The following is a 144,179-nucleotide window of genomic DNA, read 5'->3' on the forward strand; positions in this document are numbered from 1 at the left end:
TCATGATATCATCTATGTTTAAATTACTAAGGATAACCAACTCGTGGCTGGTGTCATCAAGGTGGGCATCAAAAATCTGTTTTCATTAGGGTTTACTTTCCATCTTACATTAACTGCCTTATTTGCCAAGTCTTATGCAAGTTGTGACTAGCAAACGTTCATTTCTTCTGTGTTCTCAACAAAAGGAAGATCATTGCTTATTTAGTGTCCCTATGCCAGCGTTCTTTAGTAATGGACAAATTGTCCATTGGAAAATAGAGTAATGTGTCCTACATAATAATACAAAGTAAATTAAGGATTCTCATCAGTGGCCGTGAGATGTACAGGTGGCTGGAGAAGTTTGCCATCATTTGGCCTGAAATTCGTTGAGCAGTAGGGTATTGCTTTGTGCCACGAAAAGCTCTTTTTGTGAAAATAGAGTGATATTTGGAGGAAGGTAGCTGGCACTCCTAGATTCAAAGCTGTACAGTTTGAGCCAGATAATCTTTCTTGGATTTTAAAGCTTTGTTGGTTAAAATCACTCTTTGCTCATGTAAGCACAGCTTAAGCAAACATCTAACTTGGACTTTAGTGAAATTGGTTGTGGCTGCCTAATCCAATAAGTGCTCCAAGTTTAAACCTAGGAGAACTTCACATAATTTGATCTTGAGTGAGTTGCTAGATTTGTCTTCTTCCATGCACTATTTACCAGATGGCATTGTGTGCTAATGTGTCTCTAAATTGCACAGAGGAGAGAGGAATGTGCAGCTATTTCTTCATTAGGGACATATCCTAGATTTATTCCAGAATATCCTCCTGTTGTGACAGCCAATTGCTGTTATCTTCATTTCTTCACAATAGCACAGGGTGTCTATGATTTAGGTTCGAACCACCGTTTCTAAGGTTTTTGGATCTACATTGTTATGATTCCTTGTACATTATATCATGCCCTTGGACATTCCTCTTGCCTTAGTTAGGTTGTTCTCCCAACGATTTTTCTGAGGAAGCTGACCGGACATTATCACGTTGAGATATTTGGATGTGTTTGTTTGTTCTATTGGTTTACTATTTAAAGCCACTGCTTTGCACAGTGCCACTTTCAGGATTTTGCCTCCAAATCTCGTGAGTCTCCATTTTGGATTAACACGTTTGCACTTTGAAGTTGAGCCTAGAATGGTTGACATTTGATGGAACTTGAAGAGGTCATAGAAGTATCCTTTTTGTGTTGATGGCTTCCTTCATGATACAGACAACCCTATGTCTTATTTGGTTTTCAGTGGTTAACCGAGATAGCTGTTCCCTGAAGTCGTAACAGTTCGGCATCTTTATTCAATTTGAAAATAATATTTACAGCTCAGTTTTGAATTTGTTGAAGTTTTGCAATGTCTTTGTTTGTGAGATTTAGGTATACTGCAATCCAACAGTATAGGTCTGATAGAAAGACTGCGTGGACCAGTACGTTTCTGGGTTTGATGAATAGGAAGGGGCTGATTTTAGATATGGTATATAATTGGTGGTACATTGATTTGATGCGTCTAATTGAGTGTTGAAATACAGTTGTGCATTGAATGAGGTTGCACACCATGTCCACTGGGGAAAGGGGCTGGTCGTGTTGAAATTTCTGTCCTATAGCTGTTTAGACAAAGGCCATTGGGGTTCGTCCAGTGTTTGCTTGACAGAAGGCATTTGGTGAGTGTTTCAGTGTTGTTTTTTTTTTTTTTCTTTAATCCTCATCTGCCCGACACACGTCCCTTAGATGCGAAGAAGACAATCCGACCAGCTCACTGCCCTTGTGAGCCATGCCCTGGAAATTGAGCCGCTACACACCTTGGCAGAACTTATTATGAGTTGGTGGGTACAACCATGCATCTTATTGACGATCTCAAGGCAACTTCGTGCCAGTAAATCCAGTATACAAGTATCGAAATCGGGGCAGACCACTATACTGAACCATTGAGTAGATGGGCTTAATCATCGGATCGTTGGGGGAAAAAAAAAAAAAAAAAACCAAGAAGACAGAGAAATCTTCACTTCCACTCTGTCAAAAATTTCCAAAATGTGAGGTTCTGGACTCTACATGTTCTTTTCAAATCAACCTTGGAAGTTTCATACAGTGAGGTTAGCCATGCGGAGTGAGTGGGAGAGGTAGTATCCACCCAATGCATGCATATCTGCCTTCTTGCCAACAGGATGGCATAAAATATAAAGGACCGCGCTACCCCAGTGATGTTCTGGTCCAAGCCAAAAATAACAAGTGGTAAAGTTAAGGAAATGTTGGTCTTAATAATTGAATCCAAAGTTGCTTTGATCTCCATCCAATAAGTCGATATGTGGGGGCAGTCCCAAAACATATGTATATCGGAGGCTGCTAACAGTTGGCATTTGTTACAGCATTTCCCCTCTTGATATTTGGATAAACGTAAAGGGGAGAGATACGCCCGGTGTAAAGTAAACAGGTGGTTTCGTCTAAGCCAGGCGGGTTAAACCAATTTATACAAAAGGGAAAAGGATTCTGTCCACCAGTCCTCGTCTAGTGCCACAATTTCTCTACCCCATAGTTCCGTTGGGAGATTAAAGTCCCCATCTATCTCTTCCAGTATGGACCAATACCAGAGAGCCACCTCCTTACCTCCTATCTGTTTTTTGACTAATTGTTGTTCTAGAGGACTAATTCTCCCAGTATTAGGGTCTTTCCTGATTAATTCTCTGGCCCAGCTGCTAATTTGTGTATATTTAAATCTTGATAGTGTCGGCCCTACTTTGTCCCTAAGGTCTTCCCACCCTATCAAGATGCCTCCATATAACAGTTCACCCCATCTAAAAAGCCCAGCTGTAATTAGGGGGGTTGCCAGAGAATCTTGCAGGCACAATGGAAGCCCAGGTGAGTCCCAAATCTGAGCGTGGTTAGAGTAGTACGCCAACCCCACTCTACGTTTAATTTGTACCCATGACTTCAGTTGTGTTAATAGAGTCTTCAGCCTCACCTTCTTGAAAAACTTTCGATCTCCAAATTTAAATAAAAACCCATCTAATGGGAGGTTTGCCCCTACCAGCATTGCCTTAAATAATTTCCCATTTGAAGTGAGATCTGGTGACTTCAAGAGCATTCTTGAGTGGGAAAGCTGGAATGCCCAAGAGTAGTACTACAAGTCTGGGAGGGCCAATCCACCTTTTTCCCTCCTCCTCCTCAATTTAATCCAAGCCAACCTCGTGGCTTTATAGCCCCAAATGAAGGAATTTATTTCTTGTTGGCACTTAAGAAGTTGCTTAGAATCAAATGCAAGGGGAATTGTGTTAAAAATAAAGGTCAGTTTCGGAAGGATAGACATCTTTACAATGTTAACTTTCCCAAAAATTGATAATCTAAGACCCACCCATGATCTCAAAAGGGCCCTACACTCTCTGGCGACCAGGTCTAGGTTAGCTTTAGCTAAGACTTCAATATCTTGTGTTATTTTTACTCCAAGGTAACGGATTGAACGGATTGAGGGCGTCACACCAACACCCGGATTGGCAATATTCCACGTCATAAGCTCAGTCTTATCGGCATTGATGTCGTAGCCCGAAATACTTCCGAATTCCTTGGCCTTTTCGACCACTATGGGAAAAGCGATTGCTGGATCACTGGTGTAAATAACAATATCATCAGCATATAGCCCTATTTTCCTTTCCCATCCGCCAAATTTAAATGATGAAATTCTTGAGTCGTCCCTAAAGGATTGTGCAAGTGGCTCAATGTATATGCTAAAAAGTAGAGGGGACAGGGGACACCCCTGTCTTGTTCCCCTAGTAATCTGAAAGGGCTGGGTACATACCCCGTTGACCATAATGCTTGCACTGGGATTTGCATATAGGAGTCCAATTGATCTCCGAAAATTTGGACCGAATGCAAATTTCTTCATGGTCTCGGCTAAATATGCCCAGTTTACTTGATCAAAAGCTTTAGTGGCGTCGAGGGTCATAATGGCCAAAGGAAGAGAAAACGTAGAAGCTATGTCCACTGCCCCAATTAAGTCATACGTAAGGTCCGAGAGTTGTCTACCCTTTATGAAACCCTTCTGGTCTGTGTGTATTATTGAGCCAACCTCACGTCCTAACCGATTCGCCAACACAGCTGCAAAGAGCTTGTAATCGCTATTTAGAAGCGAGATTGGCCTATAGGAGCCACACTTAGCTGGATTTTTCCCGGGTTTCAGGATCAGAACAATAATCGCCTCGCCCCATGATTTAGGAGGGGTCATACCGTTTACTAAGATGTCGTTAAAAAGTCTTGTCAGCACAGAAACTATTTCGGGTACTAGTACGCGAAATAGTTCGCCAGGGAGACCATCTGGGCCTGCTGCCTTACCCCTCTTCACCTTTTTAATGCTTTCCCTCACTTCATCCTCTGAAATAGGCCTTTCAAGACGGTCTCTTTGTTCAGAGCTAAGAGTGGGAAGAGTAATCTTCTCCAACCATCTAGATGTTGATATCGGGTCCTCGGAGATCTCCTCCTTATATATTTGCTGGAAAAACTCCAAGAATGCTTCTCCAATATCTCTGATGGAAGATCTTTCAAGTGTCTCCCCCTCTAAAATGATGTGCTTTATATGTTTTTTGGCCTGATCAGATTTAATTTTCCATGCGAGAACCTTACCCGCGGACTCACCGTACTCAAAGTTGGAAAGCTTACTTGCTTCCCATCTCAATGCAACCCTCCCTTGAAGAATATTATCTAGCTTCTCTTTTAGGTCTTTACGCTGCTCCTGCTCCGTAATAGTTCCATTTCCGGAACTAATACGTTGGTCCAAGGATGAAATATCCTTTTCGATATTGGCAATCTTTGCCCTATATATTCTCCCTCGATAAGAGGCCCTGTTAGTTATATAACCTCTCAAATAGGCTTCATATGCCTCCCATACTATATTTAACTGGGTAGAGTTTATATTGGTGTCCATGAAAAATTTTGTTTCTTGGATGAGGAGGTCGGTTTCTTCATCCTCTAAGAGAATCGTGCGGTCAAATGACCATAGAGTCTGAGAGGGTTGCTGGGCCGCTTGCAAAGAGAAAAATATAGCGGAGTGATCTGATATGTATGAGGGCAGGTATGTTAAGTCCTTTAGGGAGTCTCTTAATGAGTAACTAAAAAGAGCGTAGTCAATTCTCGACTTATGATTATATTTATGATTATGGTATGATACACCAAGTGCTTCGCCTGCTCTCTCCCTCCATGGATCCGCCAATCCGAGCGTTGACATAACAACCCCCAATACCTGCCTGGATTTCTTATAGGTTAATGCCCTTGAGTTGGGAGATTTATCCAATTTTGGGTTAAGTACCAAATTAAAGTCTCCCATCCAGATTATTGGACCTTGAGTTGTTAGGAGGTGGCTCTGAATTTTGTTCAGATATGAGGGGTCATCCTGATTAGGACCGTAATAGCCAACCAAATTATATGGTCTGCCCTCTAGACTAACTTTGGCGTATAGCCACCTACCACTAAAGTATTCCTCATGGGCAAGAATCTGAGCTCTTATTTGCTTTTTGAAAATAATTAATATACCGCGAATATTCACATTATGGTTGGTACAAATAAAACAGTCTACCCATCTGATTTTACTCAACAATTCCCTCACTTCGTGTTGATGAAGATGAGTTTCCTGAATGACGATGACCTGCGCTGGAGAGTCTCTCAAATATTGCAATATTCTGTATCTCCTACTCTTAACACGCAGGCCATTGACATTCCAGGACAAAAATTTTATTCCCATCAGCTGATGTCCATACCCCTACCCCAACTCATTAGGTAAGTATAAAAGTTAGTTCTCCCACTGCGAAGTGAACAGAACAGAAATGTGTTTTGTGTGATTTGTGTGGTTTGTGAGTATGGGACGGTGAATGATCGATGAGGATATTTTACAGTTTTACCCCTTCCCACCCCCCTCCCCTCCCTGGAAAACCCCCCCTTAGTTATTCTGGCCGTTGATGCCAGATTTGTCTCTCTAAGGAGCTCCTCCTTGCCCAGCTCTGTTACATATATAAAATATATATTCCGGCATACTTAGGTAAGAACTTTAGGGAGAAGCCGTCATAATTATAGAGAGTAGAAAAGCTAGAGGTGGGTGATTGTCACAGAAGTTTCCAGTCCGGGTTAGTGTTCTAAGAATTTTTCCATTATTTATTTGTTTGTATATATATATATATATATATATATATATATATATATATATATATATATATATATATATTTTTTTTTTTTTTTTTTTTAAATTTATTTATATATATATTTTTTTCCCAACCCTATTTTCCTTTTTTTTTCCGTTTCTTTCCTTTTTTTTTTTTTAAAATATATAATCAAACACCCTCTGTGAAAGTCCCACTTCCCCCAATCTCCCTTCTTTGTATATTCATTCTATTTTCCTCCCCCTTCTTTTTTTTTTTTTTTTTTTCCCCGCCTGTCTTTTATCTCTGTATCTCTGTGTCTCCCTACTATTTAGTCCGAAAGCTTTCCTTAGATGTTTCCCTGTTGATGGTTGCTAATAGATGTCAGAAGTTCATCTGCCTCCAGTGGGGAATGGATGTTATGCATTTTATTGTTGTACATAAACCTCAGGAATGCAGGAAACCTCATCTGGACAGTAGCTCCCAGAGCCCTAAACTTCTCCATTTTTTGGCCTAACTCCCATTGTCTATCAAGAGTGCTTTTCGACAGGTCAGACCTTACAACATAAGAGAAGTCCGGAGCTTTTAGAGCTGTGGATTTAAGTGCTAAATTCAAAATCTTCTCCTTAACAGAATAGATTAAGAAGTTGACTAGGATCTTCCTTGGTTTAAGTCTCCCCTGTTTTAAACGGAACGGATCTCTGTGAGCTCGTTGAATGTCTTTTTCCAGGTCTTCAACAGATTCCTCCAGGTTCAGGGACTCTTTAAGCAAGGAAGCAACACATTTTTTCATTTCACCTCCCTCTTTTTCTTCTTTTCCTTCTGGAACTTTCAAAATTCTGATATTGTTCGTCCGTGAGTAATTCTCCAAAGATTCCACTCTCTCTTTTGTTGCATTTCCATCGCGCCTTAAGTAGTTTATCTTCTCATTTGCAGAGTCTAGTTTGGCTTTTAAATCACCTACTGTGCTTTCGAGGGTATCTGTCCTCTCCGAGAGAAGATCTACTCTCTTATCCAGGGCATCGAACGCCGCTTTTATCTCTTGCTGATTGCGCTTAGATTCAGCGAACCCACTTTTAATCTCATTTAGTAAGACTTCCAATGAAATCCTCTCCTGCGTCTCTGGAGTCTCACCCACCTTAGCCTGAGGGACTGAGAGCCCGATCTCCTCCGAGATATTGTGAACAAGAACCCCTGAGTCTGTGCCCAAAACTTCTGAAGGAGCAACCCCTTGGGTATTTTCTATACCACTCATATTTCTAGTCTCCTCTTGAGGTCTGCAGGTGATTTCTAGGACCTGAGGCAACACCTTGAAGTATGATCTAAGTGAGGGAGTAAGCCTCACCGCACTACTTTTAGTTTCTTTGGGTTTTGGTTTAGCGCCTAGTTTTAAACCTTTTAAAGCAGACAACCGAGGAGTTGTAGCCGCAGTGACTGTATTGACAGAGTTGGTGGTATAGTCACCAGAAAAAACAAAGATAGAAGAGCCCTGGGTAGTCTCACTAGGATCACAGTCTAAATCTAAATCTTTTGCTCCCCCCTTTGCGATACCAGAATCAGGACCCACTACAGTGATGGTATCAATAAGGGTGTTATCTTCAACAATATCTGTAGCTAAAGTCCGTATCTCATCACCCCCAGACGCTGAATTCTTAGCTCCTTTAACACCTTTAACACCCCCAGACCCCTGCCCAGACACCTTACTTGAGGGTAGTGCTTGTAGTGCTTGAGCAGGTATTTTTCCTGCTCCTTCCTCTTCTGATGCTGCCTTAGTCCTGGATTTAGCTTTAAGACGACGAGACCTCTGATTACTCTTTTTATCCACGTTGGAAGCACCACCTGATTGTGATCCTTTAGTTGTGGCAGGGCACTTTTGGGAGGAATGAAGGCTGCTGATATCCCCGAAAACACCGCGGGCCGCCGCTCTGCGGCTCCTTCGCAGCTCCACGGCTGCCTCTGCCCACCGGGAAAGAGAAGCGGAAGACGGAACCCTGAAGCCGCACATCCGCACATCCGCACCTCACAACCACCAGGAAGCGATCTCACTCGAAACAGAGATCGAGAAGTCTGCGCGGATCTCCGTGGACCTCTGTAGCAGATCTACAGCTCTCCAGAGACAACTGACAGACAGCCTGACAAACAGATCAGCGGCACAGCTAATGCGAACGGGCAGAGCCGCCTCTACCTCTCCCGCAGCGCCCTGCTCAGAGCGTCTCCTGTCACGGGAGAACGCCGGAAAACGAAAGGAGGTAACAGCTGAGATATCACCCACAATCTGAATCCAAACGAGGGTCACTGCATCTCCCAATTTTGTTAGAGGAACGCCGACAATGTAACACCGTGTTGCTGGGCTTGCAGGAGCTCGGTATGAGAGACGCGACCCGCCCTAGCCGGCGGCCGCCATGTTTCCCCTGCAGGAGCTCCGTATGAGAGTGAGTGTTTCAGTGTTGATGCTTAGGTCTAAAATAGGTTATTTGTCAATCACATATAAGTAGTAAAAAAGCCAAAAAAAATGGATGGGAACCAAATTAAGATCAGGTTGAAAGGGAACAAATATAGGATCGGGTGCTCAGCATCAGAGAAATATTGAGCCCCTTCCAGGCTGTACCTAATTAGAGAAAGAAAGGCCAGTTATGAGGCTGTAGGCATGAATGTATATCGTGCTGAATACCGATTATACATTACAGTATGTCATGGAACTCTATGTATAATCTCACTCAAGCAACTGATTGCTTTTGCAGCACTCTAATGAGCGTGCCACCTTGCATGACTCAAGGAGTCCAGAAATATACCCAATTTGGATAAGTGACTATACTTATCAACCCAGTGCATTGCACTTTAATTATATATGTATTATCTTCCATGGGGTTTGTGTCATTTGCACTTTTTAACATACGGGGCACTCTAAAGTTTGAGCCTGAACGAGCAAAGCATGCATTTGGTGCCTGATTTCCTAAATATTACAATAATGAAATTGATGTTGTTATTGTTGTTTATATGAATATCACAGAGAGGAGTAGGGAAAAGAGGAAGTGTACAGAAATGTGTATACATAGAAGACAAACAATTAGATATGTTGGGATCACCGAAGAAAAAGTACAGATAGTGAAGTAAAAACTAGCTCAGATGTTTACCCACCGGTAGTTTTATTCTGGGGCCACCATACCTCCGGCATCTGTGGAGAGTATTCCTAGTCATGCAGAAATACCTGAATCACAAATAAATCGTGTTCAAGTTTCAATGATAAATTCTCTAGAACTGGCGAGGTGTGGGGTGACCCCCTGTAGTCAGACTTACATCAAGGTGGGTACACCACCCAGAAGATCTCCGGCTCCTCGCCACGAAGAGGAGCCGGAAGTATATAAACAAATCCATGTTTTGAAACTCCAGTCACTGTGTAGATTAGGTTATAATGGTCTTGAGGAAGAGCCACTAGATCATTTACATGACTAATTTAGGCTTCAAACATGTTGACCTACAGCTATCATAGATAATTATTTCTAGTAGATAGCACTACAGATTCTAATATAGGCAGTAGGACTCAATCATTAAAGTTGTTCTGAAGAGGACCCCCTGTCCTATTTTTATCCTTTGTACCCATTCACTGAAAACACCAATCTACACTTAGACCCACAAACCCACACTTTAAAAAATGGCGTTTGAAAAGATCTTCAGTAAAGAGTTCCCATTGAGGGTGCCCTACGGGCAGTGTAGAGCCGTGCCCAACATGGAGCAAACGCCCAATGATGAAGTATGAAACCAATCCAGGTGTGTGAGGGCATTTCTTCCTGCAGAGTGATGCTTCTGGCATACCTTGTAGTACTCATTTTACCTGTGTAGACAGCTCCCTTGATTAGGAACTGGATACCCTTCAATGTCCGGCACCAGGAAATAGACCATGAAGATGGGTTTGTCAGTGCATGGAGTGGAGGCATCTAGGTTTAGTTTATGAGTAGGGGTAAACAATGAAGGCCCAAAGTTACAAAACTGTTACAGAACACAGCACAGTACCCAATGTTGCTTCACATTGTTGTGTGACAGGGAGAGAGCAGGAAAATGCCGCATCAACAAAAATATGGCACTCTCCTCTCTTCCTAGCGCCGGCACACAATAATGCAGTTGGGTGCCATGCACACACCTTTGTACTATGGTGCAAAGGTGTGTGCATCATGCTCATCTGCATTATTGTGCACTGACACTAGAGAGAGAGAAGGAGAGTGTCACATCAAAGTAGATATGCACAGGTGTGTGTGTGCGTCTAGCATAGTTTTTGTAATGAAAGGGTAGCGTTTCAGGACAAAATACTATGCTTAGAAAATTCCCACTTCAAATGTGTGTGTAAAGTACAACACACATGCAAAGTGGAACATGTTAGGAGAAATAAAACGTTTTTCCATTTAAAACCTGCTTTCAAGTTGCAATAATGTTTGGAGCAAAACCCGGTCTACTATTGTTGGTAGACAAGGTTTAACATCAACAATCATATTTGGTTGCACAGTAATGCCCGTGTACCACCCATGGAACTCCCCCTGGAAGCAGAGTAGCAAAAGAGCTGGTTTGTGTTACATTTTACATTACAACGGCCCCAACAGCGCTGGGATGCCTGGCTTCGGGGAACATCCTTTACAACGCAACTTTTACAACGAAGTACCTTTACGATGCAACCATTACAACGCAACTTTTACAACGTCTTGCGCTGGGGGGCGCTCTAGGATAGGGAATAGTTTCCAACACTTTCCCTACTATCCACGGGGACTGGAGTTGGAATAGTAAATTAAACTATCACTATCCAGCGCCCCCCAACACAAGTCGTTGTAACGACTTGCGTTGTAAAACTTGCTTCGTAAAGGCATGCGTTGTAATAGCATGCGTTGTAACGTCATACATCCCCTGGCTTCACCTTGGGGGTGCCCAGGAGTGGACATTTCAGAGGGGAAAAGCCAGGAAGGGTTCCACAGCGGTATGCGTACAGCGCCAGGAAACCCCGGTTGGGGTATAAGTGCGCTTTACAAGTACAAATTAATTTCATTTCATTTCATTTTCTTACAAACCAACTCAAAAACCATTTTGCATTGGTTTGTAAATCAGGATAAGGAATTTGTATTTCGTCTCTGTCACTTAAGTAATGCAAACCTGAAGCAGAACTTTCAGAAATTTGGCCTGATGTTCTTTAGAGTGCTGGGGAAGAGTAGGGAAGCCCTGGTGATGCAGGTGATATCTCCAGCTAGGCTGCAATTTTCATTTTTTATGAGTTTGTGCCTTACATATTGCACTGATCCAGATAGATTCATTTATGATATTCTCTTAACGTTGCATTTGACTGAGATGTTAGAAAAGTTGACAGCACAGTGGATTTGGTTATGGGGAGCAGATTGTTCTCCAGGTAACTCGAGAGAACATTTCGAGATTATTTACAAATATTTAGGATTTTCTGAATATAGTATGAGGCCAGTTTATTACACATTGATTGAGAGTTCAAGTTAGAGACAGCTTACCATTTTATATAAGGCCTGGCAGCCTTTTGACGCAAAACAACTCAGTAAATTGGCCCATATGATTCTGTTAAACTAAATATCAAGGCAGCATTTACGATGCTTAAAGTTAATAGAAAATATTTTGCGAGAGTAATGCCTCTAAGTCAGTTTACAAAAATACTTTGCAAAACATCTGAAGTTGTGAGAAAATGTTCACACCTATATATTACTTTCACTGAATTGGAAAGTAAAGTTGCACATCTGGTTTGAGAATACTTGTGTTACCACTATGATACAGTTATGAGAAAACGAACATCAAGTTTAGTTTAGAAACACAATCCAGGTACATCACACATCTGGTTTCAGTAGAAAAAGGTGCCTTTAAATGTGAGGTACCAATCTGTTTGCAGGACAATTCACCTGGTAAAACGGTTGTGCCGAAAAAGAAGATTACTAACTGATATTCGGAGAAAAAACAGGAAAACTCCAGAAACTTCGTCAATATCAACCTGGACCTCTGCAAAACATTCGGGATAAAATATATGCTACCCAACGCTAATATAGCACCTTTTATTTTTTCGATGTTCCGGATACAATAGAACTGTTTCTTTGAGAAGTGCTCCTTTAACCTAGGTTTACAGCAGAGTGGGACTGGGACCAGTAGCGGCAGGTGGTGGGAGTGCTGTGGGGCGGTGAGGCGGGGGCGGGGAGGAAAAGGTTGGGGCGTAGTAAACTATGGCAAACGGCCGAACAGATGTAAGTAAACAAATAAATAAATAAAACAAATTGCATTGCTCGCGCTGCATTGCTGAATGCGATGCAGTGCGTGCAACAAAATTAGTTTTATTTATGTATTTGTTTACTTACCTCCTTTGGGCCATATTCATAGTTAACTACCCCCACCATGCTCCACCCCCGCCCCGCCCCACCGCCCTGTAGCACTCCCACCACCGACCGCTACTGACTGGGACACAAAAAAGGCCCGGGTATCATTATAAAAGTGGCCCACGGTGATATATGAGAAATTAACAGTAAAAACCGTCCTATTGCTGGTAAAGAAATGGCCCACACACTGATCTGTCAGACCAGCCCATGGGCACTGCCTGACAGGGGCTGATTGGCACTGTGGGCACTCAGGCATGGGCTGGTGTCTCAGTGCACTCTGTGGGCAGTTTTTCCCCCCTTTACCAGTCTGACAGAGAGTACTGACAGGGAGAGGAAAGCAGCTTCGCTGTGCGGCCGGCCATTCAGTGATGTTCAGCTGTGGCCTCTCCTTGATCCCCTGCCCTGCCAAGCAATCAAGCTGATGGTGGGCTGGGGAGAGGTGATTGTGTGCCAGAATCAGCCTCCCAGGGGGCCAGGTGTCGCTCAGGCCTATGAGCCATTTTCGCCTCGGCTCTCCTGGGGCCCACGCAGCCCAGAAACAGTGCTTGCATTATTCCTCACCCACAGCCCTTCCCATTCAGGGCATAGTGGGTGAGGAAAAGTGGGTCTCACTATGGTGGCCAGGTGATCTGGGGAACTTGCACCATCTTCACCTCAGCCTCCCCCCATCCCCATGGATGGCCCAGAAGCTCTGTTTTTGCTTTAGCCCCTCTCCTGCCACGCCATTGCCTTGAGGCAATGAAGGGCTGGGGAGGGCTGAGTAATTTACAAATAGCTGGGGCCTCGCTGTTTTTCAGGTGTCCCTGTGCTGGAGGGCTGGGGAATCATTTTTTAAGAGAATGGGACCTTGCTGTTTTCAGGTGCTCCTGCGCTGGAGGGCTGGGGAATAATTTTTTAAGAGAAATGGGCCTCGCTGTTTTTCAGGTGCTCCTGCACTGGAGGGCTGACGAATAATTGTGTAATAGAAAGGGGCCAGGCTGTTTTTCAGGTGCTCAGCTTGTAGGGCATTGACATGTTTTTGGCCATATGTCCTTCACAAGAACAATATCTTTCCACTTATATTCCTTGTGTGTTTCATGAAAGGCACACCCTGCGAATGTGGGCCACGCCCTGCGAATTTGGGCCACGCCCCGCAAATGTGGGCCACTTTTTCGTCAGTGCCCGGGCCAAATTGTGATCCCAATACGACCCTGCTGCCTGATTGCCCTATAGGCCATCCGATCCTAGTCAGCAGTATATGAAATGCTAAAAACTAATTTGCAGTAATATTAGTTTTGTATAAAAATAAAATATATGCATTAGTTTTAAAGCGGCCACATATTGACCACTTTAATACAGCAATCACTTGATTTGGTGTGGATACATTATTATGCTTTTTTGAAGGATTGCATGTGTTCATTCATTTTTAATTTCCCTGAGTCATCTTTGACGATCTTCATAAGCTTATTAACGAGCTATTCCGGAAGTTCATAAAATATACAAATTGTTCATATGCTAATTACCATCAAATTACCAACCAACTTCAAGCAAATAAAAGTAGATGGTGCAAAATCTATTTCAAATTGAATCTTCAGGTGAAGAAAATTACAGTAAAGCTGACCTACTACTGTATGAGAAAATTTAGAAATATTACAGTTGCAGTAAACCCTCAAAAATCATTCAATAATACAATATTTCACATCACACCATTTTACAAAATAAGAGCCTCTTAAATTGTAACTATCAACGCAGCACTTTTATAAAGAAGAGAACAAATTCACTGTAGAACGAGAGAGGGGCAGTAGCAGTCGGTTGTGTGACTAGCTGCCGGGCGGTGACGTGGGGAGGGGCAGGGTGGGGCTAGTAATCTATGGATTACGGAAGATTACAGGTAAGGAAACATATAAATAAATAAAACTAATTTAATTGCGCGCACTGCATTCCCAAATGCAATGCAGTGCACGCAACAAAATTTGTTTTATTTATTTATATGTTTAATTACCTGTAATCCTCCGTAATCCATGGATTACTACCCCCCACCCTGCCCCTCCTCCTTCACACATCACCGCCCGGCAGCTACTCCCACCACTGACCGCTACTGGAGAGGGGTTTAATTTCTTTCTAGCGTGAAACAGCTTTGAGACTGTTTTACCCCAGGAAAGACGGCCCTGGCCTACAGACAGAATCTGGACTGAAACAGTCTCAAGACTGTTTATCTTTCAATTGTAACTCGGGCCTATGGTTACCTGTTGCCAAATATTTTAAGTGAACTTCAACGCTTTTTCAACAACAGTCTCGCAAATGCTTTTCTGAAACTACTGTGACATAAAGGGTAGAGGAAAGGGTTAATGAAAGAATTGCTCCACAGCAACCAAAAGGCAATTTCATACCAGTAGGCCTCTATGCAACTACCATGGCAGGCAGCTCTTATCACCATCAGAATTGAGTAGGGACCGGCACAAACCAAAAATATGCAGACAATGATGGAAAGAGATTTTGCAATTTGTATATCCTTTGACACTCTTGCACTTGATGTCTTGGATGATAACCCTTGTGCATTGTTGGATTTAGTTTGTTGTTTCAATATGCGTGCTGGTCTCTTTGTCTCATTTTTCTTGGTAGCAAATGCAAAAACTGATATCTTTTTGTTGTTGGGTTGGGCTGAGTGTCTTGTATTATGCGAAGCTATTGATTCCACAATGCCTTGAGGGTCCTGCTGAAGTTCCACAAAGAATAAGGAGCTTGGTTGTTCTGTTGAGGTCTTTGGGGGAATTGTGTTATTGTTGTGAGGTTGAGAGCGCTGTCTTTTTTTACTGCTTTCTTTAACCGTCCAACAAATGATGATGTTAAAATAGCTTACAAAGCCAGCTGGTATTAGAAGAGAGGCCAGTGAAAACCCAAGCAGAAAATCCCAGATGTTATTGAACTCATAGAAGCAGGCATCTAGAGGAACAGTGCTTTTGCCAATAATGTACTCCCAGAAAATGATTGGTGGGCAGTTCAGAGTGACAGAGCAAATCCAAGCTCCTAGTATCTTTTTCAGAGCTTTGTGTGGCATGTTCTGTTGCATTCGGTAATCCACCTAGGAAAGGTAGGGCATTGTTTTAAACAGAGATAAAAAAGGAACAGATTTACATTTTCATTACAGCATGCAATATATTCGCGTGAATTTCAATGCCCCAGCGACAAAACACAAACCAAAAACTCTCAAAACAGCACAAAATGTTCTCTTTGAAAACACATTATGGAATTTATTTTATAATTCATGTCCAAGGAGGGCAAGAACTGGTTTGTCACATGGACACCTAGAAATTCATTTACTCTTCCAAGCTACACAAATTCCCATTTCTGTGATCTTCAGATAAGTAGGACTGCTGTTCTATTGAGGTTAATCTAGGGAGAAACTTTATGAAGGCCAAATTTAAGGGTGCAAAAGTGCTATGAAACAATTCAGACTGCTTTGGAGGAAGGAGAGCGTGAAAAGGACAATATGTAGTTTTACCCCAGGCCTCCAATTTTTTTTCCACAAAACCCAATATATTGCACTTATCCACTTACATCTAACACTGAACCCAGCTGACAGAAGAATATATATGGTAATTCTGCACGCCATGGGTTGGATAAATTAAGTATACTCTTAAATACATTGAGAGATTTATCTGACATTTCATTCTAGATAACACATATTTAAGCAGTTGTGAAAGATGCCAGTGCTGCTCTTGCAACATTCACTTTTACTCCTTTAGGGGCACTGTGCATGATTTACTCAAGTTTAAAGAAGAGCTTCTTCCAAAACTGACGCCAGTCTTAAGGTATTATTCCCAGGTCACTTTTTGTGCTGTGACCTCTTTTAGTAGTGGGGCCTTGACATACCTCCATAAAATAATTGTTGTCCAGAGAGTTTCATTTTTGATTTGTGTTTTTGTGTCATTAGAGAAGTAATGTAGCTTGGGAAGACATTGCTAGTCCGGGCTGAATTTTCCAAACCATGAGACCTATATACTTCATTTTGATGTCAAAACATAGGTTTTGGGGGTCAACTAGTCTTATCGAGACAGACAATAACTCATCAAAGCAACCCTTCTGCCATCCTCTAAAATGGTAGCTCTATAATATGATCTACAAAACACACAAGATGATGGACGGAATGTTGCACATTGGCAAAACTTTCACCCCCAGTCCCAGATCTGGGTTTAATCCATTGTCATTTTGCACACCATTCCACTTCAATTTAGACATGGCCATATGCAAATCAGTCTATCAGTCTTGACCCTGTGCCTCATGGGAACAGTCCAGCCCGAACTGCCAAGCCATGTCTTCCCTGGACCGGAATCAAGCATCCTATGACCGGTTTCTGGCTATCAGCTGTTATCAGCCAGGATAGCTTGACTCCAGTGGCGTAGCGAGCACGGGACCCAAGTCTGGGCATACCCTTCCCACATAGGTCAAAAACAAAACACACAAGATGATGGATCGAATGTTGCACATTGGCAAAACATTCACCCCCATTCACAGATCTGGGTTTAATCCATCGTTATTTTGCTCACCACGCCACCCCAGTTCAGACATGGTCATATGCAATTCAGTCTTGACCCTGTACCTCATGGGAACAGTCCAGCCCGAACTGCCAAGCGATGTCTTCCCTGGACCGGGATCAAGCTGATGACGGCTGATTAGGCAGAAACCGGTGCCAGGATGCTCGTTTTCGGTCCAGGGAAAACATGGCTTGGAAGTTCGGGCTGGACTGTTCCCATGAGGCACAGGGTCAGACTGATTTACATATGGCAGTGTCTGAACTGGGGTGGGAAGTGAGCTAAAGAATGATGATGGATTAAACCCAGATCAGTTGACTGGGGGTGAGTGCTTGCAATGTTCAACACTCCGTCCATCATCCCCTTTGGTTTTTGCCTTGTTCGCCCTATGTTGGCAGGGTATGCCCAGACGTGGGTCCCTTGCTCACTTTGCCACTGGTTTCAAGCAAGCCTGGCTGATGACAGCTGAATAGCCAGAAACCGGTCCCAGGATGCTTGTTTCCGGTCCAGGGAAGACATGGCTTGGAAGTTCGGGCTGGACTGTTCCTATGAGGCACAGGGTCAGACTGATTTACATATGGCCGTGTCTGAACTGGGGTGGGGGAGTGAGCTAAAGAATGATGATGGATTAAACCCAGATCAGTTGACTGGGAGTGAGTGCTTGCAATGTTCAACACTCCGTCCATCATCCCCTTTGGTTTTTGCCCTATAATATGATCTATTTATTTATTTTGGTAATTTATTTTAATATTGTTTTTGTTTCAGGTTTTCTGTTGATTCAAATTCGTAAACATGAGCGAAGCTGGTGGTAGCAAAGGATATTTACCTCCTGTTAACTGCAAAATCTGAGTAGTCCTTCAACAAAGAAAAATGTGTTATATGCCAAACTAATCAGAAAGAAAACTTTACATCAACTGCGGCTGGACAGAAGAGAGTTTGAGATGCTGCAGAAATACGGCAAGACGAAGTTCACAAAAGATTGAAACTGAAGGGTGAAGAAGATCAAACATTTTATCATTGTAACAACAAGTGCTACAAGTCATAAACAATGGGAAAAAAGCTTGGAAATAATTAGTCAAAAAATAGCAGAAACCAGTGAATCACAACAAGAATCCAAGTCTTCTGAGAAAGCGACCACAACCAAACCCAATTTAATCCACCAACCACTTAGAAGGTCGATGGCTACCCCTCGTCCACCTCCAACAACTGATCAGAAAGAAGAGGATCTTCAATTTGTTATCTGTGGTACAACCAGAACAAGGGCCAAAGGTATTGATGAAAGAACAAAGTACACAGTATGTGAGTCTCAAAGGGCAAACATGTTTTTGTCTGCAGATAGTTTCTTCCAAGATTAAGTTTTCAGCTGAGTATCTCATCAAAACAGCAAGGGGAATGTATTTGCAGCAGATTTGTATGCCCACCCAAACAGTATGTATGTATACATTTGAAAATATAAATGTACAATGAGCTCCCAGCAGTAGATAACTGCCAGCCTTCAGTTAAGTTTGCACTCTTTGATAAAGAAAATTAAATTTTAAAGCCACTCTTGAGAGCTGGCTATGGGTTCACGCGCAGGGAGAACACAGAAATAATGGTCAACATTGATGAAACTGTATTGATCCATAATAATGAAATTACATTTTTTTGGGTGAGAATGTAAAATGACTGTATTCATTTTTGTCAGTCTAACATAAAGAATGAGCCTCTGTTAGACCTAGCATAGCTTGGTGTGATTACCCCTGACCTTTTGCCTCTGCTTCCTTTGCTTTTAGATGCTTTGGGTACTTTGCCACTGCTGATCAGTGTCAAAGTACAAGGGTTCCCTATGTAAAGTGTAATGGTAATTGGTTGGCCATGATTGGCATGTTTGCCTTACTAGTAAAGTCCCTAGTAATGTGCACTTTGTGTGCCAGGGCTAGTAATGCAAGGGCGCGCAGAGAAGGGAAATCAGGCCTGCAGTGTAGGGCCTGCGCATAGAGTGCTAAGTTAGCATGTTGTCCTGACTAGTGCAACCACTTGTCAGGCCTTACTTTACCTTTTGCATACACATGGGGCACCCCTGTGGTAGGTCCTGGGTAATCCCTGGGCAGGGTGCAGTGTAGGTAAAAGGCAGGACACATACTAAGGTGGGTGTTATGTCATGACAGCGAAAAACACTCCATTTCGTTATTCACTGCCTGAAAGGCCATCCTGCCCATAGGACAGCATGGAGAGGTTGGGTGTTGTGTTTGTTAGCCTAGTTTCCTATACATTTATAATGGAAAGGTGAAGTTTAGTATGTATGAACTCACAGTGTCATAACACAACTTTCTATGAAAGTGGTTTGTCACTGTGTGTTCAGAAACCACTCTGTTAGAAAGTGGCTGAGTTTTGTGCTTTAAGCATTTCTGTGTGTCTCTGTTGAATGTGGATTGACTGTCTGGATCTGAAAGGTGAGAGGAGCTGGGAGAGGTCTTGACCCAGGGAGGGGCTGATATGGCACCAGGCTGTCCTGCATTTGGAGAGTAGGGGGAGGAGAAGCCCGGGAGTTGAAAAGGCCTGGGCTGGTGCTATAAACCAATTGACCCATCTCCTGCTGAGTGATTAAGGATCCAGGCCCCCAGTATAAAAGGGAGAAAGGTAACACTGGGAGGGAGACACCCAGAACTCATTTAGGGAGGGGTCAGAGACCCCTGAGCACAAACAAACTTCAAAGATATAAAGGGGTATAACTATGAGAGCTGATACCCCTGAACGCTGGAATGAAACAGAAATGGATTGAGACTGAAAGTGCTTGGACCCATTCTGTGGTCAAGAGGAACCTCTGCTAAAGAAGGAGCAACTGAAGAGACTGCTGTGGAAAGCCCAATCCTTGCTTCGTGATCTGGGCTGGTCTGCAGTTTGCTGTTCTAACCAAGGGAGAGGCTGTTGGGACTGTGCTTGGAGGCTCTGGGTCCCTCAGCTATACGAAGACTGTGCTTTGTGCTGTGTCTTGAATCCCAAGGGCCCGTGGTGAGCTGGCTCCCTGTTTGGAAACACAGGATTATTAAAGTTTATGGAGAATTCCCAAGCAATGCGGTATGACCGTGCTTTTGCAGCTTGAGATCTTTAGAAGTTGTGCCTTGTGATCGTGGGCGTGCAAGAGTCAGTTGAGTCTCGGATGTGCATGGTGCGTGTCCTGGTGCAAGCCAAGGTGTTGGTGAGGAGCGCCTGGTAGTTGTGTGCACAGGGAGACGAGGTAAGACTCGGTCACGCAGAGTGCGTGTCATGGTGCAGCCAGGGCATTGGTGAGGAGCGCCTGGTCGTTGTGTGCACCCAAGGAAGAAGTGAGTCTCAGATGCGTAGAGTGCATGTTGCGGTGCAGCCAGGGCATTGGTGATGAGCACCTGGTCATCGTGTGCACCGGGAGAAGATGTGAGACTCGGTCGCGCAGGGTGCGTGTCGTGGTGCAACCAAGTCATTGGTGAAGAGCGCACCTGGTCGTGGTGTGCATCGAGCACAGAAGTGAGTCTCAGATGCGCAGAGTGCATGTCGTGGTGCAGCCAGAGTGTTCGTGAAGAGTGTCTGGTCATCGTATGCACCGGGAGAAGAGGTGAGACTCGGACGTGCAGAGTGCGTGTTGTGGTGCAGCCAGGGCGTTGGTGAAGAGCGCCTGGTCATCGTGTGCACCGGGAGAAGTGGTGAGACTCGGAAGCACAAAGTGCGTGTCGAGGTGCAAGCAGAGGCGTTGGTGAAGAGCACCTGGTCATCTTGAGCACAAGAGAAGAGGTGAGTCTCGGACGTGCAGAGTGTGTGATGAGGTGCAACCAGAGGCGCTGGTGAGGAATGCCTGGGTAGTGTGTGCATCGAATTCGAAGTAAGTCTCCACAGTGCTGAGGGCGGGTCTTGGTATTCACTGAGACCGCCGGGAGGAGGGCCAGGTCATTGGGCCCTTGGAGTGAAATAGCAGCGGCCTGGACAAGCACCCCCATAGGAGCTGAGCCGCCGGCCCGAGCTCGTCATACCCATTGACAGAGTTCTGGATCAGGGCCCAAGTTGCTGAAGGAGGAGAGGAGAGTGGGGTCACATCCCCCCAGGTAACGTGGATCACCACCTGGGGTGGGATGCAGGTCCGGAGGGACAATCTCTCGACCTCTCGCTTCTGTCAGCTGTACGAGCCTGTTACATTGACTTAGATCTAGGCCTGTGCAGGCCCAAGGAGGGGCAGTATTGGCGCCGGATTTAGAAACGGTACTTTGCGTCATCATTGATCCATATTGGAGGCATTGTTAATGGAGCACCTACACTTTCGTATTACACTGTGCATTATTGCTGCTAAGGAACTATCGAACTGACGTATGATGCCTGACCTTATTGGTGCCAGACGAACTACATGCTTGGTGTGCTACGCACCGTGTTATTTTTCCCTTGCAGAGTACATGATTGTAACGTGGCGCATTGCATTGTTTCTTCATCGCACAGTATCTGATTATAACGTGGCGCAGTGCATTATTTCTAATTGGCACACTACAAGATTGTAGCGTGACACATTGCTTTGTTTCTACCTGGTACAGGGCATACTGGTAGTGGTACGCATTGCATTATTCCTTCTATTGCAAAGTACATGACTGTGGCGCTACGTATGACATTGTTTCTCTGTTTCACAGTACAAGAGAATATTGTTACACATTGCAGTATTTCTTTTCTTTTGCAACATGTGTGATTCAAGAAATACAGCTTGCCTAACCTTTTGGAACCAGTTAGACATAAGCTTGGTTAGAATCGGTGGTTGTGATTAGATGCTACCAACCCACCGGAAGGAATACTACCCATTCCTATGTTGGTTTTGTACTGTGTTTTCATATTGTATAACTCCTTATATAAAGATTATACTCATTTTATAAAAACTTGTGTGGAGTCTATTTGTGGTGACATCATTGGGTTGCGGTGAGTGTGGTTGCACATAATGTACACTCGGTCTCAGTGATGACCCCTGTGGGGCTCCGCAGGTGATTTTCATTGGATCGGAGAGGAACAGCGGTAGTCTGATCCTTTGGCTTCTTCCGGTGAGTAGTGACCGGATCCAGTACAGGGCTGTTCCTTGTATGCCGGCGTTGTGTAGTCTGCGACTAGTGTGCAGTGGGAGACAGTGTCGAAAGCTGCCGATAGGTCAAATAGGATGAGGGCTGTGGAGTGGCATTAGTCCAGGAAGGCGTAGATGTCATCTGTGGTGGCAAGTAGGGTGGTCTTGGTGCTGTGGTTGCTTCGGAATCTGGATTGGGAGAGGTCAAGGACGGTGTTCTCTTCGATGAATCAAGTCAGTTCCCTGTTGACTGTTTTCTCTGCAACTTTGGCTGTGAAGGGGAGGAGCGAGATGGGCCGGTAGTACTTGAGGTCAGTGGGGTCGGCTGTGGGCTTCTTCAGGAGGGGCCCAACTTCTGGGCGCTTCCGGTCACCTTCGAAGGTGCCTCTTTTGAAGGTGGGGTTGATGATGCCTTGTATTTCAGGTGCGATGGCTGCCATGGCCCTGTGGTAGATGTGAGGAGGGCAGGGGACAGTGGGGGCCCCCGAGTGGATGCCTTTTATGGTCGAGGCAGTGTCTTCAGTCGTGATTGGTGTCCAATTGGTGATGGTGGGCTGGCTAGTGTCTCTGGAGGTCGGGGCGGCTGTGGCGTCCGGTGGATTGTCGATGTTGTCGTAGAGGTTTTTAATATTGAGGTGGAAGTAGGTTCCAAATTTGTTGCAGAGGTCTTGGGATGGGGTGATGTCTGTGGCTTCACTGCGTGGGTTGGTGAACTCCTGGATAACACTGAAGAGTTTCTTGGAGTTGGTGGAGTTGGTGAGGATTTTGTTCTGGAGGAAGTTCTTCTTGGTTTTTCTGATTTGGTGTGGTAGTCCATCCTGGCATTCTTCTTGTAGGTGGAGTAGTTTTCTGTTGTCTTGGTGTTTCTCCAGTTTTTCTCCAGGCGTCTGCAGGTGCGCCTTGCTTCTTGGAGAGCGGTGGTGAATCCAACGGCTTTCCTGGGGCGCTGTTTGTTGGGGTTGTATAGCGGGGCATGCTCGTCTGTGCAGTTGGAGATCCACGTGTGGAGTGCTCTGGCTGCGATGTTTGCATTGGATGGCCAGGTGTGGTTGTATCCGGTGAGGGTGGAGTGGAGTTGCTCATTGGTAACCTTGCTCCAGTTCCTTCGTGGTTGGCATGGGTCTGGTTTGGGTGCCTTGGGAATGTCGATGACGAAGTGTATGCAGTGGTGGTCGGTCCATGGTAGTTGCGTCGTGTGGCTGAAGTAGACGCTGTTCCCTGCCACGAAGATGGGGTTGAGAATGTGTCCTGCTCTGTGGGTCAGTGTGGTGATGAGTTGTTTAAGTCCGATGTTGGCGAGGTTGTCGTAAAGGATGGTGGAGTTGGGGTTGGTGGTTTTGTCGAGGTAGAAGTTCAGGTCTCCAATGAGTATGTAGTTTGCTGAGGCGATTGCGTGGGGTGCAATGAAGTTGGTGATGGTGGTGGCGAAGGGTGTCCGGGGGCCGGGGGGACTGTAGACAAGGGTACCTCGGAGTGTGGCTTTGGGGCTGGTCTGGATCTGGAAGTGCATGTTTTCAGCAGAGGGGATGGTTTCACTGGAGGTGGTGAGGCAGAGGGCGCTCCTGTGGGCGATGGCAAGGCCCCCTCCTGGGTGGTTGGGGCAGTTCTTCCTCTGGATCTTGTATCCGTCCGGGATGGCAGTGTTGATGTCGGGGTGGAGGAGATGTTGGTGTAGGTCTCTATGTCGTGTGAGAGAGAGTGGAGTAAGTTCCAGATTTATATGGTGTGCTTGTGTACGGAGCGCACGTTCAGAAGGATGCATCTTAGGGTGTCGCCGGAGCTGGCATCAGTGGTTTTGGGGGTCGGAGCAGTGTTGAAGGTCTGGCGGCAGTGGAGGCAAGAGAACTGGCCATGGGTTGTGTTCGGCGAGGCCTGTAGGCAGTCTCTGAACCTTCCGGGGTTGAGTGCGAGGAGCGAGGTGGTGTGGTAGCACCCCCTACAGCCCAGTAAAGAGCAAAGTGACTAGTAAAGAGCAAAGCAGCTACGGGTGGGTGCCGCGGATGGTGGAGCATGCGCAGGGGGCAGCAAAAGCCATAAGTGCTGCTGGAGGCGGGAGCTTGAAAAAACATGGCTTCCCCTTAAGCAAATGCCACGACCGGAGGCTTAGAGAACCGGCCTGCGTGCTCCTACAATATAGTGAGCGCAAAAAGGGAAGCGATATCACGCTGGACTGCTGGTGAACAAAACCCGATATGCTCTTTTATTTAATTTTTTATTTTGAAGGTTTTATATAGCGCGAACATGACCTTTGCGGGATTAGAGCGCTTTACAAGTGAGGTAGCTAAACAAAAGACACAATGTACATAAGAAACAGTATTTCTAAAGAAAGTCTTAAGTTCCAGCTGGTTGTTCTAGGAGTCCGATTCAATGTTCAAGTGAATTTCAACATGAGAAGAGATTTGACTTCTTTTTTGAAGTAGGCAGTCGAGGGGTTAAGTCTGGTTTTGGGGGTAGTGCATTCCAAATCCTTGGAGCAATACCAGAGAAAGCACGGTTATATGTTTTCTTCTTGGCAAATCTATGAGGCTTTAGGAGAAGGCTGCTGGCTCTCCTGGATGATCTGTTTCCACACAAAAGCTCCAGTTTCTGGGCCAGATTCCTCGGGGTGTTGTGATATATGGCTTTATGCATCCAGCAGGCGATTTTTAATTGAATTCTTGCCTCGAAGGGTAGCCAATTGAGCGCTTTGAAGTCAGGGTAGATGTGGCTGTTTCTTTTAAAGCCTGTGATGAGCCTTGCTGCTGAGTTGAGTGATGCTCTTAGGGGGGCAGTTGTAGATTTTGGGAGTCCACAGAGAGTTGCACTACCATATTCTAGTCTGGGAATTACTAGTTCTTGGACTGCCAGCTTGAAGTAATTTCCTGGGAGGAAGGGTTTTAATTTTCTCAGAGTACTCATCTGAAAGTTTGCTCCTTTTTCTGCAGTACTGATGTATGTTTGCATGTTTAGGTTACTGTCCAGAGTTACTCCCAGTGAATTTGCTGAATCGATTATAAGAGGTTGGCAGTTGAACGCTGTAAGTTGTTTAAGCCATTTGTGTATGGTGGCTGGTTGGTTAGGTGGGGTGATTAGTAAGAATTTAGTTTTGAGGGTGTTTAAAGAACAGAGACACCAGAAGTGGTCTCTCGTGGCCTGAAGCGCTCGCGCTGGAGCCTGGGTCGGTGTAAGCCCACAGCAGGGTGGAGATTGTGGCTGGGTCTGAGGATCTAGGGCCCCATGAAGAAGCACCCCCATTCACCAAATAAAAAATAATGCCGCAGTAGCTGTGCACTATGAACAGTGGAATCAGCACTGTGGGGTGGCGAGGGCCACATATCATGATGAAGGCGGGAGCCCAACACAACATGGCAACCCCTTATGCAATCACCGCAGCTGGAGGCTTGGAGGATCAGCCTACGTGCCCCTTCAAAGCAGAGAAAATAAGGAGGGCAGTGATAACATGCCAGCGGCCCCTCAGGACAGCCTGAAGTATCCACACTAGAGCCTGGACACCGATAAATCCAAGGTCTGTGGGCCCCATGGGGGGCACCACCTACTGTCCAGAAGCGGCTGGGGCGATAATACCAGTTCGCTGAGAACAATAGAGCTCGGGCGGAGGGAAGAAGAGGGCCATGAGGGACCCTAGGAAAAATGTCAGACCCACAAGACAGCTAGAGCTATCAGAAGACCAGAAGGCCGGCACAGGCACCACTTGTGAGTTGAGAAAGGAGAGGCAATCCATCAGGCAGCAGGGGAGTGAAGCCCATCACACATTGACCTAAGGGGACGTCAAAGGCAATTTTTGACTGAGGTGTACAGCAAAGCCAAGCACTTAGCAGCGGAGATTTCCCGGAAGCCCTAAACAAGGTAAACTCTCATATTCCTAAACTAGCCAGCTTTAAACTGTCAAACCTCCTGTACGCCAACAACGTAGTTCTCCTAAGCAACACAAAGATCCGTCTACAACGACTCATGGACGCTACCGCCGAATATTCAAGAAAGAATTACCTTCTGATAAACAACAAGAAAACGAAAATCTTGGCTGTCCGTCCAGAAGGCCTCGGTAGCTGGCATGGGTCCTAAATTCTGAAAGCATCCTAGAATCCAAGTGCCACAAGTACCTAGGGGTTCTCTTTGATAACAATGGCAGGTACAAAACCCACTGAGAAGAGCAAAGAAAGAAGGGAGTAGCGCTATCATTTGCACTCAGTAATATTCATAAAAAGCTATTTGTACCAACATTCGCTCCAACATTGCAGGCAGCACATGCAAAGGTAATTCCTACATTAACATACGGAAACAAGGTGCTAAAAGGGCTTGACAGTGGCCAATTAGATAAAATCATTGTGAAAATCTTCAGAACAGTGTTCCAGTTACCAACATATACGTCATCTGCCCAAATCAGGCAGGAACTAGGCATCTGCAACAAATCATTGGCCAGAGTGATGAGCTTCTTAATGTACTGCCACAAACTGAGGTAGTCAAAAGAAGGCAGCTTAGCGCAACACCTATGGTCAAACTTGCATACGAAACGATGGGGAGCAGGGCACGACTATTGGGCAAGAGGTCTAAAAACCTTAGGCCTGAATATAGCTTGGGATGTACAAGTCAGCCAAAACAAATTTAAAAGGCTAGGAAAAATCAGCGCAAAAAAACTCTCTTCATTAAAAAATGAGGCAAGTCTCGCAAGAAGAATCCACGGCTGGATGTCTCTTAGGTCGGTCGACCAGCTGATGCCTCAGGGGTATCTAACTTTACTGTTCACCGCTCGCACCTAACTCTGCTTCTTAAAATTAAGAATGGGAGTGATTAATTTGTCTTGCCACCATCCCAAATGGAAAAGAGTACAAGCCCAGCAACACTTTGCGGAAACCATAGGGAAGACATAACAAACATCATTTGCCTGTGTCCAAGTTTGCTGAAGGAAAGAAGGTCCCTTATACGGAGAGGCTGGAACACCAACGAGGTCAGATCGTGCAGGGCTGCAGTACCAGCCTGCTTTGACCCACGGAACACCAACCTAAATTGTGCTCTTGTGAGGTTTATGGATCGTGCTGCAAAACAATTAGGGGAGGGGACTTGCTAACAGCAACCTCCTCCTGAAAAACAACAGGCAGATCCACCCTGCAGGCCCCCAGGCAAAGGACAAACAATTTTCAGAGGCACCAACAATCTGAATGGATGGGCTCAGCGCATAAGTTGGCACACTACCGTGACTCGATTTTGAAATTCTGGACATCACCACCAATGCCGCAAACGGTCATTACAAACAGGTCGGCTAAAGGGCAACCACAATACTCTGGGAATAGGGGGTACGGGGATCCGTTATCAGTACTGGGGTTTTATCTTCTTTTAACGTGCAATACTGTAGTAATTTGACACTGCACGGTAAATCAGAAGAGATGATTTTATTAGGTATCAATCATCCGGTGTCCCCAGCTGGGGAGCATAATAATGCCAACGTTCCAAGGCTGCCTCCAGGCTGACAGCTGGGGTTAAACCAAAGTGCTGGGAAGGGGAGGGGGAAACGGCAACCAGGAGGAGGGGTGGATTAAGGTTACAACACATCTTTTTCCCTAAGGGAACAAAAGGGGAGGAAGAAGGGAGGGCGAGAAAGGTGAGGCAAAAAGGTAAAACAGGTGTCCCCGGACAGGGCCTATACAGCAAATACAATACCTAAGGCAGGGCCCCGGGAATAACATTAATGGCGGGACAGCATCACCTCATGCTATACTGACGGTGCCAGGCTGGGATGTTTTTTTTCCTTTGACTCACCCTGCGGTGCCCTAGCTCCCTTGCTCTGTCGCTGGAACCAGCCCTAACTTCCCTTGACTTGTTTCCCTCTGTTGTGGCAGGAACCACCCTATCCTGACTCCACACTCTCCCATCCTGCATGACTACTACGTTGCTCTTGACCTCTCTTATCCTCCCTGGAGGGTAGAACCTGTCTTCACTTTTCCCCATTCTGTCAGGCTTCCTGATGTACACCATCTGTCCACAACTGAGTTTCTTTTCTCTAGCTCCCCACTTCTTGTCATACCACTCTTTATATTTGTCTTGCTTGTCTTCAATTCTCTTCTTCACCTCTCCAGAGTCTATTTCTAGACGACTTCTTCTTTCCATCCATTGTGGGGACAGCTTAGATCCAGCTTTCCTCCCCCTCATGAGTTCGAAAGGTGAATGCCCTGTAGTTGAATTAGGGGTGGTATGGTAAGCCCACAACGTTTCCACAATTGCGTCTTCCATATTTTTTCCTGATCTTCCTGCCAACTTGATGCTCTCCTTAAGTAAGCGATTTGCCCTTTCCACTTTGCCATTGGCCTTGGGACAGTACAACGGCGTGCGGACGTGGGAAATAGAACAATCTTTTAAGAATTCAGTCATTTCTTCTGAAACCAGCTGGACTCCGTTATCTGTAATTATAGTAGCGGGAAACCCCTCTCTCGTGAACACCTCTTTCAAGAAACCTATCAAAGCCTTGGTGTTGATGTTAATCACAAATTTATGAGAGATCCAGTTGGTAAAGTAGTCTATCAGCACCAATAGATACATTTCCTGTGAACCTCTACCATGAATCGGTCCTGTGATATCAAATCCCAGTTTACTCCACGGAGCCTCAGGTACTTCAACTGGTATCAATGGAGCGCGCTTGGTGATTTTTGACTTGTCGCTGATGCTGCAAGCATAACAGTCACAAACTTTTTCCTCCATTTCACGGTCCATTTCTGGGAACCAATAGTCTGCTCTCAATCTATTCTTGCACAAACTTCTTCCCAGGTGGCCTTCGTGAGCTAAGTTGATGACTTGCTGCCTCACACCCTCCGGAGGCACTAGTTTCCCTGACTTCATGACAAAGTTCGCATCAATAGAGAGATCCTCTCTTACATTCCAAAACGGTTGGATTTCTCTTTCCAGCTCCTTGCACTTCTTTGGCCATCCCTTGACAATGTACTCCTTAACCTTCTTCAAAGTCTCATCTTTTATTAAGTGCTCTTCCCACTCTCCCTTCATCACAGCAGTTACATTTATCTCCAATATGTCATCTTGCACTTTTTCCTCAGCTGTTTCATCGGAGACCGGAGCTCTAGAGAGGAAGTCCGCCACTCTGTTGAGTTGTCCAGGAATGTAAACTGCTCGAAAATTATACCCCTGTAGGCCCAATACCCACTTGGCTATGCGTGGGGTCATGTCCTCCATGTTCTTCTTGCTGAAAAGTGGGACCAATGGCTTGTGGTCCGTGTGTACCTCAAATGGTACCCCCCACACATAGAACTTGAAGTGTTTGATGGCCCAGAATACTGCCAGAGCCTCCTTCTCCACTGTAGAATAATTCGCTTCTGGGGAAGTAAGTGTCCTTGACGCGAAAGCAATCACCTTGAGTTGTCTTTCCACTTTCTGTGATAATGTTGCTCCTATTCCCTTGTTGCTTGCATCGGTGGTTATCACGATCTCTTTTCCTTGATCAAATTTGCCAATGAAAGGGGCCTGAATTATAGCATTCTTTATGTCTCTAAACGCCTCTTCCTGCCTTTCACGCCACTCAAACTTGCTGTCTTTCTTCAACAATTCTCTCATGGCATGTGTTCTGATAGCAAAGTCTTTAATGAACTTAGCCATGTATTCAGCTAAGCCAAGAAATGACAACAGTTCCTCTTTGTTAGAAGGCGTAGGTGCATCTCTGACTGCATTGACCAAATCATCTTTTGGTTTAATCCCTTCTTCGGAGATGGTATGCCCCAAGTAGTCCACGGAGCTCACTCCTAACTTGCATTTGCTCAGCCTGGTAGTAAATCCTACATCTCTTAGCTTTCTTAAAACTCCTTTCAAGTTTTCACTGTGTTCCTCCTCACTTGAGCCATAGGTGAGAATGTCATCTTGGAAGCACATGGTCTTACTGCATTCCCTCAGGATGTGCTGCATAACCCTTTGAAAGGCAGCTGCCGCCGACGCCAAACCAAAAGGCATCCTTAAAAACTTGAAATTGCCGAACGGAGTAGTGAAGGCTGTCAAGGACTGTGAATCTGGATGCAGCTCTATCTGATAATAGGCTGAGGACAAATCCAGCACACTAAAATACCTCGCCCCCTGTATGGTGGTTAACATCTCTCCAATTCTTGGTAGGGGGTATCGGTCTACCAGAATGTTTGCATTCAAGTCTCTCAGGTCCACACACAACCTAATGTTCTTTCCTCCGTCCTTGGTCGTGATCACGACCGGGGCCAACCATGAAGAAGTCTCTATTTCTTCGATCACTCCTTGGCTAACCAGTTTGTCCAACTCGGCTTTCAAAGGTTCTTTCATGCGTAGGGGTATGGAACGCGTTTTGTGTATTACAGGCCTCGCACCCTCCTTCAGTGTAATCTTGTGCATATAGTTCTTTAGCACACCCAGCTTTTCACTAAATACTTCCTCAAACTCCTGGAAAACCCCCTTCGCAACCCTGGAGGGTTCTACTAAGAGTACCTGTTCCTTGTTATTGGGATCCAATTTGATACCAAGATCCTTCTGGTGTTTCCACCCCAACAGATTCGAACCCCTCCTGGCAACATATACTGTCCCTACTGTGTGCCTATCCTTAAAAGTTATCCTCATTTTTGTCATTCCCTCTAACGGTATGCGCTCCTTGTAATATCCTACTGGGTTTATGTCTGCTCTCTCCAAAACTATCCCCTGTCCCACAAACTTCTCCTCAAACTCCTTCTTGTCTATGAGAGTGTAACGGGAACATGAATCAGCAAAAACTTCAAATTTTTTCCCATCCAAGGTAATTTCACATTTAGGGTGCTCATTACATTCACTTTCCTCCTCATCCCCCACCTGGAAAATAAATGTCTTCTCCTTTACATCATCAATTTCAACATTATCCACCATATGTATTTTCTGGTTTACATTTTTACACACCTTGGAAAAATGCCCTCTTTTGTTGCATTTCCTACACAGAGTATCCCTGGCAGGGCACTTCCAACTATTAGCCAGGTGATTAGGGCTACCACATTTGTAACATAACCAACCCTGGGGGTTACTGCGCTGACCAGCCTTAGTTTTCTCCCCTACCTTGCAAATGGTCTCCCCCTCTTGTGCCCCTTTACTCTCATTCCTCTCCCTCAATGCTCCATCATGTATTTTCATCTCTTTCATACACATGGCTGTATGCTCTAACCCTTTAGCTATACTTAAAGCCTCCTCCAGGTCAGGATTTCTCGTAAGGAGCTCTTCTTGAATCCTTGAGTCATTCGTGCACCTCACAATCTGGTCCCTTATCATAGAGTCCGTTAACGCACCAAAATCACATGTAGCAGCTAAACCCTTAAGAACCGCTACGTAATTTGTGACTTTCTCATCTTTCTTCTGTACCCTTTTATAGAACTTATGCCTTTCCAGCACCACATTGAGTTTCATTTTAAAATGTTCTTCCAATTTTATCAAGGTATAATCATAAACATTCACACCTTCTACCTCTTCTTGCTCATCATCTACTAGTCTCCCCGTTATGTCTTCAAACACCTTTCTTCCATGTATGCCCAAATTATGTAACAATATGTGTTGTTTCCTTACATTGTTATAATTAGCTCCCCCTATCGCTATGAGATATGACTTGAATATTCCAACCCATCTCTTCCAAGGTATTTCTGGTTCCCCTAGCTCATTTAGGAAAGGTGGGGGCTGGCTCATACCTGCACCTGCCATGGCCATACAGTAGGGGGCTAGGATTACTTGCTTTCACTCCAATTAAACCAACTGAAAATTGAAAAGACATACACAAATGTCACACTGAGTATAATCAATGGGAACACTTTTGCTTATGCATAACACTTGAAGAAAATAATAACGAGTGTAAAGCTCCCCAGGAATCCCAGTAAAACAACACTTCACCTTGATAGTATCCCTGGTTCCTAGCTTAATAAATTCCCCCAGTCCCCTTTCAGTTTCCTCTATTTTACACTGTTAGTGGAAATGGGCGGGAACTTCCTGTGGTGGGCGCCGTCGCTCTCTCTCAGCCTCACGGTGCAGGAAGAATGCTGACGCTGTTCTATGCCCCAGCAGCGCTGATTCCCCTCACAGAACTGACGTGGCCGGAGCAGAAATGAGGGGAAAAATGTTCAACACCCTCTGGTATATCAAACCGTGACTGGGGAAGGATACACCTCATGAATCACCGCCCTTCACCAAATCGCCGCCCTTCTCCACACCGCGGCTCTTTTCCTGAACGGAGACTCGGGACACAGGCGATGACACACCTTCTCCAACGCCAGGCAACGAAAATTACTCGCAAAAATATCATGCGCGGCTTAACACAAAGAAAAGTCGATGCCCACTCACTAATTACCAGCACCGACAGCCACCGCAAAAGTCAAGCACCTTTCCGCGGATTAACCTCACACGTCACCCGACTCCGTTCCCAAGAGAAGCCGATCTATTGCTTCAGGAGTCGGGAATTTCAGCTCCGCCGCCTTAGCTTAAGTCAGTCACCTTTCCGCTGACACCTCACACGTCCCACGACTCCGTTTTCAAATGAAGACGAACCTTGCTTCAGGAATCGGGACTACCAGCCTGCTCCGCCTCCATCGCTGATCTAAGTCGGTTCACTGCAGCCTTCCTGAAAGTGCCTGGATGTCCATAAAAACAATACAGCTTTACCATCCGCGCTGCATCCAAAGGAAGGAAGAGAAACCGAAAAGCACTCGGCGAAGACACCTGGCAGAGGTTCACCGGAACGGGTAAGAGATAAGTCTTAATTGTCCTTTTGCTTCCCCAGCACGAATTCACACCAGGGGGAGGCACCACGCTGACCCTGGCTCAGCTCCTTGACCCTCGTCGCCACAAAATGTAGTAATTTGACACTGCACGGTAAATCAGAAGAGATGATTTTATTAGGTATCAATCATCCGGTGTCCCCAGCTGGGTAGCATAATAATGCCAACGTTCCAAGGCTGCCTCCAGGCTGACAGCTGGGGTTAAACCAAAGTGCTGGGAAGGTGAGGGGGAAACGGCAACCAGGAGGAGGGGTGGATTAAGGTTACAACAAATACTTTTATCTTGTGTAACTTGCAAAGGTTTTTTTTAAATCATGCAATAACGTTTTCTTTGTAAAGTTTTCTTTCTTTCTAGAAGCGGAGAGGAGCCTAGCTGCTCACGACTGGATTGTAGAGTGTTGATGGCACACAAGAAGACATTCTAGTCATCCCAAACACAGGCATATCCTACAAGGACAACAGCAAAGGCGAGGCTGTAGTCCCCAATCATAACCAATGCACATATTAGGAAACACCACCCGTAACCAGCTCAAGAGGGAAGGAGCACGGAAAGCCACCCCCACCTTCACTCCCTGACACCAGACCCAGCTGCGTTTAAAGCAACACCTACAAAGACGCCCCCAGTTATGGGGAAAGGCCCCAAAGAATCAAAGGAATTAGAAGCATTGGAAGTATCTTAACTGGGAGAACAAAAGTCCCCCCCCCCTCGCCAGCCATCGGACCTTAAAACTGTCACTACTAGTGGTAGCCCAGACACTTGAATAAGACCAGCCTTGGTCCTTCCAAGAAAGAAGCAACAGGCCAGCAATTGCAAGAAAATATAAACACAGCAGAACCCTAGACAGATGTAAGCATGGGGTGACAGCGCCAAACCAACGGACTGCAAACAACAGCTCCGGCACACCAACAGCCCCTGGTGAACTTGGACCAAACCAAAGTATTAGATACAACAACACCACAGGCAATGTTAGACAAACTAGACAAGGTGCTGGCCACAATTGAGCATTCCTGCATCACAATGGAGGACAGATTTGGAACTTTATCCTCAGACCTTGGTCTATTACGCGACAACCATCTGATATTAGTTGACAGAGTGACAGAGGGAGAAAAAACCCTAGCCATACTTCGCCGTTAGCTAAAACACAACAGGACAATATAGGAAGCCTCCAAGCCCGAGTAACCATACTGGAGGAAAAGGCGGATGATTTAGAGGGGCGATCCCGCCACAGCAACATTCGGCTGATCAACTCACCGGAGGGAGTAAAAGGGTCCCACCCCAAAAAATATATTGAGACTTGTTTTATATCATTCACCCTGGACGCTGAACTCGCACATTTTTTCTCAGTAGAAAGAACTCACAGAGCCTCGACTCGATGACCCCCCGTGGGGATGCCCCCGTGACTGCTGCTCCTGAAACTGCTCCATTTCCAAGACACGGATGCTGTGCTGAGGGCGGCCAGGCAACACAGCCCGGTCCAAGTTGAAAACAAGCGTGTGATGATCTTTCCTGACTACTCTAAAGCATTACAACAACAAATGGCCACTTTCCTAGAAGCAAAGAGAATGCTCTGCCAAAAAGGGATAAAATACTCACTGCGGTTCCCAGCCCACCTCAGGATCATTAGCAACGGAGGCACAAAATTCTGCACAGACCCAAAGGCAGTGTTTGATTGGGCAGAAAACAATGCTTGAGGTGGCTTACAAAGGGAGACAATCCATAGCCCGAGGAGGTTGAGAGGCCGGGGGACCCGGCGAAGGCCAAGTCTTAGGAAGCAAGTGAAAGGATGACACAGCCCAGCCGCGGGTCCCCCCTACCTCAAAGAAAAAATAGAAGAATGCAGGAGAGCTATTCAGGCGGAAGCTAAACTAGACATGGTTGCGGCGGCATCGGACAGAGGATGGCCCACATATCGTCCGAGGACAATTCTAGAGACACAAGTATTTCCCGCAAGCCCTCGATAACCCCTCCCCTGGTGACTCCCCAGATGGCAGACACGTTGATCTGAAAGGGCCATTCACCTGAGGTTAACCTTCTTTCCCCCTTATCTTGCTCGCACTTGTAGTGCACCCAGTAGTGACAATCAAAACCAAAACATTAAACACTGCTATGAACAATTAGTTTTCAGTGCATTAGACCCATGACCAACACACAAAGCAACATTGGCCACGTGGGGCAATGAGCCCAGAAACCCAAAATAGTACCCCTCAACAATACATTAGATTGCTGTTTAATGCGTGTAGTTTGGAAGTATCACCAGTTGTGATAGGTCTGTGATGTTGGAACCCAGTTTCTCAAAATTAGTTGTTACACCCCCCAGTTACTCTGGACCCTCACAAACACAGTTACATTTGGGGCTGGCGCCTCAACCTGAGAGAGCAGTATGCAAAAGAGCTAGGGACAAGTTCAGGATGCAATATTCCCTGCCCATTCCCCCTGTTCCCCAGAATCAAAAGAGATGATGCCAAACATAATGGATATTAACTTCCTGACCCTAAATGTCAGTGGAATGCACACAGCGAGAAAGCGATATGCAGTATATTCCTATGCAAAGTGGCAAAAAGCACAGATCATACTATTACAAGAAATGCACCTCACTCAAAAAGAGCTAGACTGGAAACAGATACAGGGGCACGGTATATTTTGCGCCACTACCTATTCTGCGTTTGCTCGTAGGGCAATGATATGGCTCAGGCCAGGGGTTCAATTTAAAGAAACTTGGGGGGGGGTGGAGATAGAGGGGAGGTACGGTCCCCTGGAAGGACTATTAGATAAGTGACCATTATTAATAGGCAGGATTTACACCCCAAACCTGGACCAAGGACAATTCTGGGACTTACTGTTGACAATCCTGCCACAACTTACACACACACCATAGATACTAGGGGGCGACTATAACTGTGTACTAGACCTGTCCTTGTATCGATCGCACCCTCCAGGCACAAGCGCACGCAGAACAATTCCAATCATGGGCGTAGCATTGGGCCCTAACAGACGCCTGGTGGAGCCAAAACCCAACCACTAAACTATACTCCTACCACTCAATACCCCATAACCTGTGGGTGCGACTTGACTAGTTCCTCTGCTCATCTGTGATGTTGACCATGACCCAGCGTGCAGACTATTTAAGGAGAGTAGTCTCAGACTATGATGCACATCTGTTAACTCTTAGATCGCGGTCACCCCACCTGCCAGTCTCGACCTGGAAGCTACAACGAGAATAGCATTGTGGAATACCTTGTAGACAACACAAACACAGCGTTCAACAGGACGCTAGAATGGGACGCCTTTTAAGTTGTGATGCGGTGAGCCTGTATTAGACAAATATCAAGAGTCTGCAGAGCTTAAACTAGCAGTACTGACTAAAGCAGAAAATGCAAATGCAGCAACCCCCACACAAGACGGTATATGAGGAAGGCTAGGCAGACCTAAGGTGATACAACTTTAAGCTATAGGCAGCTAAAAGACATAGGGAGGGAAGTAGATCAGGAACGCTCCTAGCCTTGCTAGCCTATCGGAACCAAGACATTTGCCCAATTACCGAAATTAAAGTTTCGATCGGTGGAGTCGCGACTTCCCAAACTGCCATCCTACGGCTCTTTCATGACCATTACGCAACACTTTTTCGATCCCTATGCAGAACAGTTGGGAACCACTCATCCGATTCCTTGAACCTCTCACAATGCCTCAGATACTGAGTGACGACGGAGACCTCCTAGAGGCAGAGATTACACAGTCTGAAGTGAAACAGTCGATCCGAGCACTGGCCCGGGGATGGACGGCTTGCCCTTAGAATATTATAGCACTTTCATTACTCAATTGGCACCGCAACTGACCACTATGTATGCCGCAGCTCTGGAGAGAGGGGAACTGCCAGGCTCATTATGGGAATCTCTCATAGTCTCGATCCCAAAGCCTGACCAGGATCCGATGCACTTGGTGTCTTACGGGCCAATCACCCTTCTCTCTGCCGATTGCAAAGTTTTAGGCAAGATCCTAGCGGACCGGCTAGGCCCTGTGCTCCCACCACTCATACATCAGACCAGAATTGATTTGTGCCGTGCAAAAATACGTCCCAAAATACCTGCAGGCTGTTTCAGGTTCAGGATCAGGCAAGAGAGCATTACCCTAGGGTGGCCTGCCTGATCATGGACCTTGAGAAAGCGTTTGATACTCTAATATGGCCGTACCTTTACAAAACATCTTCAGGGCATACATAAAACCATTATATAAGAAACACACCTCCAGAGTACGGCTGGGCAATTACATCTCCTTGCCCTTCCAGTAGAGAGGGGGACCAGGCAGGAGTGCCCCTCTCCCCCCTCCTGTTTGCAATGGCAATGGAGCCCCTTGTGGTTTGATTGCGGGGAGAGGGGGACGCATGGGGCATTCCAATTGCTGGAACCACCCATATAGTGTCAGTCATTTTTAGGGACTAGGGGTTGTTATATGAAAATATTCTTTGCTTCCTTTCAGAGTGTCTGTTTTAGCACGGGGACACACCGGTAGTGTAACCATGCGCTCTATAAATGGATAAATAAATAAATAAATGTACGCAGATTACCTATTGCTATATGTAAGGGACATAGAATCCGATCCCAGCCCCTTGAGAACATCCTTTTGGACTTTGCAGCCGCTGCAGGACTCAAAGTCAACTGGGCAAAGTCCACTATATACCCCCTAAATCCTCATCTCCCCCCACGAGAGATAGGATTTAGGAATTCGCATATAACCTGGAGCATTAGTGCTCCACAATACCTTGGTATCAGACTCTACCACTCTCCTGCTGTCCTTTTTGAAGGCAATCATCGCTGAGCCTTGGCGGGAGCCAGGGGGCAAGTACATTTTTGGAAGACCCTATCCTTGGCACCCAGTGGCAGAATCGCCTTAGCCGAAATTATCCTAGTACTGCAATTTTTCTAATACTTTGCCAACACCCCTGTTGTTCCCCCAAGATCCTTTTTCCGTGAATTAGATGCTTTGCTGAGTCCCCTCATATCGAGCGGTAGACGCTGCAGAGTCTCTCTCCAAAAATTGCAACTCCCGATGAATCAAGAAGGGTTGGGACCACCATCTTTCGAGGCCTACTTTTTCACAGTGCAAGCGCAGTAGATATCCCACTGGACGGCTGGATGCCATTTAGTAGAGACCTCTTCAGGGAGGGGCCAATGTTGGTACAAGCCGCCTGTCGCCTACTACTTCCGGGAACTCAGCCCAGATCGTCGCATTCGGTTCAGGTAAAGGTGGTGCGAACATGCATGCTGTGAATACATTGCATTTACGGTAACACTCCATTTTATGCCCCTTCATACCCACTGGCTGGTCTGCCCAAGAGGAAGGGTTTTTATTCTGCTCTTGCAATGCAAATCTGGACGGATCACAACATTCTAGAAGTGGGGTCCTTGTTTGAGGAGGGACAGCTACTACAGTTTAACCGACTCCTGGATGAGATAGGTCTCCCACCAGGACAATTTTTATTACACAGGCAATTAATGCTTAGCAGCTGCCACATATGGGATCTCACTGAAGGGGAACCAGCGACACACCCAGGACTTCATGCAATCCTTCAAATGGGTTTGGGGCGACACTTAATCACATGGCTTTATAAAGCAGTCCGGGACCTAACTGTCACTACAATAATCCCGTTATGATTGAAATGGGAAGAGAAGATAGGGCGCCCATTCCATGATAAGGAATGGGGACGTGTACTGGAGTACCCAAAGAAGGAATCCAGAATGCCTGTTTCAAAAATATACAATTCTCCATACTACACCATGCCTTCCTCATTCAAGCGTGCTTCAGCGCTTCTGCCCAGATACAAAGTTGGTATGCCTGAGATGCCAATCCCCAGACATAACATTTGTACACATGTTCCTGTCATGTCCCACGCTACAGCCCTACTGGAAAACTATACACGGGATGTTGCAGGAAATAACAGGACTCAAGGACGTTGACACCTGAGAAGCCAGTGGGATAGGGCTTTTTCGAAAACACAAAAACCTTAAGGTCCAAATGTGCTTCACCTCCCTGGCCCTTCTTTGGTCAAAAAAGAGGGATCGCCATACCCTGGAGAACTCCAAGCGGACTCCCCCTGGCAGCCTGGGTAGGAGCAGTTAGGAAATGTGGCTTGGCAGGGGAAGACACAATTAAAAGGGGGAGGTAAAAGGGATATGCAAAATAAACATTCCAATGGAATGGGCCATGTTCCTGCACTAATTCCACCTCCACGTAACTAACACAAAGCAACCAGCGTTGCTACTGGATACACCTGACGGCCCGAATCATACTACACAGCCCGAGCCTCATTCTGATGTGAACGACAGCACTCCTGAACCACGCCAAGAGTCATGATCATGCAATTTCCCTATAAATAGAAAATCATATGCAGCGCATGACACTCTGACAGAATTACATTCCCAAGGAATTTAGCGTTCCTGACAATACCCTTATTCTCCCTGCTTATAAAAGCATACAGTGAAATATATACCTCTATCTCCAAAGGACAGGAAAGGCAACCTCAGCCCACCCGGACAAACCCATCCCAAGTTTCAGTCCCCAGTTAGGCATGCACACCGGTAGATATCTTTTTAACGAACCGGCTCCCTATTCCTCAACACTACATCCTATTAGGCAAGCATTAAGACCCAATATGACATTACACATTGCTGCAAGACATGCATTGATCAAATGTATATTCCCAACTTGTATTTTCATGTTCTTGCCTGAACCAACGAAATGTAATCTATGGGTGTCATGTCTCGATCAGTTACCATGCTTAGATGCCTACATATATGTAAATTAATAAAAATGCCAATAAAATCTTTTAAAAAAGGATTACAAACCATTACTATTTGTTTCATTTCTATATATGTCCATTCTTACTCTATTATAGCCACCATTTTGGAAAATGGTTGAAGGACTGCTTGGAGGGGTTACTTTCTATCTCTATATGACTACTTAATCTCCAAAACCTATGTTATGATACCAAAATGAAGTATATGAAGTATATAGGTCTCATAGTTACTGAAATATTACATCATCACTGCAACACACCCGCTATTTTTAAAAATGTCATCCCAAAGGATTCAGCCTGCATTAGCAATCTCTACTGAGGCAAATTTTGTTCTCTGTACAAGAACACAAATCAAAAATTAAAATCTCTTGACAACAGTTTTTTAACAGAGGTATATCAAGGGACCAGGACTAAAAGAGATCACTGTGCAAAAAGTGACCGGCGTATAATGCCTTAAGACTGGTGTCAGCTATGGAATAAACATTTCTATAACCCTAAGTACATCAGCTATGGAATAAACATTTCTATAAACCTAAGTACATCATACCCAGTGCCCCTAAAGGGTTAAAAGGTAATTATTAAAGAGCAGCACTGGTAAGTTTTGCAACTGCTTAAATATGTGTACTCTAGAATGAAATGTCAGATAAATTACTCAATGTGTTCAAGAGTATATTTCATTTACCCAATCCACGGTGTGCAGAAATACCACAAATGTACTTCTGTCAGCTGTGTTCAGTGCTCTGAGGAGGACGTCTCTGTCTCTATAAGACTACTTGATCCCCAAAACCTATGTTTTGACACCAAAATGAAGTATATAGGTCTCATGGTTCCTGAAATATTACATCATCAATGCAACACATCTGCCAATTTTAAAAATGGTTGGCCCGATTCACAGAATGAACTTAACACTCAATCCTAAACTTACTACTATTTTGGTATTCACAGAATGCACTTACTACTTTTGGTATTCACAGAAGTTAGGATTTTGTCTTAAGTCTGTCTTAAGTCTGTCTTAAGTCTGTCTTAAGTTTGTCTTAAGACAAACTTAAGACAAAATCCTAACTTCTGTGACTACCAAAAGTAGTAAGTTCATTCTGTGAATGCCAAAAGTAGTAAGCGCATTCAGTGAATACCAAAATAGTAGTACGTTTAGGATTGAGTCTTAAGTTCATTCTGTGAATCGGGCCCGTAGTCCGGAAAATTCGGCCTGGATCAGCAAAGTCTACCAAGCTAAATTACTCCTCCAATGACCCAAAAACACCAATCAAAAAATGAAAATCTCTAGTTAATAATTTTTTTACGGAGTTGTATCAGGGGACTGGAAATATTTACACTACCTAACCAATTGAAGTTGGACATGTAACTGTGAATTGTTGCTGTCAGGTGTATTAGGGTTACCCTCTTGTTTAGATGCTACTTACTTGCTTCCATGACGGAGTTCCTCCAGACATCCTAGGTAAGCCACATTTCAAAGATGTATTTAAAATTTCTTAGTTTACTCTGCATTTCTCACTAGCTGAGATATGAACGTGCTACGGGGGTGCAGCTATAAAATGTTTCATAAATATGTCTTTCTATGAGACACAGGCATACTATTTGATTGAAGTTGGAGGTAAACACACCTATGTCAGCAGTACTTCAATTTATCACCAGTAAAATCTGCCCTTAGAAGCTGTGTAAAATGTTATCCGTGGATGTAATAAAAAAATTTAAAAAATGATATGGTGAAGCACCAAACACTGTGCACAGTGTATTGGTGCCAAATTCAGCTTTTAACATAGGAATATTCATAGAGCCTGATTACAAGTTGAGCCGTCATTTATTGTCCCTGAAAAAATAAGGATACCCCCGGGTATGTTGTTTACCAGGTGCGATAAATAACACCTATTATGAGTTTTTGGGATCAACATGCAGATGTTGTTGTTTAAAGCACCAAAATTGCATTGCTGCTGTAAATACCGTATGTTTCCCCTGTTAGACTTCGGCAGGTTTGACAAGCCAAAACGTAAGGAATGTTGTGTTATTTAATACATCCAATCATTATCAGATGCCTTGAATATACCCCGACTCATAATTCCCAAATAGTGCGTTGACAGGGGTTTATACATAGGACAGAATTAACCACCCAACTTGTACTCAGGCTCTTCGTTTTATTTGGTCCACTTTGGCTCCTGCCTAGTGGAGAGGGTCTGGTACTGGAAATAACAATCCAAACTGCCCCCAAATGATTCAGACTTTGCTTTGTATAGGAAAATGATGATCTAACCCTTGGATCTATGTCGGTCTAGTCTACTCTTTATCTCGCATGCCAAAGTGTCAAGGTCATTACACCCACATCAGCTGCCACATACCCCTTGTCCCCCACAGTGTGCCTGCTTTCTGTCTTTCTTGAAATATAAAATGACTGTTTGGACTCTTCCAGAGCACTCATAGACACATTTCTGAAGGTGAAACAATCCCATAGCTGAGCCCTTTCCTTTAATCAGAAGAGTATGAGTTTATTTATTTTTGCAGAATTTGAACGTGGTACATACCGGATCTTCCCAATGGCAACAGCCCTTCAAGGATTCTGCTATAAACATGTTTCTGAGGCTGGGAGAAGGAATTGGCAAGTGCATTAAGAGAAACATGGTAGGCAGAGAACAGTTCACTCATTCTCAATCTTTGTAATTAATGCATGGGTGTGTGAACAAATTGCTTACTGTTTTTAAACCCTCAAATTGGCCTATGTGCAATGAGCCATTGTCTAAACAGGCTCTTTCTGACTAATAAATTTATTTAATTCAAGAAATAAACCTATGTAAAATTACAGAATCATTAGCGTCATGAAGCCTGGATATATTTTAACTTTTCCCTTATTTTTTTCGTATTTACTGATGTCCTAAGGTGTTTTACTGATTCGGGTCTTGTATAGTATTCGGTCAAGGGCACAGTTTTATTCTTAATTTTTACATCCTCATTGCAGCTGTGTTGAGAGTTTAGAGACCTGTAGATAAGCCTAGATTTTATTTCAAATTGATTTCATTTTTTGTGTAATTACTTTTCCCTGCAAAATAAATGTTGATGGTTTGTGAGGAGAGCACATAGCCAGATTTATATTTTTTCTCAGACTGCTTCTGTACTGAGAAAGTGGGATCTGACATGTCAATCCTCCTCCCAAACAGCCGCGGCCCGTGGAAGGAGTTGCGGTGGGGCAGGCAGGCGGGGCGGGGGAGGGGCAGGGTGGGGGGTGATAAACACTGGAATCTGGATGATTTCAGGTAAGTAAACATTGAAATTAATAAAAACGAATTTTGTAGCGCGCCCTGCATCGCAAAATGCGATGCAGGGACGGAACGAAATTTGTTTTATTAATTTAATTATTTACTTACCTGCAATCATCCAGATTCCAGTGTTTAGCATCCCCCACCCTGCCCGTCCCCCGCCTGCCTGCCCCACCGCAATTCCCTCCACGGGCCGCGGCTGCACCTAAACGTTTTTGCTTTGTTGGTGTAATAATGTATAAAAAGTCCATGGTAGCTGTAGAGTATATTAAGATTTAGTTACAGTCAAAATGGTAAGTTTCAGGTAAGTAAATAAGAAAGTGCAAAATAGGAAGTTTCGCTGATTAGCCCCACCAGGAGCAGCCTCCCTGCTTCTCAACCTGCACACTCCAACTGACACTGAACACATCTCCAGACATCATGCATTCTGTGACATCACCAAGCAGTCAGCATTCCACTCATCACCAAGCGCTCCAGCACTCACCCTGACTGAGCAGTAGGGAAGGTGAGCTAAGGACAAGGTAAAGCAACACTTGAATCACAACAGTTGGACCTCCTGGTTTTTGGATCCCGCTGTGGGTGAGACCTTTAAATGTACTCGAGAAGTAACAGCCAGTGTTCCCCTATTAAAATAGTTTCCGATGCTCTGCAGCTGGGTTAAAGTGAAAAGGCACTGCATTGGATGAACTCATGTGCACGCACACAAGGGCACAGACTGGGTGAGGAAGTCTTTAGCCTGATTTAGCTTGGTATGCAATCCCTAATTAGACCTGTCACGGACAGACTGAGAACGCAAAGCAGCCCTGGCAATTCTATTGGATTAGTCCCGGTGAAGACGGGGTTCAAGGGGTGGGCAAGGGTGCTAGTGTGAAGCACTGCTGCTTAGCTAAGCTGACACCCAGCACTGCTGTTTTTCTTACAGGGGGCCAATATTGCAGCACTGCTGCACAACCAGCCCCCAGTAACAAAAACGACCCCACAGCTCCAAAATCTTCTCCCGCCCTTCCAGCCCACCGGGGAAATGCCCGATGCCCATTTTGACCAATCTGGCCGTGGTCACAGACAGGATTGAGGACAAAGTGTTTAAATCCAGAGTATGCCTTATAATTGAATTGCGTACCCAAAAAGAACATTTCCATTTCTTAGTAACTAAAGTGGCAGTCTGTATTGCTTATCTGTAGCTACAATTGTAATGTTTACTTCCTAGATTGGGTAGGGACAGCCAAATTCTAGAACTCTCCACTTTTGCTTTAATCACCTCAGCATGAGCAAAGACTTTGAGAAACAAGGGAACCATTGAAGAGGAACTGGATGACCAATTAACCCCAGACAGGAGTGGAAGTACATTGGGATTACACTCCTAAATCTCTGTTACAAGGTTTCTCCATGGAATGGGGCACTTGCTTCCAGACTCCCTCTGGGGAAAGGTAGAGAGTTGACTCACTGGAGAGAGGGTTCCTGGGACTACCTGGGACTGGCCTTGTGGTGGATATCCTTGAGGAGGTACCCGTAAAGTCTCCTGGACAAAGAGGTATCCTGCGAGAGGCCACAGCACCGTTGGACCCAGAGAGTTCCTGGCAAATACTGTAGTCTGTCTTGACTGCCACAAACTACTATTTCAGAAGGAGCACCAGGCCAGGAGACCACCAGAAACTAGGTGACAACTCTTTCAAAATCTGACAAGAAAATAACCAAAATGTAAGAGGCCATGAGACATTAATTAAACATTCCTAAAGGTTGGAGAATAGCACCAGGAGCCAAAACAATGCAAACCTTATACAGAAAACACCAGAGTTTACCACTACCCATCTCTAAGGGATAAGGAAGTCAAGGGGCCTGCTAGAGTGCTCCTGTGAATTATTACCTTCCTCAACTGCCTCATTGAATTCCCCCAAACCTAGATTCCTGTCCCATGCACCAAGCAGCATGGCAAGAGAGAAGCTGGTGGGAGAGGAGTGAAGAATGTAGCTCCCTTGCAAAACCCAGCGGTGTGTCCATCAGCCTGAGAGATGGCCTGACTGAGTTTGCTATGGATCTCCTCTGTGGACCATTGTGTTTTCTGCACTGGTACCGAAATGAAGAGAAGAACCCGAGCTATAAACTTTAAAGACCAGGAAGCCACTTCACATTTGAACAAGAAAAATAGTTTCACAAGTGAGTGCATGTTTAATGGAGAAAAGAAATCCATCAAAGAATATGTTGCTGGCAGAAGAAGCTTACAATAAGGCTAAAGGCTTTTAGAGGTGTAGGGTAATATCTGCCCCTTAAAACTCCTGGGCCATGTTTATTTTAAATAATGGTAAAAATTATGCTTGGGCAAAATCCTATGTATGCTGCCGTAGTTAGTGAAATTTCGGGATTTCTGTTTTAGGATTGTTCCGAGAAATACCTGAAATAATGCCATTACACACCTTTCATGGTAAAATGTTACTGTTAACGCACCATCACAGTATAAATATACAACTAAGGCACATGAGTAGCAGAATGCTTTCAGTTGTTTTTCAAAGTGCTGTTGCGTTTTCAAAAATTGACATGAGGACACATTCCCCTTACATATCATTAATGACATCTCATTTGAAATGAAGGCTACGTCGCCTATGTATTTAGCAACCCCAGAATTTAATAGTACTGGTGGTGGGATCTTAAGAAAAACAATAGATGCCTGTACTTATTTATTTAACACATTAAACACTGGGGCAACATTTACTGAGACTGTGGAGCAGTAAAAGCTTACATTACAAAAACATGCACACTTTAGTGCAAGTATGAAAAATAATAGTAGTAACTTGTCTCTCAACTAAAACAGGTGCGACACGGACAGCAACAATATAATCTTCCTTCACACTCATGGAACAGGTACAATAAAATCCATTTTAGTGCATGATTTTGTCACATAACTAGTATAGCAAGACCATTACGCATTACAAACAACTGTCACACTTGTTTGTATAACAGTACTTTGAGAACAGCAATTGTGTAACTACAGAATAGTGTCAAAAATATTGTCTTCAACAATATTGAGTTCAACAATATTGAGTTCATGTACTTTGTATGTAATCTGTCATCATTTTGACTCAAACATATTGTGGAAAACAATATTGTCAACATATATATAGACATACCATTGTATGTAATTGATTTACCGTACAAAAATACAAAACATAATTTAAAAAAAAGTAATTGTATCATTAATGTAAGTTACAAATATCTATCTATCTATCTATCTATCTATATCTATCTATCTATCTGTCTATCTGTCTATCTATCTATCTGTCGTTTAGTCTAACAATAACTTCAAAATGCTAATTAAAAAAACATATATTTATGTAACAAAAAAATTAAGAAACTTAATTCAAAGTCGCCAAAAAATAGAACCAATTCATATTAATCAAGTCATCTTGCTGCGCTGCCCATACGCCAATGTGAAAGGGCAGGAATGCACCTGTCCTTTCTCCCTGCACTGATACTGTTTCAGCAGCCTAGCACCATCGTAGGGATCCTTGCACCAGGATTGTTTTTGTCCAGGAAGGGGGACCATACTGTACAGAAACAATGCTAAGAGGGCTTTTCCTCTTTCTTTGTGTGCTGCAGAATGTAGCACATATAGAATTAGGAAAATAAGAGGAGTAATAAAGATATTTCTCCTTGTTACACCTCCCCTCAGGAGGCGTAAGAATTTGGCACTTCCCCAGGTTCCATGATTTTGTAAGTCTGGGCAGCGTCAAAATTCATGGATGTTGCATGAGAAAACCTACCGCAATGACCACGGAATGCCTCTCATATGCAGAATAAGGTGATGTAGCAATTTGCGCTTTGCTGCTTTCCTCAAGATTGATGAGGCCACACAAAGCCATGCAGGGTGGCTTTGGTTGGCTTCATAATCTGAGTCAGAGCCCCGCTTCATGCATGTGACACTTTACGTGGAGCAAAAGCAAAGTAAGTCATAAATAACCCCCAGAGTTTGTTTTTGGTGTGATTTTACAGAGTAGGTTGATGACTGGTGTAGTTGAAGGAGCAATTCATAACTTGATTTTATTAAAACTCCTTGGCGTTTCTGGGAAACAGGGAAACCAGATTGTCAAACGTGGGTTGCAAATTTGATCTGTTATGTTTCAGGTCAATGATTGAAGATGAGTCCTTTATACATACATTTTTTTTTATAAATTCTCTTACAAATTTTTAGGAGCCCTGTTGGGCAGAGTTTATGCAGTTTCTGTTCAAAGTTTTCTTAGATGTGCAGAGTTCCCAAAAATATTGGAGGTAATGAGATTTACTTGCATTGTTAGTGACATTCTTTTAAGGTTTTTAGTCATCTTCTTTCAGCTTTCTACATTCTTTTCTCAGATGGTTGAGGTGAGAGGAGAGCAAACCTGACAACAATATTTAGTTGAAATATAGAATTGTTAATAAAGAGGTTGGCCGCCAAATCATGTGTCAGTGCCATAGTTAAGGCTGAAATCATGTGCTGTACTTTTGCCCAGAACTGTTCGATAAACAAGTTAGACGCTAGTCTGTTTATTTTTTAATGGGAAATGCCAACTTTATTTCCGAAAAACAAGAATAATTATACATCCCTAGACACTTTGAATATTTTCTACTACGTATTTAATTTTTTCAATGTTTTTGTATATATTTTAGATATTGACTTTCGTGTGTAAAGCTTATGGAAATGTTTACCAGTAAATTAAAAGCATTGAAAGAAACCGCGGTCAAAGTATCATTTTATTATACGAGGTGGGAAGAGTAATAGTGTAGCAGAAGTCATAGGAGTGAGTGAGAGCAGTGTAACTAGGTCGACTGGTGTGTACAGTCAAATATTAAAATGGTGAAAGGAACAAGGAATAAGGATGTGGCTTGTGCAGATATATGGTAATGAAAAGTATAGGCTAGCATAGTAAGCAGGAAAGATAATCCAGAAGATATCCCTCAAAAAAGAAAGAGAAATTAATAAAGGTACACCAATGATGTTATGTCCAATGCATTGGACATGTCCAACAGCAGGATCTAGGAAGGGAGGTCAGAAGAAAGCGCCTCCTGAGGGGGCAAGAACATCTGCCTTCACAAGGGCAGTAGTAGGTGTCAACCAAACAGCAAATGTCCCTACTATCCATGTCCTACTGAAAGCAATACATTCAACTGGTGGGACAGTCAAAGAGTTACTAGATTACTGTGACACCATACAGCTCCAAGCACAGGTAAGTGGTTTCTGCCCTAAGACAGTCCATCCATGCAGTAACATCACATGATAGGAGGATTGTGACCACAAGAGAGCCGACAGATTCCTGAGTTGTTAGAAACCGCGGTAGGCCTCAGGAGGTGTACTTTTTAGTAGAAGGTTATGGAATCTAGAAGACAGGTTCTCAGTGATCATTATCCTACATGGTAGTAGATCAGGATGGTGACAGCCCAAAAAGCACTATGGTGCAAGGGTGTGTGCATGGGCGCATGGCAGCCTAAATTGGGCCAGCTCAGATAGAGAGGAAAACCGTGCCAAATCTTAGTAGACATTTTTACTATTTTGCTCTCTCCCTTCAATTCACCACAGCACAGCAAATTCTGTTTCTGCGCTATGTTACATTGTGTTAAATGTTAGTAAATCTGTCCTTCAAGTTCTACATTTATTCAGTTAACAGGTAAAATCAGGCAACGCAGTAAGAATGATGCATATATTGGATAACCAGTTGCCTCAATATTATACATCATTCAACGCAGCCTGTATGGTCCAGTAGGTTCCAAGTCATATTTGTACTGAGGCCTCTCTGCAACAAGAAGTTTGCATTCTGACATATTTCTTAATTCAATAGAGACGTGTGACACTGATTGATACTATGAGATGATTTTAAAAAGATCTTTCATTTCTGCTTTTACACATGCTTTATAAGAAAGGCTGTGATATAATCCAAAACATAACAGAAGAAAAAAAAACACAACAGTACTATAGTTGCAGGTCTAGAATACCACATTAGCACATTCTTCTTACATGATGAGCTTCATGACCAGCCAAGACTAAAGGGCAGGGTCACAGTAAGTAGTTCTGGAATGATAGTTGCTTGCTGTTAGTACCATATTTAAATGTATCACTCTATTTAGTATTCACTTTTGCTGACAATATTTAATTAGATATTTTTTGTGCATTTCTGAGCTTCAAATGACGATTTAGCAATTATATGGATTATGCCCCCAATATCTTCCCCTCTAAACTCCTGGGCCAAGATTATTTTGAATATTAAATGGTAAAAATTATGCTTGGGAAAATCTTATTTATGCTGCCGTAGTTAGTGAAATTTTGGGATTTCTGTTTTATGTTTGTTCTGGGAAATACCTGAAATAATGCCATTACTCTGCGTTGTGTAATTACGCACCATTTGTGGTAAAATGTTACTATGAACGCACCATCACAGTATAAATATACAACAAACGCACATGCGCAGTCTCGCTGGGGAACCTTAATGGGATAGAGTGAGTGTCTCTAGTGAGGTTAAGCTCCGCCCTTCTTCTCCATTGGCTGGCCTCCTTAACGGTGGCCAGCCATTGGAGAAGAGGTCCCAGTGACATTTTTCTTTGGATCTAAGCCCCGTCCTTTTCGGATTGGGGGGGGTGTTTTTGACTTTCTTTCTCCCCTCTTCTCCATTGGCTGGAATGTAAACAACAGTCAAAAAACACGCCCCCCCAGTCTGAAAAGGACGGGGCTTGCTGCCTCTCGAGGACACAAACTTCGTGTTGACAATGCTTCCACTCGCGTTCACCTTTCCCTTCGAGCAGTAGGCCCCCGCATCCTGCTCTCCGCACACTTGTGCAGTTGTGGAGAACGCTGATGTCTGAGCACCTTTCACTTCTGGAAAATATTACCACCAACACAACTTTCTGCTCGCAGCAAATGTTGATGTCTTGGCGGCTCTTCACTTGCAACAAAGGTTACTTTCTGCACACCTCTCTGCTTGCTTCAAATTGTGCTGTCTGCACGCTTTCCACTTGTGTGGACCACTCTTGTAGAGCCTCGCTCTCCACTACTTTTCAAGTGTTTCTGCCCCGCCCGCGCCCCCTCCAGTCACAACAAACAGCGGCAGCCTGCAGCCATGTAACCCAAGCCCAGCCATTGTTCGCCGTGGCCAAGGGCTGGCTATATTTAGCTCACGGTGGGTGCGGGAAAGTGTGCCCCCCCAGCATTATTCCGCACGTGCCCTGCATTGCTGGGACAGAGGCCATGGTAGTCCTGCACCTTGGCTCCCAAAGCCTCCACCCCGAGTACGGACACTAAATACCTGACATGCACCTTTCGCGGGCTCTACCTAAAACCTCTTGTTAGCTTTTGTAGAAAGTATTGTACTTGTTTATATAAAAAGCAAAATAGAGGCAAATTAATGACCGACCTAAGATATGAAATGTTAACGAGAAAAAAAAAGCAATTCATGCTTCTTTCCCTAAACACAATTGATATGCCAACTCAAGGCATCTCCGAGCCGTGCCGCTCCAACATTAACATGCTTCGTCGTAATTAGACAAGGCCGGGATTTTCGGAAAAACAATGATTGTGAATGCTGCCATTAAATAGGTAATATTTTGCCTCATTGCCGCTGACGACAAATCAAACTCAAAATGTTTTTCTTATGTTTGAGAACACGGGAAAATCCTAATTGTTACTCGTAGCTTACTCCCATGGTTCTCGGCTGTTGTAATTTCGGTTTGTCTTCGTTTATTAATGTGCTCGATGTTTTGCTGTCCGTGTCTCCCCATTCCCTTGAAGTAACCAATACTCTTGCTTTCTGGAAGGTGTCTGTGAGGGGAGGTGTTGCGAGGGAAGGTTGGGAATATATGCTCAATGCCACCCTCCAACTCAAACTCCACCCTCCAACCCTCCAACTCAAACTCCACCCTCAACCCTCCAACTCAAACTCCACCCTCCACCCTCCAACTAAAACTCCACCCTCCAACTCAAACTCCACCCTCCACCCTCAAACTCCATCCTCCACGCTCCAACTCAAACTCCACCCTCCAACTCAAACTGCACCCTCCGACTCCACCCTCCAACTAAAACTCCACGCTCCAACTCAAACTCCACCCTCCAACTCAAACTGCACCCTCCGACTCCACCCTCCAACTCCAACTCCACCCTCCAACTCCACCCTCCAACTCCACCCTCCAACTCCACCCTCCAACTCCACCCTCCAACTCCAACTCCAACTCCACCCTCCAACTCCACCCTCCAACTCCACCCTCCAACTCCACCCTCCAACTCCAACCTCCAACTCCACCCTCCAACTTCTCTGTCACAACAGAGGATGGTTGACTAACCTTGAAAAGCTGGGTACAGCAGGAGCGATGACAAAGCTAGCTAACCCCTTCCCTGATTGCGACACTACCTGCGAGTAGTAAGTAATCACTCCACAGATATTACCCCAGCAGGGGAAGGGGTCCCTGCTAACGCCGCTACTCACACCCTCTCCCGAGCTCACGGGGAGCTCCACCGCTGCTTTACTGCCGCAAATACACCCCGAGGGGTAGTCCGGGATGGACTCCATTTCCCAGAGTCCCCGGGGGCGCCCGCTCATGATGTCACCTTTTCGTGCCAGGAGGCACTACTAAACCGCCGCCGGACTCCCGCAGCGCGGGTCCCTGCTAACGAACCAACTCACACCATCCCCCGAGCTCACGGGGAGCTCCACTGCTGCTTTCCTGCCGCAAATACACCACGAGGGGTAGCCCGGGACAGACTCCATTTCCGAGAGTCCCCGGGGGCGCCCGCTCATGACATCACCTTTTCGCGCCAGGTGGCGCTACTAAACCGCTGCCGGACTCCCGCAACGCGAGTCCCTGCTAACGCCGCAACTCACACCATCTCCCGAGCTCACGGGGAGCTCCACCGCTGCTTTCCTGCCGCAAATACACCATGAGGGGTAGCCCGGGACAGACTTCATTTCCCAGAGTCCCCGGGGGCGCCCGCTCACGACATCACCTTTTTGTGCCAGGAGGCGCTACTAAACCGCCGCCGGAATCCCACAGCGCGGTACGCGCAGGGGCGTGCCCGGGCGCTGCCCCGGCCAAGCCCGGGCCAAGTGCAGGTCCGTCCCGCGCCCGTCAGCAACAGGAAGATGCAGGGCAGGGCCATATCCCTTGTCTCTTCAACAGGACATAACCAACAGAAAAGGTTGCGTTTGGACGATATTTACGGATTATCCATCAAACAGCAAGTAACTATTCCCCCTGTGGGCACGTGGAATATATTTATGGTGTTTTGTCTACTGTGAATTGCTTTGTAGCTACTATCTTAGGGATAGAGGGTTGCTATGTTTGGGGAGTCTAGTCGGGCTCATCAAACCTAAGACATTATTGCCTATACTTCTTGGTCTATTTTGGAAACTTGGGTGCCACATAGAGTAGAACTACACCATACAGTACTTAAGGCTAAAGTGTGTCTCCCCCAAAGTCTCCTTTTTAGCTAAAAATCATGGTGAAACCTTCTTGAATTTCAAAGAAAAATACAGCCAGGGGTTTGCTACCGGCCGCAACACCACCACCAGTGACTTCAATTGATAAAATGCTGCAAAGGGCCCTGGGTGTTGTTACCTCAGAAATACAACGGACTGAAAGGCGGCTTTCTATTACCCCGGAGCTTTGCTGTTCATTCCCAGACCCCCCCTACTGAAATCAATCCATCTGCTGCTCCGCCATCCCCTGTAGTTGATATAATACCATCTCCAGTATATGTGGATTCTGCACTACATGTAACAATATCACCTAACAAGGGTATGGTTACACAAAAAAAGGGGAAGCATAAGCTAACAGTAGGGATGGTGACTACAAACAAGACGCCAAGGATAAGATGTGACCAGGGAGAGGAAGCTCCTATCACTCAGGATGCTGGGGCAGAACCAACTATACCTGGGGGCACCGCATCCAAATATCCAGTCTGGGCCCAGTCTCTGATTGCTGACCTCTTGGCCCAACTTGGTGATTTGATCAGGCAAGAAGTTGCCCCGCTAATTGACCAAATGAGATTGCTGTCAGATATGGTATTAGCGAGGCAGTCACAACCTACTACTCCGGGTAAAAAAACAATGGCTCAAGGAGGGAGGGCCCCTCCAATAGACCCAATAGTCCAAGCACTTGCCAGGGGAAGTCTATGAATAAACAAACAAGCAGTAACAGACCAAGTTTCACCATTAGCCAGCCTGTCACCCAGGGCTCCAACATTAACTTCCAGCCGCCATCTACACAATCCAAAAATTCACATAGCCCAAATAGTCCATGGACTTTAGCCCTAGCCACAACAGGTATCATTGACCCATCTGTCTCTTCACCTACTAACCCTATAATTCCAGGAGAGAAACGGGATGTAAGGTACCTAGAGACAAGGGGTGAGGGTGTTGATGTGTTGCCAACAATTGATCACCCTTCCCAATCACTGCCCTATGTAGTGGTTCTAACAGGGGTTCCATCCCTAAAGGCCCCCCAGAGCAACGCAAAGGCACTTACCCTATGAGAGGGCAGGGGATATTTTGATGGTAAGGAGGGTAGACTGGGTGGGACCCAATAGGAAAAATACCAGGGGTGATTGTGTGATTATTAATTTTAAACGCCCCCAGATAGGAAGCTCCCTACTACACCAAAGAAATCTCCCCAAAGAATCTGACAAAGGAATAAGAATGCTCGCCCTAGACTATTTTTATTTCAATTATGCTGGCCAGGAGCGACTGATGCCGCTCTTAGGTTACAGTTTTCAGAGGACGGAGGGACAACAGCTGATTCTAAATCATTCCACCACTAGGCCGCTGTTTTATAATTTGCATATTAGCCATCGCTATGGCCCTTTAGAAGAAGTGGATTGACTAACATCCACACCAGACAGGAGATTCCGTGAGAACAGTATGGACAGACAGGATGGGAATGTGGTGGATGACCTCCAGGGATCATCTATGCCTATTGTGAATCCAGAAATGGATATATTTGATGGGACCACCCTTGGGGTGGAAACAGGGGTACCCACACCACCTAAGCTGCCGTTGGCTACCCTAACAATTATTCCCATTAATCCATCCAAGGACGCCCTCCAGGGGTCATCCATGCTCATTGCGAAACAGGAATTGGATATATTTGATGGGATTACCCTTGGGGTGGAAAAAGGGGCATCTTCACCATCTATACTGCTGTTGGCCACCCCAACATTTATTCCTACTAATTCACCCACGGACGCCCTAGATTCTTTTAATCCCCAAATGTCATCAGTAATTGATTCCAGTCACTCCGATGTTACATCAAGGCATTGTGGAAATCTCAAGATTCTATCATGGAATCTGGAAGGCATTAAGGCTAAACTATCTTCCCCCGAATGGGGTGTGTTTGTCGACCAGTTTGATGTCTGCCTGTTGCAGGAGACATGGGCGAGAGAAGATTTTGCACAGGTGTGCTTTCTTACTTACAATATACTTGCTAGTACTGGGGGGAGAGGAAGGCCGTCTGGTGGATTGAATGTGTGGGTAGTTTCCCATTTGGGTTGTTACCCCACTTCCCTGAATACCTACTCCCCTGATATCTAAACAGTACTCCTCACCTTTCTATCTAAACTGAAACCAGCAATCAATAACATCTATTCCCGCCCTGTATCATTTGCCCAGGAATCTAAAACCTTGGAGGAACTAAACCTCCTCAACCCGAGGGTGCCATCTAGTTCAGTTTTGATAGTTGGTGGAGATTTAAACTGCCACTTTGAACCCCTCATAGGTACAGCTGAGGCCATCACTAATGAGGAGGACTTGCAGTGGGCTATACCTGACCCCCAAACATATCCACCAAAAGCCTGGTCACCTTTGGTCCTACAAATTAACGCCATTGCACTAACCCACTCGCTGAGGGCCTGCAACGGCCGCACTCCTTCAGATAGACCGAGTAGGCCAACATTTAATAGAATCGGCCAGGCCTCCCAAATAGACTACATTCTGGTTGAGTGTAGGTCCTGGCACCGGGTGAAGGACTTTGAGGTTATCACACAGATGGATAGTGACCACAACGCCCTGTCTCTATCCTTTGGGGTTCCAGATTCTGGTATAGCTCCCCCCACTGGGAACCCAATAGATGATAGATTAACTCTGACCAACGACAGGAGGAGGATGAAATGGGGGCAATGAAACAGTCCCCAGAGAAACTATTAGAGCTCTACCAAACGGTTATCCCAATACTGCAGGAATTAACTACGCTTGGGGCTGATGGAACTAACCCTCTCCATCTACATTCGGTTGCATCACTTCACAATCAGCTTATTGATAACTTAGCTGATATTTTAAATCCGATTAGCTGAACAAAGAGAACCAATGATCGACCGTACTCTTGGTATAATGATAAATGTCGTAAAGCCAAGACAGCGCTGCTGGAGGCTATCAAAGGGGACGAAAAGTCACTGGTAAAGAGTAGACGGGCTGACTATAAAGTAGTTGTTTTAAGTGCAAAATTAGCCTGGGAAGAAAATAAATGCTAAATATCACATCTGCCCTATTGACTCGGGATATGAAAACATTCTGGTCAATAACTAGGACGAGGTCTTAGGAGGGTACCTCTGTTTGTGAACCTAATCTCCCTTCTGAAGTGTGGACCGAGCACTTCTCAGCTCTGTACGCAAATGATCCTGAAAAGGATTTCCAAATAGACCCCAGGGGTACGTTCTTCTTGGGTAATGCATGTGCAGAAGCTCATTTGACACCACTGAGCACACAGGCAAATGCTAGTTACGAAGGGATCAAGCTTCGAGAGGTCACTTCAGCAATAGAAATATTACCAGCCGGAAAGGCACCAGGGTTGGACAAACTCCCTGGAGACATGTTCCGGGACGAACCCTCATTTTGGGGCCCCTATCTTTTAGTCCAGTTCAATGCCATCCTGAACGGTATGCTCATCTCTAATACCAGGGCCGGGGCAGAAATTGTTCCATTCTTTAAAAAGGGTTCCCCATTATACCCAGCAAACTACAGACCGATCAGTTTGATCGACGTCACACAAAAACTGTTTGCTCGGGTATTATTGGACCGAATCCAGGGTTGGTTGGAAGAAAATTACATCATCAGCCCCTATCAAGCAGGATTCAGGAACAATACCTCCACACTCGACCAAGTTTTTAGATTTCAACCAATCACATGGAAGACAGTATCAATGGAGGGTGGCAGCCTCTACTTGGTATGTGTGGAACAGAAAACTGCCTTTGATCTTGTTCCTAGAACCAAACTGTGGGGGGTTTTAAGAGATATGGGGATCCATCCATATTTACTCGACATCCTGATCAAGTTGCATGATAACAACTATGCCAAAGTTAGATATGGAAGGGGAGGAGGTTTAACTAGCAGGTTCCCAGTTGGCAGAGGTGTAAGACAGGGCTGTGTGCTCGCACCGACCCTGTTTTGCCTCTTTGTCAACGCATTAATTCCACTTCTGGCTGAGTTACCAAATAATGATGCCCCAAAGTTAGCAAACACCAGGTGGCAGCATTGATGTTTGCTGACGATATCCTCCTTTTGTCAAAAACATCGATGGCCATCCAGAGGTTGCTGGATAGCTTTGCCTCATTTTGTAGCACAAGGGGCTTGACGATTAATACTACAAAAACCAAATTCATGATCGTCAACCCTCCTAAGTCAACACATTCTAACCCACAACTGAATAGTTCATGTCTGGAAAGGGTGTCTGTTTTCGAATACCTTGGCGTAACCCTTTCAGAAGATATGCAGTGGGTGCCCCAAATAGCCAAGGCCAAGCTTAAGCTATCACAGATTGCCGGGAGTATAGCCAAATTAGCTAGGGAATCACCCTTTAAACCCATTGGTCCCTCGCGAGAAATGTACAAGGCTCAAGCGCGTGGAGCCACTCTATATGGGGCAGAACTATGGGGGCACTGTTCGTCTTCTACCCTAGCTGTAGTTGAGAACAGATTTTTAAAACAAATAACGGGTCTACCAATGGGTACCCTGCTAATTCCCCTATGACTAGATCTGGGTATTTCGCCAATGGAAGATGAGATTGCCCTAAAACCACTAACCTTCTGGTAAAGACTGGTAATGACTGGGCTACTGCCGAATTAGCAGCATATCAGGTAGAGACCAAAGAGCTTTTATCCTATCCGGGTTTGTTGAAAAGGGTCTCCTGGTTTGCTGACGTGAAACACAAGTGCGTAAAGCTTGGACAACCTTCTTTGTGGAGCACTCCAGGCACTACTAGCACTTTAGTCCACCGAGCTTTACTACCTAAGACCTATCGTACCCTAAAGCTCGAAGTCATGCAGACAAATCCTAAACTGGGTTCCCTCTCGACACAGTTTCTTACAGTAAAGGACAACTATGAGCTAGAAATCTTTTTGGACGATATCCTGCCTCAGGTTGCAAAAAAATTGTATCTACAGTTTAGATATAGCACCTTGCCAGTACGTGTGGCCACCAACAAATGGGCTGGGCAGAAAGAGGAGGGTTTCCCTGTATGCATTACACAAGATGAAACAGAAATGCATATATTATTCTTTTGCCCCGGTTACCAACAAGCGAGGAGGTACTGGCTTGTACAGCTCTGCCGCAATTTGGGCTTTGACCACTGTAGGGAGACTTTTCGGGTCTTAAAATATGACACAACTAAACCCATTGTGTTTGCTGTCTCACGATTTCTAAACACAATTTGGCAAAGGAGATGGGCTTTTATCCAAAAGGGAAAAAAAACATAAAATGTGTATCGGTTGAACATTTGTATATCGGATTTCTAGAGTGCCGCTCAAGATATTGGTTTTTAGTCCTACATTACTTTGTATATAGATTTATCTTTGATGAACTGGATTTTATTGTAAATAGTGTACATTTTCTTTTAAATTATTTATATAAACATGGCTGCTTTTTCTCTAGATACTTGCCGATTGTAACACATCAACTGATATATTCCATTGCCGCTGTTTTAATCCTTTGCCTCCTTTTCTCCCCTTCAAACTGTTAAGCAAATTCTCTGTACAGGATTTAAAATTAGTATCTGCTTTACCTGTGGAGTGTCTTTTAATCATGCAGGTATTGATTCATAATGTATGCTGTTTTATCACTTTGTTCACTTATTATGGTCCTAGTGACCGAAATAAAAGTTTTTGAAACGGAAACGGAAGGGGAAAAAAGGGATAAACTAAACAAAAAAGCTGTGGCATCCGGAACACTCTACAGCATGGGTTGAAGGAGTTGTAGGCATCACTCCTATGACTGCATCCTGTTCCCTGTATGAGTGACACGATACAACAGGCATGAGTTTTCCCCCCTCACCCACTAAATGCAATATATACATATATATATATATAGGGGAGCTGCACCATCGACCAGCTGGGAAAAGAAGTTTGCAACCAGCTGAGCGAGGCTGCCGTTTTGAATTATTCATGACTGGAACAGCACATCACTCTACATGCAGATTGAGCCTGCGTTCTGTGACTCAGCCTACTATAGGTAATAATGGACGTAAAATACAACAAACTGTGCATTTGAACTTACTTGAAGTAACATTATACTCGCATTCGGACTACATGTCCCATCAGACATTTAAGAATGAGCATACGCCCACTGGGGGAAGAGATGTTAATAAACCGGAAATGAAAGCAATGCGAGCCTCAAATGAAGTTTGTTTCAGCCCGAGAAGAAGAGGTTGTGGAACCTTGAAACATGTTGGCAAGTAAAAAGAAATGGAAAGCAGAAAGGCAGGCTGCATTTTTGAAGGCCGGCTGGCTGAGTGATGTCGTGTGCGCTGCCATGCTCAGGGCACCTTGATGAAAATACCATTACACGGCGGTCCGGCCGTGGGGAGGTGCACCATCGACCAGCTGGGAAAAGAAGTTTGCAACCAGCTGAGCGAGGCTGCCGTTTTGAACTATTCATGACTGGAACAGCACATCACTCGACATGCAGATTGAGCCTGCGTTCTGTGACTCAGCCTACTATAGGTAATAATGGACGTAAAATACAACAAACTGTGCATTTGAACTTACTTGAAGTAACATTATACTCGCATTCGGACTACATGTCCCATCAGACATTTAAGAATGAGCATACGCCCACTGGGGGTAGAGATGTTAATAAACCGGAAATGAAAGCAATGCGAGCCTCAAATGAAGTTTGTTTCAGCCCGAGAAGAAGAGGTCGTGGAACCTTGAAACATGTTGGCAAGTAAAAAGAAATGGAAAGCAGAAAGGCAGGCTGCATTTTTGAAGGCCGGCTGGCTGAGTGATGTCGTGTGCGCTGCCATGCTCAGGGCACCTTGATGAAAATACCATTACACGGCGGTCCGGCCGTGGGGAGCTGCACCATCGACCAGCTGGGAAAAGAAGTTTGCAACCAGCTGAGCGAGGCTGCCGTTTTGAACTATTCATGACTGGAACAGCACATCACTCGACATGCAGATTGAGCCTGCGTTCTGTGACTCAGCCTACTATAGGTAATAATGGACGTAAAATACAACAAACTGTGCATTTGAACTTACTTGAAGTAACATTATACTCGCATTCGGACTACATGTCCCATCAGACATTTAAGAATGAGCATACGCCCACTGGGGGCAGAGATGTTAATAAACCGGAAATGAAAGCAATGCGAGCCTCAAATGAAGTTTGTTTCAGCCCGAGAAGAAGAGGTCGTGGAACCTTGAAACATGTTGGCAAGTAAAAAGAAATGGAAAGCAGAAAGGCAGGCTGCATTTTTGAAGGCCTGCTGGCTGAGTGATGTCGTGTGCGCTGCCATGCTCAGGGCACTTTGATGAAAATACCATTACACGGCGGTCCGGCCGTGGGGAGCTGCACCATCGACCAGCTGGGAAAAGAAGTTTGCAACCAGCTGAGCGAGGCTGCCGTTTTGAACTATTCATGACTGGAACAGCACATCACTCGACATGCAGATTGAGCCTGCGTTCTGTGACTCAGCCTACTATAGGTAATAATGGACGTAAAATACAACAAACTGTGCATTTGAACTTACTTGAAGTAACATTATACTCGCATTCGGACTACATGTCCCATCAGATATTTAAGAATGAGCATACGCCCACTGGGGGCAGAGATGTTAATAAACCGGAAATGAAAGCAATGCGAGCCTCAAATGAAGTTTGTTTCAGCCCGAGAAGAAGAGGTCGTGGAACCTTGAAACATGTTGGCAAGTAAAAAGAAATGGAAAGCAGAAAGGCAGGCTGCATTTTTGAAGGCCGGCTGGCTGAGTGATGTCGTGTGCGCTGCCATGCTCAGGGCACTTTGATGAAAATACCATTACACGGCGGTCCGGCCGTGGGGAGCTGCACCATCGACCAGCTGGGAAAAGAAGTTTGCAACCAGCTGAGCGAGGCTGCCGTTTTGAACTATTCATGACTGGAACAGCACATCACTCGACATGCAGATTGAGCCTGCGTTCTGTGACTCAGCCTACTATAGGTAATAATGGACGTAAAATACAACAAACTGTGCATTTGAACTTACTTGAAGTAACATTATACTCGCATTCGGACTACATGTCCCATCAGACATTTAAGAATGAGCATACGCCCACTGGGGGCAGAGATGTTAATAAACCGGAAATGAAAGCAATGCGAGCCTCAAATGAAGTTTGTTTCAGCCCGAGAAGAAGAGGTCGTGGAACCTTGAAACATGTTGGCAAGTAAAAAGAAATGGAAAGCAGAAAGGCAGGCTGCATTTTTGAAGGCCGGCTGGCTGAGTGATGTCGTGTGCGCTGCCATGCTCAGGGCACTTTGATGAAAATACCATTACACGGCGGTCCGGCCGTGGGGAGCTGCACCATCGACCAGCTGGGAAAAGAAGTTTGCAACCAGCTGAGCGAGGCTGCCGTTTTGAACTATTCATGACTGGAACAGCACATCACTCGACATGCAGATTGAGCCTGCGTTCTGTGACTCAGCCTACTATAGGTAATAATGGACGTAAAATACAACAAACTGTGCATTTGAACTTACTTGAAGTAACATTATACTCGCATTCGGACTACATGTCCCATCAGACATTTAAGAATGAGCATACGCCCACTGGGGGCAGAGATGTTAATAAACCGGAAATGAAAGCAATGCGAGCCTCAAATGAAGTTTGTTTCAGCCCGAGAAGAAGAGGTCGTGGAACCTTGAAACATGTTGGCAAGTAAAAAGAAATGGAAAGCAGAAAGGCAGGCTGCATTTTTGAAGGCCGGCTGGCTGAGTGATGTCGTGTGCGCTGCCATGCTCAGGGCACTTTGATGAAAATATATACATATATGTGGAAGAGGTGACCCACTTACATAACATCTGCCACAATCATTCCGAGAAGGTAAAAGGCACAAAATGTAAAAATAAAGTAAAGGAAAGAAAAGAGTTCTTTGATCCTAATTGCTCAAGGTTGCAATTTTCAGCAAGATAAAGTTTCACAAAATATGGGAAGTCACTGAAGAAGTGTACTTATCTGAAAATGCCGACGTGAGCCTTTCTTTTAGACTTCTTGCAATTTGAATGTATCACTTGGCTCCCTTTATACAGGGTTTGAAAAAACACCCTGTTGCTCTCCAGGATAATGTGTTACTGATCCGAGCCTCTCAAAGGCCCCCCTAGGCAATAATCAAATCTGTAAAGAAATCCAAAAGATGTTTGTGTGAAGCACCCTTTCAAGTGGGTGAAACAACCAAAATGAAAAACCAACGAATCAGCTTGTTTCCTCACAAGCGTTTCAACGTGGGGCCAATGAAGCAGGAATGCTATATTCTTTGTTCGAAGAAAAAAACAAGCTCTTAACTCGTTATTGCGCTCCAGCGCGAACACGAGATGCAAGCCCCTAAATGCTGCCAGACGCTGCTGGCGGGTCAAAAGTCGCAGTCGCGCTCCACCGCGATCGTGTTTCAATGGAAATAATCCTAGCGACACCCACGGCACTAGAGCTCTGCCGGCGAGTGAACAGGACGCCTTCAGTTTCAGCGAAGATGGGTCTGAAATCAATGCGGCATCCACTTAGAAACATCGGCGATATACGCGGGTAGGAATAGCAACAGCATTTTCTCCCAAAAAGCAGACTTCACATTAGAAGACAGGTGACAAGCACCGCACCACAGGAAAAGAGGAGCATATATAGGAAGTAGCAGGAAAAGATAGTAAACAGTGAAGACAGAGCCAATCTCCAGGTTTTCTGGGACATGTAGTTCTAAGTCTATTTTCCTACATTTATTCTTTCGACCTGGCTTAAACATGAAAGAACCCCCTCTCAATGACTGACATCTCGGCGGTCCACCAGGCTTATTGGGGAACAATGCATGGAAACGCCGCAGGAACCCAGGGCAGTGAAGGTGGTTGCTTGGCTCCCAGGAACGCTCCTCTGGGCCATACCCTTTACAATCTATAAGGTAGTGTACCCGTCCCCTTATGCGTTTGGAATCTAGAATGGTTTGGAACTCATACTCCTCCTTCCGCTCCACCTCCACCGGTTTTGGTCTTACAGATACCCTAGTTCCAGGAAGATAAGGCTTCAACATAGAAACATGGAACACCGGATGGATGTGCCTTGTGAAAGGGAGTTTTAGTTTCATGGCTACTGGATTGATCACAGCGACTATTGGATAGGGACCCACAAATTTAGGTTGCAACCGTGTATTACCCTTGAATCTCAGATGTTTTGTGTTCAACCACACCTTATCTCCAATCTTGTAGTCTGGCTCAGGGGTTCTTTTTCTGTCTGCATGTAGTTTGTCTCCGGTTCTGGCTGCTTCTAAGTGTGTTTTGGCATTCTGTAATACAGTTTTGAGGTGTGCATGATGTTCCTGAATCGTGGGATGGTTGGACAACCCTGGTTGCTCAAATGGTAATAAGTTGGGATGATACCCATTAAGACAAAAGAAGGGCGAACAACATAATGAGGAATGGTTAGCGCTGTTATATGCTAACTCAACAGTCCGCAAAAGCGTTCTCCATTCCTCACCCTGTTGTAATGTGAAACACCTTAGAGATTGCTCTAATGTTTGATTGAGCCTTTCTGTTTTACCATCTGTCTGGCGATGGTAGCTTTTTGACAGACGGGCATCTATTTTCATGATATCACACAGAGCCTTCCAAAACCGCGACGTAAAGTGGGTTCCCCTGTCCGTAATGAGAACAGAAGGAATACTGTGTAATCGTACTACTTGTTGCAGGAATTCAGTAGCCAATTCCCCAGATGTGGGTAGATTGGTTAGGGCTACAAAATGACCCATCTTGGTCAAATGGACAATAACTACAAGTATTGTATTGTTACCGAAACTGAGAGGCATTTCAACTATAAAGTCCATAGACACAGTGTGCCAATGAGCAGGGGGTATTGGTATTGGTCTTAGTAGTCCACTAGTTCTTTAATGCTGAGCTTTAGCCTGCGTGCAGATTGAACATTTGGAGACATATTCTTCTGTGTCTTTACGCAGTGTTTCCCACCAGATATATCTAGACACAGCCTGTAAGGATTTCTGTATTCCCAAATAGTCGCTCAAGATAGAATCATGAGTCCATTGCAAAGCTTGTCTCTGCAGAGATTCATCCGGTACGAAAAGCCGTTTGTCATACAACAGTAAATGGTTCTTTATTGATCGGTGCAATGGTTCTTTAGCGACCCATGCCTTTTCATCCAAGGATTCAGTTTTTTCCTTTACCTGTTTCAGGAAATTGGTACAAAAGGGGGTGGTGATGGACGGAGCATCTGAACCAATCAAACACTCACACCCAGTCAAAAGATCTGGGTTTGATCCATCACCGTTCTTTAGCCCACTCTGCCACCCCAGTTCAGACATGGCTATATGCAAATCAGTCTGACCCTGTGCCTCATGGGAACAGTCCAGCCCGAACTGCCAAGCCATGCCTTCCCTGGACCGGAAACAAGCTTCTGAGGACCGGTTTCTGGCATTCCAGCCGTCTTCAGCCCGGCTTGCTTGAATCCAGTGGCAAAGTGAGCAAGGGACTCATGTCTGAGCATACCCTGCCACACTTATGGCGGCCAAAGCGGTACAAAAGGGGGTCGTGATGGACGGAACATTTGAACCAATCAAACACTCACACCCAGTCAAAAGATCTGGGTTTGATCCATCACCGTTCTTTAGCCCACTCTGCCATCCCAGTTCAGACATGGCTATATGCAAATCAGTCTGACCCTGTGCCTCATGGGAACAGTCCAGCCCGAACTGCCAAGCCATGCCTTCCCTGGACCAGAAACAAGCTTCCGAGGACCGGTTTCTGGCATTCCAGCCGACTTCAGCCCGGCTTGCTTGAATCCAGTGGCAAAGTGAGCAAGGGTCTCACGTCTGAGCATACCCTGCCACACTTATGGCGGCCAAAGTGGTACAAAAGGGGGTGGTGATGGACGGAGCATCTGAACCAATCAAACACTCACACCCAGTCAAAAGATCTGGGTTGATCCATCACCGTTCCTAAGCCCACTCTGCCACCCCAGTTCAGACATGGCTATATGCAAATCAGTCTGACCCTGTGCCTCATGGGAACAGTCCAGCCCGAACTGCCAAGCCATGCCTTCCCTGGACCGGAAACAAGCTTCCGAGGACCGGTTTCTGGCATTCCAGCCGTCTTCAGCCCGGCTTGCTTGAATCCAGTGGCAAAGTGAGCAAGGGACTCACGTCTGAGCATACCCTGCCACACTTATGGTGGCCAAAGCGGTACAAAAGGGGGTGGTGATGGACGGAGCATCTGAACCAATCAAACAATCACACCCAGTCAAAAGATCTGATTTCAGGAAATCAGCAGAGGTTGTTAGAGCCATGATGTCTGTTGGAAAAGAAGCCTTTTGGAGAATTATTGAAGGTTCTTCAGCTATTGTAGGTTTGGTTTCTTGAATGGGCAAGGGTCTTGAAAGTGTGTCAGCTTTGCCATTCTGGGGTCCTGGTCTCTATTTGATCACAAAATCAAAGTCTGAAAAGAATAATGGCCATCAAAGCTGTCGAGGAGTCAGGGCTCTCGCACTCTTTAGAAAGAGCAAATTCCGGTGATCAGTGTACATTTCCACCGTGTGTCTGGCTCCCAGTAGATGATGTCTCCATTCCTCACAGGCCCTCTTTATCGCCAACAATTCTTTGTCCGTGATGCTATAATTAACTTCACAAGCTGATAATTTCCGAGAGAAGAATACAACAGGATGTAGCTGTCCTGTTTCAGGGTGTCTCTGGGAGAGAATGCCTCCGATGGCATAGTGAGAGGCATCTGTTTCCACCACAAACGGCTGACTTGCCTCAGGATGTCGTAGAATGGGCGCTGTTGTGAAGCACATTTCAAGGTCTGGAAGGCTTGTTCTGCAGAGTCAGTCCAAAGGAAGATGGCTCCTTTTTGAAGAAGGCGTGTCAATGGTTGTATTATCTTTAAGAACTCCTTAATAAACCTTCTGTAGAAATTCACAAAGCCTAGGAAACTCTGCAAGGCCTTCACACATGAAGAGCACTCCCACTGGATGATAGCTTGTATTTTCTTCTGGTCCATATGTAGACCATTAGGCCCAATGACATACCCCAGAAACTCTACTTCTGTAGCGTGGAACAGGCATTTCTCCAGTTTGGCATACAGATCGTGCTTCTTCAGGCGCTCTAACACAGCCAATACGTGATGGACGTGTTCTTCCTGTGTAGCAGAGTAGATGAGGTTGTCATCTATGTAAACGATGCATGAAACATCCAACAATCCTCTGAGCACTTCATCCTTAATAAATTGGAATGCGGTGGGGGCATTACCGAGGCCAAAGGGCATAACTTGATTTTCATAGAGCCCAAATTTTGTGCGGAAGGCTGTTTTCCACTCATCCCCCTGATACACTCGCACAAGGTGACATGCTCCCCTTTAATCCAGTTTAGTGAAGATCTTCGCATCTTTTAACTGGTCCAGCAGTACTGGTATTAAAGGAAGGGGGTACTTGTTCTTTTTTGTCACCCTGTTGATTGCCCTGTAGTCGATACAAGCCCATAAGCCCCCCTCACGTTTCGGAATGAAAAACAGGGGCGAGGACGCAGGGGAGGTTGATGGACGAATGAATCCAAAACCTAAGACTTTCTCCAAATATTGTTGCAAGTAGGTAGTTTCTGCCTCAGTGAGGGCATATATTTCCAACTACAAGGAATGCTCGCACCAGGCTCCAACTCTATTACGCAATCATAATCCCTATGTGGAGGCAGTTTGTTGGCCTCCTGTTCGCTGAATACCTTCTTTTTATTGTATATAAGCCTCTGGAAGTGTGGAGACCAGGCAAATGCTCAACTCCTGGCATCCACTGGCTAGCAGGGTAGCAGGATTCTCCATCTGGTGTTGCTTGTGTCCTGAGTACAATGTTAAAGATAAAAAGCGGAGTTTAAGGTAACCGTGCGAGCTGCCCATTGGACTACAGGATCATGTTGCGTAAGCCAAGGCATTCCTAAAATGAGTTTAAATTGGGGAGCATCTATAAGGTCAAATTGTATATGTTCATAATGGTTCTGTCCAATTTGCATGACCAGTTGACGTGTATGGAAGCACACTGGACCAGATGTTAACTCCGTACCATCCACTGCTTTTACAGGTTCAGGAATGCACTTTATTCCCAATTTTTGGGCATATTGTTGGTCGATAAAGTTACCCGTAGCCCCAGAATCCAATAATGCATGCACCATCACTGGCTCCACTCCAGGCCACTCTACAGTGACACACATATTCATATGGGGCAGGGAAGTTTGCACACTGTTCGCCACTACGTGAAAGACCTCTTCATGATCAGGACTCAAACAAGGGGTCTCTAACTTGTCTGAGCATAGCCGTTTCCCGACACAGGAGATGGATACTCCACCACGGGGACAGTTCTATCACCCTTATCATCTTTGTATATGGCCTTAGTCCTTGATTTGCAATCCTTAATGAAATGACCTGACTTCCCACAATACATGCACAATTTTTGTCTGTGTCTACTGTTTCTTTCATCGGTGCTCAGTGGTCCACACACACCTCCTATCTGCATAGGTTGTGTTCTATCACTTGACAAAGAGGCTCCTTCAGTGAACGCCCTTGGTTGGGATATTTGATACCTAATGTCGGGACGCTGTTTATCCCCCTTTCTCTCCTGTAGACGGTGATCCAATTGTACCGTAATGATCGATGAGTTCTTCACATGTGGTGGGCATATGAACCACTTGGGCCAATACATCCTTCAGTTCCCCTCTCAGCCCTTGATAATACAAGGAAATCCTTTATTTTACAGGCCAATCAGTTTCGATGACAAGGTGATTAAAGTTGGTAATGTAAGTCAAAAGGTCTTGTGAGCCCTGTTTGAGTGTTATAAGTTCTTTATCTAGGGAGAGCATATGCGCTTTTCTGTCAAATAGTTTACGCATTTCTTCACAAAAGTTAGCAAAATTAAGCAACACAGAATCGTTTCTCTCTATCAAAGGGAATGACCAGCACGCAGCGTTTCCTCCCAAATAGGACATGATGAATGCTATCTTTGCCTGGTCGTCAGGAAACACAGCTGGTTTGCACATGAAATGCAGTTTGCACTGCCCCAGGAATGTGCCAAACTTCTTAGGATCACCAAAAAATCTCCCCGGAGGAGCTAAGGGTAATTGTAAAGGCTGAATAACCTGAATGGTAGATGGGCCTTGTCCTCCCTGTTGTATGGTGGAACTGGAATGCGTAGGTGGAGGTAATGTATAATCTGCAATGTAATTAACCCCTCTGGTACTGGTTGGACTTGCTTGAGATAGACCTGCGACCTCACGTCTTATAGTACCCATCTCGTTTCTCATTTCTAGATTTTCTCCTCTGAAGGCATCCACCTCCATCCTTAAGGCTGTTAGGGTTTCCAACACTGAAGTTAGCACAGTGTTGGTATCCATCGCTCGGGCTGTAGGTAACCGTGGGTTTGTCACTCTGTCACAACAGAGGATGGTTGACTAACCTTGAAAAGCCGGGTACAGCAGGAGCGATGACGAAGCTAGCTTACCCCTTCCCTGATTACGGTACTACCTGCGAGTAGTAAGTAATCACTCCACAGATATTACCCTAGCAGGGGAAGGGGAAAAAAGGGATAAATGAAACAAAAAAGCTGTGGCACCCAGAACACTCTACAGCATGGGTTGAAGGAGTTGTAGGCATCACTCCTATGACTACAACAGGCATGAGTTTTCCCCCTCACCCTCTAAATGCAATATATATATATATATATATATATATATATATATATATATATATATATATATATATATATATATATATATATATATATATATTACCTACTGGCGGTCGCCAGTAGGTATATATAGTTAGGATTTTTTCCCTATGGGATTTTTGAAAATTCTATGTCTAATAACTTTGGCGTTTGTGGACGGAATTGGCTGAAATTTTCTGGAAAATGGAACATTTTGTTTCTGAGCAGCCCCTGGAAATTTGGGGGGGGGTTCGTCAAGGGGGGGCCGAGAAAAAAGGGGGGTCCCAAAACGTGTTTTTAACATTGAGTTTTCCATAGGGCGGTTGGCCTCACTTTTAGCCCGAACGGCTGAATGGATTTGCACGAAACTTGGCAAAATTGTAGGGACTGGTAGCCCGATGTGCCTTTGCTAGGTCTCAATATATGTGCTTCAGTGGATTTTGAGAAATTAACGTTTAAAAAAAGATATATATCTGTAAGCGCGCTCCGGGCAGCGCCCCGGTTCGCGTACCTAACGCGTAACGGAACTTCGCGAAGCGAAGCTGATTGGCTCTCTGGTGTCTGTCAACATTCTAAACAGTCCGGAGCGGCCGCCATCTTGTCTCTCGGTAGGATCGAGAGACAAGATGCGGTGAAAAACGAATGGGGAAATGAAGGAAAGGGGGCAAGATAGACCCCTCCTGACCCCCTAGGATTGATGAGGGGGATATTAAAGTGCCCCGCGGGGCAAAAACATTTTTTTGAGATTTTTCGCCATAGAGGCGCGTCCCGGTACGCAAACCGGGCAGCTAACTGGCAGCGTAACGGGAGTCCGCCATCTTGTGTTTTTGGAGCGTCCGGTTCGCGTACCGGGTAGCGTCCCGGTAAGCGTAACAAGAGAAACAGTAAAAAAAATAAATTAATGGAATAGATTATCAAGAAAACTTTGAAAAATTGTAGGGACTGTTTGTTTGATGTGCCTTTGCAAGGCCTCAAGATATGTGCACGTGTGGATTTTGTCTAATTAAGGTTAAAAAAAATATATATATCTGTAAGCGTGCTCCGGCGCGCTTACGTTACGGGTTTTGTTTGCGCTGCAGAGCCGATATCTCACGGTTATGCGACGCGTCATGAGGCCTCTCACGTGGCTACGTGATACGTCACGTAATAAAGAATATATTTTACAGATATAGATATTAGCTTTTGAAAAACCATTGAAATTCACTGAAAAAACCATAGGTTATAGACCATATATAGTTTAGGAATTAGCATTTACAAAACCTTGAAAATTCACTGAAAAAACCATAGGTTATAGACCATATATAGTTAGGAATTAGCATTTACAAAACCTTATTTTACTCACACAAAACCATTGAAATTCCATATATAGTTAGTTGCACTAACTATATATTTCGCGCACCCGCAATCCACTGCTGATGATGTCACATATCACATCATTCATGACATGGTCAGTGACATCACTGATGACATCACTGATGACATCTCAAATGACATCACTGATGACATCATCCAGTGACTGTGTGTTTCTGTAAAGTTTAGATATGTTTTACATATTGAAGAATGAGTGGATGTATAAGTGTCTGGATGAAGGATTTAGTAGGTGCGTGACTGACTTATGAGTGAGTGAATAAATGTGTCGTACTAAATGCATGGGTTAGTGACTAAACTGTCTGAATGTGTGCATCAGTATGTCTGTTGTGGTGTAAACTGCTGCATGTGTTGATCATTAGCTATACGAGAGGCTATATGTGTTATTGATTGGTTTCCCAAGTATTTGTATGGGAGATTGAGTGTGTGTGGGGGTGGCTGGGAGGTGTGTGACTCTGTGCATAGATGTGTGAGCAGTTGATTCACTAGGTGTATGAGTTCAAGAGTGCATGTGGAAACAGCTACATGGGCGGTTGACTGTGTGCATGAGTGTATTGATGAGTGAATGGATATCTCAATGCTACATGTCATAGTAAGTACATATGTAAAACACAGTACATGTGAGAGTTGGCATATATAAATAACTGTGCATGAGAGCCAGTGAATGTGTGAGTGGCTGTATGGATCATTGTGAACTTGTATCAGGGATTGTATAAGAGAGTAAATATGTGTTAGTATATGTTTGAATAAGTAAGGTGTGTATAACTGTATAGTTGAGGAAATGGAGGTGAGATTGATTCTTTGCATGACTGACTAGGTGTGTGAGTAACTCCATGGATGAGTGACAGTGTGTGAGTGTCTGTATACACTGAGTGTATCTAAGGTTATATTAGAGTCTGAAGAGGTTCATCGTATTAGCACATGAATGATGTCATCAGTGATGTGATCAATGATGTCAAATGAGATGTGATCAGTGATGTCATTTGAGATGTCATCAGTGATGTCATCAGTGATGTCATTTGAGATGTCATCAGTGATGTCATCAGTGATGTCACTGACCATGTCATGAATGATGTGATATGTGACATCATCAGCAGTGGATTGCGGGTGCGCGAAATATATAGTTAGTGCAACTAACTATATATGGAATTTCAATGGTTTTGTGTGAGTAAAATAAGGTTTTGTAAATGCTAATTCCTAACTATATATGGTCTATAACCTATGGTTTTTTCAGTGAATATATATATATATATATATATATATATATATATATATATATATATGTGGAAGAGGTGACCCATTTACATAACATCTGCCACAATCATTCCGAGAAGGTAAAAGGCACAAAATGTAAAAATAAAGTATAGGGAAGAAAAGAGTTCTTTGATCCTAATTGCTCAAGGTTACAATTTTCAGCAAGATAAAGTTTCACAAAATATAGGAAGTCACTGAAGAAGTGTACTTATCTGAAAGTGCCGACGTGAGCCTTTCTTTTAGACTTCTTGCAATTTGAATGTATCACTTGGTTCCCGTTATACAGGGTTTGAAAACACACCCTGTTGCTCTCCAGGATAATGTGTTACTGATCCGAGCCTCTCAAAGTCTCCCCTAGGCAATAATCAAATCAGTAAAGAAATCCAAAATATGTTTGTGTGAAGCACCCTTTCAAGTGGGTGAAACAACCAAAATGCAAAACCAAAGAATCCGCGTGTTTCCTCACAAGCATTTCAACCTGGGGCCAATGAAGCAGGAATGCTATATTCTTTGTTCCCAAAAAAAAACGGGCTCCTAACTCGTTATTGCGCTCCAGCAAGAACACAAGCTGCAAGCCCCCAAATGCTGCCAGACGCTGCTGGCGGGTCAAAGGTCGCGGTTGCGCTTCAGCGTGATCGCGTTTCAACAGAGATAATCCTAGCGACACCCGTGGCAATAGAGCTCTGCAGGCGAGTGAACAGGACGCCTTCAGATTTCAGTGAAGATGGGTCTGAAATCAATGCGGCATCCACTTAGAAACACCGGCGATATATGCGGGTAGGAATAGCAATAGCGTTTTCTCCTGAATAGCGGACTTCACTTTAGAACATAGGTAACAAGCACCACACCACAGAAAAAGAGGAGCATATATAGGAAGTAGCAGGAAAAGATAGTAAACAGTGAAGACAGAGCCAATCTCCAGGTTTTCTTGGACATGTAGTTCTAAGTCTCTTTTCCTACATTCATTCTTTCAACCTGGCTTAAGCGTGACATCCACGCTCCAACTCCACCCTCCAACTTAAACTCCACCCTCCAACTCCACCCTCAAACTCCTCCCTCCCACTGAAACTCCACCCTCCAACTCCGCCCTCCAACTCCAACTCCACCCTCCAACTCCACCCTCTGCCCTCCAACTCCACCCTCCAACTCCACCCTCCACCCTCCAACTCCAACTCCACCCTCCAACTCCAACTCCACCCTCCAACTCCAACTCCACCCTCCAACTCCACCCTCCAACTCCACCCTCCAACTCCATCCTCCACCCTCCACCTCCATCCTCCACCCTCCACCTCCATCCTCCACCCTCCAACTCCACCCTCCAACTCAAACTCCACCCTCCAACTCAAACTCCACCCTCCAACTCAAACTCCACCCTCCAACTCCACTCTCAAACTCCACCCTCAAACTCCACCCTCCAATTCAAACTCCACCCTCCAACTCAAACTCCACCCTCCAACTCAAACTCCACCCTCCAACTCCACCCTCCAACTCAAACTCCACCTTTCAACTCAAACTCCACCGTTCAACTCCACCCTCCAACTCAAACTCCACCCTCCAACTCAAACTCCAACCTCCAACACAAACTCCACCCTCCAACTCAAACTCCACCCTCCAACTCAAACTCCACCCTCCAACTCAAACTCCACCCTCCAACTCAAACTCCACCCTCCAACTCAAACTCCACCCTTCAACTCAAACTCCACCCTTAAACTCCAACCTCCAACTCAAACTCCACCCTCCAACTCAAACTCCACCCTCCAACTCAAACTCCACCCTCCAACTCAAACTCCACCCTCCAACTCCACCCTCAAACTCAAACTTCACCCTCAAGCTCCACCCTCCAACTCAAACTCCACCCTCCAACTCCTCCGTCCACCCTTCAACTCCACCCTCCAACTCCACCCTCCAACTCCAACTCCACCCTCCAACTCCACCCTCCAACTCCACCCTCCAACTCCACCCACCAACTCCACCCACCAACTCCACCCACCAACTCCACCCACCAACTCCACCCACCAACTCCACCCTCACCATAAAACGCCACCCTCACCCTACCCTCCACCCTCCACTACTCTACTCTACTCCTCTCTCTACTACTCTCTCTACTACTCTCTACAACTCTCTACTATGCTCTACTACTCACTCGCTACTCTCTACTACTCACTCTCTACTACTCACTCTACTACTCTCTCTACTACTCTCTACAACTCTCTACTATGCTCTACTAGTCACTCGCTACTCTCTACTACTCACTCTCTACTACTCACTCTACTACGATCTACTCACACTCTACTAATCACTATACTCACCACTCACTATAGTACTCTACAACTCTCTACTACTCACTACTACTCACTCTCTATTAATGTCTCTATTACTCTCTAGTACAAACTCTAATACTCTCTACTCCTCTACTACGTGCTCGCTACTAATCACTCTACTACTCACTATTACTCACTCTACTACTCACTACTTACTCTACTACTCACTTTCTACTACTCTCCACTATACTCACTCTCTACTATCTACTACTCACTATCTCCAACTCTATACTACTCGCTCTACTACTATCTACTACTCTACTCACCACTACTCTCTACTACTCTACTACTCATTCTCTACTACTCACTCTCCATTACTCTCCAATCACGATACTACTCGCTCTCTATCTACTACTAACTCTACTACAACTCACTATTACTCACTCCACTATTCACTCTCTACTACTTACTTTCTACTTCTCTGCTCTACTCTCACTCTACTAATCACTCTACTATCTACTACTCACTATCTACAACTCTACTAACTCTATACTACTCACTCTACTACTCTTTACTACTCTACTCACCACTACTCTCTACTACTCTACTACTCATTCTCTACTTCTCACTCTCAACTACTCTCAACTCTCAAATCACTATACTACTCGCTCTATCTACTACTAACTCTACTACAACTATTCACTACTGACATTTGCGAGAGATTTAGCTATTGTCATTGTAAATGGCAATGCCATTTATTTATCTGTTTTCAAAAACAACACATAGAGAAAAATGTGTCAATTACAATGCCAACAGCTCTAACTTTTGCAAAGGCAATACCGTTGCATTGTAAATGCTTGTTTTCAAAGTGCTGTTGTGTTAACAAAAATTGACATGAAGACACCTTTCCAACAAAAATATAGTGCTAAATAGGTTCGCATTCTGGGTGAATAAAAGTAATTTTGTGTGATTTCGCATAATTTTGCAAAATGTTTTGAAACTTTGAAATTTTACAAACCCCTAGTAAAAATAGGTCAACCAGAAAGTTGTGCTCTTAAGTTAGACCTACAAAAGCAGCACACATCATAAACAGATATAATCAGTAATCAACTCAAATCCAGAAACAGCACAAATGCACAAATTCAATTCAGCTTAGGAAGTAAGGTTCATTTCATATATCTCAGACGCGATACCATTTACAAATTACTCAACGTTTAAAAAACATAAAGTACAAATAGTAGACTAAATATATCACAGGGGATACCTGGTAATAAAAATGAAACTGTAATTTTGTGACAATGACTAGAATGACAACTATAATGTAACTGTGCACTTTCCAAAAATATTCATCCTAGGAAAATTCAAGACAGTTAAAAACATGTTCTGATATTTAAGAGAGTGGAGGACAGACAGAAAATATAGACTGTGAAATGCGGAAACGGTAGGTTAACGTAAAAAAATCACAGCAGCAGTACAAATAGGAGGTAAGGGTTAAATGTTAAAATGCACTTAAAATACATTTGAAGTCTGAAGCTATGCTTTCAACAAGACAGCTGATGATCTGCAACTAGAGTGACACAAGTATGCTACCTGTTGCAAAATTTGCATTGCACAGAGTGTCACAAGAAAAATGTTACACTATTTGGTAACTCTTAACCTGGTTAGGATTCCTAGTGAGAAAGTGATAACTGGATCTGATCTCTTCTATGGTTGAGTAAGTATACTTGCAGCCTTACTTGGAAGGTCCATCTCTTGGGTGAAGAATGCCTCCTGCATGGCCCTGGTGACAAGTTAATCCAGCATGAGCGAAGAGGCCTCTCTCTTTTCCTGGTAATGTGAGGTCCTATATCTGTCGTGACCTGGAGGGGCAAACCAATGTGCCCTCAGAGAAGGCAGTAGGCTACAGACCTGTACTGGTTTTTCACATTAATATGGTGAGCTTACTTAAGAAAGTGAAAGTGTATTGCTTACATTGATGAGAGGGGATTAGGGCTATCTGTGGAAATTCAATGCGGATCTTGCTAGCAAAGGGCTGCTGATCAGTTGTTCCTAAGCAATGCCAATTGTAAGACAGTAGAGAGGGAGGGACCCCAGTGCGATGAGCATCCGAAGAAAGCTGACGTGCATCCCAGTGTGAAGCCAGGAGTGAATCCTTTTATGAAGGTGTCCCCCCCGTCTCTTTTTAAAATTTGTGGCCATATTATCAAGAAAGGGCGATACATTATCGCTACTTTTATCAGCAGGAAACTGCCGCTAAAGCGGCGATAATGGGCTTGATATTATACTCTTGTGAATTCCCATAGAAGCCCAGGTTAACACCAGAACCTGGACTTCTATGGGAATTTACAAGGGCATATTATCAAGCCCATAATCGACGCTTTAGCAGCAGTTTCCTGCCGATAAAAGCGGCGATAATGTATCGCCCTATCTTGATAATATGGCCCTCAGTGTCGCTTGGCAGATTGCAATGGATTGAAAGACTGGTGCTGCTGCTGTCACTGCAGTAACCAAAGAAGAGCATCATCGCTGAGAGAGGAACCGCCAGTCAACCTGTATGCTGCAACTGCCAGGGGATTCAATTGTGGGGAGATCAACCAGGAGGCCGCACCTACCACCACAGGATGTCACAGTAGCTAGCCAGGAGGACTGCGACTGCTTAGACCAGGCATTATTGCATAAGACTGAAGGTGATCTGCTCCACGCTAACTAAACAGCAACAGAAGTCAGCACGTAAAAATGTGGGGCACAGGCTTCACAAGGGGCTAATAGCGAACAAGCACATATCAGACTGCTGCACTCACTAAGACTTCTTATCAAGAAACATTAGGGACATTGAGCTGAGGTTTTTCAATGGATGTGTAAGGGAAAGTAAACAATCTGCAGTTGAGTCTAATCCATTGCTAAAACCCATAGTGTGTTAGTGAATATCAACACTGGGTCTTTAACATAGCCGGAGCAGAAGGGAGAATGCTGGGAAGAAACCACAGAATATGAAGAGTAGTGCCTCTCTGTCTATAATGACATAGTTTTCAGCCCTGTGTGTCTCTTTCATCCATTGAGTAATATTTGGTTCTGCTGTTTGATTTAAGTACTTTCTTTTTTATAAATAATAGGTACTGGGCTGGGCATGCCATCATTGTGTCTTGGTTGACTGTTCACTTCCGAGCACTTGCCCCCACTTTACCTAACTGAGAGGCTATTGGAGTCAAGTGCATACAAGGGGTTGCATGTGGCCCAGTTAGAAGAGTCAAGGGCACCTGAGGCAAAGGACCTAAACTAAAATAGTTATTGCCCAGTTACTGCTGTCTGACCTGTGGCCCCCAAAACGTGGTCTGATAGATAACAAAGTCACACTCCAAAGCTTGTATATGGGGTGTTTGATGGAACTGATACATTCAGTACAGAGATGACATCAACATGGTCTAAATGACTTGAACAAATATAGTCATCTCTAAAAAAAATTAAAAATCTTATACAACTTAATTTTGTCCAAAGTAAATAAACAAGATCTAATTATTTTTTTCAAGAACAGATTAAATATTTCATAATCTCCACTCTGAATCATTTTAAACAGTCCTAGTCATTGCATTCTGCTATAATATTACAGTTGGTAAAACGCGTTATCACTGTGCAAGAGTAAGAAACATTTAAATTTGTGAATTGGATGCGGTATACTTACTGCTTTAGTAACTGACAGAAATCGATCATAACTTATAAGAACAATGGTACAGATGGACGTCACACACAGCACGGTGTCTACTGACAACCAAAGCTTGCAAAGAAACCTGCCCAGCAGCCACCTTCCGGTTAACACATACGGGATGTAGAGAGGAATCGAGAAACTCCCTTGAGAAATAATCAGATATTAAAAGTTCACATTGAAAATGTCACAGCACCTTTTTAACCGTAATGAACATCATCTATTTATAGGGATTGAAAAAACATAATCGCAAATAGTCAGTTAGAAAATTGAGTAAAGTCAACGAGATCATGTGAAGTAAGCACAGTAATTGCTACACGGGTCCAGGGGGCATATTATCAAGCAGGGCGTTAACATTATCGCCGCTTTAGCGGCAGAAAACTGCTGCTAAAGAGGCGATAATGGGCTTGATAATACGCCGTAGAGAATTCCCATAGAAGCCAATGTTCACCCCAGAACATGGGCTTCTATGGGAATTCACAAGGGTGTATTATCAAGCCCATTATCTCCACTTTAGCGGCAGTTTTCTGCCGCTAAAGTGGCGATAATGTTAACGCTGTTTGTTGATAATATGCCCCTCGGTGACTAATTATAACTGCAAACAAATGTAGATACAGAAGTAAAGTGAACGAAACCGGAATAGAAAGACAGAAAAATGCCTTGAGGGAAATATTGGTAGAGATTGAAAAATCAATAGTAAAGAGTGATTTATAAGCAGAGAGAGGGGTTAATGAGAGAGGAAGAAAGAGAGAACGTGAGAGCCGGAGTATACTAGAGAAAGCAGTAAGAAAGAGTGGAAGAGAAAGGGCAACAGAGAAAACGTGTATGTGAGAGACAGAAAAAGAGAGAGGGGAGAAAGACAGTGTGACTACTAGAGAAACTTTACAGTTTATTGCATTGCTGCAAATAGATTTCGGATAATTTTTGCTGTTTCCGTAATAGCAAGCCTTTCCTTTCTCCAACTTTATTATGAAAATATTTTTTTACACTAGGGCTGAAAAAGGGCAAATTAATTTGCACTAATTTTCACAAGTTTATTTAGGAAGCTATCTAATAGTTATCTCTACCTCTTAAAGAATAAAGGCTACAGTAACTCTTCAAATACAAACGCGGGAAGAATACTAGGCCTGCCCAAATCAGTAAAACCTTTTGCATAGTAATATTTTTTCAATTTTTCACAATTACTGTATTATTAAATCGATGGAGGAATGATTTTGCAATTGTAGCAACTCTTAGGGGCATATTAGCAAGAACCTCGTTAAAATGATCTCTGTTATAGTGGCAGGAAACTGCCGCTAAAACGGCGATAATGGGCTTGCTAATATGCGTTGTAGAATTCCAATTGAAGCCCATGTTAAATGTGAAGGCCATCTAACATGGGCTTCAATTGGAATTCCATAGAGCATATTATCAAGCCCATTATCGCCGTTTTAGCTGCAGTTTTCTGCCGCTAAAACGGCGATAATTTTATCGCCTGTTTTGATAATATGCCCCTTAAACACGTGGCAAATTACCATACTAAAGTATAACAAGCATTGGCAACACCAATCGTTCAGCACAAAAGCACTCCTTTATTAATTGCGTTTGTATATGTGGTATTGTGAATGGCTGAGTGGGTGAGCCATTGAGTAGATGAAATAAATCACGACAGCAAAGATGCAGGCAACAGTACGTGCATAATGCGTCATAAGTGGATAAATTCACCATTGTTTAAAGAGGTACTTTCAGTTATAAGGCAGGTTTATTTGGTTTGTCAGACCTTGCTTAAAAGCATTGGTTTGTGGACCACAAAACTAGAGCATTGTTAAGGATACTAGAGAAGTCGCATAGGTAAGTGCTCCATCTCTTCCTGCAGTCTAGTTTAATGGGCATGACCCTGTTGAGTTGAAAATAACGGATTATTTCCTATTCTGTTGACAGAATATGAGGGTTCACTGTAAGAGCTGCTTAACTAAGTGAATACATCAACAATAAATACCACTAGTAACTCAAGAGAGGGAGTCACGATATTAAAGGCTGTTTGAATTTGATAGGGTGTTAGTCAGTCAAATATACCTTTATTCGTCATATTTCTGTGGTATAAAATAATAGAATACAGTAAAATCCAACGGAATAAGTACCATCCATCACATTATAATAATACAGTTAGATTCACAGTGGAAAAATTACAATATTGCACATTTTCAAATTGTTTATATATGCCAAATAAATGAGGCTACAGAGGAGCATATCAGAGGGGTATGTACCTGCTGTAAAAATAACAAAGTAGGTCTACATTGACGAAATTTAAATCTTTAAAAATTGGCAATATTAACTTCTTTCTAGGCAGTAGATAAAGAGAGCAAAAGAACACAATGTGTAGGGTCGAATGAACAGGCTTCCCATCTCCGGGGCATACACATAATTCAGATAAAGTGTTACTATTGGCATGAATCCCCACCAAGAGAGGTGGAAAATTTAGATGAAACTTGGTGAGGGCAAAGCATTGTTATCTATTGAGAATGAAAAAGAGATACTGCTGGAGGACATCGCGAATGTGTACCAGATTGTATGCACGCACAGTGGATTTAAGATTATCTAAATAATCTCTTTTTGATGCTGTCTTATCATACAGACTGTGGGGTGGCAAAAAGGCCCCGCTGACCAATAAACTCACAAACAGACTTCAAATATGCAGACAGCGTAATTTCTAGGGCAGACTGGAGTCATAAGCAATCCTTCATGACAAGCTTGTTGAGGACAGTCTCTTCCCTTACCTATATAGAATGGTACAGTAAGAGGGGAGAAAGTTTACTTCTGTCCTCTATATAGGGGATACCCAATTCTGCATGGCAGATGGCTTTAGTAAAATTTCGAGGATCAGCCATTGGATTTTTCAGAAATAAACTTTCTGCTTCTTCAATCAACTAAACGTGTTTCATGTTCCAGATCCCAGCCCCATAAGATGCAATTGCCACATATTTACTTGCATAAATCAAAGAAATCCATTTCACTGGTTTCAAGACCAACTTTTTACAAAAACTGTGCAGGCCTATGATGGCCTTATTAAAGAGGGCTTTCCTGTTAGCTAACACTGTTTTCCACGTATATCCGTCATCAAGCAGGATACTTAAATAAGAAAAGTGTCTGTCACAAAAAACCTTGGAGTTATTAAGAAAATTTGCAATTTTTTGGGCCAGTCTTGCCCCACAGTTCATGATATATGTCTTACTATCATTTACTTTCAGATCAAGATCCTTCATATGAGCGATAAAATCATTGATGAAACTTTGGAGCCAAGTCCCTATTCTGGCCACTAAGACCACATCATCAGGGTAAAAAAGAATAGGGAGGTAGTGAGCCCCAATGTAGGGTTTGTTCTTTGCTCTCAACTTTAAAAAAATGTAAACTCTATTATTATAAGATATAATGAGCAAAAAAACTGAGCAAAAATGCAGCCTTGTCTTACTCTCGGTCTGATTCTAAAAGTGTTGGGCATTCCCTGTCCTTACCAAAGTAGTCACAGGCAGCGGCATCCTTATAAAATTGTCTGATGAATGTAATTATGCATTTTTCAACACCTAACTCAGTCAGAATGGATAATAGGTTAGAGTGTGAAATACAATCAAAAGCTGCTGTAAGTTCCATGATGGACAAATATATATTTCCCTTCGAAGCTGCTGTGTACTTGCCTATGACTAAGCTCAGGTTTAGGCATTGACCTGCAGTGCATATGCGTTTCTTAAAACCGTTTTGGGTGCCGGATATGATGTCATTCTCGCCCACCCAGTCCTCAAGCCCATGTAAATAAATAGGACCCATGATTTTTACATTAGAATCTAGTATAGAAGGTATAGGCCTGTAATTCTTTAGCTGGGCATTATCCCCTTTTTTTATAGATGATATGATTACTGAGCTATTTTATGTCTCCGGTGGGCATACCTTAACTATTGCATTAAACACGTTGGTCAACATGGGTGCCCACTGATCTGACCTATCATAAAAACATCTAGTTTCACCCCATTCGGCCCTAGGGCTTTCCCCTTCTTACTTTCACCCAATGTCCTACAGACCTCAATAAACTCAATAATCAGGGAAGGGATTAATGCATTCAATAGAGTCCCATAGTCTCAGGGACGTACATTCAGGGGGTGTTTGTGGGATTACAACCCCCTAAATAACTAGTTTTGTAATAAATAGTTGATTACAAGTGCTTTCAGTTGTGCTTGGTGAGGCCTTTGTCAGGTTTCACCTGGGATTTTCACAAACATGCAGACAAAAAGCACACACACACACACACACACACTTGCTTTGCCGTTTCTGTTTTGAAGGTCTTAAAGAATGTTGGATACTTTGAAAAATATTCAGTTTTAAGTACTCCTAACTTACTGCCCTTTAAGTCACCCTCGTGCCCTGCTTCTCATATAACGTATTTTCACAAGGTCTGCCAGTAGGATTGTTGAGACATCTGAAGTCCCCCCCCCCCCCCCAATCTCATAGACCAAGCTATGCCCCTGCTTAGCCCATTCTCTTCTTGATTCTCCATGGAGTCCATGGTGGAATAGATGTTAGAGAAATAATCTACCCACTGATGTTGCAGAATATTCACTTCAGTAGAGGGACCCAATAGGTCAGTAAAGTAGGGCCTGTTAACCACCTGCCAAAAAACGGCACTATCTTTGTGTAAATAAGCTAAATGCAGGGAATTTCAGACATCAATTATGAGCAAGCTCGAAGTGCAGCTTTTTAAATTCTTTTGAAGCAAATTATTAAGGATGGAGGTGGAACCCCCTGGTAACGAAGCTGCACCAAGATCCAGATAATCTGCCCAACTCTGACCCATCACCAAAGTCCCTTATCTTTAATAGTTACTTGAATGCCATGTGTTATATTTCATTTTCAAGGCTTGCAGAAGAGCTTAATGTTCTGGACACCTTTCAGAACAGCTTCTCCTTAGGGATTGGAAGGGATTCGCTTCTGCTAGCATGGTCAGTGAGCTCATGATTGCATCTGATAAAGGAGAGGTAAAGCCTAATATTGTTGAATCTCTAATGGCCTTAGGCATTTTCTATAAGTGATGAGGGACTGACTAGCCCCTAAGTCAAATGCACAGCTTTGTGCCGCTATTTGAGCGTGCACTTTTAATTTACACATCTTAATAACCTTAATCCTTTTTAATCCAATTTTAGCCATCTTTTATCTCCATTTATATTCACTCATATTTATACTTCAGTAATACCACGATCCAACATTCAGAGTTTTCTGCCAATTTCCGGTTTTTTAATATTCAAACAGGGCCCATTTGGTGCCTTTCAGAAAGAATATGAATGATGCAAAAGTCCATCGCAAGCAGTGTTTATTTTATTTCATAAAAAGAACCCAATGCATTTCGGGCCATCGTGAGCCCTTCGTCGGGGGTCACTACAAATGAATCAAAAAATACATGCATTAATACCACTTTTATGGCAATGTGAGCTACATTACAGTTCCAATATGCAAAGTTTTTGACCCATCTAATCACTTTTTTAAAAAAAAACACAAACATGATTCCAGAGTACATAATCCCACCAGGTTTCCCTCCAAGTTAATTCCGTCATTACCCTCCGTTCCTTCACCTTCAAAAAGTGAACCCAGCTTTCCCTGCTATTAGTTAATGTGCATGCTCTTCGTTGTTCTCCACTCCTTCACCCGTTCTACTTGTTAAGATAATTGCTTATTTGGAAAGGGCTAGACCTTCGCGGAGTGAAAGGTGTGCTTGTGGCAAGTGCAGTGCATGATGTGCTGTCACACTGGTATCGCAGAGACACAGTGGCAGGTTTCGCATCGCTGGACTGATGTCATCAACTATAGAAGGACTTGCTAGACCTGCTTGGGTTTGAGGTGGCAGATCCAACAGGTAAGTGATGTTTAATAATTTATAATCTTATTTGTATTTCTCTGAATGAGGCATTATAGCTGTAAGATTAAATGATAGATAAATAGATATTCGTTTCATAACATTTTTGCAACAAAGATGGTGTACGTGGGCACTACGATGCAGAAAGTGCATTTATTATAGTGATAGTGATTTCCAAAAATTGTTCAACACCCCTGCTCCTTTGTGGAATGTTTTGTGCTGATCCTTTAAAGAGCAGCCGAGAAAAAGTGAAAGTCCCAAAATATTGTTTCCCATGTTAATTCTCTTAGGAACTAATGCTCTTTGACACAGAAAAAGTGGCTGAACAGAACCAGACTAAATTTAGCAAAAAGTTAGAACTTATTCAGAGAGTGAGCCTTTTGTAGTTTGGTGAAAATATATTCAACAATTTTCTAACACCTTGCGTTTAAAGAGGTGCTTGGTTGGGCTTGAAGAGGTTAAAAATGTAGGTATATCTTGACTGTTGGTCCTGCCCTGCAGAAAGGAGTCTTGCCATACCGAAAATTTAAAAAATAGGTCAATATGGCCCTCTGATTAGTTGAAAGAGCTTTTTCTCCCATTTGCCTTTTTAGTACTGCAGGACTGGGACCGATCCTGTGTTAAAGAGCGATCTAATTGGCTGACCACAACTCAAAGCAAAATTTTGTGCCTGTCATTACAAGATTTGGGGACTCAGTCCCATGTCCTGAAAATGTTTTTGGAAAAAGATATAATCGGGCAGGCTAAGGCATCATGACCACCAGGCACTTCTGCAGGGACGGTCTGAATACAGCTGTACTATTGCAGGTCCCAGCACTGTGCTACCATGAGGTACTGTTATCCTTTTCTGGGAGCTCTCACTAAAGCTTTACTACCAGAGTCCCGTTGTATTATGATACCATGAAAGCATTCCCATGGAAGTTTCCATGGTACTGAGGTACCATGGGGGTGAAGCTTGAACGGTGGGCACCGCAGAAAAACTGTGTGTATCAAATCAGCTTTTTCAGCGTGGTCACCAAAGATTTTTCACCAATTGTTGGACCCCATATTGGTGGTTTTGAATTCTACGAACTTAAATATCTGCTAAACAGGAGGAAAGTGCCTGTACTCCGCCTTTAAGCTAGGTTGAATTGGCTTACCCCCGATTGACATATTTAACTTGCCTATTAGTCCCTAGTATATGGTGTAGAAAATACACCCAGGGCCTGGAAGTTAAATGCCACCTGTGGACTGCAGCACCTATTGTGCCATCCACAGAATGGGCCTGTAAATCAAGGCTTCAGGCCTACCCTGTTCCTAAAACCCTGCTGTTAAATGGAAAACAACGTTTTAAAAAGATGAGAATCTTTGCTTCAAATAGTAGTAAGTCACCCCTAGGTACACAGAGTCACCCACAACATGGGGTGCCGGATATTTAAAAGTGGAACTGGTGTGAAATTTATTTTGGCGTGTTCCTCCAGGGAAAAGGCCCTTAAAGATATTTTCACTGGCAGGGCTGTACCCGAATCTCAGAAAACGTCAGGGGAACCTGCTATAAAAGTCATTCACAGACTATTTTGAATATTTGTTAAAAGACCAATTTATTTGTGATTTTGGATATTTAATATATATTTCAGATAGGTACCTTTTAGAAAGTTACCTTTTTCCTTTTTCCTGCCTGAATTTCCTGGAGGTAAATTCACAATTGCTCTACAGCTGCTGTCCAGCCAAATAATTAAGTGTGAAAATTGCTCCGGTAACAGAGCAAAGGTCTAGGCCAGATGACAGGATGGACCGAGTGTTGGGCATTTGATCTCTATCAGTCCAGTAAGTTTGGGGTACACCCAGGAACTTAATTAGCTTGAAAGAGACAGGGGTGAGACCTGCCCTTACGCAGTTTAGTGTAAGCAGAGAGGTGAAGAGGGGAAAGTCCCCAAGGCCCACACTAGCCAGGCTGGCTCCAAACCTAGAGGGCAGGAAGCTACTCTCAGAATTAGTTTGGTGTGGTAAGGGGACTACAAAGTAAGTAAGGGCACAGTGGGGTATGCACTACAGTGCATACCCCTCAGCACCATTACATACTCTTTAGGGATTACTGATGAATATTTAAGGGCGCCAAGGTGTCTGCACAGTAGTGTCAAATTTCAAATACCCTCTGCACCCGTACATGCTCTGCAGTAATCACTGCAGAGCATGTCAGGGCACTGAGGTGCATGCACTGTAAGTACATTTGGCATCGCTATTTCTTTTTTCTTTTCTTTTCTTAGTGCAAAATTCATTCTTGCATCCATTTTTGGACACAAGAAAAGAACTTCAAATGCCTACTTTGCCCCACTGTGAAATTTTGCAGAATGTTAATGTAATTCTTTGGAATTCCGTGAAATCAAATTCTGCCAATTCCACCCACCCCTACTTATTAGTACCCTGAATGATCCTCAACTGCTTCTATGCTTTGAAAGAATGACAGAAATGCATGCAAATCTGCTACAGGTGACCATAATATTGTTGACCACTACTTCTTTTTAAGGAAAATCAACACACTTTGTTGATGCAATTTGGACAAAGGATCACCACAAATTTCAGAAACCTCCCTCATTTCACCAAAGAAAAAGGCAGCAAGTCTATTGCTAACATTTTGTCCAGCTTTCCATTTTATACGTGGAAATTGTCATTAGTAGTACAGCAACTCCTTGCTGAACATTAACTTGGTAGTAGGTTGTAGTGACTGTTTGATTTGGGAAGATACGTCCACAAGTGAACAACAGTAAGAGATAAGCTGCTTGGATGCTTTGTGGTAATTATATCCCTCTTTTCTTTGTGCAATACCGAGGTTGCTACGGGTGATGGTGTACACTTATGAGCGACAGTCACAGGCTTTCACATGACAACATCTTCTTCTTTCTTACTACAACCTCCTGCTAGCTGTTCAACTTCTTCTCATCTCGCACCAGCAGTTATCTTTCTGAGGTGCTCATCTGACACAATTGTGTGCTGCTTTTTTAGATTGGCCAGTTGACCCTAATACTGTAATGCCTACTTCCTGTACCTTGAGGCACTGCTTTGTAGCAAAGTGAGCATTCTGTGATGTGTTTCTCATGCAGCCTAATTGTATAGAAGTCCCAAACTGGGGAGGAGAGACTTCTTATTGCGCCCAATGCCTGAAGAACTTGTTGAGATGAAGGTAGTTCGATGTGCTTGCCTTTCACTAGGGCTTTCTGTGACAGCAACATGGGTGGTGGCAGTTATAGAAGGTTTTTGTGTTCTTAGAAATATAGAATTCTGTGGTGTTGATGGTATAACATTATACAAAGTAGGTTGAATCCAGATGTTCTGCACTTCCTCTTGCATCTGACCATGCAAGCTATCACTGGTTAACCAACTTCCTCACTTCTAGGGATCTTCCTTTTCATTGTTTCTCATGGTGGTCCTAAGTCGGGGTGCAATCCATGTCAAAATAATCAGAAGGTGGGCTTGAATAAGATGAGAAAGTGTTCTTTTTACTTCTTGCAGGCGAACGTGAAGACAATGTGACCAGTGGAAGAACAGTCACAGCAAAATCTTTTTACGTAGTAAGCTCAACTTCCTACTCTGCTTCTACCTGCGGAAGATCAGGTGTAGCAGACTGAGATTGCTGTTCAGTTTCCTGTGAAGATGATTTGATTTGCTTCTGGGGCAAATTAATTTCAAACTCACTGATCTCAGCCATGACTGCAGTAACTGCAGTGTCGAGAGACATCAGCTGTGGTTTCGGTGGTGGTACTGTTATTGATCCAGGAGTGATCCACCTCTCACCCTCTTCTTTTCTTGAGGAGTTTGCAGCAAAAACACTTACTGCCGGAAAAAAAAGGGTGACAACTTAAACTCACTTGTGGTATCATTCTTTTTCTCCTCAATTGCTACTCTCTAGGCAGGAACCACCTTATCTTCTTTACTTCTTGTATAGGTTATTGGTATGAGCAGAAGTACTTAGAAGAGAGGACTCTTGACTCTGGTGTAACTCTTAGCTATTTGGCAGACTTCCCTCCTTCTCTGTATCATAATGTCTTATGCATCTATGGACATTTAAATATAAGGATGATGACAGTCAGACATGGGCAATCTACTCAAAGTAATAAATGTTGCCATGTTTATAAATGCTTAGCAGTAGTGCACCCATGCCTAAACTATTTTTTGTTATCAGTAAACAGGAAAAGCTAACATGGCATTCATTCAGAAACCATGGGACTCTGGTGAAAGGAATGGGGACGCAGAGAAATATTGAATACATTATTAAATAGGGCCCATGTGATGCCTATGGGAGGCAAGGAGCAGGCAAAAATCTAATAACATAATTAAAAAACAACATGTGTTCATCTAGGACCAACAGTACCTCTAAGGGAAGCAGTCAAAACTCAAATAAGTTCATTAAAAAGAACAGCTACCTACTACAGACTACTACAACTAGCCACATGCACAAATAAATAATATATCAAGAAAAATATATTAGAAAAAAAAGAAAATTACAAAAATACATGGGCTTCTAAAGGGCTATCACAATCAACACTCCTAACAAAAGGTTTTCAAAAGTTGAATAGAATGATTAATTACCAGAAACACACACACAACGCCGCAAAATGGTGGTTTCCACACATGGCCAGCAAAAAAGAGTTATGAAAAACAATTACGAAATAACCACTTATGACACACAGATGCAAAAGCTTCACACAATGGTGGTTATCGTCGCCAGATTGCCAGCAAAGAAGGAGGAATGGAGAAAAAAGACAAATGGCTGCCTATAACACAAACACATTTAAAGACACAACAAAGTTATAGTCTTTGTTGCTGCTATACAACAAAGAAGGGGGCAAATTGACAAAGACAAGTTATGACACACCCACACATAGACACATACAAATACACACACACTCTCCACAATAGTAGTTGCACATAAGGGCAGAAAAGGAGGAGGCCTGGAGAACCAAGATAACATGGTTGCCCTACAATGGCTAAAGCCCTTTCCTCCTCTGTACCACTGCAAAGAAATGACTGCACAAATATGTACCCATAATGTGTGAGGGCCCAAACATGGGTCTTCCCTTCACTCACCAACAGTAAACCATTAATGTCACAAAAGAAAATAACCTTTAAAAATGCCTGAAACACATATAGCCTAAGGCAACAATTATCGCTGCAAAATTACTTTTAACATTTGCAGAAAGAAACACAATAATCTGCTATCTCACACACACACACAAAATCGTGAGCACGCACATGGGAAGGAAGACAGTTGAGAACAATGAAAAATGTCTGAGCCTGGACTCTTGGAGCCACTCCATCTCTGGCCACCACATGTAGACACAGATTAACCTACAATTGGCAAAAATATAAGGCAGTCCACAACCCACTAGAATAATTAAAAAAATATAGCACAGCAGCTGTCAGAATGTGAAAAATCTGTGGTAAAATGATATAACTGCACACATTCACAAAGTAAGAAACAAATGAAGGAAGTATGTATAGCACAGTCCTCCACCAACCCAAAAATATGAATTATCCATTAATCCCATATGGACCCCTACTCCAAATTTCTGGCCATCCAGCAATAAAAACAAATAAAAAAGTAAAGAATCAGGGTGCCTACCCTCCTTCATTGAACTTACCTAGTTTTTGCAAATAAAGTAAAGATTCCAGAGGAGTTGATGCAGCAGCGATTGCAGACAAAAAAAAGTCTTGCTTTCCCTCCAAAATCTAAATCCAAAATGATCAGAGAGTGAATAAAGAAGAGGGAGGAGTCGTTAGGACGGGATGAGGAAGTTGATTCTGTATGTACAGTAGCCTCCAAGTTTCTATGAGAATTTCACCTGTAAAAAAATGACTCTCATGCCAAAGTATTACCGAACCAGTCCTTTTCAGCAAAATAATTACCTCAAAATGTTTTTTCAAGTTGATTTTCGGAGGCATGTTTAGGAGAAGTGCAGCTCGCACGACATTTATTTCAATTTTGTTGTTCCTTTGCTCTCTCAAAAACACTTCTTCTGTAATGGCTTAATCTTGGGCATCACACATAATGTTCATTATGTAAAATGTCAGAAATAATGTCAGGTTACTCCAGTGTAATGAAAATATGACCAGGCCTCATCCTCATCGTTCCAGACCTTGTGTACAGTTGCTGGTATGGATTTCATAAACAGTATGGCAAAGCCCCCTTCCTCTAAGCTGTAGAATTGGTTGTTATCTCATGTGATTGGCTTGCATTTTAAGTGTAACAAACATTTTTTGTGTAGTCTCTCCTATACTTTGAACCCTCTGAAGGGGGGACATTGGTTTCCCGTGAAATGACGATGTATGGAGAAGTAGAAGAGAGAAATATAAATGTTTTCTTCAGTTTGATGGAGTATGTGAGCCCATTCACATTCAAAGAGGGGATATTGTGATTCCAATGAGACCACAAAGATGTGCGTGTTGAATGAACCTTAGAATGTCAAGGAGGTAAAGTGTGTATAGGATACGTTTGTACTGTGAGTTGCACCTCCACCGTTTATTACACATACTGTGGAAGTCAAATTTGGTTTAACAGATACACTACCAGATACACTAAGTGGTCTGCGCAGGTGGACAACCCAGCATTCAACAGGGTAGGAGAGTTAGAAGGTGATATAAATGAATACATGACCTAGTCTGGCAAGCAGAGTTCTCAAACTGAACCCTATCAATCAATGAGGGTTTTGTAGAGTGCACTACTCACCCGTAAGGGACTCAAGGCACTTAAGGAGGCGGGGTGAGCGGCTCCGTTGGGGTCAACTGAAGAGCCTTGAGGTCATGTCTGAACCCTCTCTGTAGAGAATGTAAGAGGTAAAATGGGGTGAGGGACAAAGGGAAAATAAAGTGAGAATACAGGTAGAATATGTACCTCTGTCTGTTTAACAAGTTTGACAGATGTTCCAAAGGTCTGTGGAACATGGTCTAGTATGGACAAACTGAAGGGGTTAATACCCCTGAAACAAACTTTAAACAGGCAAGCAAAACCCTTGACTAATCAGGCCCACCCCCATCCTTCCAGACATTATATACAGCATAAGAAAGGTTGCCCAATTGGGAGGGTGTAGTGAACATGCTGAATATTCATAAAAGAGGGGTCTATGAAAAGGTAGAACATAACCATCCATTCAAATTATAACGTGAGTAGATATACAAGACAATCATGTCCAGCCAGTGTGTTCTAGGTCTGTATGTGTTGGTATGTTTGGTCCCATTCAAGTGAAGGTTACTGACATTAGTAGTCAGGGCAGGTCCTCCAAATGTAATAATTAATGCGGTGTTGGGCAAATAAACTTCACCCCTCCAGCACAAAAACAATCATTAATGGCGTTTTGCTTTCTCCACGTGTGCTGCAGGGATCACTGACATAATATCGATGACACAAATATAAACCTACCAAAATATCGAGGAAAAAATATAGAATGCAAAAATATCGAATTCCTATCTTCAAACAGGTAACTACAAAAATATCGAATCAAAAATATCGTTGTAAAAAATATAGTTAGTCAAAATATCGATTTTTTTTAAATGTCTTACAAGTAATTAAAAATTAATGAAATAATAAATATAATTAACTTAAACATACTTAAATAACCTTCAAATTAATAAATAATTAATGTAAGTTAAAAAAACATACAATTTGATTTTTAAATACATATATATATATATATATATATGAACGTAATATTAATAAAAAGTATACAATATTTTACTGTAGGATAGCGGGAGGGTAAAATGTACTATTACCACTCCAGTGAGTGCAACAGTAGAGAAAGCGTTGGATAGCGTAGGGGTAAAAATTACTATTCCCACTCCAGTGAGTGCAACAGTAGGGAAAGCGTTGGATAGCGGAAGGGTAAAAATTACTATTCCCACTCCAGAGAGTGCAACAGTAGGGAATGCGTTAGATAGCGTAGGGGTAAAAATTACTATTCCCACTCCAGAGAGTGCAACGGTAGAGAAAGTGTTGGATAGCGTAGGGGTAAAAATTACTATTCCCACTCCAGAGAGTGCAACAGTAGAGAAAGCGTTGGATAGGGGGAGGGTAAAAATTACTATTCCCACTCCAGTGAGTGCAACAGTAGGGAAAGCGTTGGATAGCGGGAGGGTAAAAATTACTATTCCCACTCCAGAGAGTGCAACAGTAGGGAAAGCGTTGGATAGCGTAGGGGTAAAAATTACTATTCCCACTCCAGTGAGTGCAACAGTAGGGAAAATGTTTTATAGCGTAGGACTAAAAATTACTATTCCCACTCCAGTGAGTGCAACAGTAGGGAAAGCGTTGGGTAGCGTAGAACTAAAAATTACTATTCCCACTCCAGAAATTGCAACAGTAGGGAAAGCGTTGGATAGCGTAGGGGTAGAAATTACTATTCCCACTCCAGTGAGTGCAACAGTGGGGAAAGCGTTGGATAGCGGGAGGGTAAAAATTACTATTCCCACTCCAGAGAGTGCAACAGTAGGGAAAGCGTTGGATAGCGTAGGGGTAAAAATTACTATTCCCACTCCAGTGAGTGCAACAGTAGGGAAAGCGTTGGATAGCGTAGGGGTAAAAATTACTATTCCCACTCCAGAGAGTGCAACAGTAGAGAAAGAGTTGGATAGCGTAGGGGTAAAAATTACTATTCCCACTCCAGTGAGTGCAACAGTAGGGAAAGCGTTGGATAGCGGGAGGGTAAAAATCACTATTCCCACTCCAGTGAGTGCAACAGTAGGGAAAGCGTTGCATAGCGTAGGGGTAAAAATAACTATTCCCACTCCAGTGAATGCAACAGTAGGGAAAGCGTTGGATAGCGTAGGGGTAAAAATTACTATTCCCACTCCAGTGAATGCAACAGTAGGGAAAGCGTTGGATAGCGTAGGGGTAAAAATTACGTTTCCCACTCCAGTGAGTGCAACAGTAGGGAAAGTAAATACTTCATATATTAATTAAAATATTTAAATATGAATACCAATCACAAATTAATTAAAAATAATTACCAATTTAATATAATATAATAATTAATCAATCAACAATACAAATATTTTTTTTTTATTACAAATCATTACCTATTAATATAAATTAATTACCAATTAACAAATAATTAATTAGCAATTGAAAAATAATTAACAATTAATTTAAAATAAATACCAATAAATAAATTAAAAAATGCAATTAATTACAATTAAATTACTTCCCACCCTATTCCCCTATAAACCCACAACCCGCTACAGAAAATAAATTAATAGGAATAACATAATTACCAATTAATCAATTTATAAAAATTAATTACCAATTATAATTTAATTAATTACCAATTAAAAATTAATTAACAATTAATTCAAGATAACTACCAATAAATAAATTAAAACATTTATTCAATTATAATTAAATTACTTCCCACCCTATTCCCCTATAAACCCACAACCCGCTACAGAATTAAACTACGCAAAAATTAAATACCATAAAATGTATTACTTGAAATAAATTATAAAATAAATATGCACTTTTCACACAAATACTAACATAAAAAACACTTTAAAAAATTCTATATTATTAAAAAATCGATATTTTTTATACCTATAGTATATACTTCGATAGTTTGACTTTCTATATTTATCTAAATCGATATTAACGTACTTACCTCAAATTCGATATTTGTTGTCTATATTCTGTCCATTCGATATTTTGTCCATTAAATTAGATATTTTTGTTGTCTATATTCTGTCCATTCGATATTTTGTCCATTCTATATTTTGAATTCGATATTAGTGCAATTCTATATTTTTAACTCGATATTTTCACTGTATACCGTGCTGCAGAATGCACCACACATAGAAAAAGCAAAAAAGAGGACAAATAAAAGTATTTCACCTCATTGCACAAATCCAATGCTTGCTTTTGCAGGGCGTTAGTTTTTGGTCCTGCCTCAGAATTACACATCTATGTGTATCTGGGGCAGCGTAAAAAATCAATGGGTGTTGTGGTGGAATGTCCACAGCAATACCCATTGCACGTCCCATTCATGCAGATAATTCCCAGAAAGGTTACCATATTTAGAAGGTGTTAAGCCATGCAAAGTGGCTTAACCCTGCTTTGTAAATGTGGCGCAAGACATTGTGCTACCGGAATGGCAAAGGAAGTAATGTTCCAGTGACACAATCTCCTTGCACATATGCTCTTCTGTATACACATTGGAACACCTAAGGGGATTACAAAGACATATTCAGCAGTGTTAAAATCACTCTAGAATGACACCATATTTACCGTGTAAGCTTTACCTGGGACCACTGAAACGCTGACATTGTCCCATATGTTTCTCTCTTAAATATCAGTAATCATTCATTGCATTGCCACATGCCCTGTTCCCTGAAATTGGCCTTCTGTGGTGCTCCAATGCATTTCTAATGTTTACCGTCTAGTCTGAAAGGTAGCAATGCCCATTTGATTGGATTTAATCACCACACGTGTGACTGCTGTGCCATTTTGTACTACTATGATGCATATCTTGATTACCTTGATGCAAATGAGTTCTCACTGAGTCTAGCTTGCCTTGATTTCTGAAATTGCAGGGGCCCCTAGTCTTCCTCTGTTTACCTAAAGCTGCTTCCCTTAAAAGCAATTTTTCTATAGTGCAATGAGAAAGACATGAGAAATCTAACAATCATTTGAGTGATATTGTCTCATTGTCGGTGCTTACCAACCTCCCCTTGGCAGTGCCAGAAGACAAAAGGGCATAATCCTCAGATCACAAATGAAAGTCCTTGAGTGGGATCAATCTCTCAATCAGAGTAAGTTGACCCATGATGTCTTTTTCTTTATAATGTGGTGTAGTTGACATCTTCTGTGTGTTTTACCCCTTTAAATAAAGGAAATAAGGCACTGTGTTTCCAGTACAAACCTCTCATAGAGATTTTGGGGTCTAATTTAAAAGCTAGGGTGGCATAAACAGTGATTTACTCTCAATATTTTGATCGGGATCAGCAATATCAGGTCAACAGAAGAGAGCAAGTATGTGCTTAGCATTTTACTTTCCACATTATGAAATGTGAATTCAAGTAAGCTATCTAACTCTGCTTGGCTTAGGTTGCCTTTCACATGCAGCCCAAAGCAACGGGATCGCTAATCTCTATCAGGCAGTGTGCTCTGCTTTTTCTCCGCAGTAACAGCACTGATCCACAACAATGTTTGGGGTCTGGCAGCACTTGGAGCTCTAGCAAGTGGTGAGCATCTTGAATGTGAATGTGCAGCAAAATCCCTTAATTTCTCAGCAAGAGGAACGTACTTTTGTCAAGTGTCAGTTACAATCCTTTACCTACCTTAGTATAAGTCTCCCTTGGTTTACCAAAACCACCATCTCAATATGCTAAAATACTATGCAGTGACATGACTTCTTATGCTTTCTTCCTGGTTTCCAGCACAGAAGGATGTTGAATTCTCAATTATTGAGCAACACGGACACATGACAATTAGCCCAGGAGCCCCATCAACACAAGAAAAGAATAAACTGAGTATATATAATCTCAACCTCCATTCATAAGACAAGCACTAAGGGATATGTTAACAAGGGCCGGTGATAAATATCGCAAAGCGCGCTTAGCGCTTGCATATTTATCACCGGCTATCTCTGGAATTTATCACCCGGTTAGCACGTTATCAACAACGCGAATCGCCGAGGCGATAAAAATTCCAGAGATAGTGTGGATATCGCCGTTTGCCATGGTGGAAAACGGCGATATCCTAGATGATAGGGCCTGTGGTCTTAGCCACATAATCCAACCCCCATGTTAAGTCTGCCTTAGTCAGGAATTTAACAGACGTCCTTGTTAATATCGGGAAGCTGCCCTCGCTATATTTTCCCTGGTTGATTTCACAGAAACGCCTACTTTGCATCTCATTAGCAATGCAAAGTTAGGTGTGCTGGAAACGGGCGCTAAGTCAGCAAAACACGCGATAGCATGTCTTTGCTGATAAGGCGATAAAATTATCGCCGCTTTTCGGACGAAAACGGCCACAAAAGTGCGCCGCCTTCTTAATATGCTCCTAATAGTCTTCCTTGAAATTAACCTCTGCAACAAAAAGGAATATGACTGTGAATGCTAAAAAATTCTGATCTCCAATTAACGTATTGCTACAATTCTCTTTAAGCGCTAATACGACCACCTGTGGCGTGCCTCTCTTCGTCTTGAGATGAGCAACTGAAGTAATCAAGAAAAATCAAAACGCACTATACATTTTACCAAATGAGCCAGAAAAAAATAAAAGGAAAAGAAAAAGAAAAAGAAAAGAAAAGATAATAAAAGATAGTAAAGAAAGTAAAGAAAAATGAAATAATAAAATGGCATGAAAAGCAAAGGAATCACCGACTGAGTCTACTAAATGTAATGCATCCTCGACTTTATTTCAAATAAATGAAAGCCCATATACAATCTGTGTCGAGACATAGATTATTGAATATAATCCGTTTAATATTATTGGTGGGTGTACAGCTTTGATACTATTAATCTGATAATGAGGAGAGCTGTTATAGAGAGGTCCCTCCAAAACAGCATAATATCCATTTGCACGCACCAGGCTAGCTAGCCACGTCATTTCCTGTGTCCTATATGTTTGACACGTCCATCCCTTTTCCTAATATCGTTTTGCCATGGTCCAGAGATGACTGCATAAGACTGCGCAGAACAACCACCAAATGTATGGTGAGTGGCCCGCCACCAACTGACAAATGTAACTCCTTGAAAAGCTGCTGAGCGTGCAGGAAAAATAAATAAGTTGCTCCTCACATCTTGGAATGCGCCCATAGTATATTATCGAAATTACCATGGGCCTGATTAAAAGTGAACCCTTATATGTTTGCATAGGGATCGCAATAATAAGTGGTGGGATATCTATTACACCAGGCAATTACCACATATGTTAACTTAAACATCTACTAACTCGGACTCCACAACAAAATCCAACCCACCGGCAGAGGTCCCCTAATTGTATCTCCAAAGTTTCGCCGCATGATTTCATAGTCTAGATCAGTGTTTTACTTTTGCTATGCTGATTTTATGCTATTTTTATGTACTGTTGTTAGACAGGATTGAATTAATTCATTCTTACTGTATCATTATGGATATTGCTGTTATGGCTTATGACCAAAATGAAGTAAACAACGACGACGATAAAGTTGGCAACTTTCCTTACATTTCTGCAGGTCAAACCTGCTGCATTTTAATATTTGAGAAAGGCCTGGTATTTACTGGGGAAAGGAGGTTTTGGCTCAAATAGCATCAAAATCCGCCTGTTTCTCCCCAACCAGCCACACAGAAGATAATTCTCACACTTGATAAATTCCGAAAGTTATTATGTGCAACAATGAAATACAACATACAACAAGGTCCACTCGGGCTCCCCACTTTGGGGGGAGGTTCCCATGGCCTGCATAAGCTGTTGAAATTACCACATGGTTTAATAGACATTTGCCATTTTGGCATTGCTCACCACAATGTTTCTCCCGTAAAGTTACTCCTCCTATTACGGATTCAGCAGCCATCGCCCTGATAAACATTAGCATGGTAATTTAAAAGATTGTAATTCCACGAATATGGATTATGCAAAAATCCAAATTTATATGTTTTCCGAAAGGCAAAATCAGAAACAGCAGATACATAAATGCCAGGGAACTAATGCGCTAGCGGCATGAGTTATGTGTTTATTGCAAATTAGGGAACATGGGAACTGAGTTTTGGTTCCAAGTTTAAAATGTTAATATTTTTAAGAGTATATTGTTGATGTTTGTGATTGTGAAAAAAAGAATGGAAAGAATTAGTGTATGTATATGTACTTTCAGCAAAGACTGGGCCAAGACCCGACCTCAACCTGACGATAGAGACTTTGGAGCTAGAGAACCAGGTTGAAGTCTCGGCATCGACTCCACCTGTTTGTTATTCTCGGCAAATCCCTTACTCGCCGCGTGTTTTAACAAGATAAAAAAATTGTGAACCTGACCTTGTGTAATGGAGGCTGGTACTCGTGTAAAGCGCCCCTATTACTTTGGGCTGAGTTTGAGCTATATAAAACTGAAACAATAAATGAATGTCGTATTAAATTTAGATGGGTTATTGATTTAATGTAGAGATTCCTTTATGAATATGACGTTAAATTTAACATGTTAGAATTTCAAGTTGTGGCTGTAAAGGTTGCACGGGTGGGTCCTAAAACAACCGCTACCATATATCCCAATTGTAAAATATGTGACCTGTGTGTGAAGCAACGCGCTTCTCAAAACTGACCAATACCTAAACATAGGAAACATTTGCTTTTACAATACTTCCGGTACAACATCCTTAATTAAACCTATACTTTACACGGTAAATCAAAGTACTGTAATAATTGCAAAACAAGAGATTTGGGCACCAGTAATAGAAAAGTCAACTTACCAACAAAAAAGTCACAAATCGCTAAATTGAAAAGAAGAAAGTTGCTATGAGTTTTCAAACTCTTGTCAGTCACAAAAGCCAATATGACCAGGGCGTTTCCCAGGACAATTACTGAGACCATTATAGACATTAAAATCACCAGTGATATTAGCGTTGCACCTGAGAACAGGTACCCATCGCTGGGAGTGGAGGGTGACAGACTAGCTTCACCCGGAGGGGAAGTGGGGTTTGTAGAGAAGAACGACGGGGTGACGGAGAAACTGAAGAGAGTAAGATCACTGTCCGTGGTTTCCATCTCAACATCAGCTGCCGGAGGTGGTCGACCAAGAAACGTGTTTCGATTGCGAGGCTTTATTCAAAATAGTTAAAGACACTCACTCGCTCAAGCACATAAGATACTATCATCGAACAACACAATTGCTGTGTTTCACCATATTACGTATTAAAAAAAGGATGACATTTGTGTTTGTTGATAATATTTGACGGCAGTCGGTACTAAAGTGCTCCCAAGGGCAGTTACGAAGAGTCGACGCCTCTCTGCATCACGCAGGCTGCTTAAGGATGATAGCTGCTTTTGTCGCAGGAACCCTTTATATTCTGGAGAAACGACAAGCAGAGCCCTCCTCTGTTGTATTTTTAATATAATTGCGCGCAATTTGCTCATTAGCGCATTATCCTCTTGTTAGTGCAACGCGCTGAGCGCTAGCTGTTTACTTCCGGTACATGCGGTTGGGTTCAGGGCCTATTTTCTGCTTGTTCACGCTATTAGATGTGGCGTGGACCCTTATGCATGTTAGGTCCCAGTAGACCAAAGCTCTCTGGGCGTTTAGCCATGCAGAACAGAACGGCGTGGCTTTATTGCTGCTGCTGCTGCTTGGTGAGACTTAATAAGATAGAACATACATTTCATGAGGTGTCAGCAGTAAAACGAGTTCAACTCATTTTGATTTTTATTTAATCTAATTAAAAAACATGTTAAGTAAATGAGAAGGCGATTGTCACCTAAAAAACGCGTACATACACGTTTCCTTTTAGAAGGAAGACGTAAATGATGATAACTCTTCACGCAATAACTACACTCCACGCTGTTACTTGAAGCGTAAAAGGCCATTTATTAGGACAAGGTTGCAATCATTTAGACTTATTAACAGTACATCAATGGATGAAATATACGTTTCCATAATCATTTAGACTTATTAACAGTACATCAATGCATGAAATATACGTTTCCATCCCATACCCACGCATTCTCCATTCTGCCTTTCCAAAACCCTCTCACCTGTCTGACTCTTCACCCATTCACTCGATAACCTCCTTCCTCTCCCCATTCTCACCTTCACTTGCCCTCCAAGCATCCTCTGTTGACTTTGCCTTTATTGCTCATTGCCTCCCGTGCCCCACTATCAGTCACCTGTGTACCGTTCTCCCCCCACCCGAGGGGTGGATCCGCCCGTATGTGACTCCCCACCCCTCCAAAGTACCGTAACGCCTCTGCTCCGCAACCTGACCTAAACTCGCACCCCAGACCTCAAAAAACCTCCCCGGTCCTTCCCTGAACCTGTAGGGTGGGCGGGTGGACAAACTTAAACGTCCTCCCGGTGGTGCTCAGGTGTCAGGAAGAGGCCGGATCTTCCTCTCCTAACACCTTATATGCCCTCCCCAATCCCACCCCTTCCTTTAACCCCTGTAGTCCCGCCCTCCACCTTGTCCTTCCGTTCATTGCGCGAAAACCCCGGGGGAAGACTGGTCTGCGACCCTATTTCCCCCGGGGGCCGCATTGCGCAATAACTACACTCCACGCTGTTACTTGAAGCGTAAAAGGCCATTTATTAGGACAAGGTTGCAATCATTTAGACTTATTAACAGTACATCAATGGATGAAATATACGTTTCCATAATCATTTAGACTTATTAACAGTACATCAATGCATGAAATATATGTTTCCATCCCATACCCATGCATTCTCCATTCTGCCTTTCCAAAACCCTCTCACATGTCTGACTCTTCACCCATTCACTCGATAACCTCCTTCCTCTCCCCATTCTCACCTTCACTTGCCCTCCAAGCATCCTCTGTTGACTTTGCCTTTATTGCTCATTGCCTCCCGTGCCCCACTATCAGTCACCTGTGTACCGTTCTCCCCCACCCGAGGGGTGGATCCGCCCGTATGTGACTCCCCACCCCTCCAAAGTACCGCCAACCAGGGAACCCCCGTAGGGCGGTTACCTGCCCCACCCCCCCCCCCTACTGTCCTGCGCACCTGAAGCCTCCTGCCAGCCACACCTGAAGCCTCCCAGTGGACGACAATCCACCACCTCACCCTGGGTCCTGCAGCAAAATACCACTCTTGATATAAACATGAATTGAGAAAGGTGCCCCTCCAGAAACGGGCCCAAGCGCCCTTCTGTCCCGTGCCCAAAGGCAGCCTCCACTCAGCAGCACCTGGTGAACGACCATCCACCGAACATGCGTCCCCTGCATTTCAGGAACGTCCCCTGGACAAACCCCACCAAGAAAAAATTGCTTTTCAACGCTGTGATATTCCATCACTCCTGCCTGCACCTGCATGCCGGGTAAGCAAAAAAAAAACATCCCATGGGGCCATACCCTGCCGGAAACGGCACCCCCCACACGCGGTGAACGACCATCCACCACCTTGCCCAATGCCCGAATACACCAGCAACATGTCCGGTCCCAATCATTTGGCCGAAAAAATTCACTCCCCCCGCGGTGAACGGCCATCCACCACCTGGCCTGCATCCACCACCTGTACTCATCTCAGCAGAACCAGCAACCGTTCCGGACCACTGTATTGGCCATCCAATGTGCCTTCCTGAGGTGAACAACCATCCACCCCTTGTACGACCGTCCTTTGCCCCTTCGTCAACCAATGCAAGTCATTGCCCGCTCCTGGCCCATAAAGGTGCCCCCCCAAAAGGCCGTGTAACATGTAAGTTTGGCCCCCCTCTATATGGAAGTGCTTCACGTCTGCAAATAACGAGCAACCTTAGAAGTTCATGACGACAAAGAAGCATTCTAGAGTGTGACGTGATCTTAGATGATAATGTGATGGTGATGAAAAAAAACGTTGGTCGTAAGTGAGCATGAAACCACTGCCTGTTCATCCTCACTTTCTCTTGTATATCTTCGTGCGTTGGGTAAGAGCCCCCATCGTGGCGAACGACCGTCCACCACTGTCACTTGAGTCCACCAAAACCAACATCGCCGGACCAATCACTGGTCACCCAAGATGCTCCACCCCCACTTCCGAGGTGAACGACCATCCACCCCTCGTACCTCAGTCCTCCGTATCCCTTGGCAAACCATAACAGCTGTAGACCGCTCTCGATACATAAGGAAGCTTAATGCAAACAAAATTCAGTCTTTGTTAAGGAATCAAACTCCTGCCCGGTCACCCTCCTTCATCTCTTATATCGCCCTGCGGTGGATAGCTAATTGTGGCTCCCCCCTACCCGTAGTGAACAACTATTCACCAAACCGGGCCTGCATTCCGTACCCAGGTTTCTCGGGCCAAACTTTGTCCCTGCTAGGTGCCCACCGTGGATGACCATCCACCGCACGCACCTCCATTCGAATGTAAGTGAGTGACGGTCCCGACCATGCGTGGACCGCGACAGGTGGCTCCCCGTGAAAAAAGGCCCCCACCTTCAATCTCACCCCAAACAGTCCCATACCCAGAGCGCCATGGCCTGGACCTCCACATCCTTGACCCCCCAAACCGTCTTCCCCCAAGCACAAACCATGCGCATGTCCAGGACGCCCCATGTTCCGTTCACTGGAAACACATCCCCTGCAAAGCATCCCAGGATAATGCCAGACCTGACATATCCCAGTAAACTCCTCCCCTTCATGTATCCTCAACTCAGGGCAACCTTCCATTTCCTGTGCCCAACGGTCATCGTACTGGCACACACATCACCCCCCCCACAAATTTCTTCCCGACCCGGTCACCAGCCAATGATCGTGGACCCCACCCAGTAACGTCTACACACCCGCTAGCGCGCCTCCTATGTCGACCAAATACCGGGAGAAAAGGCCACCCCATCCAGGCGACTGCCCTGGCTCCCGCTCTACCTCCAGACCCCATGGTAGAAAAGAAAAGTAGTCCAGCAAGAAATACATGGCGTTCCCCCAGCCCTCTTATGGCCGCCGGCCTAAACCCTTCTGCAACACATGCCCCCAGTACCCACGTCGCCACAGACACCTCACTGTACACCCGCCGCCCCGTCAGTGCCCCCCCCAGGACCCACCCTATGACACCACAGCTGTTGCCGCCCCGAGCCCCCAAGAACCACACTCCTCCGCCAGACCGTCCCACCACAGAACAGCCCTGTTACACACAAGGCCAGTAAAGACCAGGAGAAATGTCTCCCCCCTGTCGAAAAAACGACTCCTTCCCTCCAACTTCCTGCATTCATAATCCCTTGTGATCTTCCCACACACACCCTTGCCCCCCGAACAAACCGACACCAATACGCCGCTACGCCAGGCCCCCACTGCCCTCATATCCGGGCACACCTCTGTCACAACTACACCGCACCTCCGCTGCTCCACTCGAAAAGCCCTCGCAACCAACCTCCCCTCCCTTGGTCCCTTCCTATCTGCAGCTAGCTCTGAGCCATAAACTCCCATCTCCATGGCATGTAGTACCAAGCACCCAGATCAATGACAAACAAACCCTCACAGACCACAGCACATAGCGGCCCTACACCTCTACCACCGCGTTAACCTTCCCGCACCACCTCGGCCATCCCCGCACCAAAACGTCCCCCTGTTATACGCCCTCGCTACTCACGCACACTTGTCCAAACAGGTCCCCCCCGAGCCGCCATTCACGCCCCCGCAAATGCCTCACCTTCAACAACTCCTCGTTCCCTCGAAAAACACACCACTCCCAAACAATTCCCGCCAAAAAAGACCCCCGCCATAGCCGACGCGGCAGACTCTCACCGCCCTGTCACGCTCATCCCATGAAAACTCCCCCAGGCCTGTGTCCGCTGATATAGGTTGTGCATTCCCTCCTGCACTCCATTCACGCCCAAGCGACTGCCATGCCACCAACTCCTGTGAACGAAAACCTCTCACCCTCTGGCATAGCCCGTCACAACAATTCCCCTACCTTTGCGTGAATATCCCCACCGACAAACACCCCCGCGCATCCGCTACGCCAAGATGTGAAGCATTCCGCCACCTACATGGTACACCAAAACCTGGCTTCCACCTCCCCGGCGCATCTAGCACCCCGCCTTCACTACCCCAAACTTGCGCCCACGTGGCGCTGCCACGCTGCCCCGCCCGTCATGTTGCGGGTAGCATCCGAATCTCCAGGAACACTCCTCCCCACCGCCAGTGTAAGCATCCAGACCCCAGAGCCCCCATCCACTTGAAAGCCAAAGTCACGTCCAACTGCCACTTGGGAGCCGACCGGCCATCCCTGTCATCCCGTTGCCATAGTATCCGCTGTGAAGTATGTCCCCACACTGTGTTCCCGTCATGACTCCTGCCGCAGCAGCACTGGTATCCCCCAACACATCCCACCCACACTCGCAGCACATTGCATCTGAATCACCAAGATCCCTGCAAAAGCTGTCCGTATCCCCAGCCCGCAGCCTTAATCGCGCACCTAAGGGGTTGCTCCAGCACAACGCCCTTTTTTCCATAGGCGCCATGCCCATCGTGTCTGTGCCTGCAGGTCCAACCTTGGCCACCCTTAACCACTGCAACAAGAAAGAACAGTCCTGACACCATGTACCCGTAGTAGCCAAACAGCCCCGACCCCTCTCGCACCAAACCAGTCAACCCAACATACCCATCACACAACACCCACAGAGCCCACTTCTCCCCTTGCAACCACACCATCTGACCCCACGCATTTCTCACACCACAACCATGCCAACTCATACACAGTACATAATTAACAGTGTCTGAATTAACAGTGGCTGGATTAAAACTGTATCGGATGCTGCGCAAATCCCCCGATGGAGGGCAGGCCGCCGTGGACCCCCCTACTGCTTCCGACCAGCTCTTTGGAGGCCGTAGTGCGCCCCGCTGGTGTCACCTGTTGCCGAGCTTGACCACCGTCCTCAGTCCGCTCCCTCCACCTGGTCGCCATAACCAGGTAGGCCCAAGCACCACCGGGCCTCGCGCTGACCCGGCCGTCCCTCACACTTTTCCCTGATACCCTGCTCCGTGCCGCCTACAAACTCCACCGGGACCCGAACCCGGCCCCCCACAACTATCACCCGAGCCCCGTGACCAACCAGAATAGAGCGGGCTCCCAGGATGGATGGGCCCATGCCCCACCTTACTGCAGAAAATGGCCAGTGGGGGCCTGCTGGACCACTGCCGGCTCCGGGCTTCGCCGCTGAATGTGTCTCAATGCCCACTGCCTAACCACTGATGATGAATGCCCGCACACAAACTCTAGGGGCACCCCTCTGCAGCAAGGAACGGAAGTCCCACGCAAAACGAGGAGTAGTTGCGACCAAATTCACCCCGCTGCCTGACCTGGGATCGGTCCCACCCTCCCCCCAGGCGTCCAGGGCAAGCCCCCCCCAGGCCTGCGGACAAATGGGGAAAGAAACCCCCCCCGACCCCCAACCCCGCTGCGGGGCCCAAACAGCCTCACACACTGAACCCCCAGGCCCCCTCCCCCGCGGACAAGGCAACAAGACGAAAACCCAGGAAAGCCACAGGAAACGAAAAACGCGCGCGCGGCGCGGGACCCCCCCGCCCCCCGCCCGCTCCCCGACAGGGTGTCCCCTCTCTATCTGCCACGTCCGCCATGCACTTTCTCAGCTCCTCTGTGCGAACCACAACACCCCCGCTCCCCGCTGCGCCAGTGATTCCCCACACGCGCACCACTTACTGCATGCTGAATCCCCAACCGGGCCAGGGGCTGCACCCGATAGACACGCCCGCCACGACCTCTCCAACCGGCCTGCTCGGACTCCGCACTCACCTCGTGGCGAAAACCCGCCGCGCTAAAAACTCCCCAGGGGCATCTCCCCGGAGACTGACACGACAACTTGCCAACCCTTTGCCTGCCAGCCGATCGACAAATCAGCCACCATTAAAAACAGACCCTAAATCCTAACAAACTTAAACGTCCTCCCGGTGGTGCTCAGGTGTCAGGAAGAGGCCGGATCTTCCTCTCCTGACACCTTATATGCCCTCCCCAATCCCACCCCTTCCTTTAACCCCTGTAGTCCCGCCCTCCACCTTGTCCTTCCGTTCATTGCGCGAAAACCCCGGGGGAAGACTGGTCTGCGACCCTACTTCCCCCGGGGGCCGCAATCCGATGCAGACGTAAGAAACAGCTAACAGAATAGGGTGTGATGAAACAACCAGAGCTGCTGTCTCTGAAGCTGGGGATCCATGTCCGAGTGTTGACGTCTCGGCTCAACATTCTGTTTCTGGGCAAACCACTCAATCTCGCCATATCCGCAAAACAAAATTGAAAGTGCCTTCGTATAATGTAACTTGTGCTCATGTGAAGCGCTCGAAAATATTCGGGTCAAGTTCGCGCTATAAAGAAAATAATTATTTTGCACAATGTTAATTTAAGAAATTGTTTTTTTTGGTATCCAAAGTCCAAATAATCAGCAGAAAAACAAACTTTCCCAAGTTTTATCACGCAAGATCATTAACATAGGGGTGTACCAGCAGTCAAGTGGAAACACCTAAAATTATTACATAATTTACAGCACCAAGAGCCAGGTTTAAAATACCCATACATCCTAATCCGTATAAGAACCATAGGAAGATGGTAAAAATATGATACTCAGCTCTACTCAGGGAAACAAACATCCCTTATAGTTTCATGAGGAATATTCAAGCTCAAAGGGGGCAAGTGCTGAAGTGAGAGGCACACTGTATAGATTTTGCATCTGGAGTAGCATCATTTTGGCTCCATCCTTTTAAGTTTGGTCAGGCCACATTACCTACTGGCGGTCGCCAGTAGGTATATATAGTTAGGATTTTTTCTCTATGGGATTTTTGAAAATTCTATGTCTAATAACTTTGGCGTTTGTGGACGGAATTGGCAGAAATTTTCAGGAAAATGGCACATTTTGTTTCTGAGCAGCCCCTGAAAATTGGGGGGGGGGGTTCGTCCAGGGGGGGTCGAGAAAAAAGGGGGGTCCCAAAACGTGTTTTTAACATTGAGTTTTCCATAGGGCGGTTGGCCTCACTTTTAGCCCGAACGGCTGAATGGATTTGCACGAAACTTGGCAAAATTGTAGGGACTGGTAGCCCGATGTGCCTTTTGTAGGTCTCAATATATGTGCTACAGTGGATTTTGAGAAATTAACGTTTAAAAAAAGATATATATCTGTAACAGCGGACCGGGCAGCGCTCCAGTACGCGTACTTTTCGCGCAACGGAGCTTTGTGAAGCGAAGCTGATTGGTTCTCCGGCGTCTGTAAACATTCCAAACAGTCCGTAGCGGCCGCCATCTTGTCTCTCGGTAGGATCGAGAGACAAGAGGAGGCCAAAGCGAAGGGGCAAATGACCATAAGGGGGCATAGTAGATCCTCGCTGACCCCCTAGGTTTGATGTGGAGGTTTTAAAAGGGCCCCGCGGGGCAAAAAAAATAAATAATAATAATAATCGAACGGCTGAATGGATTTGCACGAAACTTGGTAAAATATTAGGGACTGGTAGCCTGATGTGCCTTTGCTAGGTCTCAATATATGTGCTCCAGTGGATTTTGAGAAATTAACGTTCAAAAAAAGATATATATCTGTAACAGCGCTCCGCTTCGCGTAACGGAGGTTTGCGAAGCTGATTGGTCATTCTGTCACTGGGCTATAGTTGGGCTACATCTGGCTGATATTTGGGCTACATTTGTTTTTTTTGTCTCTGGCGGCCATCTTTGGGCTACATTGGGCTACATTGGGCTTCATTGGGCTTCATTGGGCTACATTGGGCTACATTTGGGCTCCAACATATATATAGGCCAATGTAGCCCAATATATATTTTTCAAAGTTAATTTTCGTAAAAACCACTGGAGCATATATCTTGAGACATAGCAAAGGCACATCGGGCTACCAGTCCCTACAATTTTGCCAAGTTTCGTGGAAATCCATTCAGCCGTTCGAGCTAAAAGTGAGTCCAACCGCCCTATGGAAATGAAGGAAATGAATGGGTAATTTGTAATTAGCAAATAGCTCATCGCAAACTAGGAATGGTAAAGAATCGCTATTTATTCCTTAAAGTTCGCTATTTAGGAAATGCAAAAAACTTTGATGATACATATGGCGGTTCATCTCTAACAAGATAAGAAGCATAGGGATAGATTTATGATGAGTGGCGCATCACCAGGGATGTGTTAGTCATTCTGTGCCGCTGTTCCGTCACCTATGGTGTGCTGCATTTACAATGCGGCGCATCATGGGGCAAAAACAGCACAGATGCGTGAAGTATCTGTGCCGTAAAGGTGGCGCATTGCTGGAGTTGTATCGCAAGTGTGATGAAGCTCCAGCAAGGGTCGGGGGTGCCCCTGTCGCAGGGTTTCTGTTCTCACACAGAACTGTGGACAGAGGATTGGAACCTCGGCGAATTAGGGTGCCCCAAAACTCACCTTAGTAATCAAAAACCCCTTAGCAAGCTGTAGTGTAGTTCCTATCTTCCCAATAGGCTCTGCGCATTGGAATAATACTTACAGAAGTAAAGGCCTAGGCCAGACGTTAACTAGGTCTACTACTGTCGATACTAGACTTAAGTTTTGGGTTTGCCAGCGTAGCTCAGAGTTCGCTAGAAACTTTCTCGAATGTTCAGGAAAGAATTAACTCCCCTGATTAGACAAGAAGGGATTTAGTTTCTGACAACCATAGAACATGACAACTTTGCTCTCCCCTAATCAAGAGTGTATCTCCAGAGTCGTGTGAGCACAAGGCAATTATTTTACTCAGTCAGTACGTGCATTCTTAGTCTCATCAGATTGTAGAGAAAAGGAAGAGACGGGCGTGTTCAATAAAAAGGTGTTATTTATTGATCAGTCTCTTTTCTCGTACAAGAGAAATGGATCGATATTATTGCAATACTTATAGTTAAGTAAAGTGCATACATTAAAAGCAATAGTATAAAATAATACTGTAAAAACATTGATATGGTTTCTGAGCCATATGATGTTTAAAATGATTAAAATATATTTACATACACATATACATTTGACTAAACGTACTCAACTGGTGTTTCTAAATACGCCTACCCCGTGTACCTGACCTAAGTCTAATGCGTGGGCGGGAATAGAAAGTTACAGTTTAAGTTAAGTTTGTTTTTGCCAAGTGAATAACTAAAGAATTCTCTGTGAGGGGTTATTCAGTTCTGTACCTGGAAGTTAGGATGAATGAGGAATGGTATCTCTTTCTCTGCTCTCGATATTCCAGGCTGCCTGCGAGGGCTGCCCGAAAGCGCCGGTGCTGGGTCTCTCGGCAGGAGATAGCAGCGCGTCTCTCAGCGCGTCAGGAAGGCGGGGCTGCTGCCAGCGGGGTCTGCTCTGCTTCTGGGCTTCGGCAAGTATGGCTGCTCCGTCTCGTCACCACGCGTGTGTTTGCATAGGGCAAGATCGGCAATATTTATACCTTAAAGGTGCCAAGATTGACGTAAGGATGGACATAGATACGTCAATAAAGATGTCATACGACTTGCTCGTTAGCACATTCTTTTACTGAAGTTCTCTGTGAAATCAAAACAATGGCCGCACGGATTTTCCAGGTTGTCATAGGTTTGATTTGTTATGAGAACGTCGTATGCCTTATCAGGGGCTGGAGGAATGTCGCTTGTCTAATTAGATCTCAAGCGTTATGACCTAATCAGATAACACGTTCCTGTGCCGTAGTGTGACTGCGTCAGATAACGGTATCTGCATCATGGGGGCTTTTCTTGCCTCATGGGCTGATTGTTAGTTAACTTGATAGTTAGTTTAACCAGAATAGGGTCAGGAATAGGGGGATCGATTCAGAACCTATAGGAATACATGACACCCACTCCACGCTAACTATGGTCATATTTACTAATCTATGCATAGTATAACATAGTACAACATACTATAGAGTATAGTGTATACCTCACCACCCCAAAATACATAAATGCATTTTGAAATGGCTCTTAATATGGCTATACAGAAAGAAAGTTCGAGACCATTTCATCACATAATAAAATATTTGTGAACATACCAGCGGGCAACTAAAGTTTATAAAGTATCTAAAAATAGAAATCTTAGTTCTCTAGGAATAGTTTCTTACTTTAAGCAGAAGATAAGTGTCCCGAAAATTTTGTAAAAAATAATTTGGGGCTGCTAAAAAATTGCTGTCCGTGAACTGGTGGGAAAAATTGTTCATGTGACTTTATTTTTAAAGTTGAAGGCCGAATTCAGGGAACGCCGTGTGCGAGCTTGCTCAAAAGTCTCTATTTCTGTTCTGGAGAGAACATCATATCATTAAGGCTTTCGAAAAAACTGTCAACAGCTTCATGGGAAAGTTCCACTAAGTCGGAAATAGGTGTAACCATGCATTCGTGCGCATGATTGTCTCCATTGACATTCTGATTCGCATTGCTGACAGAAGGTCGTACCTGATCGATGCTGCTTTCATCTTGAACTTCACTACTCTTCAATCGTAGTGGTGAAGATTCCACAAATGCCGTCATCAGGATTGGCAGCCTTTGAGGGCAGCACAAAGCGTGAACCTTGGTAGGAACCAACAATGTATCTGCATCCACTGGCGCATCCGATTGTAGCGTCAGACAGGTGTCTAACACGCATTCTTCTCCGCATAGCAGACACCTCAATACAGGTAAAACACATCTTTGCCACATTGGTCGAAATGATAGAAACCAAGTCATGTTCAGGTCTCTAAGCCGGGAGAGTCCCAGGATTTTTGATATCCGGTCCCGGTATCCAATGGCTAGGATTGTTTCTTCCATTGTCGCGAGAGTTTGATCTGTGACATGGGTTGCCATAACGAAAAATAAGGACTAAGAATAGGATTCCTGCAATTAGTCCCAGGATCAGGGGAAGTCCGCCAAAAATCGAATGGACGAAATCTGGAAAAATACCCAGTATGGCTTTGAATGGTGTTAATGCCATCGAAAATACTGTCTTAAATACCTTTGAGACCCCAGTGGTATCAGAAATATTTAAGATTTCGCTCAGGATTTCCGCGAAATGTACGGGGGAATTAGTTGATAATAATGTATGTATCTCTGCAGTCGTCCTTGCGACTTGTAGATCATACGTTTCTTTTGATGACGTGAGCCTTGTAGGCGTCTGAAGAAGCACTGTTTTCATTCTGCTTAAAGTATCTATTCGAATAGAAGTAATTTTCAAATTGGGCCATGCCCTTGCCTCCCTGTCTGGAAAGGAGCTGGGGAACAAAGAACGTCCACAGCACTTGACCTTCGCAGTCGTAGTGACTAGATAAGGAGTCCCGGGCATAAGACTACAACATTTGCGGTCTACAATAAGAATGTAACTCCCATTATAGAGTCTTTGAAAGAATGGTTCTATTTCAGTTGCAGGTGCGCCTTGCTGGTGACATGAAAGGTTGTATGAATTCCCTTCACAGGCTCCATGCAAACTAATTCCGTTACACAGAAGCGTGCCGCTTAGTGACATAGCACAATTGTTGCCACTAAGAAACACTTTCTGTCCTTTATTACTGACACATGCATGTGAATAGGGCAGGTTCCAAGTTGTTTTAAGGTACCCCTTCCCCAATTTCTCGTACATGCCAGCCTGTATATATTTTTGGCAGTATTGAAACCTGAAGGTTGAGATTGGAATATTTATGATTCCGTGGATTATCCATTCACTGACAGGTCGTTCTGACATTGTCATTGGTAATCTTTCTAGTTTTTCAATGCTCAAGATTGTATAATCAGCACCCTTTTGCGCCATACCGATTTGTCTATCAGTAAGGTTAAAGATTTGGAATAGTGACGTTGTGTTGATTAAACGCCAAGGCACATAGCCTGAACGCAGATTTTGTAACGTCCAGCCAAGCTGTACAATAGAACGCAATTGTGACTGACCATGTTGTAATAACAGTAAGTCTTGCGATAATATATCGATTGCTGAAGACACAATGCTGTCCAATGAAAAAATTCTGGAGGACAGAGTCATTAACCCATTGTCCACTACAGAAAGTGATTTTTCCAAATTAATACGGTCAATTTCCCGTATTCTCTCTGCTGTTTCAATTTGATTAACCTTCCAGGCCTCATTGTATGCTGCATATACAGAGGCTGCTATGAAACGCTTTTGACGCTGTTTGCGTGGTCCCATTATGAAATCACGCAAGTCAGCACCATCAGTAAGTAAAGTTAGGTGTTGCTTAATTTCAGGCAGTGTGGAAGTTTGTAGCCATTGAAGGCATAATTTGCCCACACTGTAGGTTGTTATTATCCCTGGGTGATGTCTTTGGGGATATCTAGGGTCTGGCCTGGTAATTTTGAACCCCTGTGTTTTATTCAGGAATCTGTCTTGACAGTTATTTGTATCTGTGGGCCAGATCAACCATTGTTTCCAATCAGGATGTGTTCTGTTTTGGTTTAATATATGGTTTACGTCTATCTCTTCATCCGTATCAGAGCTATTGCTAAACATTGTTGGCTTTGGAATAGACGGTTTATTTAAATCTTTGATTTTGGCTAGGCCAAGACAGGTGGTTTGTTGAACAGTGTCATTTAAAAATATCATTTGTTCTGGGATCATGCAAGCTCTAAACAAAGCTTCTAAACCCTGTACTTGCCATTCTTTTGTACCCCAAACACTTTTCAAATCAACATTTTTGTCCCAATAATCAAATCCAAAAGTATTCATTTCTTCGAAGAATGAATCTGAATATATCAACTTTGTATTGGTTATCATGGTTTTCATCCCTGTCTTGTTTGACAATTTAAAATAAAATGTTTCAGCATTACTTGTGTTAAAACCTGAAAAATATGAATATTTGTCGTAAACGGTTCTTGAGCTCCCTTTTGGAGGTGTTGCACAATGTTCCCATTGATTATAATTTAAAACATTTCTAGGTTGTGCAGATTTATGTAAAAAATGGTTACCATAGTGGTTATAGCAATACATACTATCATAATTTGTAGAACCTTGCAAATAATCATGTTTAGTAAATTTAGCAGACATTACTAAGTCAGACATCATGTTATTAATGCTTTCGAAGTCCCAATCATCAGCAAATGAGTTTGGTTTTGCAAAGTCACTCAAGGAGATCTTGATTTGGTGTGGATATTTCAGGATCTCGACCGGACCATAAATTTCATAGTCAGTGTTGTCCCAGGCTACCCCACCAGGTATAGGATTGGCTGTGAAGTTGGCTGAAGAAAGTTCTCTTTTCTCGACGTGTGAAGATGTGTGTGGTTTGAGGACCAAGTTGATGTTCTGACTTGCTGTGTCCATTTTAGCATATTTTCCCTCAATGAAGCGTCCCAAAGTTAATACCATGATGAGCCAAAGTATGAGGATAAATGCACCAAAACCCACCCAAAATTCAATCCATGGAGAAATCAGATATGTTTCTTTCAATTGGTTCAAAAGTTCCTTAGCTTTGTCTTTAAAGGATTTTGATGATGGCTGTGTCTTTGATTCACTGAGGCTTTCAGAGGAATCATCGAAGTTGATGAAGTAGCCGGATGCAGTTCTGTCAATTGTTCCAATTGCTTCAGGATTTTTGTTTCTTGAATTGTCACCTGGTACTTCATTATAGATTGGTGTGTCTCTGCTAAATGTTTTTATTTGGGTTTTCAGAGGTCTGAGTTCTATTGCATTGTTGCATAGTCCTTGTTGTTCTTCTGTAGGCGTTTCGAATGTGATGAGCCTCTTTGTTAGGACCTCTGTACTGGTAGCAAACCTTGGTGTTCTGCTACTTATTGGGAGTCCACTTGGCCTACTGTTTGTTATCGGCCACATGTTGTGGTTTTACCAGGTCGATGGATACAACTCGGTTCTCCTTTTTACCAGCAAGTGGCGGTAGTACAACTGATCTTGTCCCGTTGACAGACAAGACAGGAACTGCTTTTCTGTAAGAAGGCCCAAATTCCTTCTTTACCGCGATCTTCTCCCTGACTAGATCCCCGACTTTTGGAATCCAGACAGGTCTTGCTGGGACAGGTGGTGATTCTTCAGTGGTTGTTGGCTGTTGTTTCAACTGTATGTTGCTCAGGTCTTTTCTTGTTTTGTTTAAGTCCTGCAAAATAGCCAAACGGTCTTTGACATCAAAGCTTTTTTCTTTAACCACTGAAGTCTGACTGTTGAGGTCAGAGATAATCATTCTAGTTCCAAATAATAATTCGTACGGACTGAATCCCTTCAGAGAATTTCTTGGCAAGTTATTTAGACTACGTTGGACACTTATTAGATGTTTGACTTACCCAGCTCCCGAACCTAATTTCCTTTCCGCTATAGATTGCTTTATGCCTTGGTTTTTTCTTTACACCATCCCGTACCCTCAGGAAGGAAGTGAGAAGATTCCCGCTGGACTGTGCTCATTCGGCCATGTTTCCCCCCAGGCTGGTGGGCTTGAGTGAAAACAATGGTCGAACGTAGCATGCTCTTAGCGTATATGCCATTTAGACTCGCAAATCTTTGTATAACAGTCCGGACGTCAGCCGAGTGCTGGTGATCTACATTATAAGTGGAAACTAGCCTGTATATGTTAATCGCAAGTCCTGCTTTTTATTGGTCATATTATCTGCCTTGATACGACGAGGTATTAAACTGTTTCTCTCCCCACTGCGATCTCTGTTGCAGTTTGGGCAGTTTTTTACAAACATGGTATGACGCAGGCTCATGCCTGGCCACCAGTACCGTGATTGTAATTCTTCCAGAGAATTTTTTATTTTAAGGTGTCTGAGACCCTCGCCCATGTGTGCGTCTGCGATTAACAAGTTTCTCCTGTCCATGTTTGGAATCACTCTATCCCCAACTCCAGGGATTCGAGCAAAAGGGACGGAGTTTGCATCGATTATGTATGTATAATTGAGTGGATAGTTGATCGGTAACGCTGAGCAGTCGCCTTTTGATGACGTTTTCACCGCCAGCACTGTTTCACCGTCAATGTATTTTAATGTACGCTTTTTTCGAACTACGGGAGCCGATTTAGTGGCTGCCGCTGCGGCTGTTTCAGCCAATGAATTCCCTTCAACGTGAACGCCATCACGTTGATGACTCAGTGAGTGAGTCACGTGAGTCTTTGGTAGTTCTTTTTGTAAAAGAGCTATTTGTTCCCAGAGCAATTTCTGCTTTATTGGTGCATCTGTGTCATCTTTGTAACCGTTCTGAATCCATGTCTGCAAATCCTTGTTATATGATTTGACGCAGTAATATGAATCTGACACTATAAGTGTCGGGAATTCGCGATCCGCATTATCTAGCGCCATTTTCAATGCTATTATTTCAGCTTGTTGTTCTGAATTAGTTTCTACTGAGTGTGTTTTTGTTAATAGAGGTTTTAGTTTACCTCCGCGCCACACTTCTTTTGTAATCTCACATGTGGGGTTGTATGCTTGTTCTCCCCAAACGGAGGGTTGAGCATGTCCGTCTGTATAGATTACACAGGCGTAATGTCGTAGAGGCAGAATGTCGATTGGCAGAGGATACGTCTTTTCATATTTTAGATTTTTTAATTCTTCTAGTTCCTTAGAAAATTGTCAACCAGGCTATACTTGATAATTCATATCCTACGTATAAGACCGTTAAATGGGCAATTCTGGATTTTTTAAAGTTGAATTTGTAACCCTCTGCTGCGAACCCAAGTATTATGGTGTTCACTCTTTTCAAGTGAGTATCCAAGTCATCGTCTGTTAAGTAAATGTCATCGACATCAGATAATGCTTCATCATCATATAGTTGCAGTAATTCTGTTACTCTCGCTGAGAATACCCCCGGGCTGTTCTTGTACCCCTGGGCTAACCGACAGAATTGCTTTTGAGTGCCATTTACTGAGAATGCAGTTAAATATCTGCTCTCTGGTGCTATGTTTTGACAAAAGAATCCATTGGAGATGTCCAAGGTTGTTTTGTATTTTTTGCGCACTATGTTATTCATTAGTGCAGCACTGTGTGAGTTTTGCACTGCAAAGGTTTTGCAACATGTGTTAAGGTGTCGGTAATCCAAAACTAGACGATATGAATTGTCTGGTTTGGAGACCGGAAACAAAGGATTGTTCATTTGTGAGGTGCAAGTTTCAATCACCCCCTGGTATTCTAGCTGATCTAGTATTTCATTTACCTGTTTTTTAGCTTCTTGCTTAATTGGGTACTGCCTTTGTGCAGTAGGTTGTGATTTTAACTGGATTTTGTGAGGAGGAGACTCCTCATCCCATCCTACATGATTTTTATATAAAGCAGGTGCTAAGGCCACTGCCCACTTTCTAGCAAGTGTGTATTTTTTATGAATCGGGATTTGATTCGAGAAGGCAGGCATAATTACTTCTTCGCCATGAGGGCACTCCCTGACAAACTCTGGTGGCCAGTCTTTTTCAGCTAGAAGGATGTCATAACCCTTGGAGAGGTTATCCCAAAATAGTCCCCTTATTTTCCTAGTCTTATCTCCCTCTATACGTAATGTTATCTCGTATATCTTGTGGGGTTTGGTTACTCTGGTGTCTGCAGTTTCCACTTGAAGATATTCATTCGTGTCCACTGTCTCCAGATGATTCATAAGGACTTTGCGAGCTATGCTCACTTCTGCTGCGCTGTCTAGCATTGTCTGAGCCCACTCTCCGTTTTTCAGTTGTGTCCTCAGTATTCTCGGCATTGTTAACTACCTTGATACTGGCTACCTTCTTTTTTGGAAATTGTAATTTCTTTTTTTGTTGAGCAGGTTCCTTGTCTTTGGACTTGGCGTGCTCTTCTCTTTGTTCTGATCGTCCTCTTCTTTCCGATTTCTGCGAGGAAGTCTGAAAAGATTGAGAGGGACGTGTATCAATGTCTTGATATCTATCAGGTTTTTTAATATTATCCCTATTTCTAAGGTTATATCTTTTCCCAGAGGGGTCACTCTGGGGTGACCTGTGTCTCTGGTTCGGAGATTTCTCCCTTCGCCTAGGAGACCTTCCTCGGGACTGGAATTTCTTTTCTTTTGGATTGGATTGTTTGTTTCCATCCCAGTTCTTTTTTGGTGAATTATTATTAAAAAATATTTTTTCTGGACTTTCAGTCAGTTGCGGTTTTACTGGTATTCCACCTAAACTATCTCTACCTAGTTCTTCATAGGATTTTTCTATGATTCTGGCAATTTCAGCTGGTTGGTCTGCTATATCTGTCTCTTTTAACCTCTGGCGGATCGCCACGTTTGCTGCTTCACCTTTTATATTGGCTAATAATATAGCCGAGACCTGCTTGAAGTCTTTCAGTAATTTCATACCAAGAGTTAAAGCTGGTTCTGGACCGTATTCATCTTGAATTTGTTTTAGCACATCTGGTATTATCGAAATGGATGGAACACCGTGCGTTTTTGTGTAGATTGAAGCAAAGACTGTACCCCAAGTGTCACAGTCCTCTATGTGTGGTGCGATTCCCATTGGGAGACATATAGTCAGAATCCTGTGTTTTTCTAGCGGGGTGGTGTCAGGAAACACCGCCTCTATTTGGGTGATTTTTTGTGCCAACCAGAATGGTATCTGTTCCCGTTTAGCCGGAACTTTACCTAGGCAGGATTGGATGTTCTGTGGTGTGATTTTATTTGTGTTCCCCTGGTGAGGGGTCAGCTGTGGAAGTTTAATCGCTGGCTGAATTGTTGAAGTCCGCATTACATACTGGACTAATTGTCTATGAATTTTTAGTAATTGTTTTAGCTGTATTAACAGCTCTCCTGTAGACATTCCTTCGATGTCTGGGTGTGGTGTGTATCCGGCTAAGACCGGCCACGTTGCTCCTGGTCTACCTAAAGGACCGAGCCTTGTAATGTGATTGTTATGTATTAGGGCGCCATCAAATAAGAGCAAATGCTCTTGGAATTTGAGTGGTACTTCCACCTCCTCGAAAGGAGTGTAAATGTCGGGTGGAACCTCTATTTTGTAATAGTGGAAGTACTTTGTTACAGCATTTGCTGCTGGAAAATGTATCCATGTATAGTATACCTCTGTCTGCCGATATTCGTGTGCCTCAATTACGAATATGACTGTGCCACCTCTAGGTGTCAGTCCATTTTCTATAAGTTTTAAGGTTATAGATTTCCTTTTGGCGACCGGGATGAGTATTATATCCCCGTCCGCATCTAGTGCTGCAGTATCAGCTGCTGCTATTTCAGCTGCTAATCTAACTGCCTCTCTTTCATCCTTATTGTCAGACATTTTACTGTCAATAAGGTTATTTTGTTTGTTTGCAGATCAGGTTTCTTATGGAACAAAGATTAGATGCACAATATTTTGGAACAGTGTATCCTTCAACGTTGACTGTACCAAGAACCATACATAGGAGTTCCCTCCTGCGAGGTTTTGGAGGCTATTACCTTTCACCCACTCCAGACGTCTTTGGAGTATTTGGGAAAAGGGGTCTGAGTGAGAAAGCACGACTGAGTTACTCTAAATGTCTTACGTTAGTTTTATCGCCCTTTCCAAACACGTTGGGCACCATGTAGTGTAGTTCCTATCTTCCCAATAGGCTCTGCGCATTGGAATAATACCTACAGAAGTAAAGGCCTAGGCCAGACGTTAACTAGGTCTACTACTGTCGATACTAGACTTAAGTTTTGGGTTTGCCAGCGTAGCTCAGAGTTCGCTAGAAACTTTCTCGAATGTTCAGGAAAGAATTAACTCCCCTGATTAGACAAGAAGGGATTTAGTTTCTGACAACCATAGAACATGACAACTTTGCTCTCCCCTAATCAAGAGTGTATCTCCAGAGTCGTGTGAGCACAAGGCAATTATTTTACTCAGTCAGTACGTGCATTCTTAGTCTCATCAGATTGTAGAGAAAAGGAAGAGACGGGCGTGTTCAATAAAAAGGTGTTATTTATTGATCAGTCTCTTTTCTCGTACAAGAGATATGGATCGATATTATTGCAATACTTATAGTTAAGTAAAGTGCATACATTAAAAGCAATAGTATAAAATAATACTGTAAAAACATTGATATGGTTTCTGAGCCATATGATGTTTAAAATGATTAAAATATATTTACATACACATATACATTTGACTAAACGTACTCAACTGGTGTTTCTAAATACGCCTACCCCGTGTACCTGACCTAAGTCTAATGCGTGGGCGGGAATAGAAAGTTACAGTTTAAGTTAAGTTTGTTTTTGCCAAGTGAATAACTAAAGAATTCTCTGTGAGGGGTTATTCAGTTCTGTACCTGGAAGTTAGGATGAATGAGGAATGGTATCTCTTTCTCTGCTCTCGATATTCCAGGCTGCCTGCGAGGGCTGCCCGAAAGCGCCGGTGCTGGGTCTCTCGGCAGGAGATAGCAGCGCGTCTCTCAGCGCGTCAGGAAGGCGGGCTGCTGCCAGCGGGGTCTGCTCTGCTTCTGGGCTTCGGCAAGTATGGCTGCTCCGTCTCGTCACCACGCGTGTGTTTGCATAGGGCAAGATCGGCAATATTTATACCTTAAAGGTGCCGAGATTGACGTAAGGATGGACATAGATACGTCAATAAAGATGTCATACGACTTGCTCGTTAGCACATTCTTTTACTGAAGTTCTCTGTGAAATCAAAACAATGGCCGCACGGATTTTCCAGGTTGTCATAGGTTTGATTTGTTATGAGAACGTCGTATGCCTTATCAGGGGCTGGAGGAATGTCGCTTGTCTAATTAGATCTCAAGCGTTATGACCTAATCAGATAACACGTTCCTGTGCCGTAGTGTGACTGCGTCAGATAACGGTATCTGCATCATGGGGGCTTTTCTTGCCTCATGGGCTGATTGTTAGTTAACTTGATAGTTAGTTTAACCAGAATAGGGTCAGGAATAGGGGGATCGATTCAGAACCTATAGGAATACATGACAAAGCTAGGTACAGTGTCACATTGGATATAACAAACTCTCAATGTTTAGACAATCCAGAATATGAACTTATAGTACCTCAGGATACGTGGAACTCATGAACAGTCGGTCGTTATATATTTCTTAGAAACCAGAACATGGAGTTAAGAAGAACACATGTGTATTTGAAATGTTTATTTACTAATGCCGTCTTCTCAGGCGTAGTATCTTAGATAATACAAGTACACATATTATCAGTAGCAAAATTACCAGCATAGTTACTAGTACATAAAAAGCGAATGGTGACAGTATGTTAACATGCTGTAAATGAATAAGAGTTAGCAACACTTATAAGCAGCCACGGGCCGTGGAGGGAGTTACGGTGGGGCAGGGAGGCGGGGAGGGGGAGGGGCAGGGTGGAGAGGGCTCCGCCCTGCCCCTCCCCCTCCCCGCCTCCCTGCCCCACCGTAACTCCCTCCACGGCCCGCGGCTGCTTATATCTCACCCTCCCTAATACACATATTATATTATTTGCTAAGAAGGTCTGTTTGTGTTGGTTTAGGGCGTGCCCATACTTTAGTGTCTTAGATTTGAAGGAATCACATCAGCATACACCAGCTCTCTCTTCATGTGAACCGCATCAACTGTTGTGTATGTGTGTTCGGCAAAGCAATATAAAACCCGCCTCATGCCCAGAATTGGCAGAAGCTGCACTTATGTTATGAGTATGAAGTCGTGGAGATCAGACCTCATAACAATTCTGTATCGTGTTGTTCTTGAAACTTCAGCACTCGCTGTACAGATATAGTTTAACAAGCAAAGCAGATAGTAGAGCAATAACATATTATTCTCATGTAAACCACGATGAACTACTAGGTTGAAAGCTAAAGCAACAACTAAGTGTCGTGTGCAGAAGTTGCAAAAAAGGAAAAATGGCGTTTAAACCGGTAATGAGCCCATGCTAACTTAACACGGTGTAAAGATATTCAGGACCTAGATGACACCTCCCCATGATCCGGAAACGAACTGAATAAGATAATAGAAGTGCCATCTCATGAGAGCAGATTGCAACTTTATATGTGGACGGTCCGCAAGGTAAAACATTAAAAACTAGGAAAATTTAATGCTAAAGAAAAATAAAACAGCCAAGTACTTTATCGAGTCTTAAGCCAATAGGCAAGCTAAATAATAAAAACTTGACAAATAAGTCAATGAATTGTCAATGAAATGCTAGTACTCAGCATATCAAACATGAAAAAGGTCTATGACATAACTGTGTATGCAAAATAAGCTGCAACAGCCTCCAATAGGAAGTCACCGTCTTCATCCGAAAAGAGTTCAGCCATCCAATTTAAAAGCGGAAAAGAACATACGTGCTCTCCCAGCACCGGATCCTCTATCACCATCAGAGGACAGCTCGGTGGGTTTTCAAGAAAGCTCTGTTCCAAGAAAGACTGTGTTGCCGCCAGTAAATTCCAGGGACCAATTAGTCCATGCATCAATGCCACAGCCATAATCCTTTCGCCAGGACAAACCAACTCGTGAGTAATGATAGGAGTCATCAGCTGATTAAAGTCGACGTCAGGAGAAACCGGTCCGCAGAGACACAAATCAATGGCCCAATCGAAATCACAGGTCAGGCAGTGAAATACAGGCTGGACACAAGTGAAGTAGGAGAATCGAAAAGATAATCCATATGCCGTGCTTAATATCGCCAACGGCATTGTGCCATAATATTCTAGCATGCGATTGCGGAACAGTGTCAGCAGCTGCAGGGCGGGAGCTTGCACAGGAGGGACATCCATATTTAAAAATGTAAAAAAGCACAAGAGCGTCCGCTGGTAATGCAAGTAAAAATGGGAATCCACGAAGCACAGTGGAAAAAAATAGAATGAAAGAAAGCAGGGATGACTCCAAAGATTTTCTCAAATGAAGTCACGAGACCACTGGTAACAACTTTAAAAAAGTGCGCCAGGCCCTTTGTGGAGGACGCGTTAAAGATAGTCCGAACCATCTTGCTGAAATGGAAAGGCGAATCTGTATTGAAAAGGGTCTGCACCTCTGTACGGGTGTTCGCTATGTGAAGCACGAAAGTTTCACGGGCCGAACTCAAGGCCACCTCTCTCTGAGACAAAAGAGCTCTTATTCTTGCCATGCCGTTGAAATCTGCTCCCAAGGTTGGTATTTGTGGCCAGATTGAAAACTCCCTATGTTCATGTGTGGGAGGAAATAGAACATTTCTGCAGCAAATAACCCGTTCACTTACTGTTACGATAAAAGGAATACTTTTAATTAACCCAGAACAATCTTCATTATTGAGCATCAAATAACTACCATTTTCCAACAACTTGAACGTGGGGATGATAGCAGGAACTGGCGTGCCTTGCAACACGCAAGCCATATTTGGTCGGTGTTTGTTGCATGAACCGTGTAACTGTATGTGCCTACACATTAGTGAATGATCTGGCGTCTCAGTGCATTCCTCTCCATTCAGATAAACTTCTTGATCATCTTTGAAACATCTGTATGTGTATGGAAGCGACCAGACCTCATGAAGAAAAGCACTACCTAAAGGTTCATAACGACCTATTGGTATATATTTCATACAATTTGAAAACTTATATAAAGCAAAAGGCAGCGTTATTAAACCGTGGATAAGGCACGTTGCCAAAAAACCCGCAATCCTCTGCTGATGATGTCACTGAGCATGTCATGAATGATGTAATATGTGACATCATCAGCAGTGGATTACGGGTAATAGTATCTCTAGTTTACTCCCCTATAGCTGTCTTTCTTTTAACATAAGTGTCTGTTTCCTTCCCTTATACTTACTGTTCTTTTTTAAAAAAAAAACTTTTGGTTCACTTCCGGTTCGCGTACCGGCGAGCGAACTGGGAAGCGAACTACGAGAAATAGAGGTTGGCACAGTTCCAAATATTGTACCAATTTTTTAATAACGGGGAGGTAGTTCTGAAAAGAACTTTTTTTTTATTGTTTTTGTTGTTTTATATTTTTTTTATTATTTTTCTGAACATTTTTTTACTTTTTTTGAATTTTTCTGAACAGTTTTATATTTTTTGGGGTTTTTCTTGCAGGGGGCAATGAAAACGATTCATTGTAAAGGGCTCAACAGGAGCAACAAAACAAAAAAAAAGTATTTATTATTTGGGGCGTTTCGTACAAACTTGCATATGATAGTCAATAGCTCTGTTGATCAGAGTGATGCTTCTTTCTCCGTAGCAAATGAATCCATTGCAATGTACGCAGACGTGTTTTACTTCATGAAATCTCGTTTGAATATTTGGCACCATCTCCCTGCCCTCTGGTCCCGTTACTTCCGGTACAACAGATCTTCTGGCCATAATAGGGAGATTATCTAGGTCGTTACGAAACTGTGCAGCACTGTAGTTGTTAGGATGCCACCTAGTCATATGGCGATGCATTGTGTAGTTTCCGAAACTGTATTTTTTGTCGGTCCCTCTGGACAGTCTATCTTGACATATAAGGCAAGTTACGTATCTTGCATTTACTTTTTTCTGACCTTTGGGAATTTTAAAAAATTGCCAAATGAAGTTTTCTTTCCGGTGAGACGTCCTGGGCTCCTCAGGCAAAAAGTGCCTCTCTTCGTGCTCGTCGTCCTGTTCCTCTTCTTCCTCTTCTTGCTGAATTATAACTTGAGCAGGTGGTCCACTCTTCCTTGGATGTGGTGGAGGTGGTGGGGAAGCACCAGCTGAAGCTACTAAAGAAGCCATTGCTCACTGGTAACAAAGGGTCTTTCTCTCACAATGATGAAAGTCAGAGTGAGGAAAGAAGGAGGGATTTTCATCATTTGGGAAAAACAATAGTTCTCAACCAATGAAAAGTGTTCATTTTAGATTATATGACCTAGTCTTACATCATTAGGAAACCAAAAGTGAAATGAACCAATGAAAAGTGTTATTACCAAGTCACATGACCTGCTGTGTTTACGTTAAGCGCTTTGCAGGGCCTCCCGGTTTGCTTCCAGAAACCTGTGCTTTGCGACTCGGTAAGCGTACCAGTTCGCTAACGTAGCACGTCATATGACGTATCACGCGACAACGCGAAACGTCATGCGGACGGGAGGCGTCACGATGTTGTTTTCTAACGCGGCAGTTGCGGTAAAGAAACGTTTACCGGCTCGCGGTCTATTTCGCGGCATCAAGGTCAGCTAACGGGAAGCTTCCCGATTCGCGAAGCGGGAACGAAGAAAAAAAAATATTTTAAAAAAAATTATTAATAAACATATAAAATATATTTTTGGATTTAAAGAAGAATACATTTTACAGCTACAGATATTAGCTGTTAAAAAACCAATGAAATTCACTGAAAAAACCATAGGTTATAGACCATATATAGTTAGGAATTAGCATTTACAAAACCTTGAAAATTCACTGAAAAAAACATAGGTTATAGACCATATATAGTTAGGAATTAGCATTTAGAAAACCTTATTTTACTCACACAAAACCATTGAAATTCCATATATAGTTAGTTGCACTAACTATATATCGCGCACCCGCAATCCACTGCTGATGATGTCACATATTACATCATTCATGACATGGTCAGTGACATCACTGATGACATCACTGATGACATCTCAAATGACATCACTGATGACATCACTGATGACATCTCAAATGACATCACTGATGACATCATGACACACCAATACCAGTTACTACATACGCACTCACTGATTCCTACGTCTACACACACATTCACTCATTCACCCATACAATCACTCATACATACAGTCACTCATTATTACAACACTATCATATGCACTCATACACCTATGCAGACAGTCACACACTGCCACTCATCCATGGAGTTACTCACACACCAAGTCAGTCCTGTAAAGAATCAATCACACTTCCATTTCTTCATCTATACAGTTAAACACAGAACACCAAACTTCAGTGACATCACTGATGACATCACTAATGACATCTGAAATGACATCACTGATGACATCTCAAATGACATCACTGATGACATCATGACACACCAATACCAGTTACTACATACGCACTCACTGATTCGTACGTCTACACACACATTCACTCATTCACCCATACAATTACTCATACATACAGTCAGTTATTATTAGAACACTATCATATGCACTCATACACCTAGTCAGTCCTGTGAAGAATCAATCACACTTCGATTTCCTCATCTATAGTTAAACACAGAACACCATACTTTTCACACATATACTAACACATACTTACTCTCTTATACAATCACTGATACAAGTACACATTGATATGCACAGCGTCACACACCTCCCAGCCAGCCACACACACACTCAGTCTTCCATCCATCCAGTCATTCTTCAATATGTAAAACGTATTTAAACTTTACAAAAACACACAGACACTAGATGATGTCATCAGTGATGTCATCAGTGATGTCACTGACCATGTCATGAATGATGTAATATGTGACATCATCAGCAGTGGATTGCGGGTGCGCGATATATAGTTAGTGCAACTAACTATATATGGAATTTCAATGGTTTTGTGTGAGTAAAATAAGGTTTTCTAAATGCTAATTCCTAACTATATATGGTCTATAACCTATGGTTTTTTCAGTGAATATATATTTACATTTGAAGTTGAAGTTGAAGTGATTTATTAAGCGCTCTGTTACCAAGCGGTTTCCTGGCGCTGGGGGATTGACACCGCGGGGGGAAGACACCGGAGAATTACTGTGAAGGGTAGGCTTGAGAGAAGAGGGGGTTTTTTAGGGCTTTACGAAAGTCCAAGTAGGCAGTGATGCAATCATACTAATGAGATATGGTGCACCAAAGGTATAGAAAGTTCATTAGTCGTGCGTTTTTGATATATATGTGTGTGTGTGTATATCAATTTTTTTCCATTTTAGAAACATCTGGATTGCCGAAATTCTTCTTTTGTAGGATTAGATTGTAAAGTGGTGCGCTAAAATGCATTTCATGCAGTGCATTCGCTAGTGATTAATTTTTTCAATGCTTTCTTTATAAATTGTGACCAGTTGTTGTTTTTGTTTAATAATATATGGATTAGTTTATTGTGTCACATATAAGAGTACTGTATAATTTAGTTTGAGTCCTTCATTAAAGACTTCATTTATAGGATTATATATAGGTTGTTGAACTAATATGCATTGAAAGAAAATGTTAAGTTAGCGTGGCTGTGGGCCTTAAGCTTACAGTTGAGACATTTGATATCAACGTGAAAGTTATTTTCTGCATAATTTCTCCTCTGCTGGTGCATACCGAAGGCATTCATTAGTTAGCGAAAAGCACATTGTATTTCTGTGATGGTGAGGCAAGGAAGAACTGTCAAGATCAAATCATTTAATGAAGGACAAAGGGAGGGTTACCAGTTGGCACTATCAGACGAAGTGAGGAATCCAAGGATGCTTTGGAAGCGGAGACTGGAGTATGAGAGTAGTGTTCAAGGCACCACGTTTATTAGTGAGAACTGGAAAAGCACTGTGATGTGTATGAGGTCATATTTCTTGAATGTTCTTTGTGCATTTTAATTAGTGAAACCACCTTGGGGTTCCTCAGATTCCCTTTAGACTTAGAGAGGTACAGACCTCTCTTGACATCTCTGATTGTGTGCCTTTATTTTAAACATGACTCCATATCTATTGAACTTCTACAGAGGTTCTGATACTGACACCTTTCTTGCTTCTTTGATTCAGTAGGGGTTTCCAGCTAACAATCACAACTAGCTTTTCTTTCGGTTGGTAATCATAAAAGCATACAAACAAGAAATCATGCAATACAGTACAATACAAATAAATGTAATCTAAAATATTTCTAATTCATCATGTATTCAGTAGAAACTTAACGAGAATAAAATCATATAAGAAGATAAAATTAGCTGTATTGAATGTATCTATTAACATTTCAAGCCCTTTACCTTGCATACTAGGGGCCTCATTTACAAGAAACTGATGCATCAGCATTGATGCATCAGTTTCCTTGCGCCTGTGCGAAATGTCCTTGAGACACAATGGGTGCACTATATTTACAATATAGGGATCCACGGCACAAGGATTTAACAGATGCATCTGTTGGTGCGAAAGTGACGCATTGCTGGAGTTGGTTATAAAACTGACGCAACGCAAGCAATGCATCAGAACTCATAGGCGAGTCCCATTGTAAAAGCCCTGTGTCAATCCTTATGCCTGGTCTGTGCAAGCGTAAGGATTTTCACGCAGTCAAGTCCTAGAGTGATGCAGTGAAATGTTATAAATTTCACTGCACCACTTCTACGTGAAATTTCTGCATGGGACCATCTACCCTCCATACATTATACCTGGCGTGAGTATAATGTGATGCCGGGCTCTACAAACTAAAGCATTGGATCCACTGCGTCAGTTTGTAGATATGGAGCAGTGTGGCACACTGATTGCACCCCCATTGCATAAAAAAAGTGACACGTTGGCGGCGCAAGGTACGTTTGTAAATAAACCCCTCGGTTTACAGCAAAAAGGTATCTACTAAGACAGAAAACTGTAGGCTGAGACATATCTTTTTTTAGGATTCTTAATGCCTCCAAGAATTTCCTAATACCCATGTTGTGACAAATTGGCTTAACCCATTTTTTTCCAGGGTGGTATAAGCTGTACAAAGGTGACCCTTCGCACAACTTCGGACGCTGTGGGGATACTTTGTTTGCCTTGCCCCTTACCTCAACTTCTCGCCGCTCCCGCTGCGCGGGAGCCGCTTCGTTGGAGGTCCGTCCACCAACGCTGTCTACTGCCTGCTCGACCGAGGCTGGGGAACATCTGTGGTGCAGAGAGGCTGCGGGGGAGTAGCGCGGAAGGGGCTCACTCTCCCAGGAGTCCCTGCCTGACCAAGCAACATCCGGTCAGCGCCCCCTGCGTGCCCCACCCGCACCGGCAAAACGGCTGAAAAGGACTTTGTGGAGTCAGACTCCCTGTGACCCTTCGCACAACTTCGGACGCTGTGGGGATACTTTGTTTGCCTTGCCCCTTACCTCAACTTCTCGCCGCTCCCGCTGCGCGGGAGCCGCTTCGTGGGAGGTCCGCCCACCAACGCTGTCTACTGCCTGCTCGACCGAGGCTGGGGAACATCTGTGGTGCAGAGAGGCAGCGGGGGAGTAGCGCGGCTGGACTCACTCTCCTAGGAGTCCCTGCCTGACCAAGCAACATCCGGTCAGCACCCCCTGCGTGCCCCGCCCACACCGGCAAAACGGCTGAAAAGGACTTTGTGGAGTCAGACTCCCTGTGACCCTTCGCACAACTTCGGACGCTGTGGGGATACTTTGTTTGCCTTGCCCCTTACCTCAACTTCTCGTCGCTCCCGCTGCGCGGGAGCCGCTTCGTGGGAGGTCCGCCCACCAACGCTGTCTACTGCCTGCTCGACCGAGGCTGGGGAACATCTGTGGTGCAGAGAGGCTGCGGGGAAGTAGCGCGGCAGGGACTCACTCTCCCAGGAGTCCCTGCCTGACCAAGCCACATCCGGTCAGCGCCCCCTGCGTGCCCCGCCCACACAGGCAAAACGGCTGAAAAGGACTTTGTGGAGTCAGACTCCCTGTGACCCTTCGCACAACTTCGGACGCTGTGGTTATACTTTGTTTGCCTTGCCCCTTACCTCAACTTCTCGCCGCTCCCGCTGAGCGGGAGCCGCTTCGTGGGAGGTCCGCCCACCAACGCTGTCTACTACCTGCTCGACCGAGGCTGGGGAACATCTGTGGTGCAGAGAGGCTGCGGGGGAGTAGCGCGGCAGGGACTCACTCTCCCAGGAGTCCCTGCCTGCCCAAGCAACATCCGGTCAGCGCCCCCTGCGTGCCCTGCCCACACTCGCCCTTTCATCCTCATCACCAGGAGAGGTCCCGCTTTGCGGGACGCAAGCGGGACGCCCGGGGCGAAGCCCGGGCAAAGGGCGGGCCCTCTACGGCCCTCAGCGGCCAGAAGAGGCCGGGCCGGGCTTCCCCTCTTTTCGCTGCACACGTGTTTTCGGTTTGAGGAAGGGTCCTAAAACCGGCAGAATGCCTATCTTACGATCCAAAACCAAACGTAAGGAACCTGTACCTCAACCTGTCCCCACTTTAACTGCTATTGACCTCATGTTGCAACAAACTATTGGTGTTGTATCTTCAGCTATAGCCAACACGGAAAGGAGATTATCCTTACCACCAACTATAATTCTGCACGACTCCCAGGAGCCACCAGTTAATCATTTATCTCCACCCCCAAATATTACTGAGGATTTAGACTTAAGTCTTGGAGTCACTGCTTCGTTTGCGGATCTTCCGTGTGGCCAGCCTCCCACTGAGTCATCAGGGGCTTCAATGAACTCTATGCCCGATTCCATCTCTATAAGGGCTGGCGAAAAAACAAGTAATATATGTTCAGGAAATAGGAATGTAAGCAATGTTAGTAGTGCACATAGGAAAAAGAAAAGGTCGCACATTAATACACGTAACCACAACCTAGTGACTCCAATTCCTAGTCACTCGCCAGGTATACCTTGCTGGGTAACTAACATGGTAACGGACCTTAAAGCGGACCTAGAATCCACAATTATTGCTCACATTAAGCCCCTTATGGCAAAAATTGATAGATTGACATCACTTATGAACACAAAAGGGCCGGGGGCCAATAAGTTAGGCAGTCTCGATGATACATTATCCCAAATGAGATTGAAAGGAGTGACACTGGGGGAAAATGTCAGTAAATTAGACATAGCTACAAAGTCAAAACTGCCCTCGGCAAACATAGCTAAAGACCCACACTGTCAGACCCAAATTGGGGGTAAAAAGGATGTTTCTTCTGTCCCGCTTCCAAGCTCTGCTGGTTCCATTATGCAGACCCAGCAGGAGTTGGGAACTGGAAAACCTTCTAATTCAGCAACCAAGGATGCCCAGGGTTCTAGTAAACATACAAAATCAACTCCCTCTCCTCCCAAAACCCAAGAGTCAAAGCCAAGACAAGCTCGATTTAGGACGATTAACTTGCCAGTGGAAGCTGCACCTTTTGTTGTTGTACTAACGGGTGTGCCACCACTGAAGGAAGGCAGGAGGGAGACAAATGTTGAATTAAGAAATAAATGTGCCCAATGGTTACAGATCAACAGACCGCTACCCCCACATTTGTCTGGGGAAATACTTGCGGTTAGAAGAGGAGAGTGGGTGGGTAAGAACACCAAAACTATAGCAGGGGATGTTATAACCGTCAATTTTAGAAATACAGCGGTAGTGAACCACATATGCAGTGCATCCACTAGTGGAGAAAATACCCAAATTTACCCACTTCCCCTCTCTTACTTCTACCCGATGGCGCATAGACAATATATTCCGAAATCTAATTTCACTTTAAATAGGGCCTATTCTCAAGTTCCCCAACATCCCTTCCTTCAGTGGCAATCCCCTTGGCCTGGTCCACCTGTAGCTGATCCTTTTCCTTCTCAATTCACTCATTGGAACCGGTTTTGTGCTCTCGATGAGGTAGATTGACTCATCTCAGAGCCATCCAGCACCCCTTCTTTATATTCGAAACTAGGGGAGGAGGAGCATACATTGACTGGCTGGCATACCAGGAGCCCTAAGCTTTCATCCCAGATAGGTTCAACTAAAATTCAACCTATAGCATCTTCCTAATCAATAGAGTGTCTGGGACTGCATAACAACAGTGGGAGTGATAGTAATCCTGATAAGGGTTCAATAAAAGTACTTAGCTGGAACCTTGCGGGTATTCATAGGAAACTGGGCTCGCCAGAATGGAATGACCTGATTGAGGCACATAAAATTTGCCTGTTCCAAGAGACTTGGAGTGTTGAACCGCTTCACCGGGTTGGTTTTGTAACGTACTTTGTGCCCGCTGTGAAAGCCATACAAGGAAAGGGTCATCCCTCTGGGGGGCTTCTTATCTGGGTAAGCATTTCCCTTAACTGCCTTATTACATCTAAGCATGTTAACAGCCCAGATATACTAGCAATTGTACTGAGAAACCATAGCAGGGGCTTATCCCTTGCCTTGTACAATGTCTATGCCAGAGGAACTAAAAATGGGTCGATGTCCCTAGTAATATCTACCCTTGTAACAGAATTAAGAGACCACGCAGAAGGTGATTATACCCTAATAGCGGGCGATTTCAATTGTACATATGAACCACTCCCTATGGAGGATAGTTCAGACCTAAGTGAGGACGATAGCAGATGGGGTATTCCAGTACTATCTATTGCCCCGATAAAAAGATGGTCACGAACTGCAGTTCAATTAAATGCTCTAACACTGGAGTTCGGCTTAAGAGCCACGAACGGCCGTACAATTTCTGATCGCTTAGGTGCTCCCACTTTCAACAGGGTTGATCAAACCTCGAGAATTGACTATATCCTGTGGGACTTAAAACTTTGGGGACTGGTTAAGGATATGGTTGTCCAACCCACCGTGGAGAGCGATCATAACTTGCTCTCCTTATCTTTATACAATCCCTGGCTTAGTAAAATAATCGCACCCTTCCCCAAATACACTCATAAAATCACTGTTGCATCCTGTGGACGACGTCTTAAGTGGAACAAAATCGCCACTGAGGCTGTCAAACTTTCTACCATTAAGGGATTACTTCAGGCTTCTCAGACTGAACTAGATATTACCAATCTGGCCCATTCAGCTGAAATGGCGACGTCTATCTTTGAGGTAGCTGTTAAGTCTATAGGGGATGTATTCCAGGGTAAGGGGTTCGTAGGGGGCAATCCACCTCAGTGTAAACCCAAGGGAAAGCACGACTGGTATACCCCAGCATGTAGACGGGCAAAGTCACTTTTAATAGAGGCTGTTAAAGGGAAATCCCAACCCTGGATACAGATAGCCAGGAAAGAGTATAGGTTCACACTGTCACATGCAAAAAGAGAGTGTGAAGAGGAGTACTGGCGTACTCTTAAAGAGGCTAGCTCTAAGAGGGACTCAAAATGCTTCTGGGACACAATAAGAGCCAGAAACAGACCCGACTCTGATCTGATAACTTGCAATATCCCTAGTCAGGCGTGGGTTAACCATTTTTCAAAGTTATACACTGCTGCTGATGTAGGGGCAGGAAATTCACCTGAAATTGATTTAGATTGGGCGTCCCTTCAGGAAAGTTCTGACTTTACAATAAAAGCACCGATTCCCACATCATGGAAAGGGGCGGAGGTTGTCCCCATTTATAAAAAAAGGCGCCAGAGATGATCCATCCAATTATAGGCCAATTAGTTTGTTGGATATCAGCCAAAAAGTAGTTGGCAAAGTCCTATTGGTCAGAATATTGGACTGGATAGATCAAAATACTATTCTCTCCGATTACCAGGCAGGGTTCCGAGTGGGCACTGGTACAATCGAGCAAACCTTTAGGCTAATGATGATATATTGGAAGGTAGTGGTTATAGGCAAGGGCAGTCTTTATCTCGCGTTAGATCGATTTGAAGACTGCCTTTGATCTTGTACCGAGGGCGACCCTATGGGGTGTTTTGGCAGACATGGGGTTGTCGCACTACATCCTCTCATTGCTTATTAGGCTTCATGAAAATAGTTTTGCCCAGATAAGGTGGGGCCCAGTAGGTGAAAAAACCAGCAGCATCCCGGTAGAGAGGGGGGTCCGCCAGGGATGTGTCCTAGCTCCCACCCTTTTTTCCCTTTACATTAATGGGGTGGTTGAGCACCTTCGGAGACACCCTTCAGATGAACCATCCCTGGCTGGAGAGCGTATACCAACCCTTCTCTTCGCGGATGATACGCTTTTGATATCGAAAACCCCGATTGGCCTTCAAAGACTTTTGAACAATTTCCAGTGCTTTTGCTTTGAACGGGGTTTGATTATTAATACCGAAAAGACGAAGTATCTTGTCCTGAATCCCCCCCAAAAAACAATTTGCCCTCCTACTCTGAATGGAGAACCCTTGGGGAAAGTAGAAGTTTTCGACTACCTAGGCATACGGTTGTCCCACAAAATGCAATGTCCCCTCATTTGGATAAAATGTTGCTAACCCACAAACGTATAACAGGAGCTTTATTGAAAGAACAACGCTCTTGTGTTTTTAGACCTATATCTACTGTTCTCGAAATTTATGCAGCCAAAGGGGTTAGCTCTGCTCTTTATGGGGCTGAGTTATGGGGCTCAGCTATTACTAATGAGTTGCCAAGATCTGAGAGGAAATTTTGCAGAGCAATTATGTCCCTCCCGCAAGGTACGCCTATGGTCCCACTAATGTTGGACTTAGGTTGTCGCCCAATTGAAGACAAAGCAAAACTTCGCCCACTGCTGTTATGGGCCCGCCTGTGGCGTGTACAGGAACTTGGTAAATATGCACAAGGCCTTTCAGAAATTATGTCACTTCCAGGATGGCAGAAAATTAAATGGTTTAGAGATATGAAAATTTTGTTATCCAATATGGGACTAAAAGAAGCATGGCTAAACAGATCCTCTCCACCGAAAGAAACTTTAAAAACTTTGTACTGGAATTGGATAGCGTCAAAAAGGGACACTAATGTCTGCTTGGGCAGATTAACGGAAGATTTCCTGAATTTTAAGGACTTGCCAGTGCGAGAATTGTACTTGGACATAATTGAGAAACCTTTTGACAGGGCCCTATAATTTAAATTTAGAGCAGGTACTCTTCCTTTGCATGCCTTTTCATCAAGGTGGAAACCACCCGTGCAAACCACAAAGTATTGCCCAATGTGCATAGGCAGACCAGAGACAGTGGCGCACTTCTTATTTGAATCCGGAGAGTATACCTTGCCACGGAAGAAATGGCTTAAACATCTATGTCGCCAGCTGGGCACTAGGCATCATGCGGAGGCAATACGCATACTCAGGTCTGACTGCTGTACCTTATATGCTTGCATTCTTGCAAAATTTTTATCATGGGCTTGGTCCATTAGATCCAAGAGGCTTAAATCAATTGTTTAATCTGTTTTTTTTTTTTAATTTACCCTATGGAATATTTCTTCTTTAAATGAACTTCGGAAATCTTCTTAAATTTAATTAACTGTATGTTAAATTTCTTGTGTTTCGACAATTTTGCCATTTTTTTTTCTTTTTTCTTTTTTTATGAAATTGTGTATTTCAAAAGGTTTTATGATAACTTTTATCGAAATAAAGCCTTCTTGACTTGACTGTACAAAAGAATAACATATGTGGGAGAGTTTCTTCAGTGTTTAAAGTGCACAATGGCAGTAGGCCTCCCCTGTGTCAATCGGGCCACATCACCATTTGGTTGTGTTTGGATTGATCTATAGGATGTCAACAAGGAACTTCATATACAGTGATTTTGCTAATTGCGGTCTTACTTCATCCAGGTAGAGTTTAAGACTAGGGAGCGATATAACATATGAAAACTGTGGGCCTCATTTACAAGAAGCTGATTCATCAGCATCCAACACTTGTTATTTTTTTCTATTGCATTGTATTTAGTTGCAAGCGTATTGCTGAAAAGAGTGTGTTCATAAAAATTGTAAAGGAGGTTGAGCTGCTGTGAGGTGTGAGATTGTCGCCACAGCGTGCCAAGTTGGGATAGGTTGGGTGGTTTGAAGCCACATTGTTATTGGTTGTTCACGTCACGAGGTGCCGCGCTGCTATTGATTGATGATTTGGAGCAAGCTTTTTAAGTACAATATTGATTTTTGTGTTGAAACAAATACATTTTAATTGAAAATGAAACGTTTTGAGGTTGTGCTAATTTTGAGAAAGTTGATGTCAATATGAATCACTATACATTCATGTATAAAAATTAAATTGCATTTTTATTAATTAATTCACCCATTATGAACTCCACTTCAACCCCAACTCAGAAATGCATAGTTAGACAGAATCTGAGTCCTAGGCCTGAGGTCACCAATTGACAGGTCACATGTTGGGCGGCACATAGCCAGCAGATGAATGCACAAACAGGAAATCCCAGGCCAACCCTACAGATAGGCTCAGCGACACCACAATTGTCCAGGGAGATTGGCCCCAATAAAGCATACATGGCTGGAGGGTTACATGCGCTCCCACACACCATAAATTCAGATGACACATACGTTTGGAACATAGAGCCCATCAGGACACAATACACGCAGTGATCACGCACTCCCATGCCAGACATCATGACACGTTACCCACTGGCCACATTGTGTCTACGCAAGGTAGAGACCCCCCTGGATTCCCCATCGAATAAATTAATTTATAACTCCAAAGACAGCGGTTCACATTCCTTGCCAAAAAAGGATCAGTGGAACTGTTTATGGCATTTAAGGATTGGTATATAAACCCATTTCAGATTGATTGTAAGTTGAGACAGTCCTCAGATCCTATGCCTTTAACCGTTCTCCTGGCCACACTGTTTAATTAAACAAACTGTTCCTGTTTTGCTAAAATGTCTCTTGCTTTTTCAAGGTATTTCATGTCAAGCAACATTTTGGTGAGCCACCATCAGGACTGATTCGTACCTTGAACCTGACTGCAACCAAAGGAAGGAGACTTTTCCAGATGGATTCACATTTGTTCGTCATGGAAGGTGAGAACATACTGTAATTGATTGGAAGTTCTGCTGAATCCGCAGGGTGGAGGTTCATCCTGAAGCAGCTGTCACAGATGGTAAGAGACCTTAGTAAAGCACCTTAGTAAAGCATTTGGTGTATGGCAAACTAGGGAGAAGTGTAAAAAGATAACTTGAGCACCCTGCCACTAACAGAAATTTGGCATATTACCTATATGTATATGTCCTAGCTAAGTAGTCGGACGGTGGTCTCAGAGACGATTCCGCGTGTGAGAACCTGGCCTGGTATATGATGTACAATTATATGAGCAGACACCTTGCACCAGTCCAGACAACCATTATGGTGATTTACGAGGTCTTAGACAACCTTATAAAGCTCTCTAAGTGGTAGCTGTGGAGATCGCCCTTCAGGCTTAATCTTGAAGGAGTGTAAAGCGGTTTGTTTTACCAGAAGGCAATCTTATAGTATAGATTAAGTGAAAAAAACACACCAAGTATTTATAAAATATGTTCTTATTATTTATTATTTTCTAGTACGTCAGGTATCTCCAACACGGGAATAAAACACAATGCACACAATACTTTAGCAAAGAAACACAGTAACTAGCACTAATAAACAGTGGGTCCTGGGGGGTCCAAAGTATAAACTAAGAAAGTGGTATAAGAACCACAACTCGATTCCAGAAAAGGATGAGAGGACGTAGAAATGCTGGGGACCCACAGAAACTCCCAAGGTGAATAGATAGGGACCCCACAGAGAGCCCATGCAGTGTGGGAACATTATTATTATTATTATTATTACATTTATTAAGCGCGCAGCTACCCGGAGGTTTCCCGGCGCATGACTGTGGGCTCTGTTCAAATTTACGTGTAAATTGAGGTTGGATTTTAAAAGATTAAGGACCACTCCCAGTGGACCCTGAAGAAACCCTGTGGAAGACAGAAGGTTGGAGATCCACCCCACCTGTGGATACTCTAGTATCCACATAACCTACAACAGGGAAGTCGGGTACATAGGGGTAAAGTGGTGCCGGAAACCGCAATCAAACCCAATGGTGGCCTTCAGAAAAGTGCCACTGCTGGAAGAGGAGAAAGTGTCCGTGGGAATCCAAATGTGGATTCTTGAAGAGGAGTACCTAGAAGCAGAAGGGGAAGAGTCTATGTCCCTCAGGAGTGACCAGGAGACTTGGAAGACGAATGCCCTCCGATTTTGGGTGCTTCAGGAAAGATGTCGATGACCTTGACTCTGCAGCTGTGAGGACCAGGCGACGCTGAGGAAGAACATGACTCAGATATGAGCTGTCCCACAAAGGATGTCAAGTGCTGAGCGGTCGGTGTCTGGCGGGAGCACCAACAAGCCTTGGAAAATGCAACCCACACATGAAGTCAGGAAGGTGCATAGTTGGGAACATCAAGGTCCAGGGGACTCACCACAAACAGGGTAGTCAGTCGGGCCCCGAGAAATGAGGAGAAACCAAAAGTAATAAGTTTGACCCTCAAATGGACCCACAGGCCAGAGACATTGGAGTCGAGAGAGGACATCAAGCAGCTCTCCAAAGGAGCAGGCTACGGTGCCCACAAGGTGATGTGGCCAAATATCTTGGTGGACAGAGTTGCCAGAGGTTGGGGCTACCTGGAGCCAAATGCACTTGTTGCAAAGTTGCCAACAAGCCTTTACGCTTGCAAAAGAATGCATACAACAGGGGTTTGGTTATTGCAGCCCCCACGTGGTGCACCTCTTTATAGTATATGGCTGTTTCACTGACAACCTGGGATAATGGACTCGGTAGGCTTCACAGGTGTCCTGCTGATGCAGGGGCACCCTTTCACGCAGAACCAAGCACCCTGCCTTCACGATTGTAAAGGCCTGCTATAGGGGTGACTTATAGGTTTTAAGTGCAATGACCCTTAGATATAGTAAACCTATATCTTTAGTAAGTGGTGCAGGCAACAACTTACAAAGGCTGCAATGGCAGGCCTGTAGTTCCTTTTTGAATAGTCTCTCATGGGTGGCATTATACATGCTTCAGCACATGGAAGACCTCTGGGGTACCTATGCCCTGGGTACATGGGTACCATATACTACGGACTGACAAGGGTACCCCAGTATCCAATCCAGAATGTACTAAAGTACTGAACACAACAGGTTTAGGAGAAAGCAGATAGATCGGGGTCCTTATTAGCAGGATCCCAGTCAGACTAGTCAAAAACCAGCATCGCATCAAGCAAAAAGTGGGGGTGACCATGCAGAAGGATCCTACCTTTCTACACCATGGAAGTCACCTTTTCCGATAGTCAGCACTCTAAAAAAGGTGACTTTTTATTGTATAACACTTTATGGCTCCCAGGGACACTATTTTTGTGATAAAGCTATCCTGATTGGGTGGCGTTGGCTCCTCAGTCTTATTTTATTGTCTAAAAGGCTTTCTCAGTGCCACTGGTTTCTTAGCACTGTGGGTATTTGAAAGGAGTGAGTGGTGTTGATCGCTTGGACCGCTGGGAATGATACAGATGGCTCGCCGAGGCAAGATGTAGTCTGAGTAGCAGCTACAAGATGCTGCTCCACCAGTCTGATCCCTAATGGAGTAAGAAGAGAAGCTTCTATGGCAAGAAACCTCGCCTAAAAAACTATACATCGTCGGGCAAGTCTTACCGCATGGGCCGACATTGCATCACAGCCTATGTCATCCTCATGTGAGTCAGAGATCAGAAGGAGCAGCGAGGAGTGCAGAGACGCCCGGCCCCGGTGTCGAGCCGCGAGCCGCGAGCCGCGCTGCTCAAGCATCTCCCGCATCCTCGCTCCACATCGCCCTGCGGCCACCTCCAGTGACGCGGCAGCCTAACGCAGCTCTTTCGGCATTCGGTGAGTTCCTTACGGCTCTGCCAGATACACTGATCAAAGGCAGCAACTGCAGCGGGTTCCAACAAAAAAAATCACAAAAGCGGGGGCTACATTGTTTCCAGGATTCCTCAACTACTGAAGAAAAGCAAGTAAGGATGTCGGGGCGAGGTGGTGGGAAAGCCGCAAAAGTCAAAGTCAGTCATTTACCAGCGCCTTTAATGACGGAAGCGGGACAGCAAACTCAGTCAGATCCCCTACCAAGGCGCCCAGAAACACAGGGGTTAAAAAGTAGGAAACATATTGATAATCTGAACTCCACTGAGAATGCTGAGCAGATGGCCAAGCAGGCAAAAAGACTACAAGCCAAAACAAACATTAAGCTTACAGACAATGCTCAGATCTCTAATTCTCAGCCATTAATATCTAATATGTTTGGCCCGGCTGTGGTGGAAAAAGCGCATTATGAACCTGCCATGCTGGGGATACCTGAGGGGCAGACTAACCTAACCACCAGTGCAGCAGCTGGAGAGACCTCACAGAAACCAGAGGCAGCAAACTCATCAATACCGGTCCTAACAACTTTAACTTCTGTGGAAAATACAGGAACAGTTCCTACCACACAGCCACATATGCGTGTAAATTGTGAGCAGATTCAGAATGACCCTCTAAATGCCCCTCTGGTCTTTCTCCAAAATCTGATACAATAACACCTGGGACAGAGCATGATGGTAAGGGGGCGCTTTCAAACCGTACAGACACTGAAACCGCTTCACAAAAGGCTCTAGTTAACTTAGGGATCGCTGCTACCCAACGGTTGGAAAACCCCAACAGCATTTAAAAACCCTACTCTGTCACAGATGAGTTAGAGAGGTACGAGACCGGTATTTCAACGTCCAGTGATGGTGAGAGGCAAGACTGGGGAAGTACAGACTCAATGGGCTCAGAGGACTCTTGGAAAGACACTGCACAAAAAAAGAAGTCGGAAAAGAAAAGGGAAAAACAAAAGAAATGAAGCAGACACAAGAGTGGGGGGACCACAGACCAAGGGAGTAGCGCCGAGCTCAGATGGGATTACTCATCCTCTCAGTTGGCGACTCCCTCAGATCAAACAGTATGCTCAGGCGGCAACCCCTCAACCATGGAAGACGGTAGAAGTGGAAACTCAGGACCCCCCAGAAATAAGGTGGACCCTTCCCTCACCGAAGTCCTGCACTCAATCAAAAGCTTTCAAGAAGAGGTTAAGATGAACAACGGGAAAAACCATCACGCCACTCAGAAACTACAGGGCACGATTAGGAAAGTGGGCTGAACCTGTGCAAAGATAGCTGATCGAATGTCATCGGTAGAAATGAACACCGAAAATTTGGAAAAGGACGTCTCCTCCCTCCAAGCACAGGGGAATTCGCATGATGGTATAGTAAAGGATTTAATGCTAAAGGTCGAGGCACAGGAGAACAGATCGCAACGCAATAATCTTCGCATTTTGGGGGTTCCCGAAGGAGCGGAAGGGAGTGATGTAAGGGCTTATATGATCACACTTTTTAAAGGAGCATTTCCAGAGCTGCAATCCTGGGATTTGGATACGGAGATACAACGCGCTCACCGCTTCCCATCAACCTCTTCTAAACTCCCTCTGTCTTCAGCACAATATCCTCATGAAATGCTAGTAAATTTTGGCAATTTTATCCTACGCCAGACACTTTTTGATCTATTGAGACACACCAGCAAGAGGGAGTTTAATGGCGTTACCTTTTTTAGTAGGCCTGATTTTGCCCATGCCACAGTTGGGCGAAGATGGAGGATGAGGCAACTCTTTGCCCCTTTTCAACAAATTGGGGCAACTGTATACTTACAAAACCCGGCATGCCTAAAAATCATCTTCAATGAGGTTACACGCAGTTTTTCTTCCGAAATTCAGGCCCAAGCCTCTCTGCGGGAGATTACAGAGTCTAGAAGAGACAGAACCAAGAATTGAATTACCCAATAGTATGCTTTAGGATTTAAAGCAGAGGCTTGAACTGATTGTTTATAGATAGAGACAGAGCCAAGGAATAAATTACTTCAAAACTAGCGCAATAATGCATGAAACAAGGGATATTTAAGCGAGCTCAGTGGCTATTAAATTGATTTGACTGTTAGCACAGGGGTTGGACCTGGGGAGGGGGGCACGGGACCCTGATTGCTACCTTTAGTCATCTGCGGCGATTTTAATGTTAACCTGCAAGCAGACAAGAACATAACCTGTGATTGAAATTGGACATTCAATGGACGAAAACCAAAAGTTTTTAAAGCCCTTAAGGCTTTATGAAAGGGAACAAGCACTCACCCAAATTTGGCACTCACAACACCCCACTGACTCCGTACATACCTTCTATTCTTTCCCACATAATAAGATGGTGAGATTAGACTATATCTTTGCATCTCAGTCCATTATTCTAGAGTGCTCAATAGAGAAGACTCCATGCATCGTGGCATACCTTAATCCCTTAGTGGTGGAAATAAGGGGGGTAACGGTGGCTAATAGAGATTTTGCTAACTGGACCTTTGAGCGATCCCTTCTCTTAAATGATGAGTACTCCAAGCACATGAAACACTGGATTCCGCAATTTATTAAGGATAATCTAGGTAGCACAGGGATTGAGGTTGTTTGGGATGCACTAAAAGCAACAATCAGAGGAGAGACACTTAGCTTTTCACTCACCTTAAATAGAGAAAAGCGTCAACTATTGGATAAATTGCAACTTCGGCTGGCTGAGGCTGAAGAAAACTTAATGACTTTTCTTAGGGATGGGGAGGACACAGCGGACGCGCAAGCAAGAATAATATCAGCAAAATCGGCCATCATGGGGGTAATCGCTAAAAGAGAGGCGGACAGATTAGTAACTGGAAAGAGGGAGGCATATAAATACAGTGAGCAGGTTGGACAAGACCTCGCGATTAGGGCAATAAAAAAGCCACCAGGAATATTATTACAGCTGTCAAAAACTCTGCGTAAGAAGTAGTTTCAGATGTAGAGGGCATTCGCAAGGAGTTCCTTGCTTATTATCAAGACCTATATACCGAGACGATCACTGCTCATTTAGATGATATTGCTAATTACCTAAACCATAATCCCAGCGGTGCAATTATCTCCTGAGGACCAGGCTCTACTAGATGAGCCCCCCCCAGTGGATTGACAGACTGCTCTGCACTAACTGTCTTCCCAATAATAAAGCCACTGGGTTGGATGACATTCCAGGTGAATTTTATAAAAGATTTTCCACGGAATTAAATGAGATCATGCTTCAGCTGTTAGCCCATCTATATAGTGGGGGGAAACCACCTGAATCATGGTCGCAAGCTAAAATCATTACATTCCTGAAAGAGAATAAATAAGCCCTTAATCCCGCCTCTTGCCGCCCCATAGCGCTGATAAATGCGGACAGTAAAATTTACTCTAAAATCTTGGCGGTTCGATTAGCAGGGTTAAATCAAAAAAGTCATATCCCCGAGACAGCACAGATTTATACCGCGACGTGGTACAGTAGACCATGTTAGGAGAACTATCCGTTCGATGCGGTGCACATCTCAGTAGATCCATTGGCACTCATTCTTATCGACACCGCGAAGGCTTTTGACAGGGTCTCCTGGCCTTTCTTATGGGAGACCCTGTCAACGGTTGGGATAAGTCACGGATATATACAAGCATTCACGCTGCTGTATTATCAACCCATCACAAGTTTATTTTTAAATGGATCACTAACCGATACTCGCTTGCTGGAAAGCAATCAGAAAATGAGTCCTATTATTTCACTTGGGTGGGAGACTGTTAGATCTGGGGGTCTCTAGTTGGCAGAGGTAGGTACCACTTTCAAAATAGGGACCCTTGCTTCTAGTCAGGGCAAAGGGGATACACTCTTTAGATAACCCCTGCTCACCCCCTTGGTAGCTTGGCATGAGCAGGCAGGCTTATCAAAGGCAATGTGTAAAGTATTTGTACCAACACTCACAGTAACACAGTGAAAACACCACAAATGGACTCCACACCAGTTTAGAAAAATAAAGTATGTTTATCTAAACTACACAAGACCAAAACAACAAAAATCCAACATACACAGTTCAAGAATATGATTTTAAAAGAGTTCTAGGGTTTGCGTCAAAATAATCCACAGTTAAGTCACGTTTAGCCAAAAGTACCTTTAGATGCGACAAAAGTTCCAAAGTGAAAGCTGCAGCATTGAAAAACAAGCAATGAGTCACTCCTGAAACCCTGGGGAGGCGATGCGACAGCCCTGCTGGACGCAGCAGGCGTGTTGCGACGAATCCGGTCTGTATGTGGAGGGAGGCGATACCCTGTATGGATTCCGGTGTGCGGGTTTTGTAGGAAGCGTCTCGCAAAGTTACGATGCGAGAATCTTCGGGACGGTGACGATCTCAGGTGCGGCGGCGAGACGCAGCGCAGCGTCGATCTTCTCCTCTCGCGGCCCCTCGATGCGATGGCTCTGCGACGACACTCGCAGAGACGTGAGCGGTCCGCAAGCAAGCGGTGTGGTGATCTCACCCAGCGACGACAGGCTCTGCAGCCATACTCGCAGCGATGGTAATCTTCCCGCACTGGAGCGATGCATTCCACAAGCGAAGGATGCATCGGTTCTTGCAGTGGCAACAGGCGCTGCGACGATCTTCGCGGCGGCGGGAATTTCCTTGCACTGTCGGAGATGCGCTCCGCAAGTGAGCGATGCGTGAACATTTTCAGATTGTCTTAGTTTCTCCTTGTCCAGCATCGCAAACATGTAAAACTTCCAGAGGCCCCACAACTGGATCAAGCACTCTAGGAAGGACAGAACTCCCTCAGTAGAGTTCAGGGGGGAAGCTGGGGGTGAAGTCCTTTTGTTCCTGGGACTTCTTAACAGGGATCCTGCTCTACTCAGGCCCTTGGAGATCTCTTCAAGCAAGGGGACAAAGCAACAGCAAAGTCCTTCCCCTCTCCTTGGCAGCAAAGCAACTGCAGGTCAGCCCACAAATACAAAGCGGGAACAGTCCTTCCTCTTCAGTCTTCCAGCTTTCTCCTTGGCAGAGGTTCCTTCTTGATTCTAGGATGATCTCATTTTCTGTAGTCTGGGGTCCTGTACTCATACCCCAAAAAGTCTTGGTTCCCTTTGAGCAGAAGGGCTCTGAGCCCAGTCTGAACCAGTTCTGGGTGGTCCTTGAGCACTTTGTTTTCCTGGCTTCTCCTTTCCTTTCAGAGAGAGGGGCACGGTCGTCAGCTGCCCAGCAGGAAGTGGAACTAGCATTGTGGAAGGCAGGCACAGCCCTATTCAGGCCCAGGTGCTATCCCTTCCCACCACTCTAGATGCAGATGGAGCTATTCAGCCCAGGGATGGCCCAATCAGCCTCTGGGAGCCACCCAGCCTCTGTCACTCACAAGCCAGACAGTCAATTCACAAACAGGCCAAGGCACACAGAAAGGTCAGAAAAAGAAAACAGCCACCCTCTAAAAGTGCTGTTTTCAAACACAAGATTTAAAAAACATCTTTCCTAAAAGATGTGTTATTAAATTCTGAGTTCAGGGATACCAGACTTGTATGTCCTATCTTGCTCCTATAAGAAGATATGCAGGTAACCACTGCACACAGCATTCCCCATTATAGCCTATGGCAAGTTAGCCTTACAATAGTGAAAAAACGTAAATGGCTGTAATTCACTACCAGAGCACGTCACCCACACTAGTACATGCTCTACCTCTCACATACACTACACCCTGCCCAGGGGGTACCTTGAGCCTTTCATAGGGGTGTCCAATGTGTACAGAAAGGGCAGGGTAAGGACTGGTCAGTGGGGTCACTGGTCAGGCTGACATGGCAGTTCACAGACTGCACACAGGCACTGCGGTGGCAGGCCTGAGACAACATTTTAGGGCTACTCATGTGGTTGGCACAATCAGTGTTACAGGCCCACTAGTAGCATTTGAATCACCAGCCCTGGCACACTCAGTGCACTTTACTAGGGACTTCTTGGTAATACAAATATGCCAATCATGGATAACAAATTACAATAACAATTTACTCAGGGAGCACTTGCACTTTGACACTGATCAGCAGTGGCAAAGTGCCCAAAGCATCCAAACCAGCAAAAACGAAATCCAGCACAGCGTCAAAAATACAGGAGGTAGAGGCAAAGAGACAGGGGAAACCACGCCAAAGATGCCAGGTTTAACAGGGACAAAAGTTCTGGCCTATGCCGACGACATTGCCTTGGTGACTGCTAACCCCAAAATGGCTAAGGTCGAATTAGAGGCGGCTAGGTTTGGAAGCTTGTCTGGCTACTTCCTTAATAGATCTAAAACCCAGATAATCTGTAAGAATGTTGACATGGGTCAGGACACAAGACAGGTTGAAAAAGCTACGTATCTTGGAGTGAAAGTTATGGCAACCGTTGAGAAGATAGTTGCGTGCAATATTGATCCCTTGATTGATAAAATCAAACCTGAATTAATCCGACTACACAAACTGCATCTTTAGATAATAGGGAGATGGAATCTAATTAAAATGCTTTTCTTTCGCAAATTTGTGTACTTTATAAGAGCTTTACCTCTAGAATTCAGTAATGTGTCTAAAAAAGATTGAAGACCTGTTCTCACGATTTATATGGGCCTATGAAAAACACAGGAGAGCTTACAAATTTATTTTGCTACTAAAAGAAAAGGAGGGCTGGCTCTCCCTAACATAAGACTTCATTATTGGGCAACCACTCTGTTAGAAATGGGGATCTCTGGTTGGCAAAGGCTTGCGCCAAAGCCAGGCAGAGACCACCACTCTACGCAGGGAAAGGGAGTTACACATCAAAGATAACCCCTGCTCACCCCCTTGATAGCTTGGCACGAGCAGTTAGGCTTATCTCTGGGGTGATGTGTAAAGCATTTGCACAACACACACAGTAACAACACACTAGGCACACCACAAAAGGAACTCCACACAAGGTTATATATATACAAATAGCCTTTGTATTATAATAAAACACATCAGATAGTAATCACACAATATACATTGTGCCAGCTGGCACGGGCAATATTTACACGGGGTTATTTACACATGACAGGGCCACGTGGGCCACTGTCAGAATTAGCACTTGGTAAAGAATAGTAAAAGTAAGAATATATATGAACATAGAACACAGCCAGTAATCAGTGGCAGACACTATACTCAGCATCAACCTGTAACATAAATCAGAACAGCCAGGTTCTGAGCTGGGATGGGGCAGTGAGCTAAATAACGGTGATGGATCAAGCCCTGATCTTTGGACTGGGTAAGAGTGGTCTGCTTAATTCAGACACTCTGTTCATCACCACCCCCTTTTCTGAATCGTTTTTGGCCACTATAGGTGTGGCAGGGTATACTCAGACATGAGTCCCTTGCTCACTGCTCCATCAGGATTCAAGCAAGCCAGGCCGACGAGGCTGAAATGCCAGAAACCGGTCCCGGGTAGCTTGTCTCCTTTCTGGTGAAGAATTGGCTTGATAGTTTGGTCTGCCCTGTTCCCATGATGCACTGGGCCAAGGACAGACTAATTTGCATATAGCCAGGTTCTGAGCTGGGATGGGGCAGTGAGCTAAATAACGGTGATGGATCAAGCCCTGATCTTTGGACTGGGTAAGAGTGGTCTGCTTAATTCAGACACTCTGTTCATCACCACCCCCTTTTCTGAATCGTTTTTGGCCACTATAGGTGTGGCAGGGTATACTCGGACATGAGTCCCTTGCTCACTGCTCCATCAGGATTCAAGCAAGCCGGGCAGACGAGGCTGAAATGCCAGAAACCGGTCCCCGGTGGCTTGTCTCCTTTCTGGTGAAGAATTGGCTTGGTAGTTTGGTCTGCCCTGTTCCCATGATGCACTGGGCCAGGGACAGACTAATTTGCATATAGCCAGGTTCTGAGCTGGGATGGGGCAGTGAGCTAAATAACGGTGATGGATCAAGCCCTGATCTTTGGACTGGGTAAGAGTGGTCTGCTTAATTCAGACACTCTGTTTATCACCACCCCCTTTTCTGAATCATAAATCAGAACAGGCACAGTATCACATAAG

The 144,179-nt window shown here is 44.1% G+C and overlaps 1 protein-coding gene across 1 annotated transcript; it reads right to left on the reverse strand.

Annotated features, from left to right (window-relative positions):
• Window positions 1-14,542: 14,542 nt before the first annotated feature.
• Window positions 14,543-97,219, reverse strand: LOC144827328 (histamine H3 receptor-like). The gene is made up of 3 exons (XM_078685680.1): window positions 96,803-97,219; window positions 76,507-76,673; window positions 14,543-15,540 (listed from the first exon to the last, which is right to left on the reverse strand). Exons 1-3 carry the CDS (start codon window positions 97,095-97,097, stop codon window positions 14,731-14,733), a joined length of 1,272 nt encoding a protein of 423 aa, XP_078541806.1. The 5' UTR covers window positions 97,098-97,219; the 3' UTR covers window positions 14,543-14,730.
• Window positions 97,220-144,179: the final 46,960 nt, after the last annotated feature.

Source organism: Lissotriton helveticus, chromosome 4_1 (genome assembly GCF_964261635.1).
Source record: "Lissotriton helveticus chromosome 4_1, aLisHel1.1, whole genome shotgun sequence".
Taxonomy (NCBI): Eukaryota; Metazoa; Chordata; class Amphibia; order Caudata; family Salamandridae; genus Lissotriton; species Lissotriton helveticus.

Coding starts and splice junctions, on each gene's coding strand:
- LOC144827328 (XM_078685680.1), bottom strand. CDS start 97,097: ATGGAAACCACGGACAGTGATCTTACTCTCTTCAGTTTCTCCGTCACC. Junction 76,674..96,802: donor GATTTGTGACTTTTTTGTTG/GTAAGTTGACTT, acceptor TTATTTCTCAAG/GGAGTTTCTCGATTCCTCTC. Junction 15,541..76,506: donor TTCTGTCAGTTACTAAAGCA/GTAAGTATACCG, acceptor TACCTTTCCTAG/GTGGATTACCGAATGCAACA.